Consider the following 129499-nt stretch of genomic DNA (forward strand, 5'->3'; position numbering starts at 1 on the left):
AACCAACATTATCAGTCTGCCGTCACCGCGTGTTTCGGCATGTTCTTCCGCTCTCCTGACGTCTGACTGGATCATGGCTCGCCTCTCTTTCTGGTCTGATCTACTCCACAGTACTGTCTTGGTAGCACCGATACCTTGACGTCCAATAGCAGTCATTCCGACAATGTCTTTGTGCTTGAGTGAGCTCTCTACCTGGCCCGCCGCATCTGTTGCTGACAATTTCTTGCCAGTACGGGATACAATCCCTGCTTCTTGGAAAAGTTCGTCCGGAAAGTCTCGCAGACTGTCTTGGCTGTCTTTAATTCTTCTACCAGTGAAGACAGTGGGAGCTGTAGTTTGTTGCTCTTTCCATACAGTCCTATGCTGGTGAAACTTGGGGGTATTCCCAGCCACATTCTCAGGTGTTGGCTGGTGAGTCTCTCGGGGGCTTCCACTGTTGCGCTGGGTACCTCGTATAGCATCAATGGCCAAATCAGCCTTGGGAGTAGGGCGTGCTGGTAGAGCCAGGCTTTAAACTTGCCGGGAAGTCCGAAATGGTCTATCTTCTTCAATCCGTCCTCTACCTGGTTCGCAAGCTTCTTGACATTGTCCCTATTCTTTAAGCTAGCGTCAAACCACTTGCCCAGGCACTTTATCGGGGTCTTCACTATGGATGGGATCTCCTCGTTCTGTACTTGAAGTTTGAACGTCTCTGTCATCTGCCCCTTCTTGATGATGAGAGATCTGGATTTAGCAGCCTTGAACTTCATTCTTGCCTATGAGGCAACATCTGTCAGAGCTGTCAGCATCCATCTAGCTTGTATGTGACTTGTTGTGGTCAATGTGAGGTCGTCCATGAAGCCTCGACTAGATGTGAGATAGATCCCTGATTCCGTCTTTGGTCCAAGAGTCTCTCTGGCAGCGTTGATCAGGAGGTTTATCCCCATGATGATTTTGTTTGTTTGTTTGTTTTGGGTTTAACGCCGTTTTTCAACAGTATTTCAGTCATGTAACGGCGGGCAGTTAACCTAACCAGTGTTCCTGGATTCTGTACCAGTACAAACCTGTTCTCCGCAAGTAACTGCCAACTTCCCCACATGAATCAGAGGTGGAGGACTAATGATTTCAGACACAATGATGAAGAGTACCATGGAAACTGTGCATCCTGTGACAATCCCTTTCTCCAACTTCTGCCAGTCGGTCAGCTGGTCACCAACAGTAAACCGGAGCTTGATTCCATCCAGGTAGCTGGTGATGATTTTCTGAATGTGTCGGTCCACATGGTAGTGTTAGAGGGCTGTGTAGATTAGCTGGTGTGGAATGGATCCGTAGGCGTTGACTAAGTCGAGCCAGACTACTGTGAGGTCCTTCTTGCCAGCTTTCGCCTCATGTATCAGTTGAGTGATGGCGCTTGTATGTTCTACGCAGCCGGAGAAACCGGGAACTCCTCCCTTCTGGACTGAAGTGTCGATGTAAGCATTGTCTGTCAGGAATGATGTCAGTCTTCTTGCAAGGACAGCAAAGAATATTTTCCCCTCGATGTTGTTGGGAACTGGTTCACTGTTTTAAGAGTTCCTCTCCTTTGGTGTAAGTACTCCTTCTGCCTGGGACATCTCCTTTCCTCCAGACAACTTTCAAGAGCTTCCATAACCGTTTGAGAAGTAGTGGGCACATCTTGTACACTTTGTACAGTATGACATTGGGTCCGGGTGCTGAACCAAATCTTGCCTTCTTGATGATATTCTTCACCTCTTCCAGTGTTGGTTCAGTAACAACTAGCTACTTTTCATTAGACTTTGCTGGGTCTATTTGGTCACAGGCCCCTAGTGCATTCTCTCGAATGGGATCAGAGTGTATGTCATGTAGGTATCTTTCAACCTGTTCAATTGGTGTTTCTGATACTCCAGATCGTTCTTTGTCGAGCAAGGATCTTGCAAACTTGTATGGGTTGGCCGTGAATGCTGCTTTTCTTTCCCCTTCCCCGATTCTTCCTTCTCGTGTTCTCGGCCTTCCACAGTGAGGTCAGCTGTGACAATACTGTGTCTCTTAAATTGAGACAGTTCAAACTGCTTGGATGGCAAGCTGTTCATGTATCTTCGCCTCAGCTCTCTGAGTTCTCGTCTCGGGTTCACCTTGCAGGTTTGCCATCTGTTCGGTTCCATTTTGGTGGCTCCTTTCATGCTTTCGAATTAAAGCCCAAACCTCTCCTTCCCAACAGAATAGATCAGGGTGGTGAAGGTGTGTAGTTTCCGGTCCACTAGTCCTTGCATGGATGTTCGGAGATATCGAGATCCTCGTCTGGAAATTTTGATGATGTCTTGTCAAATGCCTTTGGCCACTTGAAAATGATTGATGGCAAGTAGAGGAAGTACACATAAAACTATACTCTTATCTAATTCTAATTTGTGCTTGATTATCTCCCTTTTTGTACTTACCTTTTCAGATGTTTGCTGGAATTCTACAACTGTTTAATGGATATTAAAGATATATATAGTAATGACACGACATAGAGAGTGCATGAACCTCATTTGTAATCCTTAAGTTTTCTGTTTATCGCCCCATGATTTCATTCAGGTACATGTTTCCCTTCATTTATATCTGCACAATAAATCTTTTAACTTCTTAACAGCAGTATACGATATACAGATGGATGGTAACGAACCGACATACCAAATTTGCAGTGAAGTTAATAGAAAGAATTGCAGCGAATTTTGATTATGTATTTGTTGTTTTGCGTCATTGAAGTTAAAAATATAAAAGCTTGAGACAGACTACATTGTCTTTTAACAGTCCATACTGACACAACATGCAGTTCCTGCAAACAATTTGCTGCTTATTGCGTTCCCCCCCCCCACTCTTTTGTAAAGCATTTTGCTTGCATTCCATGCCTCCAGTTGATATTCTTTTAGATTTTCCTAACTGCCACAGCAGTAGTGTCATGAGGCGGCTGTAAAAATTCTCCCTATACTTGCACTGTGTTGTTACATTTCCCGGTCCTTTTGGATCATGAAGTTCATTCTTTGTTATAGACTTCCACTGAAGCCAGTGCTAGAGTACGTGAGGCACTTCGCATATTTCATTACCTCTCATGAACAGACTCAATCAAACAGTCTGCTATTACTATTAGTTTGATTGGTTATATTCTGTGCTTCCAAAGGATCTTCTTGCAAATTTTATTTAACTTCTAAACTAGGGTAGTCGGGGATAAAGTGGAATTACTGAAATGTTCTTAAGTTTACACATAAAAAAGAAAAGAAACACTTAGTAAGAATTCATAACGTGAGTAGATAAAGATGAGGGTTGCTGTATTAGTAAATATAGTCTTTCCTACTTCTCCTGAACAGTATGTTATATATATTTTGGAGTACAAAAAATCAACAAGAGGACCATGATGGTCCTGAATCGCTCACCTGTTCCCACATGACCCAGTTTTGAGTATGACGTCGTTTTTTCTATTATTTGACATAGTGACCATTCTCACTAATTTTCATGAAGATCTCATGAAAAATATGGCCTCTAGAGAGGTCACAAGGTTTTTCTATTTTTATACCTACTGGCCTAGTTTTTGACCGCACGTGACCCAGTTTCGAAATTGACCTATATGTGCCAGAGTTATGGCCCTTATGTCAGATGATGTGGATGATGATGAGGAATAAGTATTTCAAGTTTGAATCAAATCCATCAAGTAATTACAGAGATAAGTTGAAAAAAGAGAAAGTGTAAAAAAACTTTAACCAAGTATAGTCGAGCTAACAAGACCCAGTTTTGAGTATGACGTCGTTTTTTCTATTATTTGACATAGTGACCTAGTTTTTGAGCTCATGTGACCCAGTTTTGAACCTGACCTAGATATTATCAAGATAAAAATTCTGACCAATTTTCATGAAAATCCATTGAAAAATATGGTCTCTAGAAAGGTCACAAGGTTTTTCTATTATTTGACCTATTGACCTAGTTTTCAAAGGTACGTGACCCTGTTTTGAACTTTACCTAGATATCAAGGTGAACATTCTCACTAATTTTCATGAAGATCTCATGAAAAATATGGCCTCTAGAGAGGTCACAAGGTTTTTCTATTTTTATACCTACTGGCCTAGTTTTTGACCGCACGTGACCCAGTTTCGAAATTGACCTAGATATCATCAAGGTGAACATTCAGACCAATTTTCATGAAGGTCCATTGAAAAATATGGCCTCTAGAGAGGTCAAAAGATTTTTCTAATTTTAGACCTACTGACCTAGTTTTTGATTGCAGTTGACCCAGTTTCAAACTTGACCTAGATATCATCAAGATGAACATTCAGACCAACTTTCATACAGATCCCATGAAAAGTATGGCCCTTAGAGAGGTCACAAGGTTTTTTTATTATTTGACCTACTGACCTAGTTTTTGACGGTACGTGACGAAGTTTCAAACCTGACCTAGATATCATCAAGATGAACATTCTGACCAATTTTCATGAAGATCCATTCAAAGGTATGGCCTCTAGAGAGGTCACAAGGTTTTTCTATTTTAAGACCTACTGACCTAGTTTTTGATCGCAGTTGACCCAGTTTCAAACTTGACCTATATATCATCAAAATAAACATTCAGACCAACTTTCATACAGATCCCATGAAAAATATGGCCTCTAGAGAGGTCACAACGTTTTTTCATTATTTGACCTACTGACCTCTTTTTGAAGGCACGTGACCCACTTTCGAACTTGACCTACATATTATCAAGATGAACATTCTGACCAATTTTATGGAGATCCATTCACAAGTATGGCCTCTAGAGAGGTCACAAGGTTTTTCTATTTTTAAACCTACTGACCTAGTTTTTGAACGCACATGTCCCAGTTTCAAACTTGACCTAGATATCAGCAAGATGAACATTCAGACAAACTTTCATACAGATCCCATGAAAAATATGGCCTTTAGAGAGGTCACAAGGTTTTTCTATTATTTGACCTACTGACCTAGTTTTTGAGGGCACGTGACCCACTTTTGAACTTGACCTAGATATCATCAAGGTAAACATTCTGACCAATTTTCATGAAGATCTTGTGAAATATATGGCCTCTAGAGAGGTCACAAGGTTTTTCTATTTTTAGACCTACTGACCTAGTTTTTGATCGCAGTTGACCCAGTTTCAAACTTGACCTATATATCATCAAAATAAACATTCAGACCAACTTTCATACAGATCCCATGAAAAATATGGCCTCTAGAGAGGTCACAACGTTTTTTCATTATTTGACCTACTGACCTCTTTTTGAAGGCACGTGACCCACTTTCGAACTTGACCTACATATCATCAAGATGAACATTCTGACCAATTTTATGGAGATCCATTCACAAGTATGGCCTCTAGAGAGGTCACAAGGTTTTTCTATTTTTAAACCTACTGACCTAGTTTTTGACCGCACATGTCCCAGTTTCAAACTTGACCTAGATATCAGCAAGATGAACATTCAGACAAACTTTCATACAGATCCCATGAAAAATATGGCCTTTAGAGAGGTCACAAGGTTTTTCTATTATTTGACCTACTGACCTAGTTTTTGAGGGCACGTGTCCCACTTTTGAACTTGACCTAGATATCATCAAGGTAAACATTCTGACCAATTTTCATGAAGATCTTGTGAAATATATGGCCTCTAGAGAGGTCACAAGGTTTTTCTATTTTTAGACCTACTGACCTAGTTTTTGACCGCACGTGACCCAGTTTCGAACTTGACCTAGATATCATCAAGATGAACATTCTGACCAATTTTCATAAAGACCCCATGAAAAATGTGACCTCTAGAGTGGTCACAAGCAAAAGTTTACGCACGGACGCACGCACGGACGATGGACACTGCGCGATCACAAAAGCTCACCTTGCCACTCTGACAGGTGAACTAAAAATGTGAGAAAAATCGAGGGGAAATATAATTATATTTTTGTTTAAATGGATTTGTCACACATCACAAAAGATAGAATCATCCATTTGACTGATCGTAAGATGATATCATTCTGTCAATTTCGTATATGTAACAGTTGTGAATTTATTAATACAATCATAATTCCTCAAACAATTATACAAACAAATATTAATTTCAGTTTCAATCTTTTTTCACTGCATTAATCTTTTTAATCTGCCCCGAGGATAAAAGTACACTGATATTTCACAAGTCAAATAAACGTGTCAAAATATTACACAAAACAAAATATTCTTACCCTAAAAATTTATACAAAGGGCCATGATGGCCCTATATCGCTCACCTGTTATCATTGCACTTGAGGACAAGAAGGTCCTCAGAAAAAATATCTAAGTCCAAAGGACAGGAACAACAAAGGGAAGAAATTTAACCAAAAAGAAAAAAAAATTCTTACAAGGTACAGATATGTCAAAATACACCTAAAAATTAGAGGTACCATCCATGTCGTACCACAGAAAAGTGGTCTCGGTTTTTCCCTACGGCCAATAATAAAAAAGTTACTAAAAATAAGCTATTTATAGTAACATAAAAGGGAAGTAATTAAAACAAAAAATTATTGCAAGTGAACAAAAGAAGGATCTGCCAAATAAATCTGTTGACATAAATGAAATTTCAGATCAGTATCTTCATTATTTTAATTTGAAATAAAGGGAGGTAATTTGACATAAAATCAGTCAATAGTTATCTACCCTGATCAGCTCAGTCCAACTAATGACAATAATGAAATTTCAAATAAGTTCTATAAGTACTTACTGATATAAATCCATTTTGATTACAATCAGGGGAGGTAATCAAATATAAAATAACTCTGGAACCTACGATTGGATCTGATTTGTCATGGAATCCAAGATTTATTGTTGTTGAAGATATTTTGGAAGTTTGTATCAAATAAAACCATAAATGAAGTCTCTATATGGCTGCAAAAGCCAAAATAGCCAATATTGGACCTTTAAGGGGCCATAACTCTGGAACCCATGATGGAATCTGGCCAGTTCAAGAAAGGAACCAAGATCTTGTGGTAATACAAGTTGTGTGCAAGTCTGGTTAAAATCAAATCATAAATGAAGCTGCTATTGTGCAGACAAGGTCAAAATAGCTAATTTCGACCCTTTCAGGGGCCATAACTCTGGAACCCATTAAGGGATCTGGCCGGTTTAAAAAAGGAACCGAGACCTTATGGTGACACAAGTTTTGTGCAAGTTTGATTAAATTCAAATCATAAATGAAGCTGCTATTGTGCAGACAATGTCAAAATAGCTGATTCTGGCCCTTTCAGGGGCCATAACTCTAGAACCCATAAAGGAATCTCGCCAGTTGAAAAAAAGAACCAAGATCTTATGGTGATACAAGTTGTGTGCAAGTCTGGTTGAAATAAAATCATAAATGAAGCTGCTATTGTGCAGACAAGGTCAAAATAGCTAATTCTGGCCCTTTCAGGGGCCATAACTCTGGAACCCATAAAGGAATCTGGCCAGTTCAAGAAAGGAACCAAGATCTTATGGTGATACAAGTTGTGTGCCAGTTTGGTAAAAATCAAAATATAAATAAAGCTGCTATTGTGCAGACAAGGCCAAAATAGCTAATTTTGGCCCTTTCAGGGGCCATAACTCTGGAACCCATAATGGGATTTGGCCAGTTCAAGAAAGGAATCGAGATCTTATGGTGATACAAGTTGTGTGCAAGTTTGGTTAAAATAAAATCATGAATGAAACCACTATCGTGCAGACACGAAATTGTTGATGCACGGACGGACGGACTGACGACGGACGAAGTGTGATCACAAAAGCTCACCTTGTCACTATGTGACAGTTGAGCTAAAAATGAAAAATCACTGGAGGGAAGGTAACCAAACACGATATATGAACTAACATCACCTTACATGAACCCCAGCAGAACAAATTTCATTGACACTAAATAAATTTATATCCGGTAAGATTGCAAAATGCATACCATTTTTTTCTATGATCATTTTCTGTTTGGTTTAACATTTAGTAACCAGACCATTAACGATGTCAACTCGTTAAGTAAAACAGGAGGGAACATTTAATAGAGAAAGCAACAAATACCGGTACTTATAAGTTGCAAATTTTTTATTAAAAAAGATATATTTCAACATTTTTTCTGCAAAAACATAATCATTAATATAATCATAAAATTAAATAATATCACAATACAGTTTGTGTACAATATCTGAAAGCTGATAGAAAAATGTTATACCGAAAATATCTGGGTTGAATGAAACATTCTGCAAAACGTTCATAAAGTTCCAATCATGTCATGACATAATAGAGAGGCTGTGACTTTATATGTATAGGTGTGGATTCCATTCTTTGCTTCTAACATCTATGGTGGATCAAAATTTAAGGAGATAAACATTCAAAACTGAAATCTGAAGTACTAAATGTGTAGATTTACCTGTAGTGAGCAAATGGATTAAAGTTTAGCAAACACTTATCCCTTTTTCTATATATACAGTCTATAAAGACAACCTGTCTATAAAAACTACCAGTCTATAAAGACAACATGTCTAAAAGACAACCAGTCTATAAAGACAACCTGTCTATAAAAACAACCAGTCTATAAAGACAATTTGTCTAAAAGACAACCAGTCTATAAAGACAACATGTCTAAAAGACGACCAGTCCATAAAGACAACATGTCTAAAAGACAACCAACAGACGATCTCTCTAAAAGACAACTAGTCTTTAGAGACAACCTTTGTAAGAAGACAATCTGTCTACAAAGATCACCTGTCTATAAAGGCCACAAGTCTATAAAGACAACCAGTCTTAAAAACACATTTCTATAAAAATCACCTGTCTAAAGACAACTGTTTATAAAGATCAGCTGTCTATAAAGACTACCTGTTAATAATAATCACATACATAAGCCAAGAAGTGGCTCTTATTTGCAAGTGTTCTTTATTCAGAGGTTGATATACACTGTTATTGTTTTAAACTAGAAATGAAGCTAGCGGTCTTTGCAGCCAGTTTTGTCTTTATTCACAGGTAGTCTTAAACAAAGTTTTGACTGTACTTAATTTCAAACAGTAGCATCTTGTTCTTCAATCTCCAATGCAGCCCCTTACAGTACAGAGATATCTGCCACCAAAACACAGTTTTATCATATTTTTGATAAATTACACCTTTTTCATTTAACTTTAGATTTTCAGTTATTGCAATTTTTCAGTATTTTTCAGGGATTAAATGCTAACAGAAGTGATGCAACGAAAAAAATAATATCGAAAATGAGAAAACAATATTTGAAATTTTGTAACAGTCTTGTGATTTCCATGGACATGCTGTTTTCTAGATAGCAGTGATTGATATGGTGACAAGGGAGATTATCCCTGCTTGTTCTCAACGTAACAGAAACAGATATATAAAGACAATCAAACTGTCAAGAAGAACAGTTAAACTGAGCAAGTTCTATTTAAATGCTTCGCCAGAAAATCTTTCCATATAAACAGGTAATGAGTTTTGGTATGGCCCCATTTATTCTGAGTCAAACCCAAATGTTCATTGACCTGTTCTGGACAAATTTGTCTGAAGCTGAACTCATTCTCCATACCTTGACATATTCCAATTAAGCGGAAGAAATAATCCAGGCCTCCTAGCAGGCCTGAACAAAAATAAAGGTTTTTATAAAGGCTCCAATCTATGGAAATAAAGGCCTTTTAGTGTAAAATATTAAAAAATAAAGAGTAAATAAAGGCTATTTTTATCGGAATTCTCGTTGAAAACACATAATATATATAGGTATTTACTAAAAACATCTACATGTATGTGGTCTGGTGAACACAACAGCATTCTGAAAAACTCAAGATGAATGATACACAAGCAGTATCCTAATAACAACACTTAAAAGGGGGGAAGAAATACAGTAGTATAACCATTACTTGCTTTAAACTGGCACGGCAAGCAGTCTGAACAAAAATATTGGTTTTGTGTGAAAATTACAGGCTACTTGGCCGTTTTAAAGGTTTTTTCAGAAGATTTAAAGGTTTTAAAGGTTTGCTCTGAAATTAAAGGTTTTTAAAGTTTTAAAGGTTTCACTAGGAGGCCTGAATAATCTGAATACTGTAAATAAGCACTTTAAAGCATCAAGCATACAAATAAATTTACCCTGACTTTTTTTCTTAGAAATAATACAGTATATAAATGGCACTGAATTAGCTTCAACTGTCTATTTCAAAGTTCACAAACAAGACATGCGCGTAATATTCATGAATAAAACAGATATTTGATCACAAAGTGATTTTTTTTTATTTTCTGAAAGTAGTAACTTATTGAATTTAAACATTACAAGATTTCTTCAAAATTCCATTATGGGAGAAGTTTGCTCAGAAAATAGGCATCCTTCTGGACCTCTCTATTCTTCAGACAAGATGACCATCACACGTTAAATTAACACAATGGAAAAAATAAATTTTTGATCATAAAATTGACATTATTAAAAATATGTTAATATTCAAAAAGATCCTACTTCCACTCTCAGAGACCTTTAGAACTGTGTGGTAGTTTATATTTGGAACTTGCAAAATAAAGCAGCAATTCATGAAAAAAAACACAAAAAAACAACATGTTACTGATTAGGTGGATCACACAGAATCAAAGTATCCAATTTCATTTCATGATCATAGTACAGCCAATGAAGTAACGATCAGCTCAAAAAGTGAAACCCTGACAGCATACTGCAAAATAATTAAGTTCCGTTAGTTTCAGGTAGTGAGCATGTAATTAACAAGAGCTGTCCGTAAGACAGCCAAGCTCGACTATTCGAAATATTGTCCCAGAAGCTGGAAAATATTACCCAAAAAGGTTAAATATCAAAAGAGTTTTAAGTTCAAAAGGGGGAATAATTTGACCAAAATGCATATCAGTTATGGGACTTGCTGCTATCAACTAGTTTTATAACCCCGAAGGCACATGTGAAGTTTCAATTCAATATCTGCATTAGTTTTGGAGATAGAAACTTGCATGTAAAACTTTAACCAAAATTTTCAAAGTCCTAAAGGGGGCATAATTTGCCCAAAATACATGCCAGAGTTATTGGACTTGATCCAGTGAGGTTAGTAATTGATCTAGAAAAAGAAAAAATAAGTTTCAAATCTATATGCCTTTTAGTAATAGCTGTATGTACTTGCACGCAAAACTTTAACCAGAATTTGCTAAGTCCAAAAGGGGACATAATTTGGCCAAAATGAAGGTCAGAGTTATGGGACTTGCTGCTATCAACTAGTTTTATAACCCCGAAGACACATGTGAAGTTTCAAATCAATATCTGCATTAGTTTTGGAGATAATAACTTGCATGTAAAACTTTAATCAAAATTTTCTAAGTCCAAAAGGGGGCATAATTTGCTCAAAAAACATGTCAGAGTTATGGGATTTGACCCAGTGAGGTTGGTAATTGATCTAGAAAAAGAAAAAATAAGTTTCAAATCTATATGCCTTTTAGAAATAGCTGTATGTACTTGCACGCAAAAATTTAACCAGAATTTTCTAAGTCCAAAAGGGGGCATAATTTGGCCAAAATGAAGGTCAGAGTTATGGGACTTGCTGCTATCAACTAGATTTATAACCCCGAAGACACATGTGGAGTTTCAAATCAATATCTGCATTAGTTTTGGAGATAGTAACTTGCATGTAAAACTTTAACCAAAATTTTCTAAGTCTAAAAGGGGGCATAATTTGCTCAAAATACATGTCAGAGTTATGGGTCTTGACCCAGTGAGGTTGGTAATTGATCTAGAAAAAGAAAAAATAAGTTTCAAATCTATATGCCTTTTAGAAATAGCTGTATGTACTTGCACGCAAAACTTTAACCAGAATTTTCTAAGTCCAAAAGAGGCATAATTTGGCCAAAATGAAAGTCAGAGTTATGGGACTTGCTGCTATCAACTAGTTTTATAACCCTGAAGACACATGTGAAGTTTCAAATCAATATCTGCATTAGTTTTGGAGATAGTAACTTGCATGTAAAACTTTAACCAAAATTTTCTAAGTCCAAAAGGGGGCATAATTTGCTCAAAATACATGTCAGAGTTATGGGACTTGACCCAGAGAGGTTGGTAATTGACCTAGAAAAAGAAAAAATAAGTTTCAAAGCTATATGCCTTCAATTGATGGCTGTATGTACTTGCATGCAAAAACTTAACCAAGGTGTGACGCCGACGCCGACGCCAGGGTGAGTAGAATAGCTAGACTATTCTTTGAATAGTCGAGCTAAAAATCGGCAATTCCCATGTAGTAGCGTACTCTCTCATATTATCTGCTTGCGATTTCTGCATCTTTCAGTCATAATAGAAAATTCCTTTTCATAACAACCACAGAATGCCAAAATCACATACCGAGAATATGTAATCAAAACGGAAAATGGTGATTGTCATTAAAGGTCCATTACCGTAATGGAAAGGTGTTGATTCTCTTAAATACGTTTAAAAACAATAATAATTTCATTGGTATAACTCATAAAGCACCACAGAAACTTTGAAACTAAGCACAAGCACACATCTTGTATGTTATATTTTGTTGTATGGTATGAAAACAGACAAGATATTTACTGAAAATGGAACTACAGGATGTATTTGTGGCCTGTAAATTGGCTAAAATGCTACCACCTCATACCATAAAAATCTACCTGACTGTAAAATTTTAAAGGGGCGTGTCTCCACATTTATGTAATTTTTTAACGTATGACATAATAATTATAGCAGAGCTACCGGCGCCGCAAAGCGGCGCCGACAGCGTCGCATTACAGTTAGACGTGTGAAAAAGAAAATGAATAGAGAGATCTAACTGTGTATACTATCGAGTTGAAAATTCGTGGTATTTTCTGGAATCGGTGTTGTTCGGATTTTTTCATGTGATCTATGTACATAGTAATTAATCAGTAAAGACGTCAGTAGACGCTTACTGTTTACGGTTGACAAAAGCGTCTCGCTTACTGCTTTGAATATTGAATAAAAATATAAATGAGCGTTCGATAATAAGAAATTAGTGCTAAATACATTTTCTACGAAGAAAAAAGAAACAAAATACAATAATTTCATTTTGAAACGACTTTCGTCACGCTGCCATTACTGAACTTTACAATAAATACTTATGTTTGTCCAGATGACGTCATAACTCAACAGTGGTGTAGTGGTTAGCGAGTTCGCGTTGAAATCCAGAGGTCGTGAGTTCGAACCTCACCTGATCCAGATTTTTTTTTTAATTCCTTTTTTATTTCAGTCTTTTTTTTTTGTATAATTTTAAGTTTTAAAAATATTGTATAACTAAAGTCATACATGTAAAAATTAACAAATGTTTATAATTTTGATGTCAGGTTCCAATGCAGTGCCTGTGTAGTAGTCAGTAGACATAACTTTAAAAAGTTTTAATAAGAATAACAGAAATTATTCAAATACGTTTTTTTTTCTTTATCTTGGTGCAGATGTTAATCTATACCGAACTTTCTTTTGATTATATACAGAATTTTTTTGAAGTTTTCACATGTCGAGAATTAATCTTGATGCAGTCTAAAACATGCATTCAGAAATCATGAATTATCATTAATACTTATAATTTTAATAGATCTAATAGAACATAATCTTCCTAAACGAATCCATAATTCCAGCACCACTCCTTTAATTTTTAACGGGCACTGGTGATTTTTCATGGGAGCTCTGCCTTTTAGGTAGCACCTAATTTCATATTAGGTCATATGGCGACTTCCCAGCTTTGATGGTAGAGGAAGACCCCAGGTGCCCCTCCATGCATTATTTCAACATGAGCGGGCACCTGGGTAGAACCACCGACCTTCCGTAAGCCAGCTGGATGGCTTCCTCACATGTGAGGCTTGAACCCACATAGATGAGGGACAAGTGATTTGAAGTCAGTGACCTTAACCACCTGGCTATGGAGGCCCCTACTATTAATATATAGAGCTTGGTGAAACATTAAAACTGATGGAAATGAATTAGAACAATCAAGCTACAGACAAAACAGAAACAGCTATTTGGATAAATACCTAAGCAATTAAAAGGCAGCCATTTAAGGCATAGTATAGTCATCTTTTCTCCGTATATAGTCAACACCCAACATGGCATCTATGAAAAAATCATGTTATGTAAAATCGAAAGTAGGTAACATTAAAACTTCATTTTGACCTAATACATGATAATAATAATCTTATTTTTGATTTATAGATTTTCCATAAAAGGTGGTGCTTATATAAGGGAGAAACAGTGATGGTCACCATTAGGTTTAAATTTAGATTAAAAAAACAAAAAAACTACCAGTTTCTTCCATATCATATCCATACCAATATTTTCTTTCATTGTCATACCATATTTACTAATCTTAAGATGTTCCATTTATAAGACAGATCCTTTGATTACTTCAAAATTGGCTGTATTTTGCAGACTCTTTTACAAATACTCTAGGTCAATGACACTGACTCACTTATTAGACAAACTTGTCTTACAGGCAAGTAATTGTAGTAATTTTTTCACAACTTTAAAGTATTTCCAAAGACTCATTCTAACGAGTTGTGTTCTTAAACACCCTTGAAAATACAGATAAGACAGTTTATTCAAAACAAAATATACATTTCAGAACACCAACATGCTTGGTAGTGCTACAGTAGTGTAACAAACTATACCAAACCCATGAACATATACCAAACTACTGTGATATATTGTATATACTGGTATAACACTTTTTAAGAACAGTCACAAGAATTGGGACTAGTTATACATTCACATTTTGTGTATTTTCAAAAAAACTTCACCCCAAAACACATGCTACAGTGAAACAGCAAGTATCTGACCCTGGTTTTCTGAAAACCTCCATCTTTTCATTGTTTTTTCATTGTCACATTGTATCCAGTCTCGCCTTGTTGATCCTGGTTCCCTTGTTCCTATCAAGTTTGCACTGTACCAGTGAAGTATTTCTGGGTACCAGTCAAAAATTTTGACTGGTTCATAGATTACATTATGGAGTACCAGTCCAAGACTGGTTCACAGCTAATGCTAACTTTTATCTAAATCTTCCATACATTTTTTCATATAACTAGAGGAGTCTGACATGTCTGATACGGCAGAGTAAACCATTTCATAGAATATCTGAGGCCAAATTTTGTTCAGTTCATTTCGTTTTCTGTCTACAAATATGGCCTCTTTTGTCATTTCATTTATATAACTTCTTGCAAATGTCCGTTTTCCTTGTAAGTCCTGAAAATACAGAAGAAAAAAACATTCAATTCAAACTTTCAGAGGTATTAAACTGTAAGCTTACCATTTTTAAGGTAGTTCTGCATGTCTGATAAACTGGAAATCATGATTCACTGAATTTATGTGGATAGCATAAAATAAAGCCAGAAACAGGCATTACTTTCTTTCTAAAGATTAAAACTGACAAGAAAAAATGGACATGTGAATTTAATCCAATTAATGCCTTCAAATCTAGTTGAAGTTGCAGATGTCTTAAATCATTGGCAAATGTGATTTTTCAATAGACTCCCAATATGAAAACTTGTGTCTGGTAAAGTATTTTCAAAGTCCTGCAAAAAATTGAGCACATGACCTTGTCTTTAGTATGTAACAAAGTTTCTTAGGATATTCAGAAGTTTGAAAAAATCAGGGTTAACTTTATTCAAAGTCCACATTGTTGAAGAAATTTGGATGCAAATGTGCAACACTACCTTAAGTAGAACAAATGTGCTATCCCCCACATAAGACAAAGTGATATCATTTTCATGCAGCTTTTAACCAACCATTTGTTTATCTCCCAGATTTTTATTTCATGCTGACACAACTTAAATCATATGACTAAAATGGTAAAGTACCTCAGGTACCACACCAGACATTGAAAGCCTTTAAACAACTGAGCCCCAGATGACAATTAACCCTTACCATGCTGGACACGATTGATTCTGCCTTTGCGACCAGTGTAGATCTTGATCAGCCTGCACATCCATGCAGTCTGATCAAGATCTGCACTGTTTGCTATTAAGTCAGTATCTTTTAGGTAAGCACCCCTTTTAACAGTTAATAGCACTGTCCAAATTGAAAGATGGACAAGTTCATTATAGAAATTTAGCAGGAATCTTCCAATACCTTCATACAAACAAAAGCCTTTTTGGAAACAAGCAGCTAAATCAATGATAACTTCACGGTAAATTGTCCACTACAAAGGCGTGAAATATGAGCACTACTCAATAAATAAAGAATGGATCCCAGTATGATATTGTCTTCTCAAATTCAATACACAGTTTATGTTCATAATGACAATAAGGTACTCAAAATCTTTATACAAAAATAACTGGTATTATTTCTTTTGTGTATATGTATGAATTTATGCATAAATTTCTCTTCAGTAATATTCAAGAATATAGGATCTTCTTTGTACAGATTAATGACAAACTCTTTAATTGATGAGTCATGAAGATATAATGTGAAAATCATTTATACCTGCAATGTTTTTATTTTTGCTAATCTTTACCAAAAATACCACTCATGAATTCAAAATGCATGTATTCGCAAATACCATTGATTGAAACTTGGTACTGTAAATTTCAAGGGATTGAGCGTTTTACTTTGAGGCAACCGAAATATGTATTTTTTATGCACAAGTTTTTGAGATTGGACTTAGAAATGTCTTTTGAGACTGCCAGAATTTTAGCTAAGACAGTTTGAGATATTGAGTGTCAACTGTATTAATCTATATCACATCCTAAAACACAAACAACCACTTTTCTTGAATTCTTAATACCACAATTAAGGGTACTAAGCATGTAATCCCTCAATAAAGCCTATGCCAGTATCACCCAGTCTGCCACATTCAATGGGGACTGTTTATTATGAACTCTGTGGCTGCATCAATTCACAAAATTAATTCCATAAGTCTTAGAACAAATACAAATCTCATTAATGTGGTCTAAAAAATTTGAAATCCATGAATTCACATCCCCATAAAATTGCCTTTTCAGTCAAGTTTACGAAATCTAATGTCTGCAAAATTCAATCATTCTACAGTATATAACCAACTGTGAATGAAAATTTAATCATTTTCTTCATTTTCAGTTGTCCTCACTTCTCAATACACATGGAAGCATGTAATCAAGCAATATACCCAGTTTCATTAACACTTAAAAATGCTTTAACCCTGCTAAATTTCTATAATGAACTTGTCCATCTTTAAATTTGAACAGTACCATTAACTGTTAAAAGGGGTGCTTACCAAAAAGATACTGACTGAATGGCAAACAGTGCAGATTACAAATGTGCAGGCTGATCATGATCTACACTGGTCTCAGAGGCAGAATCAATCACGTCCTGCATGATAAGGGTTAAAGTTCACATGATGCTCTAGACAATTTTAATAAATTTCCCAGTGCTGATTTCTGGGCATCAAAGTGCAGTGACAGAGTGTAATTCTTCTAGACTACAGATTGTTGGTTTAAAATCCGTCAGAGAGTAAGTCCAACCTCAGTCACTACAGCCTCTCTCACTGGAATTGGCACACATTCACCAACATATGAAGTCTAAAACTTAAGACTTTACAATGCTAAATTTTCTTTTTGCTCTGGCATTGTTAAATTAGCACACAGAGTATTGAAACTTTGCATCAATATTCACTGTGTAGCTACAGACAATTCTGCAAAATCTGATTATAAAAGGTACACTATAAACAAAGTTATAACAAAATGAATATTTGCCATTTGTAAGTCCTTAGTTCCAGACTTAAAACATTGGTGAATACTTGACTAGAAGACCAGGAAGAAACTAAAGTGTGTAGAAATCAATATTTATATATTTTTCATTGTTGCATAAATACACAAAGTTAAACAAAGTTAAACCCATAAGAACAAAATTAATAAAACTCTCAAAAATTCTGTCTTTAAAATAAAAAAAAAATGCAAGATTTATCTGCCCATGAAATGGCAGTTTTGACGAAAATCCACAAAAACTAATCATTTTACAGGCAGTTGTTTGAATTCTTTCTATAACAGATGAAAAATTAGTAAATTTTAAGGAAAATATTTAAGGTACCAACCTGCTGCCTGTTTAAGTCTTGCTGATATGTAAGTCCTGCACGACCAACAAACTCGCCCTGGGTTTTATCTATTTTCATCGTTCCATCCAGAATTTTACGTGATTTCTCCTCACTCATCGTTAACAACTGTTTCCGCCTAAAATACAAGGATATATATATATATATATATATAAATCTCCAACTGTTTAATAATCTCTAAATAAAACTGATTTTACTGCTTTGTATCAGCATAACAATGTTCAGCCTTTGTCAAATTTGACAAAAAAGTCCAATAACATGAGGTTTTCACTAAAATATTGACAAATACTGACAGCTTTTCCTGCTAAATGACCAATTCTGTGGAAGAATATTGATAAATGAGCCGCGCCATGAGAAAACCAACATAATGGCTTTGCAACCAGCATGGATCCAGACCAGCCTGCGCATCTGCGCAGTCTGGTCAGGATCCATGCTGTTTGCTAACGGTTTCTCTAATTGCAATAGGCTTTGAAAGTGAACAGCATGGATCCTGACCAGACTGCATGGATGTGCAGGCTGGTCTGGATCCATGCTGGTCGCAAAGCCACTGTGTTGGTTTTCTCATGGCGCAGCTCAAATATGAGATACAGCTAAAATAACAATGTCATACCAAACATAAAAGCAAACAAAAGCACAAACAATTTCATATGAAGTGAAATCATTAATATTCATGGCATATTAAATTTTGTGGATTTCATGGTTAAGTCAGTCATTAAAATTAAATACCAAAGTACATGTACAAAACTACCTTTATTTTATGTTCAGAATTTGTAATCCATGATTTCATATTCCCACAAAATAGCCATTGCAGCCCAAACCATGAAATTTCTAGAATTCAAATTCATGGTTCATACAGAACATCAGACTCTGATAGTGTTAATAAAGAGTGATTTTCAAGGGCTATTCAAGTACTATTTTAACTTTTTTTCAGGGACTATTTTTCTTGCAAAGGGGGCTTGAAATCTAATTCTGAACTATCAACTATTTCAAAGATGTCTTACTCATTATTTGATATGAAATGTATGATAATTCAAAAGGTTAATCAAGTCTGGGTATGGACAAATTATAAACTTTTTTAGATTTAGAGTTGCTTATAAGTCTTTTTTCAAGGAGTTCTAGGCACAATGCAAGCAGCATTTTTCAAAATTCAAATACTTTTTTTTTCAGGTGTTTTGGGGTTTTAGTCATTTTCAAGGAGTTTCAAGGACTGGAATCAAATTCAAGGTCTTCTCAAATTCTGTAGGAACCCTTGAATTAAATTATTCTACAGCATCAAATCTACCAACAAATTTCTGCATAACAGGATGGATCTGCACCTATAACCTGTAGCCTGCTGCCGGCATGTGATTCTGCCTCTGCAACCAGTGCAGACCAAGATCAGCCTGCACATCCGTGCAGTCTGATCATGGTCTGCACTGTTTGCTATTCAGTCAGTAAATGTGCAGTGAACACCCCTTTAAATAATAAATGGTACTGCCCAAATTGAATGATGGACCAGTCCATTTTAGCAGGCTAAAGGTTAAGTTAAGGTAGTGTTGTTAATAGTATTGCTACTATTTTACAATCCTATTTTTTAGGAATGATGTACTTACGCTCCATTTTTCACATGGTTTGCTGTGGGCACTGATACAAACTTAAATCCCTTTTTGGACTGGTTCCCCATGGTTATATCCTTTAAGAATGACGACTCCTTGTTTATCACTAAATTTGCTTCGTCTACTTTACCCTGAACAGCCCCCATTCATGTTTTATTGTTTATCACTAAATTTGTTCGATCAACTTTTCTCTGGGCAGAAACTATTCATTTTTTATTGTTTATAAATATCCACATTGAATTTATAATCTACATCAAATTTTAGATTTAAATCCAACACTTTTTTTTTGTATTTATTCACCAGAATGTCGCCTGTAATTAAGGATGCAAGATTTAAGCTAATGCCATTCTCATTGCATGACAGTTCCGGTAAATTCCAATCAAGTATTTAAGAATATCAATATCTGATGGAATAATTCCGATTACTGTGAGATCAATACTCTTTCTAGCGGACTAAATTTTTTTGATACCATGGTTGCTAAAATACACAACATAAAATCTTAGTAAACAAAATATTGTCTTTAAATTTCCAGATCCTTGAATTCATATCCCCATAAATAAAAAAACATTTTGGCTTAAACAACGAAAATTTCAGTCAGCAAAATTTAGCTTAAATGTGCCAATCTAGTTACAAGAACATAAAAGTTGCTTTATTATAATATATATTATTCTTATAGATTATTAATATATTATTACATTTTTTGCTGAACCGATGAGACTATAATAAATATCACAAATTTTATGGGAACAAGTCTCCATTTAATACTTCTCAATTAAGTGAAACCTATGCCCATCACAAAATCATTAATTATGTATTAAAAATCTGATAAGGTCTGAAGCTCGTTAGTTAAGTCCAAACACTCTTAAATGAAACTTTCAAAGCAACATGACACACGCTTTTCAAGTTCAAAGTATTTGAAATTTTTCAAGTATCTCATTAACAATCCAATAGACTTGAAACAAATAACACTATAAATTAAGAAGCAAATATTTCTTTTGTAAAATCTGCAACCGAAATACCAAGTCGTTAACAATCCCCCGAATAAATCGCAACAATTGATATTATTTCCTAAAATAATTGTGTACAAATACTAGATTAACAGTGAAGTTTACCCCACAACTCGTGTCTATACTCGAGGTAAACTTTATTAACAAAAGGCCAGTAAAGTTTTAGTAAAGATTTATTTTTTTCCCAATAATGTTATGGACATAATGAGACCATTTGTTTAAGCCTCTCAACCAGTTTATACTATTAACCCCACTAAACTAGTCATGTATTATATCACACTATTCAAGGTATTTAAAAGCCATTTATCCACAACTGATTTAAATAAATAAAAACTGATTCGAAAAAAAAATCTATCTGAATAAAATGAGTGATTTTTTTTCTGGTAATGATAGGTTTAACTTCACACAGATTCAATAATAGGACATTTGGCAACAATTCAGCACTTTGTGGTGGAGACTGCAGGTGCCCCGTCAGGCATTATTTCAGACACTCGGGGTAGAACCATCAGCCCTCTGTTAAGCCAGCTGGGTGGCTTCCTCATATGAAAGAAATCTACAACCAAAGCAAGGTTTTAAACCAATATCAGTGAAGGGCAAATGATTCAAAGCCAGCAACCTTAACCACAGAGCTGTGATGGCCTGTGTAAATGAATGAACATGGAATTGGTCAAATTTGTTGGATGGATAAATGGAACAGAATAATCTTTACAATCTTATTTCAGAAAGTAATTTTCATGCTTTTCATTTCTAGCTTCCCGTCTAACATCAGAAAGTAATTTCTATGCTTTCCATTTCTAGCTTCCCTTAGACATCAAAAAAATAATTTCCATGTTTTCCATTTCTAGCTTCCCTTAGACATCAAAAAATAATTTCAATGTTTTCCATTTCTAGCTTCCCTTAGACATCAAAAAATAATTTCCACATTTTCCATTTCTAGCTTCCCTTAGACATCAAAAAATAATTTCCATGTTTTCCATTTCTAGCTTCCCTCAGACTTTATACACATTTTCTTATAATTCATTATTCAGTTAATTTTAGTTATGACTAATGTATGACTTAAACAGCCATTTACCCTAACACAATGAAAAGCTTTGTATAATACTGTTATAATGGGTATTTATTTGCATTAATATAGGCAAGTATTGTTTGGACCTGACACCACCTCCGACAAAAAGAAATCATATTAATGAACTGACATCCTCCAAAATCATTTTCCTTTCACCAAATACTTTATTTCCCCTTGCAATTAAAAAGACCTACCTTGTGGTAGTTGAGATGTTTTTATATCAGATATGGCATGACATATCCTTGACTGCCCTAGCAATGAAAGAAGCCTATTCTGAGGTAGTCGAGTTATGTTTATGTTAGATATGACAACAAATATATTTACCTTGTTTTCACTAGAAAAGTGGGAAATCCAAAATGTGCTTGTTTAAATGGCATCAAACATCCTTAGCTTGTTTCACACAGCAATGAAAGAAGGTTTGTCAAAGGTCATTGAGATATGATTATATTAGATATGAAACTAAACTTTCTTACCCTTTTTCCCCTAACTCGGAGGAAGTATCATAAGAGGTAGCTGAGATGTGGTTAAGTTAGATATGGCACAAAACATTGTTACCTTGCTTTGTCCTAGCAATGAGAGAAGTCTAGCCTAAGGTAGTTGAGATGTGGTTATGTTACATATGGCACCAAACATCCTTACCTTGTTTCCCCTAGAAATCAGAGGTCTAGTCCTAGTCTGAAGTAGTTGAGATGTGACAAAGATAAATATGGCACCAAACACCCTTACCCTGTTTCCCCAGCAATGAGGGAAGTCTAGCATAAGGTAGCCGAGACATGGTTAAGTTAGATATGGCACAAAACATCCTTACCTTGTTTCCCCTAGCAACGAGAGAAGTCTAGTATGATGTAGCTGAGATGTGGTTAAGTTTGATATGACACCAAACATCCTTACCTTGTTTCCCCTAGCAACGAGAGAAGTCTAGTATGATGTAGCTGAGACGTGGTTAAGTTTGATATTGCACCAAACATCCTTACCTTGTTTCCCCTAGCAAAGGATGGAAGTCTAGTATGAGGTAGCTGAGACATGGTTAAGTTAGACATGACACCAAACATCCTTACCTTGTTTCCCCTAGCAATGAGAGAAGTCTAGTATGATGTAGCTGAGACGTGGTTAAGTTTGATACGGCACCAAACATCCTTACCTTGTTTCCACTAGCAAAGGATGGAAGTCTAGTATGATGTAAGCGAGACGTGGTTAAGTTAGACATGACACCAAACAACCTTGTTTCCCCTAGCAACAAGAGAAGTCTAGTATGATGTAGCTGAGACGTGGATAAGTTTGATACGGCACCAAACATCCTTACCTTGTTTCCCCTAGCAAAGGATGGAAGTCTAGTATGATGTAGCTGAGAGGTGGTTAAGTTAGACATGACACCAAACATCCTTACCTTGTTTCCCCTAGCAAAGGATGGAAGTCTAGTATGATGTAGCTGAGACGTGGTTAAGTTAGACATGACACCAAACATCCTTACCTTGTTTCCCCTAGCAAAGGAGAGAAGTCTAGTATGATGTAAGCGAGACGTGGTTAAGTTAGAAATGACACCAAACATCCTTACCTTGTTTCCCACAGCACTGAGAGAAGTCTAGTCTGAGGTAGCTGAGATGTGGTAAAGTTTGATATGGCACCAAACATCCTTACCTGGTTTCCCCTAGCAATGAGGTAATTCTAGTCTGAAGTAGCTGAGATGTGGTTACAGTAAGTTAAATATGACACCAAACATCCTAACCTTGTTTCCCCTAGCAACGAGAAAAGTCTAGACTGAAGTAGCTGAGACATAGTTAAGTCAGATATGACACCAAACATGCATTCCTTGTTTTCTCTAGCAACAAGAGAAAACTAGCATGAGGTAGCGGAGTTGAGGTTCAGTTAGATATGACACCAAACAACCTTGTTTCCCCTAGCAACGAGAGAAGTCTAGTATGAGGTAGGTGAGATGGATTACCTGGATATGACAACAAACATCCTTACCTTGTTTCCCCTAGCAATGAGGGAAGTCTAGTCTGAGGTAGCTGAGGTGTGGTTAAGTTAGATATGACACCAAACATCCTTACCTTGTTTCCCCTAGCAACGAGAGAAGTCTAGTATGAGGTAGCTGAGACGTTGTTAAATTAGATATGGCACCAAACAGTTTTTCAGCATTCATTATATCTAATGCTGTCACCTGCAAGATTCAGTATCAAAACTATTAATAAAATGTCATTAAAAAAGTTGAATGCATACCATTAATTCTAGGTTACAAATCCAGTCTCTTATCCTATCTACTCATATCTTTTTAATATTACCTTTAATTGCAAATTATATGATAAAAGCACTTTATTTCTTTGTTAAAAGTAGACTAAACAGAGAAGCTAAATAAATAAATTTTAAGCTGGGTTTTAAATAACAGTGACTAAACTGAAGATCATACAGCTGCTTTCCAGCATTCCACGGCAAAGATCAGGTATTATTCCAGGCATGAGTGGGTACCTGGGTAAAACCACCAATCTTCTGGATAGCTTCTGCATAGAAAACAGGTCTACATCTCTTGCAAGGGTTCAAACCAGCAGAAGTAAGGGGTAAGTGATCTGAAGTAAGTAACATGAACCACTCTGCCACAGAGGCCCTCACATCACAGCTTAACCAGTATTACCCGGCCAGTCAAGGGAGCAATACAATCTGACTGCTTAAGGCAGGTGATTGCTTAAGACAAGTTGACATTACAACAAAATGTCAAGTTGGGAAAGAAGCTGATGGGCTCCTTAAGGCAAGTGGCTGCTTAATACAGGTGGCCCCTATGGCAGGTTCAACTAAATACAGTCGACATGTATTTGCGACCACCTCTATTAAGCAATTTTTGTATTAAACGACCGGTCAAAATCCCTCCCGAAAGTTTTCAGTACATAAATTCATTCCATTAAACGACTAGCGACCACATTAATGTAGTCCCGACAGGTAAAATATTCGACAAAAGTATCTATTAAGCGACCGGGTACCAAAATTCTACCGGGAATTTTTTCATCTGTGTAATTAGCGAGTACGTTTTGCACGTGACTGAATGCAATTAACCCTTGTATCAGTCGAACTGACAAACAATCTAGCCATAATTTTCACGGTTTGTGGACTTGGAAAAGTGTTCATGATGTTAAAACAGATTAAATACCATACATGTATGTTCCTAATAGATACAGTTACATTAACATTTAAAATAACTTTTCTTTTCATTTGACTGAAATTCATTAAGAGACCATTCCATTAAGAGACCACTTCTTAGCAGTCCCTTGGGTGGTCCCTTAATACAATGTCGACTGTACAGTATACTGTTCAAGGGAGACTAATTTGTACAGATTTCTCAGTTGAGCCAATCCACAAAAAATTTAATACTAGCAAACATGTAAAAAGTTGAAATCTACACAAACATAACCACATGAAATAGCTGTTTTGACCGAAACGACAAAATCTGACAGTAAAACAATAACATACCTCTACATTATTGATTCGCTTCAGAGCAAAATGGGCCAGTCTGAAGAGAATATAACTTTTCCACAGTGTAAACCTTGTTATTGGGTTGCCTTCTAGTTCTATAACGAGATTGTCTAATCGTCGAACATTTGTTAGTGCATTTATCTGTACAAAACTGCAAATATTTGTTGAACTGAACACCAGAGTCTGAAACAAAAAAACAACAACATTTTTTTCACAAGAAAAGAAAAATCAGCTTATACTAGTAAAAAAAGGAACATCTTTTCACAGGAGGTGAAAAAAACAGCCTATAGAAAGAGAACAACATCTTTTTACATGAGATCAAAAGTTAGCCTACAGAAAATTTGAAACTTCCATACATGAAACAGTACATACAGAATGTCCAAAAAAAAACTGCAAAAAGGGTCTGTTTCAATAATCTGAATTAATTAAATTTCATTTTAATACTGATGACTTTATTTTGGAATAGAACTTGTACAAGTGCTTATCATAATTTAATGATTTAAAATAAATGTTGAAGTATAACATAAATGAATAGTTTTATGCAGTTTCAGAAGAACAGCACCACCTAGAAACTGAAATTTATTTGTTGAATAGAGACAGTTGCTCTTCAGGGGTTATGTTAACTAAGAAATTGGCCTTTCGTATATTACATCATGCTGGAAAAACTAGTCTTACATTCTAATGTGTAAAATGACTTTCATTCTACAATTAATGAATCAACGTGTAAATTCATATGCTACAACAAGAGCTCTGCAAAGCACAGCAATATATGCTTGAAGGAAGCAATTTAAAGAAAAAGAAAAATTTCAAAATCTAAATATTTTGTCTTTGGTGGTGAGAGGATACTAAGGGCAACAAACTAAAATTATTTTTTTTTGTTTGAGGGGGGGGGGGGGGGGGGGGGGGAGGGGTTGTAATGTAGATGCTAGCAGTCTGCACATCATCTTATCACCACTGCCTATATATCAAGTTTCAAGTCAATACTTTTAACATTTTTTAAGTTATGCTCTGGACATGAAATATGATGGGCAGATCTGACCGTGCTGTGACCTTGACCTTTGACCTACCACCCTGGTTCATGGACACTAAATATAATGGACAGATTTTACCTTTGAGCTCAATTTGTGATCTTGACCTTAAATCTACAGCTCAGGTTCATGTTCTCAGCACATCGTCTCATCACTACCTACCTACATACCAAGTTTGAAGTCAATACCTTGCATGGTTATTTAGTTATGCTCTGGACACAAAAGATGGACAGTTTTGACCTTTTAGTTCAATTTGTGACCTTGACCTACAGTCGGTTTAAGCGCTCTGCACATTGTCTCATCACCATCTACCTATATCCCAAGTTTAAAGTCAATATCTTTAATGGTTATAAAGGTATGCTCCGGACAGACAGACACCCACGCTCAATCACATAATACACCCCGTTTTTCCAAAACGGGCGTACAACAACAAGAGCCATGTCAGACATGGCTAATCCCCCCACCGGGCATATCATAACTGAAGGATGTGGTCCGCATCAGGGGTTTTAAGATGTGGAAGAAAGAATAAGTCAGTAGTGAGGTGGTTTACTGCTAAATTTTATTAATTTTCATGAAGAGTATAGCTATGATGTTTTTCTATATGGCTACTGTAAAAAGAAGGAATGGAAAGCTAACAGGGAACAAGAGTGCCAGAATGTCACAATATATGCCCGTCAAAGCAAATTTCTTTACTCTAGCAGCTGTATTTGCAAATGGAATGTTAATTTTGTGGTTGTTTAGTAATCATTGTAAGTCTTTTGTTTTTTAAAGTCCACAAAAAAACTCCTTACTAGGTAGAGATACCTTATATATAATAAAATTAATAAAATACACCTAAAACTGGAGAGTAACATCTATGCTGTACCACAGAAAAGTGGTCTTGTTTTTTCCCTAGGGTCAATTATAAAAATGTTACAATATAAGTTATTTATAGTAACAACTAAGGGAAGTTAATCTTTAAAAAAAAAAAAAAAAAAAAAAAAAAAAATTGCAAGTCCACACAAACATCTTTATCAGGAAGAGACTGGTCAAAATACACCTCAAAATTGGATTTAGCATGTTTGTTGTACTACAGAAAAGTGGTCTCGATTTTTCCCTACGACTAGTAATGAAAAAGTTACAATAAAAGCTATTTAAAGTAACAACAAAGGGAAGTAATTCTAAAGAAGGGAACTGCGCATGACACTTAGTCTCATGATGGTGTATAATTGTGCCAAGTTACATCAAAATCCCTCTATGCATGAAGAAGAAATGCTTCGGACAAAGTCATTCTTGTATCTGACCTTTGGCCTCTAAGTGTGACCTTGACCTTAGGCCTAGTGACCTGGATCTTGCGCGTGACACTCCGTCTCGTGGTGGTGAACATTTGTGCCAAGTTATATCAAAATCCCTCAATGCATGAAGAAGAAATGCTCCGGACAAGGTTTTTATTCTTGTATCCTTTGACCTCTAAGTGTGACCTTGACCTTAGACCTAGGGACCTGGTTCTTGCGTATGACACTCCGCCTCGTGGTGGTAAACATTTGTGCCAAGATATATCAAAATCCCTCCATGCATGAAGAAGAAATGCTCCGGACAAATTTTTTTAAGAAAATATGATAAAAGGGAATAACTCAAAAAATAGGCAAGGTAGAGTTATTGTTCTTGCACACTGCACTTCCTCCCAATGTGTTCTATCAGTGTATGAAGTTTGAAGAAAATCCCTCCAGTACTTTTGGGGTTATGCTCCGGACAAAATGTTTTAAGAAAATATGATAAAGGGGAATAACTCAAAAAATAGGCAAGGTAGAGTTATTGTTCTTGCACACTGCACTTCCTCCCAATGTGTTCTATCAGTGTATGAAGTTTGAAGAAAATCCCTCCAGTACTTTTGGAGTTATGCTCCGGACAAAATTTTTTAAGAAAATAAGATAAAGGGGAATAACTCAAAAAATAGGCAAGGTAGAGTTATTGTTCTTGCACACTGCACTTCCTCCAATGTGTTCTATCAGTGTATGAAGTTTGAAGAAAATCCCTCAAGTACTTTTGGAGTTATGGTCCGGACAAAGATCGTTGCGGACGCACGGACGGACAGACGGACGCACGGACGGAGAGCATTTCTAATATCCCCTTCACCTTTGGTGGGGGGATAAATAAAATAGTGCTTTAAAGAAGTTTTATTTTGTTTCTTCTGACGAATATGGTATGCAAGACAAAGGCCTATCACTATTTAGTGATGAGGATATTTGGCTCTCGGCAGAGCCTCGTTACTAACTAAACAATTAGCCATGAGCCAGATATTTCATCACACACCTTCGTCCACTGATAAATTCTTATACTATTTGTAGTACAGCATTTTCTCTTCTTAAGTGTTATAAAAGCAGATTTTTTCTGTACAACGAAACTTACCTGTGTTGCAGGAAATCTTGTCCTGATTTTTTGTAGATGTTTACTAATTTCCTCAAAGTCTATAAATTTAAATATGATCACAGTTACTGCCCCTGCTGCCTGCATACCCCAGTTCCTGTCCAGGGCCTCAAGAGATGGAGGCCCATACAGGGTTAATGTATCACCCTCCAAGTCTGCCAGATTGTTTAAGTTGGAAGCTTTATTGTCCGTCCTGAAATTTTACATCGCCATTTTGAAATAAATTTTTCTATAGGTTTTCCCTCCCTTCTCTGGTATGTCCATTATGTAGGGCAGTCAGTTAACCTTACTTGTGTTCCTGGATTCATAACTAGTAGTAAACACTTCTCAGCAAATAACTTTCAAACATAAATCTTAGGTGGAGGATGAATGACCTTATTTGTATTGTCTTCAGTCATAATGAAGAAAACAGACTTTGCACAAGATCTCACACAAGATTCCTCCAACAAAAGCATATCTTTGCTCAGCCATGAGCACCACTAGATACAACTGTATCTGTGCTTTACCCAATCATTTTCAATACTTATAAGTATCAGCACATATAAAGCTCTTGTCAAAATAAATATTTCAATAATTTACCCTTATATCACAACCAATTTCCTTCTCCATATATACAGTCAAACATGTGTTGAAGATCACTTCCAAATAAAGGTTACTATTATAACACTTGCTGATAAAAGTCACTAATTTCTCTATCCATTTAAAACAATATACATGTGTGTAAGTTTACCTGTGTTGAGCAATGTTGGGCGGTTAAAACCGCCCCCGGTTTTAACCAGCGGTTTTAACCGGTTAAAACCGCCCCGGTCAATACTCCCTGAAGTGGTCAATACCGGTCAATTGGTCAATACTGGTCAATTAGTCAATACTGACTGTTAAGATATTTTGCAAAGTTTATGAACAATTAAATAATGACTGTTTAAGAACATCTGGGGCTTGATTATGGTAAATGCAGGCATTAGTATTTTGTTAAAGCAACCAAATCAATACTCCCAAAATGGTCAGAAGTGGTTGATTGGTCAAAACTGATTGATACTGGTTATTAAACATTTTCTGTTAGATTAGATTACAAAGATATATAGTTTTGCTGAACTTCATTTGTAGAAAGTATTTCATAAACTGTAGCAATAATAGTGTTTGATTCACAAGTGATAAATCTAATGATTTTTTATATTGGTATAAATGAGCCGGTATAAATAATTTAATGAAAAACTGCTGCAAAACACCTGGACCCTTTCATGGAAGTGGTTTAATTGTGTTATGATAGCAATTGTCACATTGCCTAATTGACACCATGTCTTACACTATACAATAGATGTTGCAGACCTGTCTATCTAGTCACTAATTAGCTGTCAAGATCAATAATCCCACTGTATTATTGAGATGCTTAAACATGGTAAAATAAGTCATTCAATCAAAGTATTCAACTGACCAATATTGACCACTATATGTATTAATCAGGAATATTGCGTAGGACCAGAATTTGAATTGACCAGTACTGTCCATTTCAATGAGTGTAATTTATATTAATAAAATCTTTAATTAATTTAAAATAAAGGCTATTGTAAGAAGATAAAACTAATTAAAAGCATTGAATAAACTAGTATTGACCACTGACCAGTCTAAATATATTGTCCAAAACTGAGCCTGACCAGGACACATTGCCACAGACCAAAACTGAATCGACCAGTATTGACCACTATACTTTTTAATGAACAAAATTTTATATTATTCAAATTGTTTTATTATTTTTATATTACTATCACAGCCTGTGCCAATCTGTGAATGTGCATTATGTAAAAGTGTTGAATAAACCAGTATTGACCACCCAAAGTGACCATAGTATTGAATCGACCAGTATTGACCGGTATTGACCAGTATTGACCGGTTTTAACCAGTATTGACCGCCGGCCCGGTCAATACTCATACTGACCGGCTTTTTGCCAACATTGGTGTTGAGTGACCACCACTGACCAAAGACAACTTGTTTCATTTTCAAAGAGTGGTCTTTACAAACCAGTTTGAGTGTATTTTGAAGCAATATGGCAGGGATACAAAATATTCATGTTCAGGCTTGAATTTTTTCACTTAATTTTATCTTATTATCCTGTGAAACATCAATATTATAAACATTTCCTAACTTCTAACTTATTATGTCTCCCACCACACAGTGGTGTGGGAGACATATTGATTTACTCCAGTGTGTGTGTGTCTGTGTGTGTGTGTGTGTGTGTGTGTGTGTCTGTCACAAAGCTTGTCCGCATTCTAAGTCGAACATTTCTCATCCGATTTTCACCAAACTTGAACAAAATGTGTTTGACCATAAGACCTCGGCCAAGTTCGATAACTAGCCAAATCAGTCCAGGCGTCTTGGAGTTATGGCCCTTGAATTACCAAAAATCAGTCTTTGACCATGAGACCACAGCCAAGTTCGATAACTAGCCAAATCGGTCCAGGCATTTTAGAGTTACGACCCTTGAATTACCGAAAAAATCCGTCTGTTTACTCTTGTCCGCTCTCTAAGTCGAACATTTCTCATCCGATCTTCACCAAACTTGAACAAAATGTGTTTGGCCATAAGATCTTACCCAAGTTCGATAACTAGCCAAATCCGCCCAGGCACTTTTGATTTATGGCCCTTGAATTACTGATTGGATCCACTCATTCAGACCATCTAATTAGATTCACTCGTCTAAAACATCTAGAGAAACTAACATTTTTCATAGGGGCAGTTGTGGGAGACATGCGCTTTTCTCAAAAGCATCTCTTAGTTAAGCCTAAATATTGTGTTACCCAAACATCATGGTTTCCTTGTACAAGCCTGGTTGTTTTGCTTCAGGGCGTCTGGCTTGTTGACTAGCGGTTCTCGGTCTCTCCCTTGCGTCACCCCCATCCAGTGTCATACTGTGCGCACTTCCTGGTCGGCTGTTTGCACGGCTACTTTGTTTGCTGAAAATAATAGTTGTATATCTTAGTGAATACTAGTCTCCAAACTATAGCAATTGATTGGTTAATCCACCGTAAAATTTTAAAATTGACCAATGACTGAGATTGGTCTCCAATACAGTTTCATTATCTTAGACTACTAACAAGTTTAAAGAATCTAGCATGTATCTAATTTCCAAATTAACTACTTCAAATCTTTTGTATAGGTAATATACAAAACTGAATTTCTTAAACATGTACTAAGTAGCAGGCTAAGAAATAGAAAATTGAACATAAAATGATAGAAAAAGATTTCATTTCCGACTTTCCAGTGAGTCAAACTGTTATAGACTTTATAGAAAGCCAGAATTGCAATTTTTGTACTGAGTAAATCCTTTAATTTCTTTAAGTTCTGACAGCAGATACAAGAATTATACAAGATTTTCAAACATACTCATTTGAACAATATTTTGTGAAATCATTCATTTTTGTGGGGTCTAATTTTCATGGATTTCATGGTATGGCTAAATCAACCCTGAAAATACAATCCAAATGATGCAGTAAAGTTCCATTCATTTAATATTTAACCCTTAGCCTGCTAAATTTCTAAAATGGACTGGTCCATCATTCAATTTGGGCAATACCATTTATTATTCGAAGGGGTGTTTACTGAAAATTTACTGACTGAATAGCGAACAGTGTAGACCATGATCAGACTGCACGGATGTGCAGGCTGATCTTGGTCTGCACTGGTCGCAAAGGCAGAATAACTCCCCGCCAGCAGGCTAAAGGTTAAAGGTCCAAATCCACGAATTTATGTTCCAATGAAATAGCAGTTTAAGCCTGAACCATTAAATTTCCTGCCACTACAAAATTAAGTGATTTCACAATAATAACCAATCATAGTACCTGGTAATTGACTCTGACTCATCTCGACTCTCTTCTCCATCATTATCTGGTGTCACCACCTCCGAGTTTGGTATTGACCCAATATGGTTTGCGTATAGTTCTGGGGTTCGTGTCATCTTTGAGGTCTTCTGAATCAATGACCCCTGCATGACCTCCCACTGTCTCTTTGCATTGTTGATGGCAAGACGTCTCTTCTCCTATAACAGAAAAATAAAATACAATATAACCTCTACATAATGTTACCCCTCTATGACGACACCCCTGTAGAGTGAACTCCTCTCTTCAATGACACTTCCTTTACAAATAGATGAATTTCTTAGTAAATTAAACAATCCAGAGCAAAAACCTCTGTATATCAAACACATTTTAAATTTTGGTGAAGTGTTCGCACAAGAGAGGTTGACTATACTATTTTTTGGAACAAAGGCATGTGCTAAGAAAAGTAGCAAACATGTAAAATACAATTCTAAATGAAGTTACAGAAAACCCTGTAACTGAAGAATTTCAATTTATAATTAAGCAATTGTGGTCAAAATATTTTCACCCATGTAATTAATTAAGAACTCAATCATGGCACAATTAAAACTTATTTTACATTATTAATTTTACTCATTTTTTCCCCTCCGGAAAAGGGCTGAAAGGAGACACACAGACTCCTCCCCTAAGATATATCAGAGAATGAGCTAGACACTATGACTATATTCAGCTACATCTTGGATTCACTATAATACTATTGCTATTTAATTAAATAATAGATCTACAAAATCTGACCATTGCCAAGAGAGATCATAATTATAGTTTGGTATATCTTTTAATTTTGGCCAAAATGGCAATTGTGGAAATGTTTCTTGTGTGGGAATTTTATGAAGTAAGTGTGAGTTTAAATTGCATGGAATAAAACAACCACAAAATCAAAGAAAATTGGTCGATCATTTATGTGGAAAGCCTTCATATGGTAAGACCATTAATGTCGAAGGTCTTTGTATGATAAGATCATTTATATGGAAGGCCTTGTATGGTAAGATCATAATTTATATGGAAGTGTTCTGTATGGTAGGATTATCATTTATGTCGAAGGTCTTTGTATGATAAGATCATTTGTATGGAAGGCCTTCGTATGATGAGATCATTATGCATGTGGAAGTCCTTGGTAAGGTAAATTCTTTAGTGTGGAAGACCTGGTACGGTAAGATCATTTATGCAGAAGACCTTTGTATGGTAAGATAATTTATGCTGGAGACTTCTGTATGGTAAGATAATTTATGCTGGAGACCTCTGTATGGTAAGATAATTTATGCTGGAGATCTTTGTATGGTAGGATCATCTTCATATGATAAGATCAGTAGTATGGAAGGCCTTCTTATGATGAGACCATTATGTATGTGATGACTGGTATGGTTAGGTCATTTATGTCGAAGGCCTTGGTATGATAAAATCATTTCTGTGGAGAATCTTGATATGATAAGATCATTTCCATGAAAGACCTTGATATGGTTAGATCATCATGTATGTAGGAATACTTGGTATGGTAAGATCTTTTGTGTGGAATATTTGGTATGGTAAGATCATTTATGCAGAAGACCACTGTATGGTAAGATCATTATTTATCTGGAAAACATTTATATGTTAAGATAAATTATCTGGAAGACCTTTGCATTGTAAGATCATCATGTATGTGGAATACCTCTGTATGATAAGATCATCATGTATGTGGAAGACCTCTGCATGATAAGATCATCATGTATGTGGAAGACCTCTGTATGAAAAGATCATCATGTATGTGGAAGACCTCTGCATGAAAAGATCATCATGTATGTGGAATACCTCTGTATGATAAGATCATCATGTATGTGGAAGACCTCTGCATGATAAGATCATCATGTATGTGGAAGACCTCTGCATGATAAGATCATCATGTATGTGGAAGACCTGTGCATGGTAAGATCATCATGTATGTGGAAGACCTCTGCATGATAAGATCATCATGTATGTGGAAGACCTCTGTATGATAAGATCATCATGTATGTGGAAGACCTCTGTATGATAAGATCATCATGTATGTGGAATACCTCTGTATGATAAGATCATCATTTATGTATGTGGAAAACCTTTGCATGATAAGATCATCATGTATGTGGAAGACCTCTGTATGATAAGATCATCATGTATGTGGAAGACCTCTGCATGAAAAGATCATCATGTATGTGGAATACCTCTGTATGATAAGATCATCATTTATGTATGTGGAAAACCTTTGCATGATAAGATCATCATGTATGTGGAAGACCTCTGTATGATAAGATCATCATGTATGTGGAAGAACCTCTGCATGGAAAAGATCATCATGTATGTGGAAGACCTCTGTATGATAAGATCATCATGTATGTGGAAGACCTCTGCATGAAAAGATCATCATGTATGTGGAAGACCTCTGTATGATAAGATCATCATGTATGTGGAAGACCTCTGCATGAAAAGATCATCATGTATGTGGAAGACCTCTGTATGATAAGATCATCATGTATGTGGAAGACCTCTGTATGATAAGATCATCATGTATGTGGAAGACCTCTGTATGATAAGATCATCATTCATGTATGTGGAAAACCTTTGCATGATAAGATCATCATGTATGTGGAAGACCTCTGCATGATAAGACCATCATGTATGTGGAAGACCTCTGTATGATAAGATCATCATGTATGTGGAAGACCTCTGCATGATAAGACCATCATGTATGTGGAAGACCTCTGCATGATAAGATCATCATGTATGTGGAATACATCTGCATGATAAGATCATCATGTATGTGGAAGACCTCTGCATGATAAGATCGTCATGTATGTGGAAGACCTCTGTATGATAAGATCATCATGTATGTGGAAGACCTCTGTATGAAAAGATCATCATGTATGTGGAATACCTCTGTATGATAAGATCATCATGTATGTGGAAGACCTCTGCATGATAAGATCATCATGTATGTGGAAGACCTCTGTATGATAAGATCATCATGTATGTGGAAGACCCCTATTTGATGTATGCTGAAGACCTCTGATGTTAAGATTGTCAAGTGGAAAACAAGAAATATAGCATCTGATTTTCAAGTGACAGTGTTTGATATAAAACAACTTCTTTGTATCACAAACATACACCATCTACAAAAATATTGATAGTGAGGGGTACATAATGACATGTTCACAGCAAACTGTCTTTGTGGGGTGGGGGATTCCAGAAAAATATATTCCTTTTGCCAATACAAGTATTTCTTTACAAAATCAGATATATAGGTTACTCTTCATCTAAAAGACAAAAAATCTATGATAAGCAAATATAACTTTTAACAGAAGACCCAGAATTTTAAAAAGAGAAAACAGAGATATTATTTGCCACTTCCATTCTATCATGACATATTTTGCGTCCAGGATAAACTGATCCCAGACATCCTTGTTCACTACAAAGTTTAACTGATAAGAATCTATCTATAGACACAATTAAAATATCAGGTAGGTAAATTTTCAGAACAAAAGGTAGCTGATACTGGCACATACAACACATGCAGTTATAATTGTATTACATCATGCTTAGATTGTTAAACATGCAGCTTCTACATCTGAATTCATGTTTACAGTTTCTAACATCAACTATAATGTTTACTTACTGATATACAATTTTTAACATAACCTAGCTAATATTAACATTTTGACAGTTTCTAACAGAACTTACGTTACCTACTGATACAGCATTTCTCCATGCTCATACCAACTTTTTGAGAAACAGTTTCTAATATCATACTTAATTTTTAGCTAACGCCTTTTTAGCTACTGTTACATAGTTTCTAACATCATTATTTATGTCTGTCTACTGACATACTGTTTCTAACATCATTTATTAGGTTTACATACTGAGATATAGTTTCTTTAATTACAAACCATAGAAATAATGAAAAAGAGTACAGTACTAGGTACCCACCAAGAAGTTTCCAGTTACTAGCCTAATCTATATACAGCTTTAGATGAATTTTAAATGAAAGACAACACATCAGCCTAGAGAATTTATATTAAATAAGCAAATTTCACACTAAATAAGAAAACACAGATTACCTTTACTATCAGGCTACTAGAACTTCTTATACCACTATGTTACAATTAGACCATCACTAGTTGGTATTATAAATATTGAAAATTGGATCAATTGATGGAAAATGGTAAGCAAACTTTAATAATTATATATTTTACATTCCTGCAGTCCTACTTCTCTGTCCCCCCATCCCCCATATATATACACAAATGCATTTTTCTCAAAAAACAACAAAAAAACAAGAGCTGTCTCCATAGGATGACACATGACCCCCGATGGCACTTTGAATGAATAGTTATGGCCGATGTTAGAGTTTAGGACCTTTGACCAACGGACATGGGTCTTGCGCACGACACGTCATCTTACTGTGGTACACATTCATGCCCAATAATTTTAAAATCCATGCATGAATGACAAAGATATAGACCGGACACGCCCATCAATGCACTATCATGAAATATGACCTTTAACGGACCTGGGTCTTGCGCGCCACATGTTTACTTACTGTGGTACACATTCATGGACTGGACACGAATGCACTATCATGAAAAATGACCTTTAACGTCTAAGTGTGACCTTAACCTTTGAGCTACCGACCTGGGTCTTGCACGCGTCACGTCGTCTTACTGTGGTACACATTCATGCCAAGTTATTTGAAAATCCATCCATGGATGACAAAGATATGGACCGGACACAAAAATTACGGACAGACTGACAGACGGTTCAAAAACTATATGCCTCCCTTCGGGGGCATAAAAAAAAAAATCTACCATCCACGCAAAATAATTAAATTTTGTCTCTCTATTCTGCATTACCATCACTTTTTAGTCAAAAGAATTTATTCACAGACTTATATTAACTTTAAAATAATTTCTTAAACAAGTGCGGTTCCTTCGACATAACTATAAAATACTAAATTCTAATTCTCTTTGACCGATCTTCCAGTGAAACCCATAATATATACAGAGAATACAGAATTTACGGATTGTCATTTCAGGTCCGATACTTTAAGGTGAAAGGTTTATATAACAGAAGATAACCCTTTGCACAGCCAAAACTTATTTCAATTTTTTGACCATTTTCCATCAAATGTTACAACTTTCTTTGATAAACATACCAAGTCATTTGAAAAGGTGACTGGGCTTGTAAAGCTATTCTGTATTTTTGGATAAAAAAATAAAACATGTACAATCTGCTAAATGAAACAAGAGGGTCATGATGACCCTGGATCGCTCACCTGAGTTATATGAGCCAAATGTTTCAAATGTCAAACCGATACTAAAATATTACAAAAAGTAGTTCAGTAGGTCACATTCATGGTCACTGAAAGTCAGTTTTAAGATTGGTGTGCAAAACAGTATATGTCATCCTAATTTCAAGGCTGTATTTTAAACAAGAGCTGTCGGATGACAGCGCGCTCGACTATTCGAAGAATTGATTGAAGAATAGGGTCAAAATATTTCTACAGATATTCAAACAAAAGAAAAAAATACATTAGACAAACAATGTTCCCGCATTTGTGGATTTCGATAAGTCTTGCACTAAATGGCAATGTATGAACCAATTTCAAAGTCCAAAAAGGGCCATTATTCAGCCAAAATAGTTGTCAGAGTTCTGTACTCTTGCCTACAGATGGAAATCATGATGATAAACAAGTGTTCAGAGTTTAAAAGCCATATATTAAATAGTTTTGACAAAACATGGACTTGTATAAAATCAGAACCAATTTCCAAGTCCAAAAAGGGCAATAATTCAGCCAAAATATATGACAGAGTTATGTACTCTTTCCTACAGATAGAGACTATCTATTATACTGAACAAGTGATAAAAGTTTCAAAGCTATATGTCAAACACTTTACACAAAATATAAACTGGTACGAAAAACTTAACCAAGATTTCTAAGTCAAAAGGGGCCATAATTCAGCCAAAATCCTTGATGAAGTTATGTACTCTTGCCTATAACTGGACATGGTGATGGTAAACAGGTGTTGAAAGTTTCAAAGCTTTATCTTCAAAGACTTTGTCAAAATATGAACTGGTACGAAAAACTTAACCAAGATTTCTATGTCAAAAAGGGCCATAATTCAGCCAAAATCCTTGATGGAGTTATGTGCTCTTGCCTATAACTGGACATGGTGATGGTAAACAAGTGCTGAAAGTTTCAAAGCTTTATCTAAAAAGACTTTGTCAAAATATGAACTGGTACGAAAAACTTAACTATGATTTCTAAGTCAAAAAGGGCCATAATTCAGCCAAAATCCCTGATGGAGTTATGTGCTCTTGCCTATAACTGGCCATGGTGATGGTAAACAAGTGTTGAAAGTTTCAAAGCTTTATCTCAAAAGACTTTGTCAAAATGTGGACTGGTACGAAAAACTTAACCAAGGTGTGACGCCGACGCCGTGGTGAGTAGGATAGCTCTACTTATTCTTTGAATAGTCGAGCTAAAAACAGAAAAGTAGGTCAGCAGGTCAAGGTCACAGTCAAATGACCCCTAACTACTTAGAGTCATCATGTAATTATAATTAAACAGTCTAGCCTCTTTTCAACCCATGGGCTTAATTTGAACAATCTTTACAGAGGACCCATGGATGATGTCACATGCCAAATATTGAGGCTCTACGCCTTGTGGTTTTGGACAAGAAGATTTTTTTAAGTTTTTCCTTTCGGTTACCAAAGCAACCAGAGTTCTATGTAGAATTCATTTCTTTGAACAATTTTGAAAAGAGGCCTACCAAGGGTCATTCCTGTGAAGACTGGTATAAATCTGCCCAGTGGTTTTGAAGAAGAAGATTTTGTTTAGAAACTGTTGATTGATGGATGACCCACGATGGACGACTGACACTGAGCGGTCACAAGAGCTCACCATGAGCCTCTGGTTCAGGTGAGCTAAAACAGCACCACATCAGTTAAAATCAAGTTATTTGTATTCCAAAAAGTCTTCACAGAAAATATTTCTCTATAACATCGCCATTCCTATGAAGGATAAACAAGGATACAGCAAAATAGAACTTAGAAAAAGTTTTTTTTTATGAATTTTGAACATGTGTATCTCCTGATCTTTCAACATAATTATGTCTCTCATGAATTCTGAACACATGTCATGTCACTCATTGATTTTTAAAATACATAAAGCTTCTCATGAATTTTGAAAAAATGTTTTTCATGACATTTCAACATAATTATATCTCTCATGTTTTTTTTAACATACTGTCATGTCTCGCATAAGGAATTTTGAATACATGTCATGGCACTCATGAATTTTGAACACACATCTCTCATGAATTTGGAGAACACAACAGGTACTTTTGTCTATGTTCTTTGAGCATCTTTAAAAATAGTCAATGTATCATATTTCAGACTAAAGGCAATTTACCCTCCCAGCAAAGTTCCAACTCTGATTTTTTCAATAGTCACAAAACACTGGAACAAAACGTACAATACTTAAGCCATAAACAAAGTTGAACTAGCCTGCTTGTATTGAGTTAAGTTTCAAATGTTAAAACAAGCCATAAAGCACAATAAGGCTCATTTTGACATTCCAAATATTGAAACAAACTATAAACTCTTGACTCAGGGACACTGATGTAAATTTTGAAGCAAGCTATTAAAACTCATCTCTGGTTTATTGTCACCAATGTTGAAACAAACTATAGAACATTAAAAGACTTAAAAATATTGTTAAAAATGTTGAAACAAGCCATAAAACACAAAACAATCAGCGAGGAGCAGCAGCTCAAGAAAGCAGCTTCGGCCAAAGCAAACTTGTAGACACCTTAAGTTTTTTTAGTGGTACTTTATACATTCAAATTTGAACATAGTGTTTTTGTTTGCTATCAGTTTGCTCAAAATGAACAGATTCTGCTCAAACTTCATATTTGAAAAAAATAAAAAAATTAACATTCTTACACGATCCAATCTATTTTCCTTTAAAACAAAAAGGGCTGACATTTCTATCTAATTAAATCAAATATCACAATGGCCCTGAAAATGAATTCAACATAAAACTGACTTTTTCGATGTTACTTTACTTCCGACATTTAAAACATGCATAGAGACATGGAATAACCAAATCTTTATAACAAACTGAAACAAAACTAAGGCCTTAGGAAAATTAAAAAAAAAAAAAAAAAATACAAAAATGAACTGTACTTTGATTTATATCTGAAAGGACAAAAACAGGACTTGGTACAATTAAAGGTGTGTACTGTGCAGAAGACAATGTCAGTGTCAATTCTAAAATATTTTGAGTGAGACACCAATAAATCGAGCAACAAATACACAAGAACCTCAGACAATTTAGAGTAATTCACTTGGACCAAGCCATTTTATGTTCTATGTAATACTAGTATTATTAAACATAGGGAAAAGATTTTGCCATTTTTCGCACAATTAATTAGTTAAATAAGCCTTGAAGGTCTGAGGTAGACTGAAGTTTCTTTTACTGTTTCTGTGTTGGGACATGTATGGCAAGAGCACCTGTGCAAATCAAACTATCCAACTATCCGACAGAAAGCCCTCTTTCATCAGATAATGAGGATGGAACTTCTATACTAAACACTGACAAAACCTTCTTAGCACACTAGACACCTTAAACAACAACACAGTAAGAGCTATCTTGGCACATTGACAGCAACATGGCGTGCAGCCACTGTACCTTCTGTCCTAAAGTTTTACCCATAAAAGGCTGCATGTACACCTTCAGAAGAACAAACGAGAAAATTATTTTCTTTTCACATTCAGCCTCTATTTTTTTTTAAATTTAAAGTGAAGAAAAAAGGCTACCTCCCCTTGTTAGCCGTGTTCTATAAACTACTAAATTCCTAAATGAAAATTCACTGGAGTAGAGATAACCCAACACCTTACATGAACCTTAATCAAATATAAAAGTGGCAAGAGTCACTTCTGTCACCAAAATATCCTTAAAACTGTTGTACTGGCTTATTGTGAGACAACATACTAAACATAATACTGTTCCTTTCATGAATTGTGAAATAAACCTTGAAATATTGAAAATACTGAGCATTGTCACGTAACACAAAATAGTTCCATTAGTGACAATATTAACTAATACAGATTATTATAGGTGACAGTAAAATATGAAGAGTGCAATAAAAATTCTACCCTGAAGTTCTACAATTAACTTTCCTATTTTTATTTGTAGCAATAACAAACAAACAGAGAAACAGAAAAATTTGAAAATAAATATAATTTTTTTACCTTCATCACAGAGAGCTTGTTCATTTCTTTTTTCTTCTCTTCCTCTTTGCGAGCCATGACAAGCGCAATCCTCCGCTCTTCCTCCTGGTATTGAAGAATAACATTGGTATACAAATCTGACATTGTTTTTTGTGGATGTTCTATATAGATAAATATGATCAAATAAGGCAGATAATCCTTTACAGATGTTTTTTGCCACTTTCAAAAATGCATGTACCATCAGTTTTTGTTTTTGCTGTCAGACATTGATGCAGCACATTCCAATGAACCAATGCAGATCAAATAACTTAAGGCGATTTGACAATAATAGAAAACGAATTGCTCTAGTGGAGGGCTAGTAATCCCTTTGAAGAGAGACAACTGATAAAAAGTTTGAATTCGGTTTCACAATTCAATACATCCATATTGTAACATATCAATAGCATTATGTGGTTTTATATTCTTGCACACAAGTATATTTAAAAAGTTCTTCTGAAAATAAGAGTTTAATTTGCAAATAAAACTGAAGTATCATGTCTAGATGATTACCAATATAAACATATTGCTATATCATTTTTATTCGGATTTCTTTTTTCCCCATATACACAGATCGTCTCTCCTTATTTTGGAGTTGCAACAGCTGTGTCAACTTTACCTAAAATCCTTCTGTCTTTCAAGAAAGCATTTTACATGCTCATATATTTTTATTATCATATATTTTCTTCTGTCTACATATTCCATGTAATTTCATGTAATGTTAGTTCACACATCTACATATTCCAACTTCAGTTTACATGACATTTCACATAATTTTGTGTTTATGTTCATATATTGCATAGAATTTCAGTTTTGAGGATTTCATGGTACTTCCGTTAACATTATATTCCTTGTACTTTTTAGTTTAGATATCTATTTATTCTGTGGTATTTCAGTTTATATATTTCACGTAATTCTAGTTTACATGACTACATATTCCATGTAGTTTCAGTTTACATATATTCCATATAGTTTCAGTTTAACTGTCTACATATTCCATGGAATTTCAGTTTACAATTATCATGTGATGTTAGTTTACAGGCCACAAGTTCATTTTTCAAAGAGAACCTGCATGTTACTTTTGCATTTAAATAAGATTACGTCACAGTAATAAATATATAATTTTCTTTATAAATCAAACATCAAAACAATCATAATTAATGAAATTAGTCAGGCTTGAACCAAAACAGTAATTATTTGATTGGATGATAAATGTAATGGATTTATGCCAGATTATGTTTTTAAATGTCAATTAAACATGCATAATATTATTGCCTAAATTAAATGCAGTTGAGACTGGTTGAGGAATTTGGCATTTTCATATGTTGTGTACCATCTGCGTTAAATGTTTATTTTATATGCATATACCGAAATTGGTTACTATTTGGCATTTTCCTACAGACTACCATCTGGGTTGAAATGTCTATTTTACATTTATGCTTAACATTATGAAATTTACTGAGACTGGTTAAGAATACAGCATTTTCCTATGTCTTACAATTTTGGTTAAATGTCTGTTTTACATTGAATACTAATTCTGAAAAATATTGAGATTGGCTGAGAATATGGTATTATCCTATGTCTTACAATCTGAGTTAAATGTCTAATTTACATTGAATACTAATTCTGAAAAATATTGAGATTGGCTGAGAATATGGTATCTTCCTATGTCTTACAATCTGAGTTAAATGTCTAATTTACATTGAATACTAATTCTGAAAAATATTGAGATTGGCTGAGAATATGGTATCTTCCTATGTCTTACAATCTGAGTTAAATGTCTAATTTACATTGAATACTAATTCTGAAAAATATTGAGATTGGCTGAGAATATGGTATCTTCCTATGTCTTATAATCTGAGTTAAATGTCTAATTTACATTGAATGCAAATTTTGAAATATACTGAGAATGGTTGGGAACTCCATTACTTTGCTCGACTGCATGTTATGTGAATAGGCATCAATACTTATATAAAATAATGTTCAAATTTTTATTTTTGCATACGGTGTCATGTACATGTAAAAGGGAAATATCGTAAAGAACTCAAATCTACAAAAGGAGAAACTGTCATTAATATAGCAAAATCAAAACAATACATACGGGATTAAAGTGTAAATTATACCTATAGTTTTGCTATAAAATGTCCATTTTAGCACCTGCTATAATTTTTACAACTGGAAATTTGGTAAACTGGACTGATTACCATTGTTAATCACACATAATTAGCACACTCATTTAGGATAGTATGAGACAATAATGACCAATATTTAAATCCCAAGGTTTGGTGACCGTGACTGTGACCGATTTTTGTTCAATTGTTAACGTGAAATACCTAATACATGTACCTCTCGAATAATATCTCGAGTAAATATAAGTCTACTATCGTCTAGTATTTGGTAAATATTAATGATGACATTATACGTTTTCTTTTTATTGTATCTGTGAATTAATAAACTAAAGATCATAGAAATGAAATAATTAAGAAATAATTTATAGCAAAAGAGTGTTTTAACACTTATTTATGCACGATGGGTGGTTATACGTCGAGCGTAATAATTTCACAAGGGCACAGCCCTCGTGAAATTATTTGTACGACGTATTACCCCCTGAGTGTATAAATAGTGTTAAAATACAGTTTTGGTATAAATTATTCCGATTCTAATATGCTCTTAATCTAAAACAGTAGATAAAATATAGTAACGCTCTTTCTTGGTCGCAACAAAAACATTGACGTCATCGCACGTTAACGAGACGTCATTCTAGCGTAAGAGTTTTAACAGTGAAAAGCATATTAGAATTTGTGTTAAATCATGTGCATGAAAGCATGTGAAAGTGCCAACATTACTCGTTTTATTTTATTTATTTTATTGAAATCCTACAAACCAATTCTAAATAAAAACTCTATGTACTATAAATATATCTGCAAAGGGCCATAAATCTTGTCTTGACTAATCTGAATAAAACTTGCAGAGCTAAATTGCCCTATATCAGTTAACATTTCTACTATGTGTTATTGAAATCCTTCCAACCATGTCTGAGATATCACTCCGGACGGGCAGAAAATGGAATAAAACACTACATAATTATGCATATATATACATGAACAAAGGGCCATCAATCTTGTCTTATTCAAGCAACATGACCAAAACTTGCAGGGTGGTATTTCCCTATAGCAATTAAATTTCTGTCACGTTTCATTTAAATCCCCGAAACCATGTCATAGATATGACTTTGGACGGACGGACGGGCAACAACAGAACTATATCCCTCTGCCTTAGAAGTTTACAATTTTGTGAAAAACGTTCCATAAAGACTGGGTCACAACTGTGGCCTCTAGAGTGTTAACAAGGCAAATGCGGATGGACAACAGACGATGCACGACATCGTACAATGACCGGTAACAATAGCTCACCTTGAGCACTTCATGCTCCAGTGAGCTAAAAACGACTGGGAACCATACACAGTTGATACCTGGTGGTTGAGCCAAAGGTGCTTGAATGAGTGTGTTTCATTGTATGTAATACATATACTCACCGAGACACGTTTCATATCCAGCTGTTTTAGTTGCTGCATATGTCTTAGCACTATCTGTTTGTAATACTGTTCGGACGTCAAGGGATTCCCATCCAGTGAGATCTCTGACAGACTTGTCGAGTCCCCGAGGCATGATATGTCTTCAAAACTAAAACAAAAAATTTGTCAATGTTAAATATTTATTTTATTTTGTTGGGTTTTAACGTCACATCGATACAAATATACAGGTCATATGGAGATTAAAAATTATAGCTTTTGTTGGTGGCAAAGGTGCCAGGCGGAGGAAGGTGCCAGGTGCTAGATGGAGGAAGGTGCCAGGTGGAGGAAGGTGCCAGGCGGAGGAAGGTGCCAGGCGATGGAAGGTGCAAGGCGGAGGAAGGTGCCAGGCGGAAGAAGATGCCTGGCGGAGGAAGATGCCAGGCAGAGGAAGGTGCCAGGCGGAGGAAGGTGCCAGGCGAAGGAAGGTGCCAGGCGGAGGAAGGTGCCAGGCGGAGGAAGATGCCAGGTGGAGGAAGATGAGGGGGAAAGAAGATGCCAGGTGGAGGAAGGTGCCAGGCGGAGGAAGATGCCAGGTGGAGGAAGGTGCCAGGCGCCCCTCTGGACATTATTTCAGGCATGTGCAGGCACCCGGACATAACCACCAACCTCCCGTATGGCAGCTAGACATAGAGGATATTACATTAGTGTCTTTTCATATTGAATTTATTAAACAAGTTGAATAAAATAATAAAATGCGGGGCTCTGCCAAGCATTTTATAAATTTTATTCAACAAGTTTAATAAATACAATGTGAAAAGACACAATTAATGTAATATTCTTTTTATCACATGTACAGTAGGGGAAACTTCTCGTTCAGAAAATCAATTTACTGTTTTTCCTTACTTCACAAACAGGAAACTTGTTACTAAATATAGTAACTTGTTTCCCGTTCGGGAAGCAAAATCATCATATTTTGACTTGTTTCCATGAAAAGAGTATACATGGTGTCATTAAATGAAATATACCAATTTAAACCTTTATCTAAATTTCTAACGTTCAGATTTTTTTTTCAATGTCTTAAGGTTTAGGAGTATATCACCAAAACACAAAAATATTTTATATACGAAAAACATCGTTACCAATATTTTACCTAACAATTACATGTTCTGCCGTACTGTCCCGTACTGAAAATATTCTGAAAAAGTTGTCCCCCTTTGAAAATGAATGCCATTTGTAAAGAAATAAAAATAAACAATTGCTGAAAACTATGTTCCACTTAGTTATGTGAAATTTCAACACTCGCATGCTATTGCAAATGCATCAAAACAAACATGTGTAACAGTTCTTTGAAAATGGTGAGTTTTTGAAGGCGTTTGACTGCCCGGAAGTGGGGCCCCTCTAGGCAGTCCTTTTTTCGGAATTCAATGTTTATTTTAGTATACTGACACTTGTTTTGTTGTTTTTGTAATGATAGCGTGTATATTACTCTACAAAACAAGTGTCAGTATACTGATATAAGCATTGAATTCCGAAAAAGGACTGTCTAAATAGGTCCCACTTCCAGACAGTCAAGCGCCTTGAAAAACTCACCATTTTCAAGGAACTGTTACACATGTTTGTTTTGATGCATTTGTAATAGTGTGCGAGTGTTGAAATTTCACATAACTAGGTGGAACACAGTTTTCAGCAATTGTTTATTTTTATTTCTTTACAAATGGCATTCATTTTCAAAGGGGGACAACTTTTTCAGAATATTTTCAGTATGGGACAGTACGGCAGAACATGTAATTGTCAGGTAAAATATTGGTAACGGTGTTGTTCGTTTATAAAATATTTCTGTGTTTTGGTGATATACTCCTAAACCTTAACAAAATTTTTATTAAACTTTTAAATGTCTTAATTTCAAAGCTACCTGAACAGGAAACGTAACGTCCCCATCAGGAAACACAGATGTGTACATTTATATTGAATTGCTTTCAGTCATAATTATGACACTTTTTCCATCAAAAAGTTTTTCTTTGTTTTTATGTTTTTGTACAGGTCCATATGAAAGCTTTTAATGATGCATACAATTGCATAAATCAGTTTGGGTCAGTATAAGTTTAAGCAACAAGAACTGCAAGTGTATCAGTATAAAATGTGTATTCCTCAGAAAAAAGTGTTTCTCAAAGCAACTGGAAATATTATTTTCTTTTAGCAGTCATCAAGAAGAGCAATGTTAAAAAGTGTTTTATCTGTATTATTTGTGTAAATTTAAGTACTCTATGAAAGACAAGTAATTTAATATAAATCTAATAATGAGCTTCCCGATTGAGAAATTAAGTTTCCAAATTGGGAAACTTTGAAATTAAGTAATTTCAATGTTAAATGAAACTTTTGTTTGGATATTTTTAAAAAAAAAATTGAACGGTAGAAATTTAGATCTATTTCTGAAGTTCACAATGGTGTATTTCATTTAATGTTATCATTTATATTCTTATGCACCGGACGTTTTGAACGAAACAAGTCAAACAAGAGGGCCATGATGGCCCTAGGTCACTCACCTGAGTAACACACCATAACAGTGTAAATATGTTTTACCTAGTGATTTCATGGAGACAAATATTCTGACCAATTTTCATTAAGATTGGACCAAAAAATGTGGCCTCTTGAGTGTAAACAAGCATTTTCTTTGATTTGACCTAGTGACCTAGTTTTTTAACCCACATGACCCAGATTCGAACTTGTCCAAAATTTCATGAAAACAAACATTCTAACAAAGTTTCGGGGAGATTGGAGCAAAAAAGTGGCCTCTAAAGTGTTTACATGCTTTTCCTTTGATTTGACCTAGTGACCTAGTTTTTGACTCCACGTGACCCAGATTTAAAATCATCCAAGACTTTATAATAACAAACATTCTGACCAAGTTTTATGAAGATAGAATAAAAAATGTGCCCCACCCCCACCCCCCTGGGTGTAAACAACCTTATTCTTTGATTTAACCTGGTGACCTAATTTTTGACCCTACATGACCCAGATAAAATTTCTTGCAATATTTCATGCAGACAAACATTCTGACCAAGTTTCATGCACATCGAATGAACAAGAATGTTAACAAGCTTTTCCTTTGATTTGACCGGGTGACCTAGTTTTTGACCCCAATTGACCCAGTTTCAAACTTGGCCTAGGAATCATCAAGATAAACATTCTGACCAAGTTTCATGAAGATAGGGTCATAAATGTGGCCTCAAGAGTGTTAACAAGCTTTTCCTTTGATTTGACCGGGTGACCTAGATTTTGAACCCATATGATCCAATTTCGACCTTGGCCTAGAAATCACCAAGATAAACATTCTGACTAAGTTTCATGAAGATAGGGTCATAAATGTGGCCTCTAGGTTGTTAACAAGCTTTTCCTTTGATTCAGGGACAGTAACTCTAGAACCCATGATGGAATCTAGCCGGTTTTCGAAAGAAATCGCGATCTTATTGTGATTTAAGTTGTGTGTAAGTGTGGTTAAAATCAAATATAAAATGTCACTTCTATCGCCTTCACAAGGTAAAAATTAACAAATTTTGGCTCTTTCAGGGGTCAATCAGAGGCCATAACTCCGGAACTTATGATTGAGTCTGACAGATTCATCATGAAATCCAAGAAGTTTATATCAAACCAAACCATAAACTAGAGCTATCACTAAAGGTGATGAATGTACCCGCATGCACTAACACAGTACATTGCAATTTGATGCACACAAGATTGCATAATTATGTGGACTGTATGTATATAGACTGCATGTATACAGTATAGTAACAAAAAACAAAGTCCCATAACTATGCAGAATATTTATCTAAAAGAATGTAACATGCACCATGCACAACTAGGGTTGGTACTGATCACTTGTGTGAAGTTTCATTAAATTGTGTCAAGGGTTTGGTAGATTAGGCACGCACAAGATTGCATGTACATAGTATGTTAACAAGAAACAAAGTCCCATAACTCTGCAATTTTTGTCGCTGAAAGAACCTAACATGCCCCATGCACAACTACTGTTGTTACTGATCACTTGTGTGAAGTTTCATTAAATTGTGTCAAGGGGATGAGGAGAGATGGTGCGCACAAGATTGTGTCTATGTATATAGTATAGTAACAAAAAAACAAAGTCCCATAACTCTGCAAATTTTTTTTCTGAAAGAACCTAACATGCCCCATGCACAACTACTGTTGTTACTGATCACTTGTGTGAAGTTTCATTAAATTGTGTCAAGGGGATGAGGAGAGATGGTGCGCACAAGATTGTGTCTATGTATATAGTATAGTAACAAAAAAACAAAGTCCCATAACTCTGCAAATTTTTTTTCTAAAAGAACCTAACATGCCCCATGCACAACTACTGTTGGTACTGATCACTTGTGTGAAGTTTCATTAAATTCTGTCAAGGGGATAAGGAGAGATGGTGCGCACAAGATTGCGTCTACGGACAGACGGACAGATGGACAGACAGACAACCTGAAACCAGTATACCCCCCCTTACAACTTTGTTGTCGAGGGGTACAATGAAGTCTCTATATGGCTGCAAAAGCCAAAATAGCAAATTTTGGCCCTTTAAGGGGCCATAACTCTGGAACCCATGGTGGGATCTGGCAAGTTTTCGAAAGGAACCAAGATATTATGCCAATACAAGTTGCGTGCAAGTTTGATTAAAGTTGATTGTAAAATGTGGTCTCTATCGTGTTCACAAGCCAAAAATAACAAATTTTGGCCCTTTAAGGGGCCATAACGGGATCTGGCCAGTTTTCGAAAGGAACTGAGATATTACGCCAATACAAGTTGTGTGCAAGTCTGATTAAAGTTGATTGCAAAATGTGACTCTATCATGTTCACACACCAAAAATATCAAATTTTTGCCCTTTAAGGCGCCACAACTCTGGAACCCATAATGGGATCTGGCAAGTTTTCGAAAGGAACCAAGATATTATGCCAATACAAGTTGCGTGCAAGTTTGATTAAAGTTGATTGCAAAATGTGGTCTCTATCATGTTCACAAGCCAAAAATAGCAAATTTTGGCCCTTTAAGGGGTCATAACTCTGGAAACCATGATGGAATCTGGCCAGTTTTCGAAAGGAACCGAGATACTATGCCAATACAAGTTGTATGCAAGTTTGATTAAAACTGATTGCAAAATGTGGTCTCTATCGTGTTCACAAGAAATTGTGGATGGACGGACAGACGATAGACGAATGGCGATCACAAAAGCTCACCCTGTCACTACGTGACAGGTGAGCTGAAAAGGATGATTTAACTATATTTAATCAAGTTTCCTGTTAGGGAAATAAGGAAAAACCCAGTGGCTGACTTCCCAAACAGGAAGTTTCCACTACTGATGTAAGCTTTTCCTGTTGAAACATTAAAATTTCTTCACCTATTATCAACCAAGTAAATTCACCCAACGTCTCCTATAAATAAACGACGTCAACGTCGAAGGTATATTACACCAGTTTATTATCAAATTTATGGAATGGCTTTATTTCACTCTTGCAAACATGTGATAAAGCTTTCTAACATGAAAGAAATCTACAAAACAAGCAAGTTTTAGAATCCACAGTTGTAAAGGGCAAGTGATTTGAAGTTAGTCACCTTAACCACTTTGCCACAGAGGCCCCCTTGTCAATGTTAAAAAAGAACAGGAAATTCTTGTTTGTCTTATGATGTCATGACGCTTCAGATGGCATGGCTACAAAAGTATATTCTAAACTATTTCTAACTTGATATAAGCCTGATAAGAGGACTAGAAAGAACATAAGATAGTAAAGTTTTATTGTCAAAATATGTCGTCAGTTAAGCACTTAACTTATTTAAGTCAAGTATAATAGCTTTCAAAATGACGACTGCTTCAAGAGGTATACAATTATGAGAAAAGTTTTTTAATTTAATTTGTCGGGCAAATTTGTTTACCGTCCAAAAGTCCATGTTCTAAAAGGCTGGTTAAGTAGGTAGGTTACAGGGAAAATATCTTTTATAGAATTCTTTTTGGTTTAATACTTTTCCAATTAACAAACATCTAAAATAGATAATGGGTAAAATATAACCATGGCAGTTTGTGCTTCTTGCATATCAATTATAACAGAAATCTTTATAATCAGCCTGAACTAGATTTTTTTTTCTTATTAGAAAGAACCATACATCCTAAAATAATATTGCTTTCATTTATTTGATAAAATGACCAAACATTATTTTATTTTAGGCCTTGGGTTTCAAGTCATGCAAACACCATCTAACTCATATGACGACCAGTATTGCCTGTCTAAGTATTGTTTTAGACAGGAATACTTAGGCAAATAGAACCACTATCATATGCAAGCCACCTGTAATCACTTCATATTCATGAAGTTTAAATTCCCCTTTGGGGTTTCCTACCAACAAAAAATAGTTCTTGACAACATTTTTTTTACCTGTTGTTTACTCTCATATTTCCCTGTAAAAGTCTCGACAATGGAAATACTCCTACACCAAATTTTCCATCAAAATCTTCATTCATGATCAACATACAGTACTGTGCACAAACTCCCAAAACAATTCTTTTAGGCTTTACCCTGCCAACATTCTGTTTATAAAGCACTCAGTACATGTATTCGATATATGCTCCATACATTTTATGCCCAGTTCATACAATATTCCAGTTATCCCATGTTTTATAGAGTCTGTTCAGTTAAAATATTCAATATATAAACTCCACATATCATATGCTTATATCATACAATATTCCAGTTATCCCATGTTTGATACAGTCTGTTCAGTTAAAATATTCAATATATAAACTCCACATATCATATGCTTATATCATACAATATTCCAGTTATCCTATGTTTGATACAGTCTGTTCAGTTAAAATATTCAATATATAAACTCCACGTAATTATCATATGCTTATATCATACAATATTCCAGTTATCCCATGTTTGATGCAGTTATCACATAACAATGTATATCATGAACTAAGAATATATGCAAAGTATGTGAATGCTATATTTTTATGTCGTCCTGATCATTTTTCCTTATATTAAAATTCACATTATATCTAAAAGTTTGGTTCAGTTTATCTACATCCAGTAATATAGCTACATGAAGAACATTTCAACAAATTTAATCCTCAAAGTTAAGTGTTCTTGCCAACAAAGCTGCTATCTGTTACGTGGTTGTTACAATGCCACAGAGATGTATCTATACCCCAATTTCAACACAAAAACACTACCATTAAAGTACTATACATCTCTGAACTTCTTAAATATATCCGACATCAATGTTATAATAATAATTTACATAATATCCAACATCGTTTTTCTCCGTATATCAAACAACATGAAACAGCCGTTCGAACACATTTTTGTTTGTTTGCAGACAAGATAATTAAACAAACTTCCGACGTAGATAATAGGAGTTCGTATCCAGCTCACTTTGAAATAGCTCCAGACCCCCTACCACTGACGATTAAAATTGATTTCGGTCACATTTTTATCCAATTCATCAATACTTTCTTCAAATCTTTACTGATAAAATTGGTTGTAGCGTGTTTTTATGTACAATAAAGTCCAAACATTTCATGTTTGCCGTATATTAGTTAGACAATAACCTATAGTCCATACATTGTGTAATTCATTACTCTATCCAACTTAAGCTTTTTAAAATGCAATTAAAATTCTATCTTTTTATCTTCACGCTTTTAAAATGCAATTAAAAATCAATCTATCTGACATGTAAATATAGAACTTCTATTTTTCACACACTAAATCGCTTCCAAAAGAAAAAAGTTACAACAAAGTTTTAACGAAGTATTTCTTCAACAATATTTGGGTTTATACTTCAAAACAATTTATATTCCACTGACACATATAAAAGAACAATGCAATATTGCAGAACACTACACCACTTTAATTGTTTGAAAGAATACGATATTAAAAGAATTCATCGCTTAAGTCATTATTATGTAAATATATTTGCACTTTTTCTTACGACAATATTCTCCATATAAACTTTTTTTTTTCAAAAAAATATTTCTCACGATTTAAAATTCCTACACTGTTTGGCAAGTACAAATCACAATAAATTAGATGATCCCAAAATAAAGTGCCGAGTCAGGCGAGATTTAAATCTTAAAACATTAAAACATTATAACGCCTGCTCTCATGATCTAAAACTTAACGCAGGTCCTCGATACCTAAAAAAATCGAGGTCAAAGAATATTTTGATAGACCCTAAAATAGGAGCTGATTATTACTCAAATAGATTTGGTGATCAAAATTAAATTTTGAATAATCGGTAATGGTTCATAAATGTGGGAACATTTATTTGTTTTATGTAAGATCTTGATAAACGATTTGTCAAACTAATGTCTTTTTGAAGATTATCTCCTTGTAAGTGTTTAATCCCAATTTATGTGCTATGTTGATAATGTTTTATACCTGTGACAAGTTGATACGAAAAAAAAAAAAAGTAAGAGAAGTGAAAAATGTGCATCATAGAATTTTTCACTTTTTGTAAGAACTGCTTGAAATTGATCAAAGCAAACATTTTCGTTAATGAAATGTACTTTTTGTAATTTTCACTTTGGCATAAAACACAGCGGCATGTGGTCAAAGGAAACCACGTATACTTGAAACACAACCAAAGCATTTCAAACCCAAATGAAGACCAAAAACTGCAATTTGAATCTTATATATTATCTTATATTGTTAACTTTATTTTCACTTACATTTACATCGGTGTTGCATATTATTAAAAGTTGCAAATCTCTTAAACTACCAATTGTCCATATAGTTGTTGGAGAAGTAAGTTTTGATGAAACACAAGAAGTTACATTATATTCCAACTAGAGATGCTTTTGAGAAAAGCGCTTGTCTCCCACAACTGCCTTGTTTGTCTGGATTGTTCGGACGAATGGTTCCTATCAAAAATGTCTAGTTTGTCTAGATGGTCTAGACAACTGGATCCAATCAGTAATTCAAGGCTCATAATTCAAAAGTGCCTGGGTGGATTTGGCTAGTTATCGAACTTGTCTGAGGTCTTATGGTCAAACACATTTTGTTCAAGTTTGGTGAAGATCGGATGAGAAATGTTTGACTTAGAGTGCAGACAAGCTTTGTGACAGACAGACAGACACACACAGAGACAGGAGTAAATCAATATGTCTCCCACACCACTGTGTGGTGGGAGACATAATAACGTTTATCACAAACTTATTTTATCCTTGTTTTGTAATCACTACTATGACCTTTCTTGTTTTCATTTGAAATTATCAAATTTTCACTATATTCTGATTTCTTGGCTGGCAGCTGGCAACTGGTTAATTGCTGTATAAAGTTTCATGAAATTAAATTCTGTAAATGGCACATCAAGGCAAATACGAACAAGACCTCGTAGAACATGAAATGCCCCCCTTGATGCATTCAGTATTCTGTTTTATTTTTCAAGTTATCTCCAGGAAACAGTTTAACTGTTCTAGGTCACTGTAACCTTGACCTTTGACCTACTGATCTCAAAATCAATAGGGGTCATCCGCTGGTCATGATCAACCTCCATATTATGTTTCATGACACTAGGCCCAAGCGTTCTCAAGTTATTGTCCGGAAACAGTTTAACTGTTCCGGATCACTGTGACCTTGACCTTTGGCCTACTGATCTCAAAATCAATATGGGTCATCTGCTGGTTATGATCAACCTCCCTATTAAGTTTAGTGATCCTTGGCCCAAGTGTTCTCAAGTTATTGTGTGGAAACGGTTTAACTGTTCAGGGTCACTGTGACCTTGACCTTTGACCTACTAATCTCAGAATCAATCTGCTGTCATGACCAACCTCCCTATCGATTTTCCTGATCCTTGGTCCAAGCGTTCTTGAGTTATCGTCCGGAAACGGTTTAACTATTCCGGGTCACTGTGACCTTGACCTTTAAACTACTGGTCTCAAAATCAATAGGGGTCATAGATCTGCTTGTTGTGACCAACCTCTCTATCAACTTCCATGATCCTAGGCCCAAGCGTTCTCGAGTTATAATCCGGAAACCGATTGGTCTATGGACCAACAGACAGACCGACCGACATCCGCAAAACAATATATCCCTCCTTCTTCAAAATGGGGCATAACAAGGCTATTGAGGAACCAAGTGGGCATTGTTAAGGGAAGAAATGAGACAGACCTTTCTAAATAAACCATATACATAAAGGTTCTGCATAAAGTTTTCTGTCAAAGATTTCTACAGTGTTATAACTATGCTATAACTATCAATGAAGTAGTTTATGCAGACGGTCAAGCAGGCCGGTATACAAGCATACACACAGAAAAACGTATCAGATTATTTTTAATGTCTTCCGGCTCCACAACTGGGTATGACAACACTAAATTACCATAAAATTAACTATGGACAATGCAAAGTCAAGTCCTTTACAGGACTTAAAGAAAACCTCCAAATCAAATACTATTTAAAGTATCTCTCTTATAATGAAGTTAAAAACTACCAAAAGAAGTCCTATTTCAAGCGATGTTCCTCATTACAGACCTGGTGCAGTCATTCTGCACATGTCACAAAATCATTATCATCGGAGCGCACAGCAAAAGTACACAAAGTTTAGCATGTCTGCACACATTTAGTGTATAATATATATAGTATACTGACTAACAGTTAGGGTTAGGATTACCATGGTTACAAAACATATACATTAAAGAAAAAAAATTTAAATGGCTTGAACCTGGTATATATCGGAGTTTGTAATATATCACAAGCACAACAGATCTGTTTTTAGTCACACTCTATTTTAAGAGGCTCTCTTATAGTGAAGTCAAAAATACCATTCAAATTGCTCTCCTAAAATGAAGTAAAAAATTACCAAATCAAATACTGTCTCAAGTAGCTCTCCAGTAATGAAGTCAAAGAGAGGCAATTATTTGATCGTGACCTGATCAATCAATAACACCCTGACCATGGTTTAATTTATCACTTCTGACAGTAATCGGTGAAGATTATCTCTAATATTTAAAGTTTTATCAATAGGAAGACAAAAATAATGATTTAAAATGATTATCGAAGCCAATTTCATCTATTTTCCTGCCGAATAAAACCTAAAAATAATAACTAATGCTATGAAAGAATATCCTAAACTGATTTAATTTATTTTCGTAACTTCACAATAATGATGTGAATGTTAAGTTGTTGATGAATATGATGGAAACAATATCATAATTTAAGCTCAAACCTTTGACCTAAAGTTGTGACTATAACCTTGAACACATGCAGTTAGAATGAGTTCTGCTCATCATCTTGATTAGGTAGACATTTGACCGAATGAAATTCTTTTAAAGGTTTTAGAACATGTGAACTGACAAAAAATGTACAACTTAAAATTTTGACCAAAAGTTGTGACCCTGACATTCACTTCATGTAGCTGGCAATGCTTTCTGCACATCTTATGAACGATCGACACAAAATTTCATAGAATTCTTCTGATAGGTCTATGAGATACAGACCTAAGGGGATATCCCTGGCTCAAACCTTTCACCTAGAGTTGTAACCCTGACTTTGTAGAAAGGTTCTGAAACATTGTCACGACAGGATGGATATTTGGCAAAAGTTTCATACTGTACTTCTACAAGTTATGACATAAGGACAGGCGACCAAGCCTGAATGTACAAACTGACTGACAATATGAAAATAAAATCCCTTTATTTGATGCATTATAATGAAATCCAAACATACAGTGACAATTAAAGAATGAATTTACCTCACAAGCACTGTATCCTTCTTGGTGACAGGAAGATGGGATTTTGGTCGTCTTGGACGCGTTACTTGTTTCTTCTCCTTAGCGGACTTTGTTTTACTAGAGATAAATGTCTCGCATCTATCACGACCTTTATTTCCAACACAAAAGTCTAACTCAGTTTTACATCTGTACATATTCATCTTGACCCCTATAGTTAACGTTGCACTATTCCTCCAAGAAATATGCAGGCTCTATATACATGATGGTCTTCACATCTCACTATTACAAATACTCCCAAAAATTACCTCACACAATTCCACTTAACATAATTCTGACATTCTTTGCTTTAATATAAAAAATATTCCTAAAAATTAACCACAACATTTCTGCTTGATTTAATCCAACAAGTGTTCCGAGTGTGAACTTGTTCTCAGTTTTTGTATTCCAGCATGCGAAACAAGTCCATAAATATTCACACATATGGCTTCAAAGGACTTATTCACTTTTAAATTTTATGCTGATACAGTTATTTGCACTAATTTCTAAAACATCTTCATTCTTATAAATAATAGACATACTATTTCTTTTTCAAAGTCTGCACTGAAAAACAATTATACTCAACTTTCAGAAATTCCGATATAATGCGGAAATGTTAGGAGCATAAATTATTGATTATCCAACTAATGAAATAGCTGTCACCTTTATATTTGAAAATTACACCCCGATTTGAGATAATATACCTCATTCCATCTTCGAAATTAGACGTCAGGGATTTTTTCTGATGACAATGTTAAAATTTAAAACTTCTGTCAAGCTTCAAAGTAAGTAAAGAATAGATTTCAGAACTTTATGCATATTTTTTTATCAATGTATTTATCATGGTTTTTGTAAGGAAAAATGAACTTGATCCAACCAAATACATTGATTATGCACAGCCATATACACCGAATGAACTGAATTAAAATGTGAAATAACAAGAGCTGTCCGTAAGACAGCCAAGCTCGACTATACGAAATATTGTCACAGAAGCAGGAAATTATTACACAAAATGTTAAATATCAAAAGAGTTTTAAGTTTGAAAGGGGACATAATTTGACCAAAATACATATCAGAGTTATGGGACTTGGTGCTTTCAACTAGTTTTATAACCCCGAAGAAACATGTTAAGTTTCAATTCAATATCTGCATTAGTTTTGGAGATAGTAACTTGCATGTAAAACTTTAACCAGAATTTTGTAAGTCCAAAAGGGGGCATAATTTGCTCAAAATACATGTTAAGAGTTATGGAAATTGACCCAGTGAGGTTGGTAATTGACCTAGAAAAAGAATAAATAAGTTTCAAAGCTATATGCCTTTTGGTAATAGCTGTATGTACTTGCACGCAACACTTTAACCACGATTTTCTAAGTCCAAAAGGGGGCATAATTTGCCCAAAATACATGTCAGAGGTATAGGACTTGGTGCTATCAACTAGTTTTATAACCCCGAAGACACACGTGCAGTTTCAATTTAATATCTGTAGTAGTTTTGGAGATAGTTACTTGCATGTAAAACTTTAACCAGGATTTTCTAAGTCCAAAAGGGGGCATAATTTGGCCAAAATACATTTCAGAGTTATGGGACTTGACCCAGTGAGGTAGGTAATTGATCTAGAAAAAGAAAAAAGTAAGTTTCAAATCTATATGCCTTTTAGTAATAGCTGTATGTACTTGCACGCAAAACTAACCAGAATTTTCAAAGTCAAAAAGGGGGCATAATTTGGCCAAAATAAAGGTCAGAGTTATGGGACTTGGTGCTATCAACTAGTTTTATAACCCCGAAGACACATGTGAAGTTTCAATTCAATATCTGCATTAGTTTTGGAGATAGTAACTTGCATGTAAAACTTTAACCAGAATTTTCTAACTCCAAAAGGGGACATAATTTGGCCAAAATACATGTCAGAGTTATGGGACTTGACCCAGTGAGGTAGGTAATTGATCTAGAAAAAGAATAAATAAGTTTTAAATCTATATGCCTTTTAGTAATAGCTGTATGTACTTGCACGCAAAACTTTAACCAGAATTTTCTATGTCCAAAAGGGGGCATAATTTGGCCAAAATGAAGGTCAGAGTTATGGGACTTGGTGCTATCAACTAGTTTTATAACCCCGAAGACACATGTGAAGTTTCAATTCAATATCTGCATTAGTTTTGGAGATAGTAACTTGCATGTAAAACTTTAACCAGAATTTTCTAACTCCAAAAGGGGACATAATTTGGCCAAAATACATGTCAGAGTTATGGGACTTGACCCAGTGAGGTAGGTAATTGATATAGAAAAAAAAATAAGTTTTAAATCTATATTCCTTTTAGTAATAGCTGTATGTACTTGCACGCAAAACTTTAACCAGAATTTTCTATGTCCAAAAGGGGGCATAATTTGGCCAAAATGAAGGTCAGAGTTATGGGACTTGGTGTTATCAACTAGTTTTATAACCCCGAAGACACATGTGAAGTTTAAATTCAATATCTGCATTAGTTTTGGAGATAGTAACTTGCATGTAAAACTTTAACCAAAATTTTCTAAGTCCATAAGGGGGCATAATTTGCTCAAAATACATGTTAGAGTTATGGAACTTGACCCGGTGAGGTTGGTAATTGACCTAGAAAAAGAATAAATAAGTTTCAAAGCTATATGCCTTTAAATGATAGCTGTATGTACTTGCATGCAAAAACTTAACCAAGGTGTGACGCCGACGCCGACGCCAGGGTGAGTAGAATAGCTAGACTATTCTTCGAATAGTCGAGCTAAAAATGAAATTTAAACACACCACAGACACAAAACCCTGCAAATAGTTTCCTCCAATGTGTAAAAGTTCAAAATCATACGCCGAAATAGGCTGCCCCGACTGAGACTCATAGAGACTCCAGAAAAAGAATATTCAAAGCTTATTAAGCTGAAAAAAAAATATCAGAAAACTATCATCACAAGTTTGTATAAAATTTACACAATCCATTAAAGAAACAGAAAATCAATCCAACTTGAAATTTTACAAAATGGCTAATCAGTAGAAACTATTACATCCTTTTAAGTCTTAATTGCATAACGACTGCATAACAACTGCACTGCTTCCAATCAAACAGCAAGTGATCAATTGATGCAGCAGACTCAAAGCCTCTTTTTTCTGATTTTTCTTTCATCTCCAACTAATTACTAGGATATAGAACCAGTCTTACAACTGCACCATCTGATTGGTTGTTTCTGAGCTCAGTCTTGAATCTGACCAATGGCAATGCTGCGTTATTAGACTGGTCCCTGCTCTTCGCCCTCCATTTGCATAAAATACCTTGAAAAAGGGGCTAACGATAAAACTTAAAGATCCTCTTAGTCACTTTTAATAGTTTTCAATTGTTCAAATAAAATGTCTTTAGCTTTGTATAAAATCCAAAGTTTTCTGCGTGTAATTGAAATGCGAATATTTGCAACACCAATTAAGATATATTTAATATTAACTAATTTATAAAATTTTATTGACAATGTGTGGACCAAGGCTTAAATGTAAATGTTTTTAAAGGGTAACATAGAATATATCTATCATTCAATAGTACAGATAAGATCCAAATGTATTATAAAATTTTCTTCTATAGTGAATATGTGTCCTCGGTCATTTTTGTTCAAAAGACATAAAGACATTAAAAGTAGGGGACACTTCCCATTAGCTTTTCCCTATTTTCCAAACAGGAATGTCAGATACTAATTTCCTGTTCAAGAAGCAAACCCACCATTTTCCACTTGCTTCATTCAAAAGGCCCAGTGCATAATAACGTACAAGGTTTCATTAAATATATCATTGCGTACCTGAAAGACATTTTCTAAATTTCTACCATTCAACTCCTTGTTTTAATGTCCTGATAAATCTTTTATTAAACTTTCAAATAATTAATTTAATCTATTAATTTAGCCTGCTGGTGGCAAGTGGTTTTGCCTTTGCGACCAGTGCAGACCAAGATCAGCCTGCACATCCGTGCAGGCTGATCATGTACTGCACTGTTCGCTATTCAATCAGTAAATTTTCATTGAACACCCCTTCGAATAATAAATGGTACTGTCCAAACTGAATGATGGACCATTCCATTTAAAAAACTTAGCAGGGTAAAGGTTAAATTTAAAAGCTTCCCTAACTGAAAATCTAACTTCTCAATTAGGAAACTGAGATATTTACACTTAATTGCACACAAAATTGTGGGAATTTAGTCGATACAATGAACAATTCTCATCATTTCTAATTTGAATAAAACTGAATAAAATATAAGAAAATATAGGGAAGTTCCACTTAAATAATATTGGCTAGAGCATTCAGCCTGGCGTAATACTGATACTGCCTACCAAATTTGATTGAAATCTGATCCAAAAGCAATGATGCTCTTTTAACAAAACACTTGCTAGCTATCTTTGTGAATAACCATATGACAAAATATTACACCAAATAGCAGCTTTTGACAAAAGTGAAATTCTGTAAAATTCCATTCATATTTTCTATAATCTGAACAGGTTACACATAATCTTACACATGTCTTAAAACAAAAAGAAACAATAACCATCAATTGTTGAGATAAATCCAAAATAGAAATCCAACATTTCCGCAGTAAATAATTTGCTCATCAGAAGCTAAAAGGAAAAAGATAATTTTGCCACTCAACAATAAAACAACTGCAAAATTCTGTTTAAAGATTTAAATGGAATTTGAACATACGCATTATAGATAATCATCAATTAGACCTGATCTTGTATCAATAGATCATTAATAGATTGTATTTATTGATTATACATGTCGGGCACACAATACAAACCGTGTCATGTTTAGTTTCTGCAATAATTGCTTATCAAAATATTTGTTTAATATGAACGAAGGTTGCCATTTCAAAGTTAACAATCTAATTTATACTTCCAATGAACCACTTATATATACATTGAATGAACCAGCTATTTAATTCATTGAAATGTATATTTAAAAAACTGCCGAAACTGTATTACAAAAAAGATTTAAAAAAAAGATTACTGCATTGACCTTCAATAAGTCCCCATGACTGGAGAATGTACTAATTCTATTATTATAAACATATTTTAAAAAAAATTACAAACAAAAAAAGAGGGATTTAAAAGGAGAACTAATTGTTGTTTTTCAAGAGAATTAACAAAAAACTAATAATAAGCAAACTTGGAGTCAAAACCCTAATCAGAAATCGTAGTCAGCTGTAATTGATTACAATTATTTAGGTAATTACAAGTAATCTGTAATAGTAATAAGCCATTTTTCTGATTATGTGTCATCTTAGATTCACCAATAACACTTGCAAAATAATCTGTAATCATGATTACTTTATGAATACGATTTTGGTAACTTTACCTTGAACTTTTACTTCTTCTTTTATTTAGTGAAACTTAGAAAACAATAAACTGATATATTTTTAGAATGGAATGTAATAAACACTTTGTAAATAAGCCCTTCCACTCTCCGTAGTAGTAAAATTTAACTTCCTGAATTCTATTATTTTTTTTTATTAATATTCTTATATTTCAAAAACACAAATATTCCTAGGTAAAATAATGCAAAAGTTTATCACTAATTTTAAATCTTCATTTAAAAACGGCATTCCACATTCATTTCCTAAAATTTCAAAAAGAAATGCTGTTATATAATCCTTTCTAGTTATATACATAGTAATGACAAATATTTACTAACTTAATTCGCCAAATTATCAAATCTTTTTCATTTCTCATGCAGAAAGTATATTCGAATGACTTTATTGAAAGTAAAATACAATAGCTTACAACAAATATTTATTTCTAATATGTCAATTTTACGCAGTATAACAATCTATGTACAAAATCCTTAAAATAACAACCATTATTAAATCTGCTGAACAGTCAGTCAAACCAATTGTTAAGAAAATACCCCTTTGATGGCCATGCACGTACAGGAAATGCTACATATTGTATCGAAGAACCTGAACAAATACATTTTCAATCTAAAGCTAAACCTGTGTATTGAGAAGGAAGTCCTTACGATTTAAATTTTGAAATGTTGTCTCACCTGATTTCCAAGCAATGACGGGTCAGAATTACGTTGTATTCTTAGCAAACACAACAAACAAATATTTTATTGTGCTGAAATTACTCTTTTCAAACTGCAGTTTTAGATGAAACAAGATCTGTTTGTAAAATAAGAAGAGATCTATATTTTGCTGTTAACATCCAGCTGGAAAAACCTAAATTTACAGACACATAAAAATTTTCTTGTTAAAGCAACACTTCATAGTTTAACAAGACAGTCTGAATGACAGCTAAATCCCCTGCCACTGTCATGGATAGTGGAAGGGTTGATGGTATTGGGTTGAAGCATTGACATTATTAAGTATATTTTACAGTCCATGTATGACGACATCAATGAATTTGAAAATCCTTCAAGCGGTTTAGGAGATACAGAGCACACACAAAATGGAAGACTGAAACCTTTGATTTTGAGTTGTGACCTTAACCTTGAGCCGACATGGCTGACTCATAAGTTCTGCACATTATCTTGATGAGGCAATCATTTGACCCAAGTTTCATGAAAATCCTTCACAGGGTTTAGGAGATATATCGCTCAAACCTTTGACATAGAGTTGTGACCTTGACCTTGAGCCAACATGGCTGACTCATGAGTTCTGCACATCGTCTTGATGAGTTGAACCAAGTTTCATGAAAATTCTCCAAAGGGGTTTAGGAGATACAGAGCACACACAAAATTGAAGGCTCAAACCTTTGACCTCGAGTTGTGACCCTGAGCTTGAGCTGACACGGCTGGCTCATGAGTTCTGCACATTGTCTTGATGAGGTGATCATTTGACCCAAGTTTCATAAAAATCCCTCAAGGGGTTTAGGAGAAACAGATCAGACAAAAATGGGAAGCTCAAACTTTTGACCTTGACTTGTGACCTTGACCTTGAGCCGACATCAGTTCTGCACATCATCGTGATAAGGTGATCATTTGACCCAAGCTTCATGAAAATCCTTCAAGGGGTTTAAGAGATACAAAGCGGGCACAAAATGTTACGGACGGATGGATGGGCGGACCAATCCTATAACCCGGCCCCACCACTTATGGCGGGGGACTGATTAAACTTGAACTGTCACAGAAGTGACAAATAATACCCCCTCAATACAGCCTTCTCGCAGAAGCATGGCAACCATAAGAAAGAAATGAAGGTGCAATTTAAGTTAACTTGAAGGTAAACAAGAGGACCAAGATGGCCCTAGGTCGCTCACCTGATAAACATACCATAACAGTGTAAACATGTTTGACATAGTGATTTCATGGAAACAAATATTCTGACCAATTTTCATTAAGATTGGATCAAAAATGTGGTCTCTTAAGTGTAAACAAGCATTTTCTTCAATTTGACCTAGTGACCTAGTTTTTGAGCTAAGATGACCTACATTTGAATCTGATCTAGATTTGATCAAGGCAATCATTCTGACTAAATTTCATCAACCTCGATTAAAAAATACAGCCTCTATCGCATACAAAACATTTTTCTTTAATATATCCTAGCGACCTAGTTTTTGACGCCAGATGACCCAATTTCGGAACTGGCCTATATTTCATCAAGGTTATCATTCTGACAAAATTTCATGAAGATCTGTTGAAAAATACAGCCTCTATGGCATACACAAGGTTTTTCTTTGATTTGACCTAGTGACCTACTTTTTAATCCCAGATAACCCATTTTCCAACTCGGCCTAGATTTTATCAAGGTAATCATTCTGACAAAATTTCATGAAGATCAGTTGAAAAATACAGCCTCTATCGCATACACAAGATTTCTCCTTGATCTGACCTAGTGACCTAGTTTTTGACCCCAGATGACCGATTTTCGAACTCGGCCTAGATTTCATCAAGGTAATCATTCTGACCAAAATTCATGAAGATAAAACGAAAAATTCAGCCTCTATCGCATACACAAGGTTTTTCCTTGATTTGACCTAGTGACCTAGTTTTTGACCCTGGGTGACCTATTTTCGAACTCGGCCTAGATTTCATCAAGGTAATCATTCTGACAAAATTTCATGAAGATCAATTGAAAAATACAGCCTCTATCGCATACACAAGGTTTTTTCCTTGATTTGACCTAGTGACCTAGTTTTTGACCCCAGTTGACCCATTTTCAAACTCGGCCTAGATTTCATCAAGGTAATCATTCTGACCAAAATTCATGAAGATCAGTTGAAAAATACAGCCTCTATCGCATACACAAGCTAAATGTTGACGGATGACAGAAAGATGACAGACGCCGGACATTGAGCGATCAGAAAAACTCACCTGAGCATTGCTCAGGTGAGCTAAAAAACTGAAACGAGTGTTTGTGAAAGAGCCTAGTGTTATAATTAGACAATGATTTCAGTTATTATACAGTTAGTTACATAAATGTTTTGTTTTATTAGCATGCAAAATATTTAAGGTTGGAAATTATTGATTAATGTTAAATTTAATAGACTTATTTGACACATACAATGATTTTTTGAATGTTTTTAGCCAAAAATGAATACCAATTATTTCGTGTATAGAAAAAATAGAATACCAATTTTAAATCCTTTCATGAGTCTGGAAACCATGAATTTGGCAAACTTTAAGTTGAAAAGGAACCTTAACTACATACAAGAGGGCCATGATGGCCCTATATCGCTCACCTGTTATCATTGCACTTAAGGACAAGTCTTCAAGGTCAAAAGATCATAATAGAAATCAATCAAAAGAATTATGAGAAAATATAGTTGAAATTTTCTTTAAGTAACTTTAAAAACAAGATTTGAAAACTTTTTGTAGAGGTCCACTAGGCAATGCTACATGTCAAATATCTAAGCTCTTCTGGTTTATTTTTAGAAAATTTTGAAGATTTTTCTATGTACAATCAAGTAACCCCATGGGGCAGGGTCAATTTGACCCCAGGGGTCATGATTTGAATAAACTTTGTAAAAGTCTAATAGGCAATGCTACATGTCAAATATCTAAGATCTAGGCCTTCTGGTTTATTTTTAGAATTTTTTTTTTTAAGATTTTCCTATGTAAAATCAAGTGACCCCTAGGGCGGAGTCAATTTTGACCCCGGGGGACAAGGTTTGAACAAATTTTGTAGAGGTCCACTAGGCAATGCTACATGTCAAATATCTAGTCTCTAGGCCTTCTAGTTTATTTTTAGAAAATTTTTGAAGATTTTCCTATGTAAAATCAAGTGACCCCTGGGGCTGGGTCAATTTTGACCCAGGGGGTCATGATATGAACAAATTTTGTAGAGGTCCACTAGGTAATGCTACATGTCAAATATCTAGTCTCTAGGCCTTCTAGTTTATTTTTAGAAAATTTTTGAAGATTTTCCTATGTAAAATCAAGTGACCCCTGGGGCGGGGTCAATTTTGACCCAGGGGGTCATGATATGAACAAATTTTGTAGAGGTCCACTAGGTAATGCTACATGTGAAATATCTAAGCTCTAGGCCTTCTGGTTTATTTTTAGAAAACTTTTGAAGATTTTCTTATGTAAAGTCAAGTGACCCCTAGGGCGGGGTCAATTTTGACCCCCGGGTCATAATTTGAACAACTTTAGTAGAGGTCCAATAGGCAATGCTACATGTCAAATATCTAAGCTCTAGGGCTTCTGGTTTTTGAGAAGAAGACTTTTTTCAAGATTTTCCTATGTAAAATCAAGTGACCCTGGGGGCGGGGTCAATTTTGACCCCGGGGGTCATGATTTGAACAAATTTTGTAGAGGTCCACTAGGCAATGCTACATGTGAAATATCTAAGCTCTAGGCCTTCTGGTTTATTTTTAGAAATTTTTTGAAGATTTTCCTATGTAAAATCAAGTGACCCCTGGGGTGGGGTCAATTTTGACCCCAGGGTCATGATTTGAACAATTTTAGTAGAGGTCCACTAGGCAATGCTACATGTCAAATATCTAAGCTCTAGGGCTTCTGGTTTTTGAGAAGAAGATTTTTTAAGATTTTCTTATGTAAAATCAAGTGACCCCTGGGGCGGGGTCAATTTTGACCCCGGGGTCATGATTTGAACAAACTTGGTAGAGGTCCACTAGGCAATGCTTCACACCAAATATCTAAGCTCTAGGGCTTCTGGTTTTTGAGAAGAAGATTTTTAAAGTTTTTCCTTTTGGTTGCCATGGCAACCAGTGTTCTGCATGGAATTCAATTCTTTGAACAATTTTGAAAGGGGGCCATCCAAGGAACATCCCTGTGAAGTTTCATCAAAATTGGCCTGTTGGTTTAGGAGGAGATGTTGTTTAAAGGAAAGTGTGGACGGACGTACAACGGACGGACGTACAACGGACGGACGGACGCCGGACGGTGAGCGATCACAATACCTCACCCTGAGCACTTTGTGCTCAGGTGAGCTAAAAAAAAGGTGGTTTGTAGGCAAAGTCAAATTTGACCTGTATTTCATAATGTTACACCAGTCCTGTGTATCAAAATTCATTTAAATCTGTCAAGCTTTTCATGAGTTATTGTCTTGAAACCATGAGTTTGATAAATTTTAAGTTGGAAAGGGGCCGTAACTACCTAAACTGTATTGCTCACCTGACCTACTAACCTAAAGATCATCAAGATTAACATTCTGACCAAGTTTCATTAAGCTATAGTCATAAATGTGGCCTCTAGAGTGTTAACAAGCTTTTCCTTTGATCTGACCCGGTGCCCTAGTTTTTGACCCCACATGACCCAGATTCAATCTTGACCTAAAGATTATCAAGGTCATTCTGACCAAGTTTCATGAAGATACAGTCAAAAATGTGGTCTCTAGAGTGTTAACAAGCCTTTCCTTTGATTTGACCTGGTGACCTAGTTTTTGACCCCACCGGACTCAGATTTAAACTTGATCTAAAGATCATCAAGATTAACTTTCTGACCAAGTTTCATTAAGATATGGTCATAAATGTGGCTTATACAGTGTTAACTGGCTTTTCCTTTTGATTTGACCTGGTGCCCTAGTTTTCGGCCCCATCTGACCCAGATTTAAAGCTGACCTAAAGATCATCAAGATTAACATTCCGACCAAGTTTCATTAAGATATGGTCATAAATGTGGCCTCTAAAGTGCTAACTAACTTCTGCTTTGATTTGACCCGGTGACCTAGTTTTTGATCCCACATGACCCAGATTCAAACTTGACCTAAAGATCATCCAGATTAACACTTTGACCAAGTTTCATGAAAATAAAATCATAAATGATGCCTCTAGAGTGCTAACAAGCTTTTCGTTTGATTTGACCAAGTGACCTAGTTTTTGACCCCACCTGACCCAGATTTAAACTTGACCTTAAGATCATCAAGATTAACATTCTGACAAAGTTTCAATAAGATATGGTCATAAATATGACCTCTAGAGTGTTAACTAGCTTTTCCTTTGATTTGACCTTGTGACCTAGTTTTTGACCCTACATGACCCAGATTCAAAGTGGACCTAAATATCATCAAGATTAACATTATGACCAAGTTTCATGAAGTTACAGTCATAAATGTGGCCTCTACAGTGTTAACAAGATTTTCCTTTGATTTGACCTGGTGACTTAGATTTAGACCCCAGATGACCCAATATCAAATTCATCCAAGATTTTATTGAGGGTAACATTCTGACCAAGTTTCATTAAGATTGGGCAAAAATTGTGACCTCTAGAGTGTTAACAAGCTTTTCCTTTGATTTTACCTGATGACCTAGTTTTTGACCCCAGATGACCCAATATCGAACTCGTCCAAGATTTTATTAAGGGTAACATTCTAATCAAGTTTCATTAAGATTGGGCCAAAACTGTGACCTCTAGAGTGTTAACAGTCAAATTGTTGACGACGACGGACAACGGACACAAGGCGATCACAAAAGCTCACCTTGAGCACTTCGTGCTCAGGTGAGCTAAAAAAAGTTACAATATAAGTTATTTATAGTAACAACTAAGGGAAGTTAATCTTTAAAAAAAAAAAATCCAAAAAAAAAAATTGTAAGTCCACACAAAATCCTTACCAGGCAAAGATAGGTCAAAATACAAAATTGGATGTAACATGCATGTTGTACTACAGAAAAGTGGTCTTGATTTTTCCCTATGACTAGTAATGAAAAAGTCACAATATAACCTATTTATAGTAACAACAAAGGGAAGTAATTCAAAAGAAGGGACCTGCGCATGACACTCCATCACATGATGGTGTACAATTGTGTTAAGTTACATCAAAATCCCTCCATGCATGAAGAAGAAATGCTCCAGACAAAGTCATTCTTGTATCTGACCTTTGGTCTCTGTGACCTTGACCTTAGACCTAGGGACCTGGTTCTTGTGCATGACACTCCGTCTCGTGGTGGTGAACACTTTTGTCAAGTTATATCAAAATCCCTCTATGCATGTTGAAGAAATGCTCTGGACAAAGTTTTCATTCTTGTATCCTTTGACCTCTAAGTGTGACCTTGACCTTAGACCTAGGGACCTGGTTCTTGCGCACGACACTCCGACTTATGATGGTGAACAATTATGCCAAGTTACACCGAAATCCCTCCATGCATGAAGAAGAAATGCTCCGGACAAAGTCATTCTTGAATTTGACCTTTGACCTCTAACTATGATCTTGAACTTAGACCTAGGGACCTGGTTCTTCCGTCTCATGATGGTGAACAATTGTGCCAAGTTTCATCAAAATCCCTCCATGCATGAAGAAGATATGCTCTGGACAAAGTCTGTGGATGCAGCCCGCCCGCCAGGGGCGTTCCCATAATACGTCCTGTTTTTCAAACGGGCGTATAAAAATTGGTGGTTTGTAGCCAAAGTCAAACTTGACCTGTAATTTATGATGTTACACCTGTGTACCAAAAATTTTTAAATCTGTCAAGCCTTTCATGTGTTATTGTTCCGGAAACCATGAATTTGGCAATTTTGAGTTGGAATAGGGCCATATCTACGTCAAAAATTGGTGTTTTGTAGGTAAAGTTGAACTCCATGGCACCTGCATTTTATGATGTTACACATGTGTACAAAAATTTATCTAACTATGTTAAATCTGAGTTATTGTCCGGAAACCATGAAAACTGATGGATTGACAGCCAGACCAACCAACAAGCTCACTCCTATATACACCCCCATCCAAACTTAAAGTTTGTGGGGGTATAATTAAGACTTCCATGCAAGTAATTATAAGAGTATTAAATGAAAAAGCATCAAATGGTTTATGAAAAGATTTTCAAATGTTTCTCTAAAGTTAAAATTCTGCATTTTTAAAGCTGAATATATAAACAGCAACTTCCTTACTTGTATTACATAAAGACATTCTTTTCTCATTCTTTCAGCTTTAAAAACAAAAAGATCTTTTGATGAAATGTTTAAATTTATTTTCTGTTTCCAAGTCTCACCTTTTCTTTATTTATTCTGTAAAAGTAAATTGGAATTGGAAGTCTAACAGCATCTCAGAGCTTCTTTATAACTGTGTGTGAGTGCCAAGCACTGGAAGCTACTAGTACCATTTTTCAGGTTTTTGCTTAAACGCGACCAACAGCCTAAAGCGCTTGAAGCCAGAGCTCTTAGTAACCACTAGGCTACCAAGAGGATATACTTCTATATGAAGAATTCTAACAAAATATACATTACAATAAAAGGTTTTATCCATATGCTTTCATATGTTTGCATTTTCACATTTTTGTAAAAAAGAGGGAATGTAATGGTTTAAGAAACCAACAATTAAATATGAACTAAAAATATTTGTGCGTCACCCTTTGTTTGTTTTACAGGAAATATGAATATTTCATCTCTGTCAGTATGCAAGGATATGTTGGCTTAAAACACTGATTTAAAAAAGAAAGAAAATGTTTTTCAAGGTTTTGTTAAAGTTTTTGATATTGTTCCATATGTCTGTGGTTACAGAAGCTCTTTTTAACACTGACTTAGCGTATTCTATCTTGGCATCTAAAATTGATGTCATAAATGAAGAAATGTCCATGTTACGTAAGGCATTGATATCAACAAAGGTCGAACTGGCATCAACACAAGCAGAACTAGGAAGTGTGAAAAAGGAATGTGGAATTAATCAAGGAATTACATCTGTAATTAAACATTACGCTTCACACAAAAACATTACAGGAGCACTGAAAAGCCAGAATTTGGATAAAAATAAAAGTAAGAATGAATATTCTTATCCTGCTTACTCATATACTAACTAGAGATGCTTTTGAGAAAAGTGCATGTCTCCCACAACTGCCCCTAATAAAATGTCTAGTTTCTCTAGATGGCTTAGATGAATGGACCCAGTTAGACAGCTTGGACGAGTGGACTCACTCAGTAATTCAAGGGCCATAATTCAAAAGTGCCTGGGCGGATTTGGCTAGTTATCAAACTTGGCCGAGGTCTTATAGTCAAACACATTTTGTTCAAGTCTGGTGAAGATCGGATGAGAAATGTTCGACTTAGAGTGCGGACAAGCTTTGTGACAGACAGACAGACACACAGACTGGAGTAAATCAATATGTCTCCCACACCACTGTGGTGTGGGAGACATAATAATAAACAGGTGTGCAAAATTCCAGTGCTATAGCTCTTACAGTTTTCAAAACAGAACTATCAATTTTTAGTTTTAAAGGAACATAATTCTGACCAAGTGCAAAAGAGGGTAATGATTCCTGGAGTTTTTTTTTGTTTTTTTTTAATGTTGAAGTTAGAATTCTGTCTCATTAAATCCGTTTACTTGAGGCACCCTAGAAAAAATTATATTGACATTTTTATTGTGTTTTATAATTGTTTATCAACAGTTTGATGTCTCTTTTATTAAACTAAATGGTACAAGGCAGTCTGAAAGACAGCTAAATCCCCTGCCACTGTTATGGATAGTGAAAGGGTAAACCTTTGACCTTTAGCTGTGACCTTGACCTTGAACTGATATGGCTGTCTCATGAATTCTGCACAATGTCTTGATGAGGTGATCATTTGACCCAAGTTTCATGAAAATCCTTAAAGGGGTTTAGGAGATACAGAGCTCAAACCTTTTACCTTGAGTTGTGACCTTGACCTTGAGTTGACATGGCTGACTCATGAGCTCTTGATAAGGTGATCATTTGACACAAGTTTGATGAAAATCCTTCAAGGGGTTTAGGAGATACAGAGCTCAAACCTTTTACCTTGAGTTGTGACCTTGACCTTCAGTTGACATGGCTGACTCATGAGCTCTTGATGAGGTGATCATTTGACACAAGTTTGATGAAAATCCTTCAAGGGGTTTAGGGACACAAAATGGAAGGCTCAAACCTTTGACCCTAAGCTGTGACTTTGACCTTGAGCCAGCATGGTTTACTCGTAAGTTCTGCATATCGTTTTGATAAGGTGATCATTTGACCCAAGTTTTATAAAATTCCTTCAAGGGGTTTAGGAGATATAGAGCAGACACAAAATGGAAGGCTAAAACCTTTGACCTTGAGTTGTGATCTTGACCTTGAGCTGGCATGGCTGACTCATGAGTTCTGCACATCGCCTTGATGAGGTGATCATTTGACCTAAGTTTAATGAAAATCCTTCAAGGGGTTTAAGAGATATAGAGCGGACACAAAATGGAAGGCTAAAACCTTTGATCCTCAGTTGTGACCTTGACCTTCAGCCAGCATGGCTGACTCATGGGTTCTGCACATCGTCTTGATGAGGTGATCATTTGACCAAATTTTGATGAAAATCCTTCAAGGGGTTTAGGGATATAGAGCAGACACAAAATGGAAGGCTAAAACATTTGACCCTCAGTTGTGACCTTGACCTTGAGCTGGCATGGCTGACTCATGGGTTCTGCACATCGTCTTGATGAGGTGATCATTTGACCCAAGTTTTATAAAATTCCTTCAAGGGGTTAAGGAGATATAGAGCGGACACAAAATGGAAGGCTCAAACCTTTGACCTTGAGTTGTGACCTTGATCTTAAACCAGTATGGCTGACTCATGGGTTCTGCACATCGTCTTGATGAGGTGATCATTTGACCCAATTTTGATGAAAATCCTTCAAGGGGTTTAGGGATATAGAGCAGACACAAAATGGAAGGCTAAAACATTTGACCCTCAGTTGTGACCTTGACCTTGAGCCGGCATGGCTGACTCATGGGTTCTGCACATCGTCTTGATGAGGTGATCATCCGACCCAAGTTTTATTAAATTCCTTCAAGGGGTTAAGGAGATATAGAGCGGACACAAAATGGAAGGCTCAAACCTTTGACCTTGAGTTGTGACCTTGATCTTAAGCCAGTATGGCTGACTCATGGGTTCTGCACATCGTCTTGATGAGGTGATCATTTGACCCAAGTTTGATGAAAATCCTTCAAGGGGTTAAGGAGATATAGCGCGGACACAAAATGGAAGGCTCAAACCTTTGACCTCGAGTTGTGACCTTGACCTTGAGCCGGCATGGCTGACTCATGGGTTCTGCACATCGTCTTGATGAGGTGATCATTTGACCCAAGTTTCATGAAAATCCTTCAAGGGGTTTAGGAGATATAGCGCGGACACAAAATGGAAGGCTCAAACCTTTGACCTTGAGTTGTGACCTTGACCTGGACAGACTGAAGGACGGGGGATTAAAAATGAGTTCCCTGCAAACGTTTTGGATAGTGGCCATCACTTTGAAATTTGTCTCTACTTGAGCTTGAGGAGATACCATAAGTTATACAAAATTTATAAACAAGAAAGCCCTGCATCGCTCACAAGACCTATTGACCTAAAGATCATCAAGATAGTTTCATTATGATATGGTCATAAATGTGGCCTCTAAAGTGTTACTAACTTTTCCTTTGATTTGACCTAGTGACCTTGTTTTTGATCCCATATCAGGGGTGTAAAATTCTTTTTCACACCACTCGCCCTGCAGGACTAGTAGCTAGTAAAATCTACTCGCCCTTAGTGGACAGTCACTTGCCCTAATAATTGACATTTTTAATACTGTCACGTTTTAAGGAAGGAGTATTGTGTACAACAAGCAAATTTCAAACATAACACATAGCTCGTACACTACGTTTCCTTTTTGATTTATTCATTTTTGTTCACACCAGACATTTTTCTTTCATTTTTTTTGTCATCTCCACCATCAAGTTGCTCTCCATAATAACTGCATCGATAGTAAAAATAATCACAGCCTAACCCTTACCGTAGTTTCCCAAAGTGTCAGGAAAGTATTAAAAATCAGTTATTTTCATTTTCTCAAGGGTTATTTCCCGACAAATAATTATTTTGAAAAGTGTCCTAAAAATATGGACACAATAATCATCATCCACCTACCCGTCTTGAAAGCGAAAAAAAATAGTTGACGATCATCGGAAATTATTCTGTTGATAAACTAAGTAATTGGCCTGTTTTCATCATCAATTAACATCCTCTCAAAGAGCTAAAAGAAGTGTGTCGGCATCTGAAGCGGAGATCAAAGCGGTATTGTTGCACGAGATTGTCATGACATTACGTCATATTAAAGTTTTCGCGCCATGTGCCTATTTGCCCTCAAGGAATTTACATTATCGTTTGAGAAGAATATTTTATATAAAAAATAAATGTACAAAGATTCATTTAATACTTATTAAAAACCGCAACAACATCATTTTGTTTTATTTTAAAACCACATTTCTATTTACGTCCACGAGGTCACGTACCCTATTCCGCCGCACTAACAGAAACCTTTTTACCAAAAAAATCGTTTTACTCAATGTATTTAAATTACCGCCGCTTTTTCATTATTTAAGATTTTTTAATTCTGTTTTTTGTTCTTTCTGGTCAAAAGTCTGAATTTTATGCCCATAGTATGTATCACTTATTTTCTCTTAGAAAGAAATCAGTAATTAAGATCGCGCTGTTTGAAATTTAACAAATGATTGTACGAAAATTCGACCGTTTTCATACAAATTTGTTTACATTTCCGTCGATATTTTATTGAAATCTTAGTAGAATTCAAATTGTATTACTTCTCAAGCGATGTTGAAAAACTGAAGCGATAATGTTAAAAATTGAATGCACTACGCGCGTTTTTTGTGTACGTGTCGATAAACAAAAGTAACGGATATGTAAATTTGATATTACGATAGGTCGCACATGCTCTCGGAATGGAAAATTACCGGCATGACGTTTTGATATCTTTACGATTCGCAGGTAAATTCCAGTCAATCAAAGTAGCAACTGAAATATCTCAAAGTTTGTTGTGCTTTTCAAGATGTAATTTCTGAATTTCATTAAAGCTACGACGTAAAAACCACTCGCCCGATCGGTCGAGTATACAGCGAGATCCACTCATCCTATCCAGACTTTAACTCGCCAATGCGAGCGGGCGAGTGGAATTTTACACCCCTGCATATGACTCAGATTCGAACTTGACCTAAAGATCATCAAGATCAACGTTCTGACTAAGTTTCATGAAGATACAGTCATAAATGTGGCCTCTAGTGTTAACAAGCTTTTCCTTTGATCTGACCCGGTGCCCTAGTTTTTGACCCCACATGACCTAGATTCGAACTTCACCTAAAGATCATAAAGATTAACATTCTGACTAAGTTTCATGAAGATATAGTCATAAATGTGGCCTCTAGTGTTAACAAGCTTTCCCTTTGATTTGACCCAGTGACCTAGTTTTTGACCCCACCTGACCAAGTGAGTTGGGTTTTACGGCGAATCGACACAAAGTGGTCATATATCGCCGAGCCCACCTGACCCAGATTTAAACATGACATATAGATCATCAAGATTAACATTATGACAAAGTTTCATTAAGATATGGTCATAAATGTGGCCTCTAGTGTTAACTAGCTTTTCCTTTAATTTGACCTGGTGACACCTAGTTTTTGATCCTACATGACCCACATTCAAACTGGACTTTGAGATCATCATGAGTAATATTCTGACCAAGTTTCATGAAGATACAGTCATAAATGTGGCCTCTACAGTGTTAACAAGCTTTTCCTTTGATTTGACCTGGTGACCTAGTTTTTGACCCCAGATGACCCAATATCGAACTCATCCAAGATTTTATTGAGGGTAACATTCTGACCAAGTTTCATTAAGATTGGGCAAAAATTGTGACCTCTAGAGTGTTAACAAGCTTTTCCTTTGATTTGACCTGGTGACCTAGTTTTTAATCCTAGATGACCCAATATCAAACTCATCCAAGATTTTATTGAGGGTAACATTCTGACCAAGTTTCATTAAGATTGGGTCAAAATTGTGACCTCTAGAGTGTTAACAAGCTTTTCCTTTGATTTGACCCGGTGACCTAGGTTTTGACCCCAGATAACCCAATATCGAACTCATCCATAATTTTATTAAGGGTAACATTCTGACCAAGTTTCATTAAGATTGGGCCAAAATTGTGACCTCTAGAGTGTTAACAATCTTTTCCTTTGATCTGACCTGGTAACCTAGTTTTTGACCCCAGATGACACAATATCAAACTCATCCAAGATTTTTATGAGGGTAACATTTTGACCAAGTTTCATTAAGATTAGGCCAAAATTGTGACCTCTAGAGTGTTAACAGTCAAATTGTTGACGACGGACAACGGACACTGGGCGATCACAAAAGGTCACCTTGAGCACTTTGTGCTCAGGTCAGCTAAAAGTACAGCCTCTATCGCATACACAAGGTTTTTCTCTGATTTGACCTAGTGACCTAGTTTTTGACCCCAGATGACCCATTTTCAAACTCGGCCTAGATTTCATCAAGGTTATCATTCTGACCAAATTTCATGAAGATCAGTTAAACAAGAGGGCCATGAAGGCCCTGTATCGCTCACCTGACCTATTGACCTAAAGATCATCAAGATTAACATTCTGACCAAGTTTCATTAAGATATGGTCATAAATGTGGCCTCTAAACTGTTAAATAGCTATTCCTTTGATTTGACCCTGTGACATAATTTTTGACCCCATATGACTCAGATTCAAATTTGACCTAGAGATCACCAAGATTAACATTCTGACTAAGTTTCATGAAGATACAGTCATAGATGTGGCCTCTAGAGTGTTAACAAGCTTTTCCTTTGAATTGACCTAGTGACCTAGTTTTTGACCCCACCTGACCCAGATTTTAACTTGGCCTATAGATAATCAAGCCTAACGTTCTGACCAAGTTTCATTACGATACGGTCATATATGTGGCCTCTACAGTGTAAACTAGCTTTTCCTTTGATTTGACCCTGTGACCTAGTTTTTGACCCCACATGACCCAGATTCAAACTTGACCTAAAGATCATCTAGGTTAACATTCTGACTAAGTTTCATGAAGATATATCATAAATGTGGCCTCTAGAGTGTTAACAAGCTTTTCCTTTGAAATGACCTAGTGACCTAGTTTCTGACCCCACCTGACCCATATTTGAACTTGACCTATAGATAATCAAGCCTAACATTCTGACAAAGTTTCATGAAGATACAGTCATAAATGTGGCCTCTACAGTGTTAACAAGTTTTTCCTTTGATTTGACCTGGTGACCTAGTTTTTGACCCCGGATGACCCAATATCAAACTCGTCCAAGATTTTATTGAGGGTAACATTCTGACCAAGTTTTATTAAGATTGGGCCCAAATTGTGACCTCTAGAGTGTTAACAAGCCTTTCCTTTGATTTGACCTGGTGACCTAGTTTTTGACCTCAGATGACCCGATATCAAACTCATCCAAGATTTTATTGAGGGTAACATTCTGACCAAGTTTCATTAAGATTGGGCCAAAATTGTGACCTCTAGAGTGTTAACAGTCAAATTGTTGACGACGACGCCGCCACCGCCGACAGAGGACGACGGACAGGGCGATCACAAAAGCTCACCTTGAGCACTTTAAATGAGCTAAAAACTGCACGGTAAAAGTTGTTTAAAAATTGCCTAACATTGCGAAACACGGTCACCTTTAAGAATATACCAAGCATATGCCATTTTGTAAACATTACTTTTAGGCATCTAATATTAATGGATTGCGATAATTTTATTTTAACGGTACTTGGTAAAATCCAAAAACAGGTAAAGCAGATGTATTTTCCGATAAGTGGTGTTCATTTGTATATTGTAGTATTCTTTACTCTAGACACGATGCGTCATTCCATAAAAGATTTGTAGTCTAGTGGATAGTGTGTTGGACCTCCATTCTTTTTATGTTTGTATGGTGTAGGTTCGAGTCCTTCTTTTTAAAAATGATTTTACTAATTCTATTTTTGCAGGTCTTTTTTTATATCATCTTTTGTATTTATTTTTGCTTTCATTCGTGCAAGAGTTTTCTCTATTCATTTTGCAATGTTAATAGATTTAATATCGATTGTAATATGAGATCCTGTGAAAAATATTAATATGTACTTAGTATAAGTGCACAAGAAAATCATGATACAAATAGTTTTACCTCCATTCTTCTCCAGATAAAAACATGTTAAAAACTTAAAAAAAGTAGCTCGTCCCGTATTCGAACCAGCACCGTAAGCTTACAAATCATACGTGTTAACCACTAGACCACGTCGCTATTTACATCGGTTTTGCGATATATAAGATATTTGTCATGTAATGTTTCCGCCTGATTCCCTATTTCATTGTTATGGGTTGATCCGGTAAACAAAAGCTACAGTTATCGCATTTTGTTAATACCTTAAAACAGTTTTCATTGTACTGTGGCATACTGTTTATGCCAATAAGGATTAATTTGTTCGTATTCACTGTCAATGTTACATACTCAGGATGAATTTTTACATTATTGCGTTACAGGACGATATGTTAGACTGACTATAGCTAAATATGTCATCCTCTTTAAATAAAGTTACTATTATTATTATTATTATTATTATTATTATTGTAAGTATTATTATTATAAATATGCAATATGCTATATACCAAGTATCTGAATTTATATCTATATATATATAATTTCATATCTGAATTTATGAACAATTTCCAAAATTAAAAGCAAGGCTACATTGAGCAATTCTTTTTTATTTATGACAGGCAAACCATTCGATTATTCTTGTCTACCTAGCTACAGGAGCACAAAGTGACACCACATTAAGATAATGACTTTTTACACAGGTCATTCCAAAGCTGATAAATAATCTAAAATATCTTGTCATTCTCACCTAGCTGTCTCTCAGGAAAGACAGGCTCGTAAGATCCTTATATTCTATTTTTATATTAATTATTAATGATTTCCAGGCTGCTACTACAGTCACACCTACAGAAAGCTCTGTGGCTCCAACACCAGCGGAGAACTGCTGTGAACTGGTGGAGATAGCAATCAATGAAATCAAACAGGAACAACAGGATGTAAGAAGGGACTTAGAAACCTTGTACGTATCAATCAATTGTGAAGTTTAGAAATTTAATTCCAACGACAGGTACTATAAGTTTTTGATGAGAGGGTGGAGGTAATTCTTTTTTTTACATTTTTATACTTAAAACTTGTAATGTATGAATTTGATGATCATAGCACTTTCATAAAGATCCTTTTTTTTTAAATAAGACAGGGGGTGGTTATTAGAGAGATGAGCGTTAATAAGGAAATATCTGGTAGAGTAAACTGCACTTTGGAGCATAATTATGAAACTTTAACCTAAAACTTTAAGTAAAAAGGGGAAATAATTCATGAAAAATTGTGCCAGAGTTATGCATCTTGTGTCATATGATGTGGGTGATGATGCTGAACAACTATTTTAAGTTTGAATCAAATCCATTCAGTAATAACAGAGGTAGAGTGAAAGTGCACCAAAACTTTAACCTGAAATTCTAAGTAAAAAGGGGGAATAATCCATGAAAAAATGGTGCCAGAGTTATGCACCTTGTGTCATATGATGTGGGTGATGATGTTGAACAACTATTTCAAGTCTGAAACAAATCAATTCAGTAATAACAGAGATAGAGTGAAAGTGCATCAAAACTTTAACCTGAAAATCCAAGTGAAAAGGGGGGATAATTCATGAAATATTGGTGCCAGAGTTATGGCCCTTATGTCAGATGATGTGGATGATGATGAGGAATAAGTATTTCAAGTTTGAATCAAATCCATCAAGTAATTACAGAGATAAGTTGAAACAAGAGCCATGTTAGACATGGCCAATCCCCCCGCCGGGCATATTATAATTGAAGGCTAAAGTTCCTGGCAAGTTAGTGTCTGAAAGTATTAATTTTGGGGAAAGCTTTGAAGAACCATTTAGTTGTGGTCCGCATCAGGGGTTTTAAAGATGTGGAAGAAAGAATAAGTCAGTGGTGAGGTGATTTACTGCTCAATTTTATTAATTTTCATGAACAGCAAAGCTATGATGTTTTTCTACATGGCTACTGTAAAAAGAAGGAATGGAAAGCTAAAAGGGAACACAAGTGCCAGAATGTCACAATATATGCCCGTCACAGCAAATTTGTTTACTCTAGCAGCTGTATTTGCAAATGGAATTTTAATTGTGTGGTTGTTTAGTAATCACTGTAAGTCTTTTGTTTTTGGTTTTTTAAGTCCACAAAAAAACTCCTTACCAGGAAGAGATATCTTAAAATACACCTAAAATTGGAAAGTAACATCCATGTTGTACCACAGAAAAGTGGTCTTGTTTTTTGCCTACGGTCAATTATAACAAGAGCACCGCCTTGCGGGTGCTGACGCTCATCTGATTTTTTTTTGTGTAATAGAAATATTGTCCTACCCATGATTTTCTAAGTCTAAAAAGGGCCATCATTCTTGCAAAAAGCAGGATAGAGTTATGTTTCTTGATGTACAGTGTCCACTTATGATGGTGAAAAACTGTTGCAAGTTTTAAAGCAATAGCTTTGACAGTTTATGAGAAAAGTTGACTTAAACATAATACTCAACCAAGAAAATGATTTTGTAAGTCCAAAAGGGGCAATAATTATTGCAAAAAGCAGGATGGAGTTATGTTGCTTGCTGTACAGAGTCAGCTTATGATGGTGAACAAGTGTTGCAAGTTTCAAAGCAATAGCTTTGATAGTTTAAGAGAAAAAGTTGACCTAAACATAAAACTTAACCGAGAAATCTGATATTTTCTAAGTCCAAAAGGGGCCATAAATCTTGCAAAAAGCAAGATGGAGTTATGTTTCTTGCTGTACAGGGTCAACTTATGATGATGAACAAGTGTTGCACGTTTTAAAGCAATAGCTTTGATAGTTTAGGATAAAAGCTGACCTAAACATAATACTTAACCAAGAAATCTGATATTTTCTAAGTCCAAAAGGGGCCATAAATCTTGCAAAAAGCAAGATGGAGTTATGTTTCTTGCTATACAGGGTCAGCTTATGATGGTGAACAAGTATTCCAAGTTTCAAAGCAATAGCTTTGATAGTTTAGGAGAAAAGTTGACCTAAACATAAAACTTAACCAAGAAATCTGATATTTTCTAAGTCCAAAAGGGGCCATAAATCTTGCAAAAAGCAAGATGGAGTTATGTTTCTTGCTATACAGGGTCAGCTTATGATGATGAACAAGTATTCCAAGTTTCAAAGCAATAGCTTTGATAGTTTAGGAGAAAAGCTGACCTAAACATAAAACTTAACCAGGCAACGCCGACGCCGACGCCGACAACCGCTCAAGTGATGACAATAACTCATCATTTTTTTTCAAAAAATCAGATGAGCTAAAAATGTTACAATATCAGTTATTTATAGTAACAACTAAGGGAAGTTAATCTTAAAAAAAAAAAAAAAAAAAAAAAAAAAAAAAAAAAAAAAATTATAAGTCCACACAAAAATCTTTACCAGGTAGAGATTGGTTAAAATACACCTCAAATTGGATGTAGCATGCATGTTGTACTACAGAAAAGTGGTCTCGATTTTTCCCTACGACTAGTGATGAAAAAGTTACAATAAAAGCTATTTAAAGTAACAACAAAGGGAGGTAATTCTAAAGAAGGGAACTGTGCATGACACTTCGTCTCATGACCGTGTATAATTGTGCCAACTTACATCAAAATCCCTCCATGCATGAAGAAGAAATGCTTCGGACAAAGTCATTCTTGTATCTGACCTTTGGCCTCTAAGTGTGACCTTGACCTTAGACCTAGGGACCTGGATCATGCACATGACACTCTGTCTCGTGGTGGTGAACATTTGTGCCAAGTTATATCAAAATCCCTCTATGCATGAAGAAGAAATGCTCCGGACAAGGTTTTCATTCTTGTATCCTTTGACCTCTAAGTGTGACCTTGACCTTAGACCTAGGGACCTGGTTCTTGCGCATGACACTCCGCCTCATGGTGGTGAACATTTATGCCAACATATATCAAAATCCCTCCATGCATGAAAAAGATATACTTCGGACAAATTTTTTAAAGAAAATATGATAAAGGTGAATAACTCAAAAAATAGGCAAGGTAGAGTTATTGTTCTTGCACACTGCACTTCCTCCCAATGTGTTCTATCAGTCTATTTAAATTTTCAAAATACATTCATATTAAAGTGTTGTGTGTGTGGTGGGGGCCGGGTATCAAACTTTGTAGTCTATCTTGTTTTCCTTTAATAAATCTCTAACAGTATATTATGAAAACTAAAAATTGTCATAAAATGTTGCTTAATCTGACTGACCACCTTTTAAGACATTTCTGATCAAAGAGCATAAAAGAACTACAGGTTTTGTTAATTCCTTTACAAAGAAACGGCAATAAATAGTCATTTTTTCATGAGAACAGTATGTAATGGAGCTGGGAAAATGTGTTAGAATAGTAAAGAAACTTATCAAGAAGCCAGCGTAATTGTCTTTTGAGGATTTTACTTTTGTGCTACAACGACCCTACCTTTACACCTGACCTTGTACTTTTTTTATACTGTATTAGGAGTGAATGTGTCCAGGTTTAACGTCTTTTTCAACAATTTTTCAGTCATATAAACGACAGTGTCTACTTGTAGCAGTGAGCACAATGCCCAACTTTATACTGCTGCCTCACTGGAATATCACCCAGTAGACACGTGACATGATATCCACCCAGTCACATTATACTGACACTGGGCTGACCACAGCCTTCTTAAATGGTATAGTATCCTTGTAATAGAATTTATCCTGTTATCAAACAAGTGTGCAAAAATGGCACACAGTACAGACTGATATAAATGTCACATTATTGTAGGGGCTATACTGCGAAACACATGGAATGGTAAGATGACAAGTAAATTATCTATTTGATGTCAATCTCTGTTTTACACCTTTTGTAACAGCTTTGATGGCTGAAGATGTGTCTATCAGTTGGTACAGCTGTCTTTCAAAAAAAAAAAAACTTGATTTTATTTAACCAGTTCATAATTTCATTCTGGGGGTATTTGGGAATATTACATATGGAAAACTGGCCATGCCCTCTGGTGCCCATGTTTTTTTGATGAATCAGAATAATCTGAACAATCTTTTTAGGTCACACAAGGACAATTTGTGTGAAATTATTTTAAAATTTGGCCAGCAGTTTCATGCAAGAACAGTTTTTAAGTTTCTACTATATACATATAGGGAAAAGTAACCACACCCTCTGGCGACCATGTTTTTGAATTAATTAGAATGATTTGAACAATCCTGGTAGAAGGTCACACAAGGACCACTTGTGTAAAATCATTTTTAAATCAGCAGTTTTACACAAGAAGATTTTTAAAGTTTCCACTATATACACATGACCACGACCCCTGGCAGCCATGTTTTTTGACAAATCGGAATAGTTTCAACAATCTTGGTAGAATGTTACATGAGGACCATTAAATTTGTGTGAAATTATTTCAAAATCGGACCAGCAGTTTAGGAGATGTCGTTTAAAGATTTTTCTACTTTTAGCTCTAGCGGCCCCTATGTGCAACCAAGTGAACTGTTTGAAAGAAAATTGTTGCCGATGGATAGACGGACGGACGCACCCACACATGTACGACGGACACAGCGTGATCACAATAGCTCACCATGAGTACTGTGTGCTCAGACAGGCTAAAAAATTGCTCAAATGATATTTTTATTTCTTGCTTTTGTCGCTATGAAGCGCAGTCAAATGAAACCAACCGAACAAATTTGAGAACAATCCTTTCTTAAGATATCACAGACCAATTTAGTTGAAAAAGCATTTGATGGTAATGGAAATGTAGTCATTTAAAAGTTTTTTTCCATTTCATGCTCTGGGGACTACTAAAAGCAGTTAAGTGAAACTATTCAAACAAATCTGAGAAAGTTTTACAAGTGGATGCTTCTCACCATGTTTGATGAACATCCATCAAGTTGGTCACAGAAAAACGTTTTGTTTTTTCTTCTATTTTTAGCTTTTTTATGGTAATTAAGTGCGGTCAAGTCAAACGATCTTAACCAGTTTGAGAAAGGTCTGTCAAAGGTTGCTTCTGACTAAATTTGGTGAATATCCTTCATGGAGTTCAAGAGTTACAGAGCGGACACGAAATTGCTAATGGACAGACAGACGGACACCAGTGTCATAACATAATACCCGCCTTCGGGTGTATGAAAAGTGAATGACAGTTACTAAGAAATCATACTGAAATATAAGTATAAATACTTGAAAGAAATGCAAAAAAACACTTTTTTGAAGTAGGGGAGATGGTCTGAACCCTTATATGAACTTTGATGATGATAATAAGGGCTGTATTTACTAAGATATAGTGAAACACTGGAGCTTGCCATAAAACTTTTACAAGAACGCAATGGGCGATGTCGACACCAGGACGAGTACAATAGCTGTTCTTATTCTATAAATAGTCAAGCTAATGAATCAATACCTTTGAATATCATTGTAGCTGAGGAACAGACGTTGAAGACTACTTAGAGAGTCCACCTCTACAACTGTACGAATCTTGTTCCGCCGCAAGTTAAGCTCCGCTAGCGAGTCCATCCCTGTGAGCCCGCTAACATGACTAATCTGGTTCCCGGCAAGATTCAACACTCGTAACTCTGACAAGTGGTTCAAGTTCTCTATGCATGATATCTGTAAACAAAATAGTCAAACTACACATGTAGGCAGTATACATTGTGCAATTATATGAAACCTTTACATAGTACAATAAGGAGAAGCCTTAACATAAATGGGACATCATTAAAACCTATACATAATGAACCTTGCATATAATAATGATCCCAGTTTCACATCAAATCTTCTACTACATCCTTAGTTCAAAAAAATCTAAAAGTTATTCCCATTGACTTTAAAAAATGTCTGAATTAAGTAGACCAAATCTTTTTCATGAACAAGAGGGCCACGAAGGCCCTGTATCGCTCACCTTACCTATTGACCTAAAGATCATCAAGATTAACATTCTGACCAAGTTTCATTAAGATATGGTCATAAATGTGGTCTCTAAAATGTGAACTAGCTTGTCCTTTGATTTGACCCGGTGACCTAGTTTTTGACCCCACATGACCTTGATTCGAATCTGACCTAATGATCATCAAGATTAACATTCTGACTAAGTTTCATGAAGATACAGTCATAAATGTGGCCTCCATAGTGTTAACAAGCTTTTCCTTTGATCTGACCTAGTGACCTAGCTTTTGACCCCACCTGACCCAGTTTTGATCTGACCTATAGATCAACAAGATCAACATTCTGACCAAGTTTCATTAAGATATGGTCATAAATGTGGCCTCTACAGTGTTAACTAGCTTTTCCTTTGATTTGACCTGGTGACATAGTTTTTAATTCTACATGACCCAGATTCAAACTGGATTTTGAGACCATCAAGATTAACATTCTGACCAAGAGTCATGAAGATACAGTCATAAATGTGGCCTCTACAGTGTTAACAAGCTTTTCCTTTGATCTGACCTGGTGACTTAGTTTTTGACCCCAGATGACCCAATATCGAACTCACCCAAGATTTTATTCAGGGTAACATTCTGACCAAGTTTCATTAAGATTGGGTCAAAATTGTGACCTCTAGAGTGCTAACAAGCTTTTCCTTTGATTTGACCTGGTGACCTAGTTTTTGATTCCACATGACCCAATATCAAATCCTCTAAGATTTTATTGAGGGTAACATTCTGAACAGGTTTCATTAAGATTGGGCCAAAGTTGTGACCTCTAGTGTTAACAAGCTTTTCCTTTGATTTGACCTGGTGACCTAGTTTTTGACCCCAGGTGACCCAATATCGAACTCGTCCAAGATTTTATTGAAGGTAACATTCTGACCAAGTTTTATTAAGATTGGGCCAAAATTGTGACCTCTGGAGTGTTAACAAGCTTTTCCTTTGATATGACCTGGTGACCTAGTTTTTGACCCCAGGTGACCCAATATTGAACTCGTCCAAGATTTTATTGAGGGTAACATTCTGACCAAGTTTCATTAAGATTGGGCCAAAATTGTGACTTCTGGAGTGTTAACGAGCTTTTCCTTTGATTTGACCTGGTGACCTAGTTTTTGATCCCAGGTGACCCAATATCGAACTCGTCCAAGATTTTATTGAGGGTAACATTCTGACCAAATTTCATTAAGATTGGGCCAAAACTGTGACCTCTAGAGTGTTAACAGTCAAATTGTTGATGACGGACGACTGACGGACAACGGACGACGGACACAGGGTGATCACAAAAGCTCACCTTTGAGCACTTTGTGCTCAGGTGAGCTAAAAAGTCAGGGTGAAATGAAACATACATTGTCGGAAAAAGAAATAATTATTGAATTTAACAGTGTTTCTATTTGATATTATCGATACAGTATGGTATGGTTAAGAATTCAGTAGGGACAGTATGGTATGGGTATGTAGTCACTATAGACAGGAAATGGTATGGCTATTGTAGGGAGCAGGGACAGTTTTTCAATGTTGACAACAATTTAAGACCTGTTTCTCCACTGACATAAATGTAAAGTGTTGACTGAAATGACTGAAAAATGTTTTGATTTTGAAGACCATGCAATTACTAAGTAGTAGGTGGATTTTAACTTCCAAGGTAAATAATTTCACAAGACTGGTTATTAAACACAATTTCCAAGATGTAAAGTGAGTTAAAAACACATTTAAGTCTAAAGCGAAAATCTGTTTCATAGAAATTCTTTTAATTTTTAAATGTAGGACAAAAATGGGTTACCAAGGTAATCTCAACAGATACTTGTTAGTATGACAATATACCTGATTTCCATGCAGATCTAAAACATCTAGTTTTTGTAAAGCCTCTAAATTCTCTATTTTCTTCAACCTGAAATATAATGGAGATATACTAACACTTAGTACAAATATTATAACATTTAAATGTCATCAGCTGTATTTCATACGATTTTACTATGTTTAAATATCCACAGCCATATTTCCTACCAATATTTCAATGTTTAAATGTAAACAACTGTATTCCCTTTAATTTTGTTTGTTTGTTCTGGGTTTAACTCCGTTTTTCAACAGTATTTCAGTTATGTAATGGCAGGCAGTTAACCTAACCAAAGCTCCTGGATTCTGTACCAGTACAAACCTGTTCCCCACAAGTAAATTACAACTTTCCCAAATGAATCAGAGGTGGAGGACAAATGATTTCGACACAATGTCTTTTATCAAATTGTCACTGAGAACATACACCCCGCCTGGGGATCAAACTCACAACCCTGTGCTCTCAATATTGAGCTCAGTGGGCAGGTTTGAATATTTCTGTCTTTCTAAATGTCAACAGCAGTATTTCTATGTTTAAGTCCCAGCAGCTGTATTTCCTACAAACATTAAATTTTCTGTTTGGAATGTCGACAGCAGTATTTTCTGTGACCAATTCTATGTTTACATATTAATGCAGTTTCAACTGCATTTCACATATATTTCTGAGTAACCGTAAGTCCACATTTCATTTATTTTTAGTTATAATTATCACTTATTGCAAAGGTTTTCTTACAAATTTTCTAGCTGTCTAAAATTAACAAGCTTACATTGAACAAAAACCTCCTTATATCATACAATAATTCACACACTGTTGCAAAGTGTAAAAAAAATCAGTATTATTCATAAAATGCCTACAGCCAGACAATTCCTACTTACTTATTTTTACCCAACATGAGTACCCTAAGTGACTTAAGTGAACCAAGGCCAGATATTTCCTCTATTTGATTGTCGTACAGGTCCAAGAAGATAAGTCTTTTCAGGCTGCCGAGATGTTGGATCTTTGTGATCTGATTGTGCTGGTAGTTTAGCAGACGCAACTGCTCCTCCCCCTCTAAGATTGGACATACTGTCAACTTCCGTCTGTAAGTAAAATACTTGGGTGTAATACCAGTCCACTTCAGAAACAATAAATTGTTTAATAGACCCTAAGATTATATAAAATGAGTTAACAGACCAGTCTAGAATCTCAGGCATCTAACTGGTTGATTCTGACTTGAAAATAACTACCGGTAATGGCAAAGGTTGCATTTTGAGACTTGAGTCCAAACTCATGTTTTAGAAAATGAATCCTGATTGGTTGATTCAGTGCTCAGATCTGAAATTGACCAATGGTAAGGTTGAATTTTTAGACTGGTCCCCAAATTTTTATAATCTTTTACCTTAAAATTATCAGACTTTACCAATTTTTAACTTTGATTTAAAATTCTGAGTTACTTCTGTTTTAATTAATTTCTCCTGTTTCAACATTGTTTCCCAGACAAAGAAATAACGTAAATCAATCTCAAAATTCCATAAGTAAACCAATTTATACCAAACAAACAAATAAATTCTAACCTGTCAAGATTAAGTCTGTCGGGATTGGAAGACCGTTCCTCTGGTGTTCTATAAACTACAGGGATTCCTGGGGCTGAGGGGCTCTCAGCAAATATCACTCTGTCCCCTAAAAGATAGAAAAACTGTTGTACAAGCATCAAAGCAGAATTTTTCAACAATATTTCACAAGCTCACACCACTGCTGATGACTCTAGAGCTCTAAATTAAATCTAGGGAGAACAATAAAGTTTCCAAACAATAATATAGAAATATGCTGTCTATTAAAGCTACGAAATTCTGGAATCTGAAATGGTTAATGAAATTAAAACCTCATTAACAGACCAACAATTTCTCAAGACTTGAAGAATAGTTTACCTTATTAAGACAGAATATGTCATGTCATCGTTGCTTTTTGTTACCTTTATAATTCTATACAGCTTATGAACAAAACTCAAGTTGCTTTAAAGAAAGAAAATGTCCGCACATCTGGCAATTAATATTTTTCTCCTCATTTTTTTGTAAAATAATTTGTGCCTGAAGCATAAGTTTAACCATATTCATAATTTTTAACCTGTACATAATTAAATTTTGTGTTTGCAAACTTACTAGTTACAAGATCTATTGTTGTCGAGTAAGCACCTGTGTACGGACCTTGGAACACTTTAAAACACTTCATTTTTAGAATATTTATGTAATTTCTCTAAGTGAACTATATTGTACAATTTCCTTCCACAGAAGAAATATCCACACTTTATAACACTTTCCAAGTAGTTTCAATCTAAAACATGTGTCTGCTTCTGTACAAACTAATTATCTAATTTTCAATCCATTTATTTTACATATAAAACGTAACTATTATCACAGTCTGAAATTCTGTCAAAGTATCATAGATTGAATTTTGTAACTATTATTAGCAAAAATTCTTTTGAGGGAATGCTACATTTATTTTCATGAATACTAGACAATCTGAAGTTACATATTGTTAGAACCACTGAATATAATCTTTTTACACCTTTTCATCAAATCGAGTGATTAATTATTGAAAAGCAACAGTAAAAGGAATATTAATAAACCAGTAAAAAATTGATTCTGTGTTGGAGACAGAGCAATTTATTTTGTACAAAGGTATCATTTACCTTCAGAATATGATTTGCAGCTTTACAATAAACGCATTCATGGAAAACTTGTGCCACATATAAATGACTAGATAACAGCCTGCTTTTGATTCATTCATTTCATAATTACAACATTCGTTATAATATAAAAGGTATTTTTCTTTTGTGGTGAAGTAACCATTTTGGGAACGTTCGCATCATTTTGGTTCTGATATGATAAAATACAAATATGGTTAGTCCTTTTTACCTACACATGATAGTTTTGTTTAATTTATTTTTGTTTTGTTCATTGAAACTATAACAAATGTTTATTATAGGAATTTTAATTGATGATACTATTCATCCGTACCACTTTCTGAAAAACAAAGAAATCGTATTTTCTGTTTCTAAATTCTATGTATCATTACCTCAGCACAAAAAACTGGATAAGTGCTTCATTATGTCAAAGCAGTTATCCCCCTTTTGCACTGAGATGAAAATCTGACATTCTTTTAAAGCATACTAAATTATCTAGATTTCTGAGAAAATAAAATCCTTGTAAATCCAGAAGCAAAAGACTGTGCCTGGCTTACTGATGAAAACTATTTTCGGTCAGAATACGTACAACATTTCATTAAATTTGTGAATCAGTCAGTCTTGTGTAGGGAACTTACAGAATACTTGACCATGGTGAAATGTGACTGGCTGATAATGAAACATGCAAGTTTGTTTACCTTTATAAAGTGTTTTTTTTTTAAAGTTCATGCATAAAATAAAAATTGAAAATCGACAGAAAAGCTCCAGATATGTCGGGATAAACATTTACATAATTATCTTTTCTGAAACTTTGACTGGTTTTCTTCACTTTTATGGTCAGAGTTTTTTACTGGCAATTATGGTACGAAGGTAATGATGTTTTGACAATGAAAAGTGTGTGATATTTTGCATTTATGTTAGATCTTAGATGATGATGTGACACAATTTGTCCAACAAACATTGTAATGTGCTGGACACAGCTTTATTCTATTACATAGGTCTGATCAAGGCTTACCTAAATCTATCTGAACAGTTGAAGGGAGCAAACTCAACCTTGTGTTTTATACACAATCATATATTTTTTAAAGATTTACTTCCCTTCTTAAATTCCTTATATTTTATGAATGATTACAAGTGTATATATTAAAACTGATGATAAGTCTAAGTTCTAGTAAAGGAGGGTAGAAAATGGCAAAGCAGCTTTTTAGTAGAGACTCAGAAATTTAAATTAAATAGGAATAATATCTAACAGCACTATCAAGAACCAGCTAAAACTTGAGGGGACCAGCAAGTAAATTTAGGGATCAGCTTGAAATTTAGGGACCTGCAAATTAAGTGAATTCTAGGTATTACAGGTATGACATATGAGCATGACCCTGGACTGGTGGACTGGCTGGAAAGAAAAACTAACAGTTTGAGTGCTAAATAAACTTTTACAACAGGACATCTAAAGTATATTTTTCCTCAACCTTAGCCTATAGTCTGTTTCTAAGATTCGTTAGCCTATTAGTGTCACCTTTACCTTTCATCTTGGTTATATAGTCTGTTTCTAAGATTACAGATGCTATAACAAACAGTTCTGCTATATAAATAATGTATTTTCTATCTATTCTACTCTTACCGAGCGGTACGGAACTTTTTCCATGACAGACGAGAAAAGCATTCTTAAATACTTTTTCTGTCCCAGACACTTTCTCTGTGGATTAAAAAAACTTCTATAATGGAAAAGAATCTTTGAGGACGTTCTACAATGCAAGGAGATCAACCCGTATTGTTCAGAAGCATGTAGAAATATTTTCAAGACGATTTTTGTCACCATGCAGTGAAAAACTAAATTCTAACTGCAACAATATTAGTACAACCTTGAGTTAGTACATATGATTCTAAAGTTAGTAGTATAAGCAGATCCAAAGTTATTACCCAATTCAATAGTAAAATATAACTTGGTTGTAATATTTTGGTAACTGCATGTTGCCATTTTGAACTGTTTATAATTATGCAGAAGATGACAAAAACAGTGGGCAGTAATTCTAAATAGCATTACTTTTTACTGAACATGTATTTATTCATGGTTCTAGACATTTATGCAGATTAAATCTTTTGCACCAGTTTGACTTACATCAGGGTCAAATGTTATAAAGATGAATTTGAAGACCAGTCTAGAAACTCTAGCATCTGATTGGTTGTTTCTGATTACAGTTTTGAAACTGACCAATGACAATGATGCACTATGAGACTGCTTCCCAAACTCAAGTTTTATAACCCTGGAGTCAAGTCTCTGATGTACCATCTCAAAAACTAAAATCCTGGATCTGCTCATAAGAACCCAAACATTTAGTGCAGCCCGTCACCAACCTGGTAGAAATGCGGGTGTTTTTTGTTGTTTTGGTGAGAAGAGGGAGCTTCTAGAGTGGCGGCCATCTTCATCGTCGCCGGACAATAAGTCAACTGGAACATGCGAGAGATCATGCACATTGGCAGCTGAAACTGGAACTATTTGTTGCTGCTTCGACTTATTGTTACTACGGTAGTGAATAGGTAGCTTCTCTGTAAAGAAAATAGTGCAGACATCAAATATTGAAAGGAACTACTTTTTCAGAGCTCAAGATTTAAAATATAGCAGAAAGCTATTCTAGGTTGAGGAAAATAAGACTGCAGAAGCTAAGCAGAGGAGATGTTAAAGACTTGACATTTAAATTTAATAATGGAAAGGTGATTTCAACAACCATTGACATGAAAAAGCTCTTATCTGGAAAAGATGGCTTGCAGAACTCTTGATATAAAAAATTCTTTAAACTTGGAAAAAAGACAACTTTCCAGAATCACATATGTAAAAACAGCTCTAAATTTACAACAACTCTTGAAGCTAAAATCTAAAAAAAATATGCGCAACTAAACTGCACTTTCCAACAAGGGATGCTTTTTTTGCAAACCATGTGATCAGACAGCAGTATGTATACTGTAACTTCCCTTATAGTACAATCCTAACTTCAGAGATGTGTCTTGAGCTCTGTTCACTACTCTAATATACAAATATATATTGTGCAACAACGTGCAAGGAATTCATGCAACTCCAACATCATGAATACCACTCACTCCCTAACCAATGCAATGTGTCCTACTACAGTAAAACACTACACACTCTAACATCATTGGCAAGAGTACCCAGGATCTCTAAAGCAAGTTCATGTGGCCCCCACCATTTTCCTTATATTCCGTATCTCTGTTTAGACTGCTCGAGACCCTGGAACACTCAAGTTCCCTTCTGACCTTGACCCACCAATGTTTTACTGAACTTCTAGGGGTGCAATCGTAAAAACTGAATTTTGAAATCTATCTGACCTTCCAATGTGGAAAACAAGAGCTGTCCGTAAGACAGCCAAGCTCGACTATTCGAAATATTGTCCCAGAAGCAGGAAAATATTACCCAAAAAGGTTAAATATCAAAAGAGTTTTAAGTTCAAAAGGGGGCATAATTTGACCAAAATGCATATCAGTTATGGGACTTGCTGCTATCAACTAGTTTTATAACCCTGAAGGCACATGTGAAGCTTCAGTTCAATATCTGCATTAGTTTTGGAGATAGAAACTCGCATGTAAAACTTTAACCAGAATTTTCAAAGTCCAAAAGGGGCATAATTTGCCCAAAATACATGCCAGAGTTATGGGACTTGACCCAGTGAGGTTGGAATTGATCTAGAAAAAGAAAAAATAATTTCAAATCTATATGCCTTTTAGTAATTGCTGATGTACTTGCATGCAAACTTTAACCTGATTTTCTAAGTCCAAAAAGGGGAATAATTTGCTCAAAATACATGTAAGAGTTATGGACTTGATCCAGTGAGGTTAGTAATTGATCTAGAAAAGAAAAATAAGTTTCAAATCTATATGCCTTTTAGTAATAGCTATATGTACTTGCACGCAAAACTTTAACCAGAATTTTCTAAGTCCAAAAGGGGCATAATTTGGCAAAATGAAAGTCAGAGTTATGGGACTTGATGCTATCAACTAGTTTATAACCCAAAGACACATGTGAAGTTTCAAATCAATATCTGCATTAGTTTGGAGATAGTAACTTGCATGTAAAACTTTAACCAAAATTTTCTAAGTCTAAAAGGGGGCATAATTTGCTCAAAATACATGTCAGAGTTATGGGACTTGACCCAGTGAGGTGGTAATTGATCTAGAAAAGAAAAAATAAGTTTCAAATCTATATGCCTTTTAGAAATAGCTGTATGTACTTGCACGCAAAACTTTAACCAGAATTTTCTAAGTCCAAAAGGGGGCATAATTTGGCCAAAATGAAGTCAGAGTTATGGGACTTGCTGCTATCAACTAGTTTTATAACCCGAAGACACATGTGAAGTTTCAAATCAATATCTGCATTAGTTTTGGAGATAGTAACTTGCATGTAAAACTTTAACCAAAATTTTCTAAGTCCAAAAGGGGGCATAATTTGCTCAAAATACATGTCAGAGTTATGGGACTTGACCCAGAGAGGTTGGTAATTGACCTAGAAAAAGAAAAAATAAGTTTCAAAGCTATATGCCTTTAATTGATGGCTGTATGTACTTGCATGCAAAAACTTAACCAAGGTGTGACGCCGACGCCGACGCCAGGGTGAGTAGAATAGCTAGACTATTCTTCGAATAGTCAAGCTAAAAATCAATCTCTTACATACACAACACTCTAAAAGACACACCATATCATTACACACAGAATTCCAGTCTCATTTACATTCAAATTATTTTAACTGATCTCACAGCGAATTTTGTCATTTAAAAATTTGACAAAAATGAAAAAAAAAAAAATCAAACAACCCTAGTTGTTGCAAGCTGAGAGTCATCAGTACATTTAGATATAATAGCATATTGGCTCCACATCACAATACAAATTTTCCATGATAATCATTATTTTTTAATTAACCAGTCTTTACATGACAATATAAATAACACATCAAACAAACACTCAGCCAACAAATGCTTGAGACCTTGGGATTGCTGCAATTTTGAAGTTAGTATAATTAATAGGAACTGAAAGTACCATCACTGTTTATTATGTAATATCTAAGTTTTCTACAAAGGAAACATACCATGTGAACTGTAAATATTAATTTCTGGCTAAGACACTACAGCAGGCAGCCCTGTGTAAGCAGTAAATAACCTGTATTTAGTGAACAACCTGTCTTAAAAGGTCACTTTTGCCCCTTCTCTTGACTGGCTGCTTATGACAGGTGTGGCTAGAGTACTTCTAGTATTGTTAAAATAGTGTATAAAATTATGAATTCAGTTTATTTCTGAAACCTTTAATTTCAACTGGAATTAACCCTTTCCCTGCTAAATTTCAATAATGAACTTGTCCATCTTTCAATTTGGACAGTACTATTAACTTTAAAAAGGGGTGCTTACCAAAAGAGATACTGACTGAATGGCGAACAGTGCAGACCATGATCAGACTTCATGGATGTGCAGGCTGATCATGATCTACACTGGTCGCAAAGGCAGACTCAGTCGTGTCCAGCATGATAAGGGTTAAATTTCAAATATTTTGTTATTTGTTGACAGAAAAAACAAAATAATTTATAAAATAGAAGTATATACCTTTGTCTGGTTGATGTTTCACCCAAACTACAAAGAAGGGTGCTGCAGGTACCAAATGATCGTTACCAAGGGGAGTAACTCTGCAAGGTGCAGTGGAAGGCCGACCAGGCAGCTTTTTTACCGTTTTAGCCATTTCAAAGTCAGATGACTGTTTACATTCCTAACAAATTTATGCAAGTCGACATTAACTGATAAGCTGTTTTTTTTTTAATTTTGTTTTGTTCATAAGTATCTTTTACAGGTAATGCACTAAACTATTGTACCTCATTCTTTATTGACATGCACATTACAATAGATATTCAAATTTCAATCATTTAATCTAGCACAAAATTGTCCTCTTCCATGATCTATCAGATAAAAGAATATTTAAATTCTCCATCATAATTTTTTACAAATAAAAAAACTCTATGCGATGTTTATAATCTGAAAATGAAACTTAAAAATTCTCAAGAAAAACAATAAATTAATTCATGTACAAATAAGATTTTGTATTTTCATGTTTTATTTCTAAATACACATCTTCTACTATTTTTGATCCCTGAAAAAACTCTCTAAAACTTAAAATCATCTTTCACATGTTAGTCCATATAGTTGTCTTTTCTAATTTCCTCTGAAAACAAGTTTAACTGACAGAATTTTATATCTATATCCAACACTTTATTAAACTTTCTAAAAATCGTTCATCAACCTTATTAAAATTCATTTACAAATATCACTTTAAAGAAATGTTAAGATAATTCGTATTTACAAATAAACTCTTCTAATCCATTCCTTTCAGCTACAAATCTATACAATATATATTAAACATCCCAAAATTTCAATTTTACGATGCATTCAAATTAAAGTGCACTTTTTTAATTCAAAATCATGCTGTTTTTAATTTAAAGTCATGCTAATCCTGTCCAATAATAAATATAAGAAATTTTTTGTTTAAAAATAAACTTTTAATCCTAACCCTTTTAGCCACAAGTCTTAACGATAGTTAAACATCTCAACATTTCCATTTATGTATGCTGCGTTCAAAGTGCATGTTTTAATTTACATAAATTTTAAGTCATGAACATAAAGATTTATTTCAAATAACAAACAGTCGTCATTATATAATCGCATGACAGAAAAACAACCACGATTAATTTGTGAAAACTATGGCCCAACAACGAATTTCATTTAATCCATTTGGAATTATTCAACATTGCATTAATACATTATACTATATTTCGGCAGCCTATCACTAAAGGCTTGTTAAGCGAAAAAATCTTCAATTAAAACTTAAACATTGAGTCAATAATATGAAAATGAAAAAGCACTTGATAAAGAGTACAATTATGTACATCTGGTTTACAGTCTATTATCAAGAAAGTTTTTTTCAAATCTTAAGAAACTGAAAGACGTTTAATTAAACTTGGTTTAACCCCATTTAGGTTGCGAAAAAGGAGTCTTTTGTAACAGTTGAAAACAACAAATGACTGCACTTGAGCTATCTTAAATTATATTTCATACAACATATCATAATGTCTTTCATTTGTGATAGACTTGATTTTGAAGTAATCAAGATTCAATTTTAGTTTAACATAAGAAATACCTTTTTTAAATACTTGAACTATGATGTACAACTTCGGTTAAAAGATATATATACATGTACTGAAGTATAAGTGTATGCGTAAATATTTACATATGTGTGCATATCTATATTTGTGTGTACCTATACATGCACGTGCACACAAATTATAACATGAGCTGTCCGTAAGACAACCAGTGCTTGACAATTCAAACTGTTGTCCCAGAAGCAGGAATATTACCCTAAATGTTAAAATATCTATAGAGTTTTAATCCAGTATTTGCATTAGTTTTGGAGATAATCAAAGCTCACTCGTCCTGTAGGACGAGTACTACATCAAGTTCTACACGCCCGGAGCCGATTTCTACTCATATTTATGAGCAGACAAGTGGATTTGTTGAGCCCTGTATCTATATATGTATAATAATTATTTTTGTCGGATTTTAAGTAACACTAATATAATTTACAAGAGACTTACAAAATTTAATGGAAAAAATAAAGTGGCGTACATATTAATATTCAAAATATTTCTTTAAATCCATATAAAGAACTCTCGTACTTCTAAAGCTATGGCAGGATCAGGATCCATCTATTGAGAATGACTGTCAGACAGAACAAGAGCTGTCCGTAAGACAGCGTGCTCGGCTTTTCTCAGTGCTTGACACTGAATAATTTTATTAGAGCTTCGCCAATAAAAAAAAAATCCAAGTTAAAAAGGGACATAACTCTGTCAAAATTCAATCAGAGTTATGGGAATTGTGTCTCCTGGTGTAGACTTTGATAGTAAATAACTATTTTGAGTTTCAAGTCAAAAGCTTTAATAGTAACAGAGATATTTGACTTTATCAAAAATTTTAACAAAAAATTCTAAGTTAAAAAGGGATATAATTCTGTCAAAATTCAAATCAAGAGTTATAGGGATTGTTTCTCCTGGTGTAGACTTTGATGGTAAGTAAGTATTAAAAGTTTCAAGTCAATAGCTTTGATGGTAACAGAGATATTTGACTTTATCAAAAACTTTAACCAAAAATTCTAAGTTAAAAAGGGGCATAATTCTGTCAAAATTCAAATCAGAGTTATGGGAATTGTTTCTCCTGGTGTAGACTTTGGTAGTAAATAACTATTTTAAGTTTCAAGTCAATAGCTTTGATAGTAACAGAGATATTACACTTTATCAAAAACTTTAACCAACGGCGACGCCGACACCGACGCCGGGGCAAGTACAACAGCTCTACTTTTTCTTCGAAAAGTCGAGCTAAAAATGTATGAATGGGCAGACAAACACATATTTCATGAAACTTGTACTTTTCAAATTAGCAAAGGATCGACATTTTGACATAGTTTTTTTCCTACCTGTTGCCATAGCAACAAGATTTTTGCACGTAAGAAAATAAAAAGACATGAATATCTCCTTATGATCCTTTATCACCATACCAAGTTTCATTGAAATATCTAAGGCACATATCAAGCTATTGCAGGAGATGAGGGACAGACTGATGGGCAGTCAATCTATAGTCCCCAAAGACAAAACCCATAGGGCACTACTTCAATATACAGAAATGCATTGTGGACCTTTCTTTTTAGACATGTCTCAGTAATAAGTCTACTACTATACATCATGAGTGTTTCTTGCAGGACAAATGATCAGACTTATGACTGAGTATTTACAGTAAATATAAAAATCACAAATCTATCTTTCTTACACATAGAAGTATCATACTGTAATTTATTGCTGAATCAAAGAACAACAAAAGACTACACTTGACAGGGAATATATCATTTCTGTATACACAAGTTATCTTTAAATATACACAGCTATCATGTTATTGTCAAAGTAAGAAATGAAAGAACAAATAAACCAGAGTCATGATATTTGCAAACTTTTCTTTATGACACAAGAGGCCTTACCTACAAATACAGAAATGTCAATCGAAACATTCAATCAGACATTGAATAAACGATAAACTTCAGTTTTGAGCGATAAACTTAATTCTAAGCGATAAACTTCATTTTTAAGCACTGATAAGGCATGAGCTCTTTATAAACAAGCAAACTGAAGAGACTTTCCTTGCAGGGTTGAGGGGCGGGATTTTTCGGCACGCTAATTGTGTTTAAGATTGAAATGAAGATAACACATAAAACACAAATAAATTACATCAGGTACAAAAATGCACTTACTGTAAAATGGCAATAACAGAGTCATAAATTACCCATTTTTTTTTACGAGTCTACAGTTACGTAATTTACGCTTTGTGAGGCAATTTTTATGTTGCGCATGAATTATGGTTCATAATTATACTGCATTTTGATTGCTACAAATCTCTTGAGACATTTCTAATTTTCTTAAGAGGTAGGTCCATGTTTCGGAGAAAAAAGTTCGAACATCATTAAATCATAGAAAGAAAGCATTGTTTTACATGAAAATTTAACAGCATATAAAACATTTCATTTATTCTACAAAACCATTGTCAATTTACTCATATATGTATTGAATTCCGGAAAGGGACTGCATGAAGGGACAGTTCAGTGCCTTTAAGGTACTTCCGCCATCTTGAATTTAGAGTGACCTTCATTTGAAGTGTGAAAACATAGTGAACAAAAGCTTTCAAATGCAGCTGTTCCAGAATACAAAAACAGCTCAGTTTGCAAGACCTGAACTAAAAGTAGCTGTATAAAAAGTAAAACTAAAATTTGGAAATAAACAAAGAAGATATTTTACCTGTATTTTTCCAAATTTTTGGTTAGATTTATAAATCCTTTCAAAATACTTTATTAAAAATTCATGAATGGCAAAAGTTAGTTCAAAGTTTCAATTAGTGCATAGGAGAATTGTCTTACTGAATAGAACTAAACTTATTACAAAATCTGTTTTCAAATCTGACCACCTCATATACTAAAATGAAAATAAATCTGTACATATTGCTATTTTCAGCATACATAAAAATAGTGCAATGTGCGTAACATATGGTGTACCAGACTGCCTAAAATTGTAAGACAAGTCTCAGACTTAATGTGAACAAGATTTGGCAACGATCCAAAATTCTTTTCAAGGATAGTGCAAGTATAAGAAAGGTTTAATTTATTATAGTGGAATTTATGTACTTACGCGCTGCTTACCTCACGGAAAATTTGGTGGAAATGGAATTTTCGGCACTTCCTGCGGTAACTACCGAAATTACTTAACGTAACTTTCTCACTCATAACTAACCAATTTTGATCTATCAACTTTTTAAACAATATGAGAATAATGCAGCATGTTTTTGAAAACACAGTGAGAATAAATCCCAGAAAAAATGTACAGCCAAATATGTTAGGAGGTAATACAATTTGTATACAGTTGTATATAGCTACGAAACATTTACAAAATGCAATCATTTGAACAATGTCACGCGAAAACCTGATGATTAAATCAGCAATGTCTCAAAGTAACTTTTCTGCATCTTGGTTTCGTTAAACAATGATATTTTTTCACACTTTCATAGATTTAAAGATAATAAATGTGCATTGAAATTCCGGCATAGAAATGGACACTGACTTTACATTACTGCGGTGTTGACAGCGGAAACAGTGGTCCAGTACTAAGACTGTCTACGAAACCAAGGATTACGAGTTCTTTATCTGAAAATTACGAACATTGTGATCAGTGTTCAGTATACAGCTGAAAATGATAGACTTGCTATTTGCCGAGTGCACACTTGTTTTCTATCGTCGTTAATATAAAGTAGACTAGTAAATATTCGTACACATGCATAATCCAGGCCTCGATCTTGACGGTAGCCCGGTAGCCCGAGGCTACCAGTTTTTCAGACGGACTACTGAATTTCCCAAGCTGGGTAGTCCGTCGGGCTACTAGGTTTTCAAACATGTTAATAATAAAAGCGTGAAATTTCACCAATTTATCTGATGTTTCCTTTTAAATGACAACGATATTTTCGGTCCGCATAACACCGGTCGGCCATTTTTCCGAAATTTAAATCCCTTAATTTTCACAATAATTACAAAAAAGAACTTCATGAATCTGAAATGTACATCCTAAATACTAGCTGTCGTATATTTATGCATGAATTGATGACTTCAGATTTGCAATATATAAAGTAACTTTACAAAATTCAGAAATTACATCCCTAAAAATTACCTGGATTGACTGGAATTTACCCGCGAACCGTAAAGATATCAAAACGTCATGCCAGTAATTTTCCATTCCAAGAGCACGTGCGACCTATCGTATCGCCGTTACTTAAATGTATATTGACACGTACACAAAAAACGCTTGTAGTGCATTCATTTTTTAATATAATCGCTTCAAATTTTCAGCACTGCTTTAGAAATAATACAGTTTGAATTCTATAACGATTTTAATAAGATGTTGACAGAAATTTAGGCAAAATTCTATAAAAACGATCAAAGTTTCATACAATTATTTGTAAAATTTCAAACATCGGATCTTAATTTTTTATTTATTTCTAAAAGTAAATAAATAATACGTACTACGGTCATAAAATTCAGACTTTTGACAAGAAAGTACAAAAAAACAGAATTAAAAAATCTTAAATAATGAAAAAGCAGCAGCAATTTAAATACATCGAGTAAAACGATTTTTGGCAAACAGATTTCTGCAAGTGCGGATGAATAGGTTACGGGACCTCGTGAACGTAAATAAAAACAATGATTGTTTTAAAATAAAGCAGTATGATGTCGCTGTGGTTTTTAATAAGTTTAATAAGTAAATGAATCTTTGTACATGTCTTTTTAGACTCGACACTATGTCAGATATTCTTTTCAAACAATATGGTAAAATTCCTTGAGGGCAAATAGGTCACAGAGGTAGGATATCTACTATTATCGTTTGACACATTTACCTGTCAGTTTATATGGGATATTGCACATTCGCTTTTAAAAAAAATTAAAGAAGATACTTTTTTACTGATTTCTTCTCAGCAATTAAAAGAACCGAGGCCGTACGATCAGACAGTGATGTGTCACAGGGTGCGAAAAGATGACGTAATGCCATGACAATCTCGGGCAACTAAACCCCTTTGATCTCCACTTTAGATGCCATGATACCGACACACTTCTTTTAGCTCTTTGAGGGGGTTTAAATTTATGATGAAAACAAGGCCAATTACTTGTTTATCAACAGAATAATTACCGATAATTGTTAATGTTTTTTTCCGCTTTAAACACGGGTGGGTTGATGATGATTATTGTGTCCACGTCGCCCCTGACTGTGATAATAGGCTACATTTACTTGATCATAATGCAAAAAAACAAAACAAATACCGACCCTACTTTTTTTTGGTCATGCCACCAGAAACACAACATTTTTTTTTTTGGGGGGGGGGGGGCTAACCAGGCTGATCCATTATTGCAGTTAAATTTGAACAGCTACACTATATTTTAAAGGCCCTGGCTAAAAAAGTAAGTTTTAGAAGGGTAGTGAAAATTTGAACCCCACGCCTGGCATATAACTAGATACTGGTATAGGTCTTACTTTTTTTCTACAGTTTTCTCCCATAATTTCTGTCTGCTAGTTACTTGAATATTGTAACATGGTTATCCACTTACGTTGGCTTAGCCTGCCCATGGATAGTGTGGGTAGGTTTGTTGCCTACCATTTAAATAACTGAATGTTGAATCAAGCATAAACTAAAATACATCATATTTATAAACAAAATGATTTCGGGCAATTAAAATTGTTTTCTGGCAAATGGTTTTTTAACTTACTTGCCCGAAAGGACAAATGCTGAAAAAAAATTAAGGTGAAGACTGTAATATATTTTTCTCTTTTCCAAAACGGGACTACCAGAAACCTGGTCGGGCTACTTGATTTCATAAGTTGGTAGCCCTGCTGGCTACCAGCAAAAGTAGGTTAAGATCGAGGCCTGTAATCTCATAAACACTTCTTTAATATATGTCTGAAATGAACAAATAACTGGCTCAGCTGAGACACCATACTTTAAAGTAAATTCAGTTTATTCACCACGAGGTTCAAAATGCACGGGAGTCTCGTGATAATACATGCCTTTAATTTCACATGGTTGAAGTGTAAACAAATAGTTAAATTTGCTTCGTTTTATTTCTCACGGAAAAGATCGGACGATTCTTTATATTGGAATAATTATAGAACATCTATGCATTTAAAATTGAAAGTTGATTGTTTTCTACAGGACGTAAAACTGAAACAAGTAAGCACTTTTACTTTTTCAGCAATGTTCCTCAGGTGAACTTTGACATTGTTTATGAAGAGAAATCAGTTTTGTGTCATCTTCAAATGTGTTGTTCAGCTGAAACGTATAGTTCCCGGAAAAGATCTAAAATGGTTTATTTTGGGGATTTTTGTTTTATTTATAAATTCAACACAATGTGCAGTATTTCCAGTTTTTGAAAATGATTGAAATTCAACTTTATTTAAGAAAAAGTTTCGATCTTTCAGTAATATTTTGTCAGCAGATGCTTACAAATTTTAAGTGAAACGGCTTTCTTGTCCAAGGGAGGTGTGTAAAGCGAAAAACTATCATTACATATTGCGTTTATTCTTTAAATGTGAAGGATCGGTAACAGGTTAAGGAGATCGGACAGTGAAAAACTATACTAAATGGATATCTCTAACCATGAATAAGGAGACATACATATTTCAGTAAGGAAATCTCAGGTAAAAGAACAATCATATATTTTATTCCTTGAAATAAACATGGCGGCGAAATATTTTAGAAAAACTGTGCACGTGTTTTGCGCATTACAGGGCTCCAGATAAGATGCGTATTAGCGTAAATTACGTATAGAAATAATGCAAATACGCATGTCTAATAATTTCTAAGCGTATAAAAACGTATATGAAATTACAGAAACGCACACAATGCTTTTTTACTAGCGTAAAAACAAAATCTGAATCGTCTTGATGCGTTACGTAACATAGCCGATCAGCATTAATTCTCCCACATTGAACGTATACACGCATCGTATGATCTCTATAAACCTAGGTTAAACTATACACTCAATGCGTGTATTAACTAATATTGATGGTACGGTAGTGTATTTAAAAGCGGTGTCGATTTAAATCATCAACTTCCGGTGTGAAGTAAACAAAAACAAAATGTCTCTTTCCAAGACTGCTAATTTCTAAAGGTGAAAAAACGCTTTAGTCTTTCTTTCAACCTACAAAAAAATGATCAAAAAAAAAAAAAAAAAAAAAAAAAAAAAACATCATAAAAGGTATATTGGCTAATCTTTTGGATACCGTAGTGAGTATGAAGCCGAAGCATGTTTCAATTTCGGAGAAAACGCATGCGGTTTGGAAAGAATTATATCCTTGGAATGTTATTGATTCTGGCAATCCTATACAAACTAAATTAAAATGTGCATTATGCTTAAAGTGTAAAATGAAAAATGTGTTTGTGTCCACTGGTTCTAGTAACCTCCAAAAGTCTACTATAGATAGGCATTGTGATTCCACTGACCATCAAAATGCAACCAAAATGTCTTTGAAAGACTATATGACAGAAAGTAAAATTTTGATTGATACTGATTGTGAATAAAAAGCAAAAACTTGACATAAGTCATGGGTGTTACACCCAATAAATATGTTAATAGTTATAAAAACAAAGAAAAATATCAAACAGGGAGTGCCACTCACCAAAAGCGCAGCCTCCTCAAAACGAACCCCCCAGCACGCAAACGCGTGCACCACACACACACTCAAAGCTTACACATCAGGACAAAACAAACAACACACACACACCCAAAGCCAACACATAAGGACAAGACGAACAATAAGCATACACACACACGCGCACACAAAGTCAACACACAAGGACAAAACGAACAAACAAAGGAACACAGTGGGGCACCGCCTTGGAACGGTCAGTGGCAAAAACACCACTGGGGAGCTTAAACCGGTTTATGGTGCGCACCCAACCTCACTCTTACCCCCACCATGTTCCAAAGACATGGGACAGTGTAAATAAAAGTAATCCCCTCCAGGTGAATCTCTAACACACGTAATGGAAACAAAAAGGCATGGCATGTAAAACACAAAAATGCTCGTGTATAAATATATAAAAAGCAAACCTTAAGAACCAAAAACGTATGTACTCAATGCCTTTTCAGAAGACAGAGCAACAAGAGAAACACCCTTAAGGGCCCGACTGTTTTGTGTTGTTTTTTTCTCATTTATGTTTTTTCAGCGTTAAAATTACTCCTAGTCAATTTCAGATTTTACCATTTTACTCATTCACAAGAATTATGATGAGTAATTACTCCTAGGCCAAAAAAATTATCTGGAGCCCTGGCATTAGAATTATACGACATTTTCTTGAAAAAGTAACGCTCGTGTGCACTATTTTGGCATTTCTTTGATTTGAAAATAAATATTTTATAGCATTTTAGGTTGCATACGATACAAAATTTGGAACCAAAAATGTTCACTCATTTTCTTCCAAAGCACCGTGGAGATAGGGTTCAGCGTAGCTTTTATGCTCGCAAGTTTACCTACAGATATATCTTTTCAACTTTTATCATACATTTTTTGTGTCCTTGCATTTCGAAAGCTGTTTCGAGGGTTCTGATTTTTTCAGATGAATTTCTAATTTCAATTTGCGGAAATACCTTAAAAACTCACCATTTTTAAAAAGCTGTTACATCTCTTCGTTTTGATGCATTTGCAACAACGTACCAGTGTTTAAACTTGACATAACTAGGTAAAACATCGTTTTTGACAATTGTTTACATTTATTTCTTTACAAATGGCATTCTTTTTTAAAGGGAGACAACTCCTTTAGAATATTTTAAGTATCCAACTCCATGGAACAGAACAATAAAACATGTATTGGACAGATAAGTTGTTTGGCAAGATGCTGTTCGTTTACTAAAAATTTCTGTTGTTTTGTGATATACTGCTAAACATTAATGCAGTGTTTTCTCCACTGGTTTGGGAATGGGGTCGGGGCCTTTAAATTGGGAATAATGCAACATAACACACCCAAATTGGGAATTAATATGAAAGTGACATTTACGTTACTATCTAAAATATAAGAAAAATGGTCATCAATGTGTTCAGTGAGCAAATTGTCTTGTGTTTCACGGCTACTAAACGCTAGCGCCACCACCAAATTGTGGTGGTAAGGAAAAGAGCTATCGACATTTCCGTGGTGCAGCTATCGCCCGTTTCTACTTGTAAACACGTGAGTAAAATTTATATTTTATCTTATATTTTCATTGATAGAACTTTTTTCGAAAATCGGAGAATGTAGTTCTGTGTAACAACACTTTTACTACAGGTTGGCTGTGATTTCATTAAAATAATATGCAAATTGTGGTATCAGGAGGTTTTCTCCCGAATCTGACAGTGGCATATTTTCATATCGGCCAGTACTCGAATATCATTCCGATGAATAGACACACTGTAAGAACATACCTGCGCATGCAAATGGTGTAGAAATGATAAATAATTATATACGCACACATCATGAATAAAAGAATCTCTGGTTAGAAGAAATAAACCAGGATTTTTAAAAGTGGTGGCGCTATAACTCTAGTGATGGCGCTATACAATAGTGGTGGCGCTGTTATGGCATTCAATAATACGAACTGCTGACGCATCCGGAACAAAACAAACACCAATATTCTCTAATTGATAATTTTCCTGCAAGGAATTATGTTATTAAAGAAAGAAAAACACGATCATAGTTTACTTACCATTATGAAACATTCTCTATCAAAAAAAAAAGAGAACAAAATACTCACAGACCCTTGGGACTCTTGTAGTCAAAGTAAATATTTTCCTTTGTTTAAAATGTTAATGTAGAATTATTTCTAACCTTTAAATATTCTACTTAAATACAAACGTAAGTGTACTTTAAATTCAGGTCAAGAAAAATAGTAGCAACACTTTTATTTCAAATAAAGATTTGTGTCCAGGAAATAATTTGAAGATAGTGTAGAATTTATTTGTTATATTAAGATTCTGAAAGTTACTCCCCTTTGTTTTTATACGTCATTTGCATGTCATTGTAAACAAAATACCTTTCTGAAAAGTGAGTACAGTAAATTTTCAATTCCAATCGATTAAATATGATTAATCAATAGAGCTTAGATGTACAATCTGAATCCTTATCCATGTAGATTATTTTGTGATCATATATCGTTTACTACATGTATTTTGTCTAGTAACGTAACTGGGGTGTAGTGTGGGATAGGTTGATAACATCGATTATTGTAGCCGTGGCTTGCAGACAGACATTTTCATATATTAAAAGTGAATATATCAGTCACTAATCATATACAACAGCGCCACCACTACTGTATAGCGCCACCACTTGAGTGATAGCACCACTACTTTCAAAAATAGTCGTGTTTTAACTTTTTACTGCGTTTTTCGTAATTGTTTGGTGTATGGGAATATGTGTAATTCATTTCTTCATCATTTGCATGAGCAGGTATGTTCTTATAGTGTGTCTAATCATCGGAATTGTGTTCAAATGTTGGCCGATATGAAAATATGCCACTGTCAGATTCGGGAGAAAAGCTCCTGGCACCACAATTTGCATAATATTTTAATGAAATTACAGCTAACCTGTAGTAAAAGTGTTGTTACACAGAACTACATTCTCCGATTTTCGGAAAAAGTTCTATCAATGAAAATATAAGATAAAATATAAATTTTACTCACGTGTTTACAAGTAAAAACGGGCGATAGCTGCACCACGGAAATGTCGATAGCTCTTTTCCTTATCACCACAATTTGGTGGTGGCGCTAGCGTTTAGTAGCCGTGAAACACAAGATTTATCAAGCCATTCATGACGTGAGGTTGTTTAAAGGTTTTTCTATTTTTAGCTCAAGTGGCCCCTAAATGGAGTCAAAAGAAACCGAGAGAGGATCTTGCCATGGTACTACAGAGCAAGTCTGGGGTAATTCTGAACAGTAGTTCCAGAGGAGAATGTTTGTGTAAAATTGTGAAGAGGACCTTACAATGATGCTACAGATCAAGTTTGATGCAGTTATATCATGCAGTTCATGAGAAGTAGTCATTTAAATGCATTTATATCTCTAGCACTAGCAGTCCCTGGACTAGGCCCCTAATTGAATAAATCTGGGACTGGACCTTAAAAATAATGCGATGAAGATTCATCAAGTAGTTTACGAGAATATGTCAATTAATGGTTTTCTATTTTTAGCTCTAGCAGCTCCTTATATATGATAGGGGACGAGTGCTGCCATTTGAATAAATTTGGAAGAAGAGTTTATACTGATGGGGTTCATGAGAAGATGTCATTTAAATGCATTTCTATTTTTAGCTCTAGCAGCCACTGAATAGGGTCCCTATTTGAATGAAACTGAGACACTCCGAACCTTAACAGTGTTCCAGCTAGCGCGGAACAGAAGGGCGCGGCGCCCTGCCCCTTTCTCAAAGCGCCCTGTCATTTTTAATAGCACCCTGTGTCCTTTTGAGTCCAGTAAATATATGCCTTAGTGTAAAAAAAAGCCTCATGTGTCCTGTTTATTGTCATCTCCTGCTGCAAGAGCTGCTTCCGTTATGCAATATACAACATCACTTTTATATTACACCTGTCACCAAACTTCAAGGTCGCTTCCGTATACCACGTGACCGCCTTTTAGGTCTGCCCCACACCGCAATTTCAAAGCATCATTTTGTTTTACATCTGTCAAGCTAGATGCCGCGAGGGCGGGACTGTGCACGTGCTACACTTCTATCAACATGCGAAGTCGATAATTAACTCAAACTATTTTCGGGATCTTTTTTTGAGCATCACTTTCGTAATTATCGTTATTAGAGGCAATTTAAACTTTTGAATTAGCAGTCACTGTCTAGATGTAAGTATAGTAATTAAAACGAGCTGTCGGAGGACAGCAGCGCTCGACTATTCAACAGCCTTGTCAATTGAATGAATACAAAAGTTGAAAAAGGGGCATAATTTTGTAAAATGCAAAGTAGAGGTATTGAACCTCTGTACTGCATGTCATATCATGACAGTGAACAAGTGTGTGAAGTTTCAATCCATTCCAATTAGTGGATACTGAGATATCAGATTACATACAAAAATTTAACCAAAAACTGCTAAGTCGAAAAAGGGGCATAATTTTGAAAAAAAAAGAGTAGAATTATGGGACTTGCTTAGTGCATGTCAGATCATGACAGTGAACAAGTATGTGAAGTTTCAAACCATTCCCATAAGTAAGTACTGAGATACCAGCTTACATACAAAACCTTAACCAAAAATTTCTAAGTCGAAAAAGGGGCATAATTTTGTAAAAAAGCAAAATCGAGTTATGAAACCTGTGCAATGTAAGTCAGTTTATCACAGTGAATAAGTGTGTGAAGTTTCAATCCATTCCCACAAGTGGTTACTGAGATACCAGCTTACATACAAAACCTTAACCAAAAATTTCTAAGTCGAAAAAGGGGCATAATTTTGTAAAAAAGCAAAATAGAGTTATGGAACCTGTGCAATGTAAGTCAGTTTATCACAGTGAATTAGTGTGTGAAGTTTCAATCCATTCCCACAAGTGGTTACTGAGATACCAGCTTACATACAAATCCTTAACCAAATCGGGACGAGGACGCGGACGCGGACGCCGACGCACGGGCGAGTGCAATAGCTCTTCTATTCTATGAATAGTCGAGCTAAAAAGGTGAGACTTAGTCTTTGAAAATACGTTGGCGGCTTTTCGCAAAAGTTACAAACAAATAACACCATTAAACTTTGAAAATATTTGAACGCACGTAAAGAACCCCAAACATTTTGGTGAACACTATCCATTGATTAACAAAGTTCAGTTGAAGTCGTCTGCTGCAACATTGTTGTCTGTTCTTAATAAAAAAAAAAAAAGGTAATGAACTACAAAAAATATATAATATACAAAACTGCAAGAACCTCTTGTTTATGTTTGTAACTTCTGAGGATACTTTTGGTCATCGATTGTGCATGCTTGCGAAAATTATTACTTAGAAAACAAGTTATTATAATTTCGGCTGGAAAGTTTCATGACGGACATTAAGTTCGTCTGATATAAAACCCAATGAACAAAATTAAATTATCAAAAAAACAAAACAAAAAAAAAACTAAACCCTACGGAATTGAAATACGTTTTACTGAAACACGCCTTACACCACCACACATCCTACCCAGACTGAGGTCCACCTCTCCCACAAAAAAATGACAACAATTTAGAATTTTGGTACCATGGAGGCTGTAAAAACCCCATAGGTCCAGGACATATATGACAACCACACACACCAATGAAACTGCACTGACAGATTTATGTTTGTCCATGACACATAATGATTCCAGTCAAAACAGGATCACATAAAAGACAATAGTTCATACTGAAAATGAATCTGAGGCCTTCTCTAGCCTTCTGTTTTTCAAAATTTTCTCTCACACTTTCCCCCTGCTCGTCACTTCGCGACTCACAAGTGCCCTTTCAACCAGTACCACCCTGCCCATTTCAAATCCTGGCTGGAACACTGCTTAAAAATAATGCTACAGACCAGACCTGATGAAGATCCATCAAGTGGTTTATGACAAGAAGTCAAATAATGGTGTTCCTATTTTTTAGCTCTAGCAACCCCTTTTTAACAGGGGCTGAGCGCACCCATTTGAATAAATTTGGAGTAAGACTTTATATAGATCCTAAAGACAAAGTTTGATGAAGTTCCATTCATTGGTTCATAAGAAAACGTCATTTAAAGGTATTTCTTTTTTTTGCTCTTGGAAAAAACTTCAAATCGATAGAAAAAATACACCTTGTAATACAGAAGTCCCTAAAGTCTGAAAGGAGTTGGCAGCTTAATGTTTTTCAATAGCCTAAATAGGGTTGTTTATTACCACCTGGCAGATTAAAGAATTTTGAAGAAGAAACAACCCTATACAGAATGGTCTAGACTCCTTCACTTTTACTCTATTGTCCTCATTACCCATGGTTTGTATATAATTCTTTTAAGTAACAGAAATATGTTTAACTAAAAGCCAATGTGATATGTAATGCCACACAAAAAATACATGTTTCTAGGGTAACATGATGAAGAAAACAAATGGTACACAGGTAGGATAATTTTAATTAAATTGCTTTTCCAATTTTAATTTAATGAAGTGTTTTAGAAAGTGAATATAGTTATTGATCAAATTTCTTATGAATAAATTCTAACAAATATTTTTTTCTCTTATATCTCTAACTTTCAGTTCTGACAGTAAAGAAAGACACATTCTTTTCGCCTTTTTTTTTCAACCTTAAAAAATGTAAAAAAAAAACGACGTTAGAATTGGCACTCAAAATTTGGGTTGCTTGGATAACCATAAACACTGGTATTTTTTATTTGGCCTAAGTGGGGCACATAGTTCTTCTGGCAGAGTTGTACCATGTGATTTTTTTTTCTCTTTATTTGACCTTATACCAAAGACTTTATACCAAGAAGACCCAGTTTTACAACTGCCTTTGATTTCATTAAGACAAACATTTAGACTAGATGTCATGTAAATCTACTAGAAAATATGGCTTCATATAGATCAGGTAGAAAATATGGCCTCTAGTGTTAGAAAGGTTTTCTATGATTTGACCTAGTGACCTACTTTTTGATACCAGATGACAATGTTTTGAACCTGACATGGGGCAATCACTAAAAATCACCACCCAATTTCTTCCACAAAAGATGAAAGTTTCGGTAGTAAGCAAATGAAAAAAGAAAATGAAAGTGGATCATTATAAAGAAAAAAATAATTTTGATACCTACCACAACCTAGAAACAATGCTTTCCTACCAACAGGCAAGCGTACCACAGTTGTAATAGTCACTTGATTTCTGCTACTTATATGCCCTTCATTTTTTTCCATGTCTTACATTTCAGTTTTTTCTATTATCTTACAAACAGATGTTTTTTTTCCATATCTCATTTAGACGTCTTCTTTCCCATTATACCACATAAAGATTTTTTTCCAAATCACACATTCTGGCGTTATTCCATATCATGGATAAAATTATTTTTTCCTTATCTCACATAAGTTTTTTCCCATACCTTACCTTATATGTAATTTCTTCAGTATTACTATCCCTTACGGAAGATGTTTTTCCATAGCTCAAACAAGATAAACTTCTTTTCCCATAATTTTTTATATCACATTATATTTTTCCATAACTATGCAAATTTTTACATAATGTATTAAATCCAAAAAAGCTTTAAACCTCAATTTTCCAATAAGGTATCACAAAAAAAAAGACAATTTTTTCTTCTAGTCGATTTGTTCACTTTCAAGCATATGAATATGTAAGTGGAGAATATTATTTTGTTAAAGAAACTAAATGCTTAGTTGTTATACAGACATTAAGATATTAATGAAGGCTTTCTCTTCAATATTGAATTTATATTAAATGTTAAGTGTTCTATCAAACACTCAAGTGTTTGTAAATGTCTTATTCAGTTTTTAATAGTCATTATTCAAAATATTGTTTGCACAGATTTTCAAGTCTATCTTCTTATAAAATAAATAAGTAGACTTTAGAACACGGTTTTAGAAGTTAACATTAACTTTCAAAACAAACAGATTTTTTTTTATCAATTATAAATTTCTAGTTACATGATATATGATGGACAAAATCAAAGGTTGTGAGTTTGAGTCCCCACACTTCCGACTAAAGTTAATATTGAGAGAAAAGTCCTGTGTTTATGTTAGCATGCTAAAGAACCAGGGTAACTTCAGGAAATGGAGTGCCGTCTGTCTCTTGCATTATCTTCCAGCTTTAATTATTAGCATTCTTCTCTCTCTCTATATACATATATATGTCTGACACTGATTATAATAGACTGTTCAAGGGTAGGGGGTCAGATGTTGTTTGACACATAGGTCACACACTGCAAGCATAAAAGGGACAAAAGGCATCCCCTGGGTGCTAAAAAACACTTCCAATTTTTTTCCGACAAGTCATTTAACAGTGTAATATTTGCTACTCTGGGCTATCAGATTCTTAAGTTTCAAGTCAATATTTTTACGACCTATGTATAAATGCCACTCCTGGAAATCTGTATAATTCAGCTGACAAGGATGGATGAATACAGTGACCATTAGAACCAACTTATTCCAACAATTTGCAGCAGAGATTCAGTACAGACATGCTTGTATGTGTGAAATGAACATTAAACAATGCAAATAAGTTCATCTTTGACCATAAATACTTTTAAGAACTCCAATACAGACAGGGAAACAAAGGATATTTGTTATTCTGCTAGGGCACATATCTAATAATCTGAACTGAGCATAAAATTATTGTATCTGTATATTGTTTAATGCTCAACCCTAAATTACTGTCACTTCGGAACAGATTTATCATAAAAGCAAGTTAATGGTTAGCTTACAGATAATTTTGAAATTTTTCATACAGGTGCCAAATAATTAACATATATCCAAAAAATACAGGTGCCAAATAATTAACATATCCAAAAAAAAAACAAAAAAAACACAGAAAGAAAATACTTGTCATTGTAGAGAGGTGACTGCTCAGAGGTGTTGTTTACAGGACGTTGTACAGTATATATACCTGAACGATGGCTAACTAAAAAGTCAGGTGTCTGCCAATTGCATGGTTTTATTGGAAAATCTACTATATATAATATATATACCTATTTAAAATGCGACTATGCCATCTAGCATCCAAGGCTTTTGAACAATCTGAAGCATTTGAGCAAGATTGCAAGGTGGTCATGATCCGGTCATCCAAAAAACATTTCTGTGAAAGGATTTTAAAATTAGATCAGAAGTTAAGGGGCAATTATTTCATTTCAAAATATTTCTATATTTAGCTCTGATGGCCCATACATTAAGCAGAACATCCATTCCAAATTCAATCAAGTGCTTGAAAATAAAAATGAAGAAAATCTGAAAAGAATGTCTAGTTTTAGCTATCCAATAACGACAAGGAAACATTGAGTAAATACCTGCAAGATGGCTAACAGGAAAGTCGGGAGTTTGTTGGTTGTAACGCTTCATGGGAAAATCTCCAGAAATCTGTGTCGGACAGAAAATCACTTCTTCTTTCGCAATAAACTGAAAGTAAAAAACAAACAACTTTTTACATAACAGCTATATGAATACTATGTACATGTACTTTGTCAATTCTACAAATAACAAATCTAAGATTTTTTGCTAGTTTAGTGTAGGCACATCAGCTGAATGAAAAGATACCTTGTTGAGCACAGCATACACTTTGACCAAAGAGAGCAGGAGCTGGTCAGTTGTATTATTTATTACAATGTAGGTAAAGGACAGGTATCATGTCAAAACATTAGCCATGTCTCCGGAATTTGCTTCAATCTTAAATTTATCAAAAATAGTTATGTCAAATACATACACTATGAAATCAGTAACATTAGGGACTAATTTTCATGGTCAATTGGTAAAGTTAAGCCATTATGACCAAAACCATGAAGTTTTGTGCCTACAAAATTAAATGACTTCACAGCATAGCTGTCAAGGCCTTAAGGTGTATAGGAGTGAGATGGGGTTCCAAGAGGTGGTGGCCCCATGGTCATGGGGTCTGGGGGACGAAAGTCCACAGAAGCTGTAGACGCCGAGAGATTGATTTTGGCTATTTTTCATAAAAATAGCACTACATTTGGACTACAAAGATACTTATTTCAGGATGCAAACATTTAGGGAACAAACAATCAAAGACATCCATTCCTTTAATAGATCATGTAGCCTTCAAAACGTTTGAAAACTTCAAAATATAGATCAATTTTGATCATTTCAGTACAGCTCTTAATTGAATAAATATTTTTTTCTGATTTGTTGAGATAGTGTGAAAAAGTGTGTGAGAGCGTGATTCGGACCTGAAATGTGTGACTCTCACGCCCAATGTGTGAAGCTTGACAGGTATGTCACAGCAATAATACAAATTCTATAATAGTACCTCAGGTAAACTTCATTTTTAAACACACACTGGCATAAATTCTGGCTGTGAAGGAAATAAATCTGTGGAAGGGAGATAATTCAAGAACTCATATCTTTTAATCATCTCATGCATTATTATACCTTCTTATAACTGATTTGTTATACTCTTAAAAAATCCATATACTTTTTTTTATTGAAATTTCCCTTACTATGAAGTGAACATTATAGACATTCCCACTGTTTGAGCCACATTTTCCATAACAAGATTTTTTCTTGATTTTTCTTCATATATAAGACAGCACCATCTACATTATACAACATTCCAGAGCTCTGAAGGTGGTAACAGGAACTTTTTGAACTTTTCAAAATATCTTGATCAGTTTTTGCATCTATTGTAAAAGCAATTCTGATAGGGTATCTTCTATTGTAAATTTCAGCCACTTTGGCCATCAGTTTTTGTGAAAAATTCATTAATATTATTATTGGCTTAGGGTTTGATTTTGTTATGGAAAACCCTGATATGGATTAGGTGAATTTAACAGAAATTTTAAACAATTTCTAACATTACATGCAACTTTAAATATTGCATTGATTCCAGCACAAATATAAACCATTGTATACAACACCATAAGAAATAATTGTGAAAAATCTTAATATAGCAATCCAATAAAGTAATACAAATATTTTTCTACCCGGCTATATAAAATTTTGTCATCATTCTCAACTATCTGTCCATGTGAAGAATTCTCCATAAATACCAGTCTGTTCCAGTGTTTTCACTCCATGTCATTCATCATGTAACTTTTGTGTTTTAACCCTTAACCTGCTAAACCTGTATACTTTCAATTTGGACAGTACCATTAACTGTTAAAAGGGGTGTTTACCAAAAAGATACTGACTGAATGGCAAACAGTGCAGAATCAATCTTGTCCAGCATGATAAGGGTTAAACCATTTTTTTTCTTAATAAACTGACTCTAAAGACAAGAAATGTTATGGGAACGCACTTGACGGGCGGCGTCCATAAACTTTGTCCGGAGCATTTCTTCTTCATGCATGGAGGGATTTAATGATTTTGATGTAACTTGGCAAAATGTTCTATCTCTTACCCATCAATTTGTTATAACATTTTTTTTGTGCTATATTTCGCACAAAATAAGAAGTAAGAGTTTCAATATTATTAACACTGTGCCATCAATTTGGCATGAACAGTATTGAACTCAAATAACAATGAAAAGTAAATTGAAGAAAACTAATCGATGAAAGTCAGTCCGCAACCAGTCAGTTTTACTTTGTAAATATTTATAAACAAGCAGCTTACAAGTCGTTCTTCTATAATGGAGACCAATAACTGTGTAGCAATGCCAATTCATGGCTTGGTTAATCAACAATTTTATCATAAAATGTTGTTTTAGCACAGGCACATGTTGACAATTAAGCGGAAAGTGTCAAAGATGTAACCACATCACTGATTGGCCAAATATAATTGCATAATTCTGATTTTACAGATAACATGATTCATTTTCACAGTTCTCATGAAAATCTCACAAGTACCTGAAGAAGGCGGAGCTTAAATTATGCCATTGCATGTAATTTCAACTCATTCTGACACCATGCAAATTGTCAACAGTCTGGATTGCTGTAATTAGCAAATGTGGATAAAAAAAACAACAATCGGGCCACTTGAGTGTAATCAGGTACCATTTAAGGATTTAAGTTTAAAATTCAGAGTAATAAATTACTGTGCGCTCCCCCCATCAAGTTAAAGCCTGATGTGGTTACTTTGACATATTTATATGAAAAGTATTGTAGGTGGCAGCTGCTAAGGGTTTAAGGGACAGATGTAAGCAGGAAAACAGTAGTGCACTACTTGTTTTTTTCTTAAAAATAACATATGATAATGCTATGGTACAATGGGGCATGCCAAAAGTGTCTACGTCCCTGTAAAGAGTAGTCCCAACTAATTGTGCGTGACTTGCGATATTGTGATAATTTTTGCACAGGTCAATATCTCACCTCTACGTACAACATAGGAAAGACCTTTTCTGTGGCAAACCTTCCGCGACGATTCTACGCGGCAGTTTTTAAATCACAATTTAACTATTAAAAAACAAAAGTATTAGTGAAATTTTAATATACCTGGAAAGAATATTCATTTTTACTTTCCATTCAATTGATGTTTATGTGAATAAACGGCAAAACACAAATTTGTCACTGTTTTAAACAATGCACCTTAAGTTTACACACATTTTACATGGCTCCGCTTCATGTCACATGATCGATACCGACCAATCTGCACTGTCAGCTGTACTGAGGGTAATGGCGAACATGTAAATACAGTGAGGTAGCCAAATGAAACATATAGTGTTTACGCTTTATTAGGCATAAAAAAATTGTTTGTTTCTGGTATCCCAACCTACCCTAAATTTTTGGCCCGACCCTAAATGTTTTTATGGCCTTGGAGAATCCTTTTTTCAACTTTTTAATAAAAAGTTGCAAAACTGCACATTTTATGCTTTAAACATGGTCAGTGATGTTAGAAATCAACTTACTGATGCTCTAAATGCATAACCCCCTTATTTGTATTCATTTTTTGACATAAAAATAATTTCCGAAAAGTCTCTTAATAAAACAAAAATGAAAAAAATAAAAAATTTCCGACCTACCTACCCTAATTTTTTGGAGCATGTTACTAGAAACAAAGAATTTTTTTTAGGCCTTAACGTGTTTTACTGTTATGTTTTAACCATAAAATGATTCAGTTTTATTCTGTTTTATGATTTCATTGTTTAAGTATATCAACGTGACTCCATGTTTTAAGTGAACAATAGACTACATAAATGAACTTTGTGGGGGAAAAGACAGCGATGATATAGAAAATGAATATGAAAACTTAATGTCTGAAATCTTTAATATGTGAAAATAAACTTAGGGGATGTAATTTGTGTAATGCTGTCTATATAGACTATGTATAAATACCAGTTTTAAAAATTCAGATATCAAATTAATTTAAAAGAATTCGGTCCTGTAAAAAAATCGTGTTTACCAGACCGATTGCCCTGTGAATTTTCAGGGTCTTTCGTGACCACTGGGCTCAACAGCGGTAGGTAGAGCATTCCAAAATGGTATGGTACATGGGAAAAATGAATGTTGGTATACATTTACACGGCAGTAAGGCTGCAAGAACTTGTGGTCATTACTTTGTCTAGTGGTTCGAATAATTGCTTTAGTAGGTAAATATGAAGCAGGCACTGCAATAAGTCCATGGACTATAGAAGGATGACGTCAAAGCGCTGGTGGCGTTGTTGTAATGATGACCAATGAAGGTTTGTGATGATTGAAGAGACGCTATCTGGTTTCAGGGGAATAAATGGCTTGTTGGCGACAAATCTCGCTGCATTACGTTGTACTTGTTCAATCTGTTTTATCTGGGTTTGTTGTTGGGGATTCCATATAGGAGATGAATATTCCAGTTACGGTCATTTCGGTTCGGCACCTATCTTCTATCTTCCATATATAGTCAAACCCCTGCTGGGGACCTAGACTTTGCACGTCAACTAGCAAGAATGTTAAACAAGTAAAAAAGTAGTAGAATGGTTAAAAACAGGGCAGGTGTATTTAAGGTGAGATGTGCTCAATCTGGCTTATTGCCTGACTGAACACTGGCCCAGACGAGTTGACAACATCTGAAGGCAAGGCATTCCAATGATATACTGTACGTGGGAAGAATGAAAATTTATGATAGTTGGATGAGGGTGAAACTTGAACGAATGCCTGGAAATGAGTGGTTCTGGAAGATCTAGTGTTGGGTGTTAGGTAGTCCGGTAGTGGGATGGCGACCTGGTTATGCAAGATGTTATAAAACATAAGCAGACACTGGTCAATGCGACGGAGTGCAAGGCATCGCCAATTTAGTGAAGTCAGCATGTTGTCTACACTGGATGTATGGCTGTAATCATGCTTGGCCCAGCGTGCAGCCCTGCGCTGCACAGACTCATGCTGATCAATCAGAGTATCAGAGTGGGGGGACCACACATTGGAACTGTACTCCAGCTGGGGCTGTACAAGTGTTTTGTATGCTTGTGATTTTAACCCTTCTGAGTGCACTTTGATGTTAAGTCTTAGGAAACCCAATAAAGGTAAAGGTAAGTTTTATTTACCGTCGCTTGGTGAAACAATTAACATAAGCTCTATGCCTCTTTCTCGTAATTCCGAGCCTTCTAATTGATCCGAGCCTTTGGAAAATTTGCACTTGCAGCTATTTCCTGTTTCTAAATTTTATGTATGTTGCAAAAAATCATATGACAGATAAACAAAAGTAAAAAGAAAACAGAATTACTTGCATTAAAATAGAAATATACACAACAGAAAATTTTGGCACAAAATTTGCTTATCTAAAATCATTGGGGTAATATATAACCTTCTTACAGAAAACAGAAAGCACTTATTTTAAAACTTTTTTGTCCGCTAACACAATAATATATCTGTTCTTAATTTTAACAAAGAACTTTTTCAAAAAAGCCTTTATTTTTCAGAACTAGTACAAATGATTGCAAGTCTCGGTTTTAATGAGAAAGAATCTGGCTGTTTCAGAGGGTTAGGGTCATCATGTGAAAGCCTAGATTATTCATTTACAAAAATCCTTAGAATTTTTCTTCATGGGGATTTTATAAGTTTAGATGTTGGAGTACCAAACTATAGCAAAAACTCTTTTGAAACTTAAATCTTCTACTGACCAGCACTGAAAAACCGGCTTAGGGGCTCGGAATAACGAGAAAAGGGCATATAGAGCTTTTCTGCGACCCTATATTAAGAACAGTTAAAACCAATTATATCTCACCCCCAGCAATTTGCTGGTACCCATTTACAGCTGGGTCGACTGAGGCAATCGTGATAAAGTGCCTTGCCCAAGGACACACCGCAATGGGAGTAGCCAGGATTCGAACCAGGGGCCTTCTCCTCCGTAGGAAAGCGTCTTAGCCCTCTCGACCAATGTTTGATTTGCTTTTTTGGTGATGTTGTCAATGTTCTGATGTGAAATTATTTGGACTATGTAAAGAGTTGGAAGATGAAGGAAGATATAAAGATTGAATGACAGAAGTTGGCAAAGTCAAAGGTGAATTTTCAAGTTTTTGACTATTTCTCTAAATGCTCACCTGTTTTTGATTTAATTCTCTGTTTCTCGCACTATTAAACATTATGGAGAAAATGTGATACACGGTGGACACATTTCTGAACACCTTTTAAGACTGCCATATTATCTCTGACAAAGTAATATCTTTTAAAGATAAAATCTATAAACATTTTTCCCTAGCAGCAAAATGCACTTTTCTGCCATCTTGAAACATAGGAAGCTATTTACTAACGCATGCGCATCGGTGCGATAGCCCGGTAAGCGTGAAGTGCGAAAATAAGGTTATTTTCGCGAAAATAAGAAATGTTTACGAAAATAAGCTATACTGTATCTTTAATTTGATGAATTGTTTTATATTACTAAATTAATTCTACCAATACACACTTACAAACGAAAAATAAATGATCTTGCACCAATAATAAGACAATAGACATTGATTGATATAAAACATATTCCTGGAGAGCCCGAGAGCGCAGGAAAAATTCTGAGGGACGAAATTTGTTAAAATTTCGACTGCTCGAGTGAAATCTTGGTTTAGATGGAGAATTCAAGGATAATTGATAGCGAATCTTATTTGAGATAACTTTGTGTATTTTTTACCTGTAACCTTCTTGTGACGGTCTTCGTATCAGTATGAAGAGCTCACTTTTTTTCTGGGACTTCTGCTTATGCGACAGTGCGATGAGTTTAAATGGCTTTTATGAGGCATTATTTAAGTTAAACAAAGACGTATAGAAGGTGCGGAAGGGCTAGACCACCCCTACGACCAGTATTCTAGTTGTTTTTGTCTTTCAAACTATAAAACAATTATGGCAACGTGTAGGGATTTGCTGGACGCAGCGAGCAACATGACTCACCCTAACTACATTGGCATTGTGTCACAAAAAGACTAAGACTTGAATATTGATAAATTACTAAAAAAGAAGTTAAGTACATCTAAACGTAGTGAGAAAGTTACTTATGAAAATACAGGTGGTGGACTGCGTATTACTGCAGATACAATCACATATGAACTTCTCTACACAGCATTTGTTCAGTTTTACGATTACTATCCGGAGGATCTAGGCACTGTTACGACAACAACAGCAACAGATTAATGTCAAAAGAACACAGTTTACTATACTTTTAGGATGTTGGATACTTCTGGTTGTGCTCTTTTTGGTCGTCATGTCGATAACTTTAAGCAAAATGACATCTCTCTGATTCATGACATTATTAAGAGAATTTGCGCAATGAACCTTCAATTTTGGACCTAATATTAACCAATGAAGTTAATATGGTAGAAGAAGTGGTGTACAACCCAGGTCTGGGCAAAAGTGATCATCTAGTTTTATCTTATAATTAAACTGGTATATTGAAAATGTTGAATAAAAAATTATGCGTAGAAATTTCAACAGAGGAAATTACTTTGAAATTATTCATGGGTTGAATGAAATTATCGGAAATGAAAGTTTGGATGAAGGAATTCAGGTCACATGGGGAAGCTTTCTGTTTCTGTTCTGTTTTTACAGATGAAGATGAAAATAACATTCCAAATTTTGAGGATAGATCCTGTCATACAATTTTAGATCATCATACGTGAGGACGATGTTAAAAGCATATACATAAATTAAATCCCAAAAAGGCGGTAGGACCAGATGGGATACACCCTAGAGTTTAAAAAAAATGCATCGATTCGATATCAGTTTTACTGAGGAGAATATTTATTTGATTAAGACCCTAAATGAGGAGAAATTACCCACTGAATGGAAGGATGCCAACGTGACGGCACTGTATAAGAGTGGTAAAAGAAGTAAACCAGAAAACTATAGATCCATAAGTGGTACCTTTACTTGTTGTATGCTACTGGAAGGAATAATAAGAGAGGCAATAGTTAAGCAGCTGGAGTCTTACAATTTAATGACGATTGACCAACACGGTTTCAGGCAGGGCTACTCCTGTGTGACCCAACTTTTTGAATGTGTAGAGGTCTGGTCAGATGCATTAGATAAAGGCGAAGATGTAGACGTTCTTTATATGGATTTTAAGGCTGCATTTGACAAGGTGACTCATCAACGCCTCCTTAAGTTCTGGAGTTCTGGTATAAGAGGAAAAGTGTTTGCTTGGATAAAAGATTTTCTTAGCAATAGACAGCAAAGAGTTATGGTAAATGGGTCAAAGAGTTCCTGGAAAAAAGTTGCAAGTGGGGTACCCCAGGGAAGTGTCTTAGGGCCTGTATTGTTTTTGATCTTCATAAATGATTTGCCAGACGTAATGAAATGTGTGACCAAATTATTTGCTGATGATACAAAACTATACTCCAGTTCTGTGCAAGAGTTAGTACTCCATGACAGTATGTTTAGTGCATGTGAATGGGCACAAAATGGCAAATGGTATTTAATAGTAAGAAGTGTAAGCATTTGCACTTTGGGAAGAGGGAAATTACTGATACTTTTTACATGAATAGTAATAACAATCAGATAGTTGTAATCAGTCAGGTACAGAGTGCGAAAGATCTTGGAGTTGTTTTTAATGTAGATATGAAGTTTTCTATTCATATCAATGAACAGGTGAATAAGGCAAATAGGAATTTAGGTCTCATTTTCAGGACTTTTACATATATGGATATAGACATGTTTTTGTTCCTGTATAAGGCACTAATTAGGCCTCATTTGGAATATGCGTCTGTAGTATGGAATCCAAAATTGAAGAAAGATCAGATTGCAATAAAAAATGTCCAGAGAAGGGCAACTAGGCTTTTAGCAGATTTAGGCAATATGGAATATTGTGAAAGATTGAGGCTGTTAGGCTTACCTACTCTGGAATATAGGAGGCTTATGGGAGACATGATACGGTGTTCAAGATCCTCCATGGGTACGATAAAGCTAATAGTGAAAAGTTTTTCTCCTTGTTAGGTCATAACAGAATTAGCGGTAACAGGTATAAACTATATAAGAAGAGAACTAACTCTGAATTGAGAAAAAGTGATTTCACTCAGAGAGTAATTGATACCTGGAATGAATTACCTGATACTGTAGTTTCAGAACCCTCAGTATATGCATTAAAAGCGCATCTGAACAAACATTGGGTGGGTCTTTCCATACAATTTAAGGCCAGTTGCTATCAGTTACGTTGTGACATTATGATGACTATGAGTTTATATGTGTAAAACGTATGTGATGGTGTATCATATATACGGAAGTTGTTGCTGATAAAAATTTGGGAGAACAAGAAGAAAAGGGCCGTCAGAAACGTCTTATGTTTATATGGATTTAATTCATAGGTGGCCTCTACAGCAGTATGAACAGTGCAATGGAGTATTCACCAGAAACCCTGCTGATCACATTCATGCACCTGATCCAACCAAAGCCACCACTGCCAACGTTTGGAAACATGTGAATATATATGTTTTCCTTAAAGCGACCCATTCACTTCTCGTACAGAAGTGAGAAATTTATCATTGTAACGCTTTATGATATGTCTATAGTCATAATAATTATAAGGTATCATAAATATGTTTTTACAATGTATTTATTATATACTGAAAAACATCATAATGTTTAAAAAATATTGTTGGTTGCACCGCACGACTGAATCAAATTTAGCGCGAGCGCCCAATTGGGATGTTACAATGCAACTGACGCGCAGAAGATACAACCTTTCAAACGGCTATTGTGTGACTACTGACTTCATGGTTGACTGATTTTTAAAACTTTATCACGTGAAGATCTTCAAGTGTAATTTTGGTATGAAGAGACCATTCAAATTTGAAAAATTAATTTTTAATTAAAAAATATACCAGTTATACATCTGGATAGTTTCTTTTGCTGTTCCATAAATAATATTTCATTCATATGTCTATAATTATCAACCAAATCATTTCATAGGCGGTCAAAAGCCATGCATAGCTTATGTTTGTAATGTTATAATATTTACCGACAATAAATAAATATTGAATTGAATTGAATTGAATTGAATAGGCTAAAGAGATGGCGGGGCAAGATAGGTTTCGGTCAGCACGAGCCATAGTCAAAGATGCCAAGATGGAGGTAGGGAACTCAGACACAGTCGAGCCAATCAGTGAAGACTACATGCGGCCCGATGAGCCTAAATAAAATCGGGAAAGTAGATCCCTCGGAAGCACCAAAAACAATGCAAACAGTGAAATTTGCAGACTCGGTTTGTTTGAACCTGTTCATGAGCAGTAATGGAAAATGCAACACTGCCCACGCCCCCCTAGCACCGGCTTAAGCAGTATTCAATCTTCAAATCTAAATGAGTTGAAATCAATGATCCCGAAGGACCAGAAAATATAACAACACTGAGATGAAGTCGGACTATGAAGACATAGACTTTGAGGTAAATAGATAAAAGCTATCTACTTGACTTCAATGAATCATTTGATGCATGAATTTCGCTTTCGTTTTGACTGTTGTAGCTACCACCAACAGACCGTTCGTCCAGGAAGATTTCTCATTCCGGTTTGCTGTTAGGGACTCTCTAGTTATAGAAGCCACGCCGTACGTAAACTCAAATGTGACATGCATCATTCCATCTCTTGATGCAGTCCAAGCAGTTTGTGGTAGTAACATCTACTTTAGACGCAAAAAAAATCTTTGTTATTTAAGCTTTCTTCTCATCCTGCGTGCGTCTGACACCCAGCTTAATCCCGGTCCATGCCAACGTAAAACGCTTTCCATGTGGGGTTTGTGAAAAGGGGTGTCGTTGGAACCAGAAATGCCTCTGCTGCTACGATTGTGAGACTTGGTACCACTCAAACTGTGTCAACCTTATTAATGAAGTTTTCCTCCCGCACGTCGAAAATCAGAACCTACGCTTGTGGTATTCCGAAATTCTCCTCAAGCCTCTTCGAGTCCGTTTATGTCCATCCTGATCAGGCTGACGTGTCAGACATTGGCAATCCCATCCCACCAGGGAGTTATCGTTCAATACTCAGCAGTGACAGAACAGATCCAGAAAGCATTTCTAGCTGCGACATGTCCAACTTCTTTAGCATCTCGAAGACAACCAGCAGCACTTCTAGTAACAAACACTTTCGTCCATCCTGCTTAAGTCCAAAATTGATACATCAACACAAACTTCGAATAAACAACATCAGGGTAGCCAGTTTGAATATTCAAAGTGTATCCAGTTCCAAAAAAAAGGCAAGCTTCTGGAATTTCCTTGACTCAGTGGATTGTGAAGTCATCTGTGGGTGCGAGACCTGGCTGAACCATTAATCCATGATGCTGAGGTTTTACACCAAATTCCAGCTATAACATCTTCAGAAAGGACAGACCGGATGGCTATGGAGGAAGTCTTATCCTTGTCAAGGACAACATCATCAGTGAACCAGTTGAAGTTGACACATGTGACATACGTTTTCAGAAGATTGAAATGCATTAACAAAGAATCCGTCATCATTGGTTCCGCATACCCAGTAGGCATTTGACGTCGGTTAGACGTCGTATAGACGTCGGACCCCGACGTCGGATTAACGTTGGATTTTGGTTTGATTTGCAAACCGTTTAGACGTCGGATCCTGACGTTGGCTAGACGTCGCAATCCGACCATTTTCCAACCTAAATCTAACCACTTTTCAACCAAAATCTGACCAAATTTTCAACGTAATTTGCAATCAAACAAGTAATCAACACATGTATTTTATCATCTTTATTTCATATTATGGCGACGTAAGTCTAATACAATAAGTCCAAAAAGTAATGCGGTAATTGAAACTTTCAAGTTTCGTCATTTTTGTATGATTCTTCAACTCCGCCTACATTTTCACCTGAAATGTATAAAATTTGACAGTTTCATTATTTAACATATACAAATATACCAATGCTATTACTAAGAGCATAATTAATACGTGCCAAACAAATATGTAATATTTTAAATTCTATGAAAAAAATATTCTATAACTTCGTAAAATGTAATTAAATGCAATTGCTTTTTAAAGTAACAAACAAAAATAAGTCAATTTTTTAAAAAAAAATACGGAATATAAATCAGTATAACTTTTAAAATAAGTATAATTTTTAAAAATCTGTTACTCACGTTGCGGATCCTTCCCTTTGTGTAAAGTATTTATAAACTTGCTCTATCTTATCCCAATAAATATCAAATTACAGGAAGACTGTGTAAACCGATGCAGGCTTATCTCGCGAATGTGTGACTAATAGACAACATGTGTAGAAGAGAAGATCTATGTGAATTTAGAATAATGTATACATGTGTATAGAATGCATTTTTATCTTGAACAGTTTAAAGTTCATGAAAAAATCCGTCTCCGAAAATAGACAATCTCATGCGATATTGTAACATAATTAATATAATATTTGTTGTGAGAATGAACTATTATTAATAAGCGCATGTCCAGGCCTTTATCAAAACAAGTAAATATCTTTAAACTATACTAGCAAAATCAATCTGACTAAAGTACTTGATCTTCTAAACGAAGATCTGAGAACGACGCATTCACATACGTCTTCTGTATATTTTGGATTTCCAGTATTGCTATTTTTATTTTAACCAATCAGACGATTTGTTCGAATGTCAAAGAGTAAGAAAAATATGTAGTCCTTCCAGGGCTCGAACTAGGGACCCCTCGCTTACAAAGCGAGTGGCCTACCGACTGCGCTAACTGGCTATCTGACACACTACCATATAAGAATTGTAAATATCAAAAGTCAAGGCTACAGGTAGATTTGCAAGATGTTGTAAGTTAGGCTCTGATTGGCTAGCGAAAGGGTCGTCAGAACGAGGCTATGAATAGGTCGTTCTCAGATCCTATGCGTAGCGTAATAGGAGATGTACTTCAGTCAGATTGCTAGCAAAATTATACCAGTTAGTTTTATAACTAAAAACATTTTATCAGACTTTCTATCCAACCTAATTCCAACGTCTTCTAGACGTCTAAGTCTGACGTCTATTAGACGTCGTGGATATGACGTTGGTTAGACGTTGGATTCAGGTCGCCGACGTCGCGACCAAAATTCAACGTCTAACCAACGTCGGTACGACGTCAGGTGTTTACTGGGTACAGACCACATAACAATGATGAGACCTATGCAAACAATTTATTCAATGCCATCTCTTACATATGCAGGAAATTCAAGAACTCTACCATCTGGATTGCGGGAGATTTTAACCTTCCTGATATCAACTGGTCATCAAACACTATCTGCGGACATCAATATCGAAAGTCAATCAATGACCATTTTCTTCTTCTTGAACCGGATCTTGACCTTGCCAAAGCAGTAGACTTCCCCACGCGTGGAGACAACACCCTTGACCTGTTCCTCACAAACAGACCTGCCCTAGTCAACAGATGCACATCAATCCCAGGCATCAGTGACCACCATGCCGTATCTGTTGACACCAACATGTGTGCTACACGTCAAAAGCCACCCAAGAGAACCCTGTACATGTGGGGGAAGGCCATCAAGAGAAACTTCCAAAAATCCAAGGACATCAACTACATTTGGCAACACTTCAGGGACGGCTGTCAGCATATCATCGACGATGAGGTCCCCTCAGGCATAACATCTTCCAGATTTAATCAGCCCTGGATCAATAGAGATGTACGCCGCGCCACAAGGTTGAAGAAACGCTGGTTCAAACGTGCTAAGTGGTCCAATGATCCTGCCACATGGGCAAAACACCAGGACATTAAACGTAGACCCCAGCGCCTATGCCGCTCAACCCATGACAAACACGTCTCTGACATGCTGACCGACGACCACGAAAACCCAAAAGCTTTCTGGAGTTACATCAAATCCAGGAAGAAGGTTTTGGCGTGTCCCCTCTAAAGAAAGATGGCCTAACCTACTCTGATGCGAAACAGAAAGCAGAGATACTGAACGACCATTTCTCTCCGGTCTTCTTAAATGAAGACAAATCTAGTCGTCCAACTCTGTCAACTGGTACCATTTCCACAGTCCGTGCCATACATGTAGAGCCAAAGGGTGTCCAAAAACTTCTGCACAATCTGAAGCCACATAAGGCAGCAGGGCCAGACAAGATCCCCACCAAATTGTTGAAGCTAGCATCAGAAGAACTCACCCCTGGACTAGCCAAACTGTTCTAGTTATCGATTGATCTCGGTAAAATTCCAGACGACTGGAAAACAGCTACAGTTTCGCCTGTCTTCAAAAAAGGAAACCGCTCTTCTGCATCCAACTATCGCCCTATCTCTTTGGTTTTTGTCTCCTGTAAAATCCTCAAAAACATCATCTTCAGCAATATCATGTCGCACTTCGATGCTCATCACATTCTCACTGACTGTCAGCATGGCTTCAGGAAGAGACGTTTCTGCGACACCCAACTAATCAACACCATCAACGACCTCGCCGAAGGCTTAGGCAACAACGAACAAATTGATGTTATCCTATTAGACTTTTCCAAAGCCTCTGAAAAAGTGCCCTATTCTCGACTTCTCAAGAAACTGGACCACTATGGCATCCGCGGTAACATCCATGCCTGGATCGAAAACATTCTGTCGTCATAAACTCAACAAGTTATCATCCAGGGCACTTGTTCCTCTATCTCTCCTTTCACTTCTGGCGTCCCCCAGGGCAGTGTTCTTGGGCCTCTACTCTTTCTGGCCTATATAAATGACCTACCTTCCAAGGTCAAATCCAGCATCGGTCTATTTGCCGATGATTCATTGCTGTACAAGAACATTCGATCTCAGGATGACGGACACCAGCTTCAAGCAGATCTTGATAGTCTCAGTACTTGGGAGAAGGACTGGCAGATAGACCTCAATCCAGAGAAGTGTGAAGTTATCCACATTACAAAGAAGAGAAACCCTATCATCACAACTTATAGTCTACATGGAACTAACCTGAAAACTACACCTAGTGCAAAGTATCTTGGCGTCACTCGCTCAAACGACCTCTCCTGGAAAAAATATGTCGACAATATTTCCAAGAAAGCAAACTCGACCTTATCTTTTCTCCGTAGAAGCATCCGTTCAAGTCCGGTCAGTGATAAAGGCAATGCATACAAGACCTATCTCCGCCCTACTGTGGAATAAGCATCACCAGTCTGGTGTCCCTTCTCCGGAAGTCACATCCATCAACTTGAAATGGTTCAGCGAAGAGCTGCTAGATTCGTGTTCAACAACTATGCTCGGACTAGCAGGGTCACCAGCATGTTACAAGACCTGAAATGGGACACACTACAACTCCGGCGAAACGCTGCAAGAACAACTATGTTCTTCAAAATCTTACACAACTTAGTCGACATCACGCCAGACCCACCACTTGTTCCTGCCAGATCCACCAGAGGGCACAACCAACGTCTTTGCCAAATCCGAGCTCGCACATCGACCTACCAGCAAAGCTTCTATCCCGCTACTGTCATTCTTTCGAACTCACTGCCTCAAGTCGTTGTTGACCAGACAAAACTGGAAGGCTTCAAGTCGGTCTTGGCCTGCTAGTACAACAACTAAACTCCAGCTACCGTTTTACCAGTTTTTAATCTGATGTACATAGAGAATTCTTATTACACGGGCCAAGCCAGTCCAGGTGTACACAGAGACATGCCTGCTGCGCATGTGTGCAAAGTTTTAACCGAATTGCAAGTATACTCTTGCAGAGTGAGGCAATTACTGAAGATGACGATGGTGATGCAACT

The 129499-nt window shown here is 35.4% G+C and overlaps 1 protein-coding gene across 6 annotated transcripts; it reads right to left on the minus strand.

The window, feature by feature from the left end:
* Positions 1–8014: 8014 nt before the first annotated feature.
* Positions 8015–120084, minus strand: LOC123523131 (leucine-rich repeat-containing protein 49-like). 6 transcript variants are annotated; one of them, XM_045300784.2, is made up of 17 exons: positions 119898–120084; positions 113788–113896; positions 92042–92233; positions 88578–88683; positions 87900–88103; positions 87015–87081; positions 84671–84876; positions 45252–45399; positions 41702–41785; positions 37599–37637; positions 32402–32598; positions 31361–31516; positions 28550–28760; positions 25131–25316; positions 23723–23832; positions 17986–18121; positions 8015–15161 (listed from the first exon to the last, which is right to left on the minus strand). In XM_045300784.2, the coding sequence occupies exons 1-17, from the start codon at positions 119937–119939 to the stop codon at positions 14961–14963; spliced, it is 2394 nt and encodes a 797-aa protein (XP_045156719.2). In that variant the 5' UTR covers positions 119940–120084; the 3' UTR covers positions 8015–14960. The 6 variants fall into 6 exon arrangements, with proteins under 6 accessions (XP_045156719.2, XP_045156718.2, XP_045156723.2 ...); XM_045300783.2 differs by lacking the exon at positions 37599–37637 and adding an exon at positions 41139–41180; XM_045300788.2 differs by lacking the exons at positions 37599–37637; positions 92042–92233 and adding an exon at positions 41139–41180.
* Positions 120085–129499: the final 9415 nt, after the last annotated feature.

Source organism: Mercenaria mercenaria, chromosome 8 (genome assembly GCF_021730395.1).
Source record: "Mercenaria mercenaria strain notata chromosome 8, MADL_Memer_1, whole genome shotgun sequence".
In the NCBI taxonomy this organism is placed as follows: domain Eukaryota; kingdom Metazoa; phylum Mollusca; class Bivalvia; order Venerida; family Veneridae; genus Mercenaria; species Mercenaria mercenaria.

Bases quoted from the DNA above. Each gene is read 5' to 3' on its own strand.
- LOC123523131 (XM_045300783.2), bottom strand. From the start codon at position 119,939: ATGTTTAATAGTGCGAGAAACAGAGAATTAAATCAAAAACAG. The intron at 113,897-119,897 runs GTGAGCATTTAG...TTTTACTTTCAG, and splicing joins GAGAATTAAATCAAAAACAG to TTTATTGCGAAAGAAGAAGT. The intron at 31,517-32,401 runs GTACTATGATTG...TATTATTTTCAG, and splicing joins GAGTCAGAGTCAATTACCAG to CAAACAAAGTAGCCGTGCAA.